The sequence below is a fragment of the Cyprinus carpio genome, chromosome B1 (assembly GCF_018340385.1).
Source record: "Cyprinus carpio isolate SPL01 chromosome B1, ASM1834038v1, whole genome shotgun sequence".
Lineage (NCBI taxonomy): Eukaryota > Metazoa > Chordata > Actinopteri > Cypriniformes > Cyprinidae > Cyprinus > Cyprinus carpio.
This window is the reverse complement of record NC_056597.1, coordinates 31,569,524-31,691,419: the sequence shown is the minus strand read 5'-3', so window position 1 is coordinate 31,691,419 and position 121,896 is coordinate 31,569,524. Positions and strand designations below refer to the sequence as shown.

At 37.6% G+C, this 121,896-nt stretch overlaps 8 protein-coding genes and 1 long non-coding RNA gene across 10 annotated transcripts in view; 8 read left to right on the top strand and 1 right to left on the bottom strand.

Moving 5' to 3' along the window:
* The first annotated feature begins 598 nt into the window (after positions 1-598).
* Positions 599-4,222, top strand: LOC109094541 (zinc finger protein 664-like). The gene is made up of 4 exons (XM_042717516.1): positions 599-667; positions 1,011-1,175; positions 1,292-1,637; positions 2,983-4,222. Exons 1-4 carry the CDS (start codon positions 614-616, stop codon positions 3,903-3,905), a joined length of 1,488 nt encoding a protein of 495 aa, XP_042573450.1. The 5' UTR covers positions 599-613; the 3' UTR covers positions 3,906-4,222.
* A 9,352-nt stretch (positions 4,223-13,574) lies between these two features.
* Positions 13,575-20,747, top strand: LOC109097842 (zinc finger protein 3 homolog). Its single transcript, XM_042716030.1, has 3 exons — positions 13,575-13,733; positions 15,999-16,824; positions 18,771-20,747. The coding sequence occupies exons 1-3, from the start codon at positions 13,575-13,577 to the stop codon at positions 19,577-19,579; spliced, it is 1,794 nt and encodes a 597-aa protein (XP_042571964.1). The 3' UTR covers positions 19,580-20,747.
* A 493-nt stretch (positions 20,748-21,240) lies between these two features.
* Positions 21,241-57,285, top strand: LOC109074634 (zinc finger protein 347-like). Its single transcript, XM_042716029.1, has 10 exons — positions 21,241-21,451; positions 22,041-22,208; positions 22,374-22,671; positions 49,248-49,298; positions 49,571-50,595; positions 53,688-53,714; positions 54,066-54,179; positions 54,214-54,234; positions 54,351-54,714; positions 55,865-57,285. Exons 2-10 carry the CDS (start codon positions 22,041-22,043, stop codon positions 57,013-57,015), a joined length of 3,219 nt encoding a protein of 1,072 aa, XP_042571963.1. The 5' UTR covers positions 21,241-21,451; the 3' UTR covers positions 57,016-57,285.
* On the top strand, positions 26,488-31,947 carry LOC109097815 (zinc finger protein OZF-like). Of its 2 annotated transcripts, none has more exons than XM_042717538.1 (4): positions 26,488-26,639; positions 27,146-27,313; positions 28,298-28,676; positions 31,432-31,947. In XM_042717538.1, exons 1-4 carry the CDS (start codon positions 26,637-26,639, stop codon positions 31,812-31,814), a joined length of 933 nt encoding a protein of 310 aa, XP_042573472.1. In that variant the 5' UTR covers positions 26,488-26,636; the 3' UTR covers positions 31,815-31,947. The 2 variants fall into 2 exon arrangements, with proteins under 2 accessions (XP_042573472.1, XP_042573473.1); XM_042717539.1 differs by lacking the exon at positions 31,432-31,947 and adding an exon at positions 29,610-29,644 and having other exon boundaries at positions 26,492-26,639.
* Positions 57,286-57,403: 118 nt separating the features above from the next.
* LOC109097899 (basement membrane-specific heparan sulfate proteoglycan core protein-like) lies at positions 57,404-66,176 on the bottom strand. Its single transcript, XM_042717522.1, has 9 exons — positions 66,021-66,176; positions 64,387-64,533; positions 63,751-63,885; positions 62,210-62,382; positions 61,924-62,119; positions 60,826-60,936; positions 60,677-60,745; positions 59,132-59,398; positions 57,404-57,658 (listed from the first exon to the last, which is right to left on the bottom strand). Exons 1-9 carry the CDS (start codon positions 66,067-66,069, stop codon positions 57,654-57,656), a joined length of 1,152 nt encoding a protein of 383 aa, XP_042573456.1. The 5' UTR covers positions 66,070-66,176; the 3' UTR covers positions 57,404-57,653.
* A 5,584-nt stretch (positions 66,177-71,760) lies between these two features.
* On the top strand, positions 71,761-97,880 carry LOC109087016. Its single transcript, XM_042716028.1, is given in 13 exon segments — positions 71,761-73,591; positions 73,685-73,858; positions 75,300-75,473; positions 76,885-76,886; positions 76,972-77,063; positions 78,983-79,079; positions 81,580-81,890; positions 81,892-82,003; positions 82,006-83,476; positions 83,803-84,029; positions 95,356-95,542; positions 96,944-96,990; positions 97,077-97,880. Coding segments are annotated over 13 exon segments (5,217 nt in total). The 5' UTR covers positions 71,761-71,804; the 3' UTR covers positions 97,613-97,880.
* A 2,607-nt stretch (positions 97,881-100,487) lies between these two features.
* LOC122136028 lies at positions 100,488-105,946 on the top strand. The gene is made up of 3 exons (XR_006153883.1): positions 100,488-100,552; positions 101,116-101,317; positions 105,657-105,946. It is a non-coding gene; the product is annotated as an uncharacterized LOC122136028 (long non-coding RNA).
* A 2,795-nt stretch (positions 105,947-108,741) lies between these two features.
* LOC122136016 (stonustoxin subunit beta-like) lies at positions 108,742-114,886 on the top strand. Its single transcript, XM_042717543.1, has 4 exons — positions 108,742-108,756; positions 113,412-113,585; positions 114,039-114,085; positions 114,163-114,886. Exons 2-4 carry the CDS (start codon positions 113,425-113,427, stop codon positions 114,714-114,716), a joined length of 762 nt encoding a protein of 253 aa, XP_042573477.1. The 5' UTR covers positions 108,742-108,756; positions 113,412-113,424; the 3' UTR covers positions 114,717-114,886.
* Positions 114,887-117,323: 2,437 nt separating this feature from the next.
* The window catches only part of LOC109089184 (adhesion G protein-coupled receptor L1-like), a 23,770-nt gene continuing 19,197 nt past the window's right edge, over positions 117,324-121,896 (top strand). Inside the window, exon 1 of the mRNA XM_042716027.1 lies at positions 117,324-118,699. The gene's annotated coding sequence lies outside the window, so the exon portion shown is untranslated. The remainder of the gene's footprint in view (positions 118,700-121,896) is intronic.

Here is a 121,896-nt window from a genome sequence, read left to right as displayed (position 1 = left end):
TAAATTAATTAAATAATATATAATAAATAATATATATAATAAATGAATCTGATCCAGTGGTCATGGTCGAAATATGTCAGTTTCATTTCATAAGTGTTTGTTTCCAGCTCGGCAGCAGAAATCTCCTGAATGAAGAAATATATAAATAAATATGCAGATCTTCTTTAATGTGAATTTTACATATGTTTACATTTTGTAAACAACTGTTCAACACTGATTATTGGCAGACTTTCAAAAGCCTTCATCACTTGAATTAAGGTTATAATGAACCACAAAATCAGACTTTAGCACCTCTTTTTACATTGAGATCGATCTGATTCTGGTTAAATTCTGATCGTTCTGGTTAAATACGGGTTTAAACTCATAACAAGAAATAGTTTGATAGCTATGATAATGTTTTTAAAATCAAATCTTTTCATAGCTATGACAGGAAACACTGACATCTAACAACGCCTTGGGAAAAAAAAAAAAAAAAAAACTCTTAAAGAGCTTGCATAAACCCAAACAGAAAATAAAACTGTTATCAAATAAGCATGCATCCTATTCTGTGTAATAAACAACACCTGGAAACAATGAACCATCAAACACATGGGAAAACTAGGTAAGAGCGCACATGGGGAGCAAAAACCCAACACAGACAGTCCAGAATCCTGACACTGAAACACTGGTACCTCGTATTTTAGAGCAGTCACTGCAATTAAGAAAGAAAGAAATCAAATCTGTGTGTGCATGTTTGTGTGAAAAAATTTTAGATGTAACCCCCTTTGTAATTGTTAATATTTTCATAAGTAACTGTAATTATACTTTTTTTCTCTCAATAACTAACAGATTGCACTTATATTTTATTTTGTAAATTAAATTACGCAATTCTGTTAGATGTAACTAGTTACTCCACAACAAGTCAATTTTAGGTAATTCAGCTCGTATATGTACACGATCATTCTGAGGTTAAATCAGTGTCTGTTCATTGTAAATTAATCTCTTGATAATCATGAAGTGTTTGTGTACAGATGTTGAGCATGAAAGCGCAGGTGGAGGTGGTCTGCTGTAAATCAGTAGGAACTGATCTGTCCATGCTGGATATTGAGGATTTCATCACAGAAATCTGTCAGCTGAAGAAAGAGGTGGCTTCACTGGAGACAAAGCTAAGAGAAAGAGACAAACTGAACAGAGAGGTTTGAACAGATCTTCATTTCATCTTTAGCTGCTCATATGGACTGATTGTTATGTGACGTGACATCTTATTTTGAATCATACTATTGCTAGATATATGACTGATTGTGTTTGTCAGGATGTGGAGCAGGTTTCAGTGCGTGTGACTGATGGGACAGAAGCTCAGGATTCAGTCTGGAGCGTCAGAGATCAGAGATCCAGAGACACACAGGACTCAGAGCTCAGCCTCACTTTACTCTGTTATACTGACGCTCAGGATCATGAATCCACTGATCAAACCTCTGACTGTAACGCTGGAGAACAGCAGATGCTGCAGACGCCGCTGAAGATGTGCTCCGTCAAACTGGTGGACTGCAGGAACCTGATCGAGAGCAGAGGAGAAGAAACCACCGCAGAGAAAGAACAACAACACACTGATGAGGAAGAGCAGGAGGATGATGATGATGAAGATTTCATTCCTCCAGGTTTGTTTCTTCCTTTTATGGCCAGATCAGCTGAATTAAAATAATTATTAATAAATTGTATAAGTGTAATGTATGTAGAGACCTAAATTCATGTGGAGCAGAATTTGTTGTGAATTCTGCCAATTTGAGACATTGAGAACAACATACCGTTAGCTGCACATGTAAAATATCTGTGTTGCAGATTGGGTGAGTTTCTTCACAGCTGTGTGGTTTTGAATTTGATTGTGTGGGTCAAAATTGATATGAATGATGAGGATGAAGAAGATCAGAATATGGATGAGGATGATGACTTTTCCACCTCAAAGCAGAGTATGAGCAGAGGGGACTGGGAGCAGAGCAGCATGATTTTAACCGAACAAGGATTTCTCGAAAGCCAGACACAGATGGATTACTGAAATGAGAGTAAAGCTTAGGAGGTTATAGTTCTGAAAGAATTCATGGTTTTTGTTTCTGCGGGTCTTTATAGTCTTAAGTTTAGTTTGTCCAAAAAACGTCTTGAAAAACCTTAAATTGTATAACAGAAGTCTTAAAGGGTCAGTTCACCCAAAAATGAAAATTCTGTCATTAATCACTCACCCTCATGTCGTTTCAATGTCCACGGACATATCCCAAACACTAAACATGCTACGATACCATTTTCTTGAGATGGTTGTCATTAATCACTCACCCTCATGTCATTTCAAGCCTGTAAGACCTTCGTTCATCTTCAGAACACAATGTTTTTTTTTTTTGCGCACAAAAAGTATTCTCGCTGCTTTGTAAACGTATGGTTGAAGCGCTGATGGCACATGGACTGCTTTACCGATGTCCTTGCTGCGTTTCTGGACCTGGGAACATTTAATTTGCATTGCTGTCTATGGAGGGCTCTCAGAAAGCTCTCAGATTTAATCAAAAATATATTAATTCATGTTCTGAAGATGAACGAACGTCTTACCGATTTGGAACGACATAAGGGTGAGTAATTAATGACAAGATTTTTTTCATTTTTAGGTGAACTAACTCTTTAATTATAATTTTAAGAGGTCTTAAATTTGGGGAACAGGACGTATGTGGGTTAATGTTACTTTTAAACTTCAAAAGGCTGTGATTTCATTGAATAAATATGAGCACTGCACGTTTCGAAGTTTAAAGCGTGGCGCGTATGTTGTAAATGGGTTGCTCTGAGTCTGAGAAGTTCTGAGATGGGCTGTTTGAATCTGATGAAGTAGTGTTTATGAGCACATTGTTCTTCATGTACAACCATTACTGGGGAAACCACTGTGCTTCTGCCTTTCCAAAAGTGCCACCAACTGGCAGAGAATGAATTTGCATTTTCAATAAGCCCATCTGCTATTTCTTCTTTCAGATGACAGCGCTGGTTCATCTTCTGATGGAGAAAATGCCTCTACATCTAAAGAGCAAAGGACAGTGACGGAGTGTGTAGAAACATTCAGCAAACACAGTCATTTAGTAACACATGAGAGAAAACACACAAAACAGAAAGACTACATCTGCAAGATATGCAACATCAGCTTTGCAACCTTCAAAGAGAGAACACTTCATTCAAAAGAGCACAGCGTGAAGAAGGAGTTTCGCTGTGAACAGTGCGGGAAGGATTTCTTCACCACTCTTTATAGTATGAGAGCTCATATAAGGACACACAAAGAAAAGTCTCTTCAGTGCAATGAATGTAACAAGTTTTTCCGCAACAAACAAAATCTTTCTGTTCATAAGAGGATCCACACGGGTGAAAAACCATACAAGTGTCCTCACTGCGAGAAGAGCTTCAACCGTGGATATCTTCTGAAGATACATCTACTCACACACAGCGATGAGAGACCGTATCAGTGCAGTGAATGTGGGAAAACTTTTGTAAGCTTAGCTTATCTAAAGAAACACCAAAAAATGCACTCTGATGACAAACCGTATCAGTGCCCTCACTGCGAGAAGAGCTTCAAACATGGAATCAGTCTGAAGAACCATCTATTAATGTACACCAATGAGAGACCGTATCAGTGCAGTCAATGTGGGAAAACTTTTACAAACTTAGCTTCTCTACGCTCACACCGAAGAATACACTCTGACAAACGGTATCAGTGTTCACACTGTGAGAGACGTTTCTATCATTTGAATAATCTGAAAAGCCATGAGAGGATTCACACCGGAGAGAAACCGTACCTGTGTCCGTCTGCGAAGAGCTTTGCTAGTCCATTTGCTTTCAAAGTTCATCAGAGAATTCACACGGGAGAAAGACCGTATCCCTGTAGTGATTGGGAAGAGTTTCTATAAGCTAAGTGGCTTAAAAGCACCAGAGGACTCATACAAGAGAAAAACCTTTTAAATGCACACTTTGTGACAAGGCTTTTGCTCAAGCTGGTTACCTGAAGATCCATGAACGAATGCATACAGGAGAGAAACCTTACTGCTGCTACATCTGTGGCACGAGATACACTTCTAAATGGAGATTCCTGATGCACCAGAAGAAGCACGCTGCCCCAGAATCATCATAGATTCATCATGTAATTATTTCCAGGTTGTGTAACAACACCTTGCAGTGTTACGGGAACATTATTTTATGGTTGTGAAAAATAAATCCTTTAGAATAAGAATGTCTCTAGAACATTGTTTACTGGATGGAAATGAATCCTCTGGATGAAAAATCCACTGTTATGTGCAGTAGTAGAAGGAGAGGACATATTAGAGCAAGGGTCAACAAACTCGGCCCTTGAGGGCCGTTGTCCTGCAGAGTTTAGCTCCAAATTGTCTCAACACACCTGAACCAGCTAATCAAGGTCTTAGATATAATTGAAACTTCCAGGCAGGTGTGTTAACATTTACATTTACATTTACATTTAATCATTTAGCAGACGCTTTTATCCAAAGCGACTTACAAATGAGAACAGTAGAAACAATCAGATCAACGAGAAAGAACAACAACGGTATACAAGTGCTATGACAAGTCTCAGTTAGTCTAGTACCGAACACGTAGCCAGGGTTTTTTTTTTTTTATTTTTTTTTTTTTTTTGGAATATGATAGAAAAGAAAAAGAAAAAATATAAGTACTAGTATTAGTTGGTTAACTGCAGGCGAAAAAGATGAGTCTTTAGATGTTTTTTGAAAATGAGTAAAGACTCAGCTGTTCGAATTGAGATCGGGAGGTCATTCCACCAGCTGGGAGCAGTCCAGGAAAAAGTCCGTGAGAGTGATTTTGAACCTCTTTGGGATGGAAACACAAGGCGTCGTTCACTTGCAGAGCGCAAACTTCTGGAGGGTGCATAAGATTGAACTAGTGAGTTTAGGTAAGTGGGCGCCGTGCTAGTGGTCGTTTTGTAGGCAAGCATCAGTACCTTGAATTTGATGCGAGCGGCTACTGGTAGCCAGTGTAACCTGATGAGGAGAGGAGTCACATGGGCTGTTTTCGGCTCATTGAAGACAACCCTCGCTGCTGCATTCTGGATCAGTTGTAGAGGCTTGATAGTACATGCAGGAAGGCCCGCCAGGAGAGCATTGCAATAGTCCAGTCTGGAGAGAACAAGAGCTTGGACAAGAAGTTGGGTGGATTGCTCTGACAGGAAGGGTCTAATCTTCCTAATGTTGAATAAGGCAAATCTACAGGACCGGGTCGTTGTAGCAATATGGTCTGTGAAGCTTAACTGATGATCCATCACAACTCCTAGGTTTCTGGCTGTCCTGGAAGGAGTTATGGTTGACGAACCCAGCTGTATAGAGAAGTTGTGATGAAACGATGGGTTAGCTGGAACCACCAGCAGTTCAGTCTTAGTAAGGTTGAGCTGAAGGTGATGGTCATTCATCCAGCTAGAAATGTCACTCAGACAGGCTGAAATGCGAGCAACTACCGTCGGGTCATCTGGTTGGAATGAGAAGTAGAGTTGAGTGTCATCAGCGTAGCAGTGATAGGAAAAGCCATGCTTCTGAATGACAGATCCTAATGACGTCATGTAGATGGAGAAGAGAAGCGGTCCAAGTACTGAGCCTTGAGGAACCCCAGTAGCAAGTTGTTGTGACTTAGAAACTTCACCCCTCCAAGACACCATGAAGGATCTATCAGACAGGTAGGAGTTAAGCCACTGGAGTGCAGTTCCAGAGATGCCCATCTTTCTGAGGGTGGATAGGAGAATCTGGTGATTAACAGTGTCAAAAGCAGCAGACAGGTCCAGCAAAATGAGCACTGAGGATTTTGAAGCTGCTCTTGCCAGTCGCAGGGCTTCAGTAACCGAGAGCAGGGCAGTCTCAGTTGAGTGGCCACTTTTGAAGCCAGATTGGTTGCGGTCCAGGAGGTTGTTCTGTACAAGAAACATAGAGAGCTGGTTGAACACAGCTCGTTCGAGTGTCTTTGCAATGAATGGAAGAATGGATACCGGTCTGTAGTTTTTCTAGAAGTGCTGGATTTAGAGATGGTTTCTTCAGCAGTGGGCTTACCCGAGCCTGCTTAAATGCTGAGGGAAATGTTCCAGAGTGAAGAGAGGAGTTGATAATGTGAGTAAGTGAAGGTATGACTGAAGAAGAAATCGCTTGAAGGAGGTGAGTGGGGATCGGATCCAGTGGGCAAGTAGTAGGATGACTGGAGAGGATAAGTTTGGACACGTCCGTCTCTGAGAGTGGAGAGAAGGAGGAGAATGAGTGAGCATTAGTCGTTGTGAAGTTATCCTCAGTCTGCGGTTTGGAGAATTGGTCACTGATGGTTCTTGTCTTATTTGTGAAGAAAACTGCAAAGTCATCAGCTGTAAGAGTTGATTGAGGAGGAGGTGGAGGCGGATTAAGAAGAGAAGAGAAGGTTTTGAAGAGTGTCCGAGCGTCACAACAGTTGTTAATCTTGTCGTGGTAATATGATGTTTTAGCAGTGAAGACGTTTGCAGAGAAGGAAGAGAGGAGAGACTGATATACACTGAGGTCGGTAGAGTTTCTTGATTTAAGCCATTTCTTCTCTGCAGCCCTGAGTTTAGAGCGATGTTCACGGAGTACATCGGACAGCCAGGGGGCAGATGGGGTGGTGCGTGCTGGTCTAGACGACAGTGGGCAAAAAAGTTGTCCAAGCAAGAGGTCAGAGTGGAACAAAAAGTGTCCGTAGCACTGTTCGTGTCCAGAGCTGAAAAGTGCGAGAGTGAAGGAAGTGAGGATGCAACCACAGAGGATAGGCGAGATGGAGAGAGTGAGCGTAGGTTCCGTCGAAAGGTGACCCGCGTTGGAGCGTGTGCCGCTTCAGGAGTAAGTGCTAGATTAGCAGTAATGAGGAAGTGGTCTGAGGTGTGCAGTGGAGTAACTAAAGTGTTGTCCACTGAGCAACAGCGCGTGTAGATGAGGTCCAGTTGGTTGCCCGATTTGTGAGTCGCTGTAGTAGAGACTCGCTTAAGATCAAATGAGGCGAGCAGAGTGTTGAAGTCAGCAGCCTGGGGTTTATCTAGGTGGATGTTGAAGTCACCAAGCAGTACCAGAGGAGTACCATCTTCAGGATAATTTGATAGTAGCACGTCCAACTCCTCCAAGAAGTTTCCCAATTGACCTGGGGGACGATAAATGACCACAAAGTGGATTTTAACAGGGTGGGTTACAGTAACAGCATGTGATTCAAATGAACCGTGACCTGTAGGGGGTGGTTGAAGATCAAATTTCCAATCTTTCGATATAAGGAGACCAGTACCTCCACCCCTCCTAGTCGTACGAGGGGTGTGGGAACAAGTGAAATGAGTGGAGAGGGCTGCGGGAGTGGCAGTGTCCTCAGGTTTGATCCAGGTCTCAGTCAGTGCCATGAGGCTGAGACCAGAATGAGTAGCAATGGAAGAAATGAAGTCTGCTTTGTTAACAGCGGACTGGCAGTTCCTGAGACCAACTGGAATAGAGAGCGTTGGAGTAGAGGTCAGAGGGACAGGCCTTAGATTTGTCAGGCAGGCCTTCCTTTGACGTACATAGCGTGCTCTCCGAGTGTTAGTAGTGATAGTAGAGATCTGAAAGCACATAGTGAATACAAGTGTCCAAAATAAGTATTTGAGGACGAGCTGTACAAAAAATGAAGGCGAGAAAAGCAATACTCAAGTGCCCTGTCGGTGTCCTTGCTCGGAGGAGTCGCGCAGGTAGAGTCGATGGTCTTTACACTCGTCGGTCTTCACACGAGGAGGCTTCACACGAGGGCTGCCGCGACCGCTGACACCTACCACTTATATATTTGCCTGATTACCTGTGATTGAAGTCAGCTTGTCACGCCTCCCTATTTAGCAGACCGAAACTGTCCAGTCCCGCGATAGGCAAACGCAAAACCCAAACGCCACAATTCACACGTATTTACCAGGGTAAGACACACAGTAATTAAAGCAAAGTTTCCCTAGCAACGATGATCACGCAGTAGTCTAATGAGAAAACGAGGCAAAAACACTTACAAACTGCTGTCCTTCTCTGTCGCTCGACTGTTTCTTCCAAACTGTTAAGGCAGTTTGGAGATAGACTCTGCAGGACAACGGCCCTCCAGGACCAGGTTTGGTGGCAACTGTTGCCAGATTGGGCAGTTTTGAATTTGATTGTGTGGGTAAAAATTGGCTTGGGCAGGTTGACAAGTTTGGGCTGGTTTGGGGTCAGTTTGGCATATGTATAACTGTATAGTCAAGCCACAGTACCTTAATAGCTATAATTGACATTTAGTCATTTAGCAGACACTTTTATTCAAAGTGACTTACAAATGAGGACAAGAGAAACAATCAAAATCAACAAAAGAGCAATGATATGCAAGTACTATAACAAGTCTCAGCCTAACGCAGTACACTTACCAAGGTTTTTTTTTTTTTAATTATAGAAAAAGAATAGAGCAAGCTAGTGTTAGAGACCTTTTTTACTTTTGTTAATTGTATAATAAATAAAAAGAAAACAGATAGAATACAAATGATTAGAGATGCTAGTGTTAGGTTTTTTTTTTCTTAAATGTTTGTAAATGAGTAGAGTGCTAGTCTAAAAGAGGTACGTTTTTTTTAAAGAATATAATTAAAATAGAGAGTGCTACACGATACATGAAGTTTAAGTTACACAGTAAAGAGTGACTGAACCCAAAACGGAGATGACACGAAGGCTCTAATACCACTTAAACTCCAAAATCACAGCACAGTTTCATAAATTACAGTAATCTATATCCTGTCTTTTATCTTTTAAATGGTCCAGATTGGTAAATCCTTGAAAGTTGCTGGAATGGATTAGTTTTGACTGTGCAAAGTTCTGTATGTTCTCCAATATGTACTTCACGAAACACTTGCTATAGTTCTGTGCAGGGCTGTGGCCGTCCAGGAACTGAGTTAGACACCAAGACTTGAAATGGGTGTGTCATCAGACAAAGAAGAGATGCAAAATGTGCAGCGTTGGGGGGCCTCCAGGAACATGGTTGGGAACCACTGCTCTTAACCAGTGGTTCTCAAACCTGTCCTGGAGGCCCCCCAGCCCCACACATTTTGTATGTCTCCCTCATCTATCACCACAGAGAAACAACACCCTAATGAGGAAGAACAGGATGATGATGTTGATGATGATGACTTTGTATCTTCAGGTATGTTTCTTCCTTTTATGGCCAGATGTGCTGAATTAAAAGAATTATTAATAAGTTGTATAAGTGTTATGTATGTACTGACCTAAATTTATGTGGAGCAGAATATGTTGTGAATTCTGCCAATTTGAGACACTGAGAACAACATACCATTAGCTGCATGTGTAAAATATCTAGTGTTGCAGATTGGGTGAATTTCTTCCCAGCTGGGTGGTTTTAAATTTGATTGTGTGGGTCAAAATTGGATTGGATGAGTGGAAAAAAATGGGCAGTTTTGGCATCAGTTTGGTGTATTTACATTATATATGCTAATTATTTAACAAAACCCATGTACTCCATCCAATCATCAAGATGTTACTAAACACACACATCCACTGCAGAGTCGGCTGGTTCTGGAGCCCACGCTTTATAGCCAGTCATGAGCGATAGCAAATGTGATGATTGATGAATGACAGGTTTTTAGCGGTTTATGCCAAAGTGGCATAATTATAAGTAATATGTACAGTAAAGAGTGGGAGAGTGACTCTGCTCTCAAAACATGGATTACATCTGTGGTAGGGGATGACTTGAAGGCTCTTTGTAAATAATTGTAACTCTGAAATCAGAAAACAGCTGAATGACTGAATTGAAATTGAATATGAGACTATGACTCCTGTCCATCATGTGCGTACCAGGATAGCTTCTGAAAGAGGTTTGAATAAACGATTAATTGAAGGTATGTGACTATCCTGAAAACCATAAATTTCGCCACCGAGAGGCTGAGTAGAGGAAACAAACTTGTCTGACACACTTGGATCATGCATCCAAAGACTGTGTTTTGTAGATTTATTTGTATGAGAAACAAACAAGGTTGTGCATCCAATACATTCCATAATTGTTTCACTGGCATATGAAATGGTGTCCAAAAGTCATGATAAACGGCATTAAACAATGTTAGCTTTTAGTGGTCAGCAAAAATAAGACTTTCCCTGTCACCCTCCTCTACCCAACACACAGGTGAACAGATGATATATTCTTACTACTTCCACCACCACCAGGTGCCACAATTAACGCAAAAAATGTGTTCAAAATAAAAGAACTATACCTGGCTCTTACAGAAGGTTTTGGTGAGCTTTTGCAGTAGCCCCTCACTGGATCCAACCATGTCCCCTGGATTTTGTGCTCTGCGGTGAGGACCATCTCAGCTTTTGGGCTGGAAATTGTCGACCCAATCTGGCAACACTGAAACTATCACAGCGTCGCATATCAGACTTTTTTACAACTGCATTAAGACATATTACAAGCTTAGTTTTATTTTAAGTGGTCGTCCATCTCTAGAAGAGCGATGGACAGTGACGGACTGTGGAAAGACATTCAACAAACAGGGTCATTTAGTGAGACATTAGAAAAATACATCAGTTTTCCTACCTTCAAAGAGAGGAAACGTCATTCAAAAAAGCACAAAGTGAAGAAGGAATGAAGTGAAGAAGTGAAGTTCGCAGTTTCACTGCGAACAGTGTGGGAAGGATTTTTTCACCACTCCTTATAATATGAAAAGTGTGGGAAGGATATTTTCACCACTTGGTGGTGATATTTTTTTCAGCAGCATTAGTATTTTTTATATTAGTAAGAGGATCCACACGGGTGAAAGGCCCTACAAGTGCCCTCAATGCGAGAAGAGCTTCAGCCAGAGAACGCATCTGAAGAACCATCTACTCATGCACACCAATGAGAGACCGCATCAGTGCCCTCACTGCGAGAAGAGCTACAACCTCAGATCAGATCTAAAGAAGCATATACTGAAGCACAGCAATGAGAGGCCACAAAACCATTTACTTACGAACATCAATGAGAGACCGCATCAGTGCCCTCACTGCGAGAAGAACTTCAGTCTCAGATCAGCTCTGGAAAAACATCTACTTACGCACAGCAATGAGAGGCCATACCAGTGCAGTGAATGTGGAAAAACCTATAAAAACTCAACTTCTCTAAAGGCACATCAAAAAATACACTCTGATAAACCGTATCAGTGTTCACACTGTGAGAAACGTTTCCATCATTCGACTCACTGGAGCTTTGCTAGTTCATTTTCGTACAGGATTCATTGGAGAGTTCACACAGGAGAAAGACCATATTCCTGTAGTGATTGTGGGAAGAGTTTTTATAAGCCAAGTGACTTAATAATACACCGGAGGACTCATACAGGAGAAAAACCTAAATTCCATTGTGTCAAGACTTTTGCTCGAACAGGTTACCTGAAGATTCATTAACGATGCATACAGGATAGTAACCTTACTGCTGCTCCATCTGCGGAGAGAGATTCGCTTTTATATGGGGTTTTCAGACCCACAAGAAGAAACACGCTGCCCCACAATCATCATAGATTCATTATTAAGAAGTCATTCATTTTAGTTTGTGTAAAAAAAAAAAAAAAAAAAAAGAAGAAATTGATATGAAGATTGTGATATACCTTCATAAGTAATTTCAAAGTATTTCTAACTGCGTAGACAGCTGAGTCTGTTTTGCATGAGTTAAACTGCACGTATTGTTCTTTTGTGCCAATATTTCTAAGAACTATCAGTTAGTATGATATTTTAAATCTCAAAAGAGGAAGAGGTCCAAAATCGAGACACTGACTAGACTATTTTTAAAGGTCATGATGTATTGTTAATTATAGTCCTTCTATGTTGTAGATGACGACTTCTGTCTGGAACAATAGTATATAAGAAAAAGCTTGTGCACTCTGCAAGTATTGACTTTCTGAGACTCTCTGGTCTCTCTATCTTTTCAGCTCTCACTTCCTCTTCTTTGGCTTCACTAGAAAACTCTTAGACTCAGACTTAGAACTCTTACAGGTTTTTATTCAAATTCAGATATTCAGATACTTTTGATTCAAACAGAATAATTGTTTATGTTTTGATTACAATTTTATTAATGTTTTGATTAATACTAGATGGGTTCAGTCCATCATAAATGGATTGTTATTAAAAATGTACTAACATTTGATTTGCATTTTCTATATTCGAAGGTTGTTTTTATTATCAAGAGTTTTATTTCCAAGTTATGATTTGTAGTTTCTGTTCTCTATATTCTTTTTAATAAATTTACATATTATTGCACATTGACCGTCTGACTTCGATTTTGCATCAAGAACAAAGTCAGTTTTCTATCTGAATGATCCTTCAGGAGTCATAATAGGCTGATGTGCTGCTAAAGAAATGTCTTAGCACGGTTGAAAATGTTCAGGATTCACGAATCAACAGAAAGAGAGAAAAACAGCATTTTCAAATGCAAATAAAAACGTTCTTTGTAACAACTTTATGGATAATAATATTAAACCAGGGTTATGTGTGAAAAGCATACAAAAATCTCATATATATATATATATATATATATATATATATATATATATATATATAATAGTAATCATATTTTTTTTTCAAACACACACTCCTTCCTTTAATGCGCTCCTCTGATTCTGCGCGCGTTTTCTCCTGTCTTCCACAGAGAACCGCGAACTCGCGTAATTCAAAAATTAACGGTCATTTCTATTCTATTTACTGGCTGACTGACTAACATTAGTTTGCGATGTCTTTATTTAATAATTTCGTAGATATGTCCGTCTCTTGGCAACGCCATATAAATACTTTGGTATTTTTAAATAAGAGAAATTATGTTTGAATAAAGTTTGGTGGTTTCTCTCTTCTCTCTAACCTGCCGGAGCATCTATTGTTCTCTTCATTTCTGTCGCTCGTACTTTGGGAGGCGCTGTGACTTTCTTCTTTAGTTCACCGCGGTAAAACCACTGAAGAAACAAAAAAGCCTTGACGCTCAGAAGGTAAGCCTGCGTCCCAATGTGCATACTATTCATCCTAAATTCTGTGATATTAGTAATTTTCAATACTATTTAGGGCACATTGGGACGTTTTACATTATTCATGTGTAATAGCTGTATGTGTGCTTGCTTTTTTTGTCTCGTCCGCTCGTTTTTACCAAATTACCATGGTTTTTCATTACAGTAACCATAAATTTCCTATTATTTTACTACAATAACCAAGTTTTAAGCATGCTATTAGTAGTGAACAGTTTTTATAAAAACACATGGTTAATTTTCAATGCTAGGAACTTTAAAGTTCTCAAAGTTTGGGGAGAAATTAGTAAAAAGCTGACAGTATCTGAATATATGCATGTAATATCCCATAATATTTGATAATATTCATGCTCTGTGCTGGCTCGATGTTGAAATGAAACAAACACTCCTAACACATCTACATATGAAATAAATATTTCTGAATGTTCTACTAAATATTATTTAATCTTTCTTTAATAACAAGTGAGTTCTATGTAGTTCAGCTCTTGTTCAGTCACTTTGAGGTTAAATCAGTGTCTATTCATTATAAATGTATCTTTTATCATTAAGTTTTTGTGTTCAGATGTTGACCATGGAAGGGCAGGTGGATGTGGTCTGCTGTAAATCAGTAGGAACTGATCTGTCCATGCTGGATATTGAGGATTTCATCACAGAAATCTGTCGGCTGAAGAAAGAGGTGGCTTCACTGGAGGCAAAGCTGAGAGAAAGAGGAGACAAACTGAACAGAGAGGTTTGTGCAGATCACACTGGATTTCATCCTTCAGCTCAACGAAACCAAAGTTTTGTTACCATCTCACTATTTATGCACATGGAGATGGGCGGGTTCTTCATTAGATTTTTTTTTCTGTCACATCCAACAACAGTTATGGTAGCTGTCACTGATCTGCATTGTTTGTTCTGCCTCTGGATATATAGTCCAATCAGGTAAAGATGATTACAGTGATGTACAGGAGTCGTACATTATTAGAAATGCACAAGTCCATTTTTATTAGTGTGCAAATAAATGGCCTGTGTATGTGCACTCTCTGATAGCTTTTTGCAAAGGGACATTTCAGTATGGTCACATGTCTTGAGGCCCGGCTCCAGAATCTAATGAGGGTGCTTCTTTTTTAAAATAGAGAGGGTGCTCTATATATGTATATATAATATATCTAATTAAATCAAACCCCTTTTCTGTGATTAATCACATATTTCATGAAATTAAGCATAAACCATTTTTCTTGTTTCAAATGTTTATTTTGTCATCATTTGCTATATCCAGCGAAGTCCACCAAAAGATTGAAGGGTGATTGTCAAAAATCTGTATTTTCTGCAAGCTTTGTTCAAAATAAAGCTAGATGTCTTTTCTAAAAAGGATGCTTAGAAACTCCAAAAGGACTCCAAAGAACCAAATGATATAAGGAGCCCATATATGAAAGAGAAAAAAAATCTGAATTTTATAGTACATACAGTGCAACAGCAAAGAGCTTTTTAACATTTTAGAGAAGTCAAGGTGCGATACCGAACAGGACCACATGGAGATGGCAAAAAACCTAAACCAACCACCTGCTGACTGCATATATCTACTACAGTACACGGATCCATTCAGTATAACTAAACACAGTAACATACACATGACAAATCAAAAATTATCGTTAATGTGTGTGGAAACAACGTGAATGTACGGAAATGTCTATGCCTTTGCATAAATACAATGTGTGATCAGTGCATCAAGAGCACTCATACACATTTATATAACGGACTCATGAGTGCTTACTGTACGACTCCTGTACGCCACCGCAATCGTCTTTACCTTGATTGCAGTCTTCATCCATCAAAACTTTACTAGCAAGACTGGTTAACCAGTCAAGAAAACATCGTTTTACGTCTCAGCATGGTTAGAACAGAAATCTGCAGATTTCTGTTCTAACCATGCTCCAACACACCTGTCTAAAATTAACAAGTATCCTTGAACACCTGGATTACCTGGTTCAGGTGTGTTTGATTGGGGCTGGAGCTGAAATCTTTAGGACGGTAGCTCTCCAGGAGCAGGGTTGGAAAACCCTGGGTTAAGGTAATTGGTATACTGGTCTGTTGACATCTCTGTGTGGTCCTGTTGGTATTGCAGCTTGACTTGTAGTTATAGAAAATGCTCTAAACCAATGGTTGCCAACCATGTTCCTGGAGGCCCCCCAGCCCCACACATTTTGTATGTCTCCATTTATCACACCTGATTCAGATCATCAGATCATTAGTGGAGACTGCAAGACCTGAAGTGGGTGTGTCAGATATAGGGAGACATACAAAATGTTCAGTGCTGGGGTTCTTCATGGACAGGCCTGGAAACCACTGCTCTAACCAAATGTGACATTTATCGTTTTCCTCACAGTTATTGCTCTTGCACTGTATACATTGGGAATAAGGGCTGTGCGGTATATCGAACGATATGATCATGCGCATCTAGTCAGTAAATCTGGTTCCATGATTACAGCTAAATCAACATCACCTGCTTTCAAATGGAGCGGCATTTAATATACAGAGCCGTAGATCACTGATAAGCTACGCAATATTGCGTTCATTATCGCAGATGAATCGCCTTCGATAATGAACGCGATATTGCATAGCTTGTCAGTGATCTACGGCTATGTCTATTAAATGCTGCTCCATTTGAAAGCAGGTGATGGCGATTTAGCGGTAATCAGGGAACCGGCTTTACTGATGAAATGTGCGTGACAATCACATGCGATATATCGCCCAGCCCTATTGGTAATTCTGAAAAAATACAAAAATGTTTTAATTTATCTTGAAAAATGCTTGCAGGAAATATAGATTTTGTGGGAATCATCCCAAGTCTTGAATTTGGTAAATCATTACGGGATGTATTCTAAACTTTTTGAAATGTGGCGCCCTAGAAAATTTTCCATCATCCGCCACTGACTAGAAATAACTGCTGAGTAAATAGGCTGATATCAACAGGTTTTCATTTATTAGTGTTTATCTGTGATGTGTTTGTCAGGATGTAGAGGAGGTGCGTGTGACTGATTGGACAGAAGCTCAGGATCATGAATCCTCTGATAAAACCTCTGACTGTAACACTGGAGAACAGCAGATGCTGCAGACGCCGCTGAAGATGTGCTCCGTCAAACTGGTGGACTGCAGGAACCTGATCGAGAGCAGAGGAGAAGAAACCACCGCAGAGGAAGAACAGAGCCATAATAATAAAGAAGAGCAGGATGATTATTGGATTGATGATGATAAAGATAATGGGAATGATGATGAGAATGATGGTGATGATGGGACAGAAGCTCAGGATTCAGTCTGGAGCGTCAGAGATCAGAGATCCAGAGACACACAGGACTCAGATCTCAGCCTCACTTTACTCTGTTATACTGATGCTCAGGATCATGAATCCACTGATCAAACCTCTGACTGTAACGCTGGAGAACAGCAGATGCTGCAGACGCCGCTGAAGATGTGCTCCGTCAAACTGGTGGACTGCAGGAACCTGATCGAGAGCAGAGGAGAAGAAACCACCGCAGAGAAAGAACAACAACACACTGATGAGGAAGAGCAGGATGATGAAGATGAGGATAATGATGATGATGATGAAGATCAGAGTGATGACGATCGGAATAAGGATGATAAAGATCGGAATAAGGATGATAAAGATCGGAATAAGGATGATGAGGATCGGAATAAGGATGAAGATCAGAATGAGGAGGATGAAGGTCAGAATAAGGATGATGAGGATCAGAGTAAGAATGATGAAGATCAGAGTGATGATGATAATCAAAATAAGGATGATGAAGATCAGAATGATGATGATGACTTTGTTCCTTCAGGTATGTTTCTTCCTTTTATGGCCAGATGTGCTGAATTAAAAGCAAATGTGATGATTGATGAGTGACAGGTTTTTAGCGGTTTATGCCAAAGTGGCATAATTAGAAGTAGTATGTACAGTTTAGTGTGGGAGAGTGACTCTGCTCTCAAAATATGGATTACATCTGTGGCAGGAGACGACTTGAAGGCTCTTTGTAAATAACTACAACTCTGAAATCAGGAAACAGCTGAATGACTGAATTGAAATTAAATATGAGACTGACTGCTCGAAGAGGTTTGAATAAACGATTAATTGAAGGTATCAGGTGACTATCCTGAAAACCATAAATTTCGCCACCGAGAGGCTGAGTAGAGGAAACAAACTTGTCCGACACACTTGTTGATAATGATCATGGATCCAAAGACTGCATTTTGTAGATTTATTTGCATGAGAAACAAACAAGGTTGTGCATCCAAAGCCACGTTTCCACCGCTGGAACTTTACCCAGGAACTAGGGACTTTGTGCTGGTACTCTGTGTGTTTCCACCGCAGGAACCAGGAACTAAATAAAGTTACGGGTAAAAAAATGCCCCTCAGAAAGTCCCTGCTCACGAGGTAGTACTTTTTCAAAGTTCCGGAACTTTCAAGGCGGGACTTGTGCGCTAAACATGCTGATTGGTTGAGTTCACGCAGCATTGTGATTTCAACCACCATTTGTTCGGATCATTTTCTAAATATTACTGTTATTGTGTCATGAAATGTAATTTTAAAACTATTTCAGGCGAGAATGTAGTTGTAATCTGTGGTTTATTTATAAAGACAGCGCCTATTTAAAAATGTCACCGATTTCGAAGACGATCAACTCCACACGATCAGCGGGAGCTCGGTGCTCATGTATCCGCCCAGAGCACTCTCAACTCGGCTAGTCCTTCTGATATGTGCCGCTGGCTCTGATGTCTCTTTAAAGGTTAAACATAAAATATAATTTGTTTTGGGTAAATCTAACAGGTAATCTTTGGTCTGTATTCAATTTATCTACATGTTAAAATAATAAAAAGAGGCAATTGATATATTTCATTTCATTGTAATGGCTGTATATATACACATTTCCCTGAACTAAGTACATTTCTGCAGCTATTATTATGTTTAAATGAAAACGAAAGGAGGCAGTGGTATTTCATATCATATGTAGTTTTATTATAAATATACAGTGAGGAAAATTGCAGTAGCCAAGGCAAGCTGACTAATGTCATAAAGTACGCTGCTGTTTGCAGAATTACCGGATTTGCGTCGTCGTGGTCATCACACTCCCGAGTCGAATGCGCAAAGTCTGATCTACCGAGGATGGAAGTCTATATTTTGCGTACTTTGTATTGAGAAACGTGCGTAGACCTACGTCACCAGACTATTTGCCTAATCTTCACGGTACTTTAGACCGCGGTGGAAACACAGAAAGCAACAGGTCTGGGGGGAAAGTAGTTCCTGGGGAAAAAAGTTCCTGGTACAATTGTTCTGAGTAATTTCGGTGGAAACGAGGCACAATACATTCCATAATTGTTTCACTGGCATATGAAATGGTGTCCAAAAGTCATGATAAACGGCATTAAACAATGTTAGCTTTTAGCGGTCAGCAAAAATAAGACTTCCCCGTCACCCCCCTCTACCCAACACACAGGTGAACAGATGATATATTCTTACTACTTCCACCACCACCAGGTGCCACAATTAACGCAAAAAATGTGTTCAAAATAAAAGAACTATACCTGACTCTTACAGAAGGTTTTGGTGAGCTTTCGGGCTGGAAATTGTCGACCCAATCTGGCAACACTGAAAATATCACAGTGTCGCATATCAGACTTTGACAACTGCATTAAGACATATCACAAGTTTAGTTTTATTTTAACTGGTCGTCCATCTCTAGAAGTTAAAGTAGTAGTTAGATATTTATGCCGATTTTTTTCCTTTCAGATGACAATGCTGGTTCATCTTCTGATGAAGAAGCAGCCTCCACTTCCAAAGAGCGATGGACAGTGAAGGACTGTGGAAAGACATTCAGCAAACAGGGTCATTTAGTGAGACATAAGAAAAAACACACAGAACAGAAAGAATTCACTTGCAAGAGATGCAACATCAGTTTTTCTACCTTCAAAGAGAAGAAACGTCATTCAAAAAAGCACGAAGTGAAGAAGGAGTTTCGCTGCGAACAGTGTGGGAAGGACTTTTTCACCACTACTTATAATATGAAAGTTCATATGAAAACACACGAGGAAAAGTCTTTCCAGTGCAACGAATGTAACAAGTTTTTCCGCAGCATTAGTAATCTTTCTATTCATAAGAGGATCCACACGGGTGAAAGGCCCTACAAGTGCCCTCAATGCGAGAAGAGCTTCAGCCAGAGAACGCATCTGAAGAACCATCTACTCATCCACACCAATGAGAGACCGCATCATTGCCCTCACTGCGAGAAGAGCTACAACCTCAGATCAGATCTAAAGAAGCATATACTGAAGCACAGCAATGAGAGGCCACAAAACCATTTACTTACGCACAGCAATGAGAGACCGCATCAGTGCCCTCACTGCGAGAAGAACTTCAGTCTCAGATCAGCTCTGGAAAAACATCTACTCACGCACAGCAATGAGAGGCCATACCAGTGCAGTGAATGTGGAAAAACCTATAAAAACTCAACTTCTCTAAAGGCACATCAAAAAATACACTCTGACAAACCGTATCAGTGTTCACACTGTGAGAAACGTTTCCATCATTCGACTCACTGAAAAACCCATTAGCGGATTCACACCGGAGAGAAACCGTACCTGTGCTCCGACTGCGGGAAGAGCTTTGCTAGTTCATTTTCGTACAGGATTCATCGGAGAGTTCACACGGGAGAAAGACCGTATCACTGTAGTGATTGTGGGAAGAGTTTTTATAAGCCAAGTGACTTAAAAATACACCGGAGGACTCATACAGGAGAAAAACCTTTTAAATGCTCACATTGTGACAAGACTTTTGCTCGAGCAAGTGCCAAGAATGTCCATGAGCGACATCATACAGGAGAGAAACCTTACCGCTGCTCCATCTGCGGAGAAAGATTCGCTTTTTTATGGGGATTTCAGACCCACAAGAAGAAACACGCTGCCCCAGAATCATAGTGAAGGAGTAGAATCCTGGAGACACTGCAACCTTCATACTATATATATTTGTTTCTTCTTGAATAATTATTAATCAAAGATGCATTAATCCATGTTAGAAAATAAGTTGAATATGACTTTAGTCTGCCTTTCTACTCTCTAACAAGCTGCTCTCATTGTGTGTCTGTAGTGAACCATATTTGATTAAGAATCAGGGCAGAGCCCGGCAACCTTGACGTACAGGTAAGTGTTCTCTGCGTATGTTCGAGTGTTTGTCTTTGCAGCGAGACAGTCCTAAAGAGTAAACCATCATTTGCCATCACCCTAATGTCCAGGGTATCCGATATATGTCTCTGGAGAGACCTCTGATCACTTGTCATCAAAATAGTCACTAGAAGATATGCTTCAAGTTTTACGTCCATGTGCGAAGTTTATCTATGTTTCAGCCAACCAGAATCTTACTTGGTTATATATTGATGTAATTACTGACCTCTGTTAGAGTATAATTACTGGTGTTTCGAGCATGTAAGCAGAGCAACCTACGAACTCCATCGCGAGTATTGTAGCCGACTTCTGCTGATTAAACGGTGAACTGTTTTCTTTAATTGATTGTGTCTCTGACTCCTGATCTTCCTTCAGCACACCTGGTCCCTTGTGTTTTAACTGTAAATTCCTCTAGAAAAGCTTCATAATTAATCAGTAATTAGTTTTAAGTCGTGTTACTGGACCATTATTTTATGGTTGTAAAAAATCAGTGTAATTGTGTAATTTAACTGCGGTGTAATGCAATTAAAGATGCAAGTTTGTTACTGTTTGTCTTGAGTAGCCTGTGTTTGTGGCCGACTTGCTTAATTTCTCCTTGTAGACTAAAAACACTAAAACAGTAATATTGTGAATTATTATTCCAGTGCAAACACTGTTTTCTATTTGAAAACACATGACCCTACATAAATCATTCTAATATGCCAATGTGCCGAGAAATCTCTCATCACAGTTGAAAATGCTTGTGCTGCTTCATGAAGTGTGGAAACTGACATTCTCGAATCAACCGAAATAGCGTATAACAGCATGTCTTTCAAAAAAAAAAAAAAAAACTTCTCTGTAGCAATTACAGCTAAAAAAATTTATCAATTTCTGAAAAGCATACAAAAATCACACACACACACACACACACACACACACACACACATATATATATATATATATATATATATGCTGTATATTTTTTTTTATCGTAATCATATTTTTTCAAACACACACACGTGAGATCTTCCTTTACTGTGCTCTGATTCTGCGCGCCTTTTCTCTTGTCTTCCACAGAAAACCGCGAACTCGCGTAATTCAAAAATTAACGGTCATTTTTATTCTATTTACCGGTTGTTTGGTGAACTAACCGGCCGGAGCGTCTCAAGAGCATATACTTTTCAACTCCCGCTCGTACTGTTGGGGGCGCTATAACTTTCTTCTTTAGTTCACCGGTGAAATCGCCGAAGAAAAAAAGATTGGAGCACTCAGACGGTAAGTGTTTAATCTGTTTACTTTGTTTATCTGTTTATGTGCTTATTATTTTTCTGTCTCTGTGTTTTGATGAATTAAGCTTTTCGCCCTTCGCTCGTCTTATGAAAAATCACCATGGTTTTTCACTACAGTAACCAGAACAAATGTCCTATTGTTTTACTACAATAACCAAGTTTTAAGCATGATATTTGTTTTGAACAATAGTTTATATATATTATATATATATATATATATATATATATATATATATATATATATATATATTAACACAGTAGTTCCTTTTCAGTGCTAACACGTTTTTAAGGTTCTTACAGTTTATGGAGTAATTAGTAGAAATCTGACATCTGAATATGCTTAATATATTACATATTATAATATTTGATAATATTCCTGCTCTTTGCTGGCTCAATGTTGAAACGAAACAAATTCGTCTACACATCTACATAATGAATATATATTTCTGTATGTTCTCTGAAATAAAATGTTATTATCTTTAATAACAGGGCAGCTCTATGCAGTTCAGTTTTGATTTTAAATCAGTGTCTATTCATTATAAATTTGTCTTAGATAATGAAGTGTTTGTGTTCAGATGTTGAGCATGAAAGCGCAGGTGGAGGTGGTCTGCTGTAAATCAGTAGGAACTGATCTGTCCATGCTGGATATTGAGGATTTCATCACAGAAATCTGTCAGCTGAAGAAAGAGGTGGCTTCACTGGAGACAAAGCTGAGAGAAAGAGGAGACAAACTGAACAGAGAGGTTTGAACAGATCTTCATTTCATCTTTAGCTGCTCATATGGACTGATTGTTATGTGACGTAACATCTTATTTTGAATCATACTATTGCTAGATATATGACTGATTGTGTTTGTCAGGATGTGGAGCAGGTTTTCAGTGCGTGTGACTGATGGGACAGAAGCTCAGGATTCAGTCTGGAGCGTCAGAGATCAGAGATCCAGAGACACACAGGACTCAGAGCTCAGCCTCACTTTACTCTGTTATACTGATGCTCAGGATCATGAATCCACTGATCAAACCTCTGACTGTAACGCTGGAGAACAGCAGATGCTGCAGACGCCGCTGAAGATGTGCTCCGTCAAACTGGTGGACTGCAGGAACCTGATCGAGAGCAGAGGAGAAGAAACCACCGCAGAGAAAGAACAACAACACACTGATGAGGAAGAGCAGGAGGAGGATGAGAATAATGGGGATGATGAAGATGGTGACTTTGTTCCTTCAGGTATGTTTCTTCCTTTAATGACCAGAAATGCTGAATAAACGAAACTGGTGTTCATTTATAAAAAGTATTATGCATGTTCAAACCTAAATTCATGTGGAGCAATATTTGATGAGAATTCTGCCAATTTGAGTCATTGAGAACAAAGTACTGATAGTTGCATGTGTATAAAATATCACAACGCCACACATTAGATTGTGTATTTATTTAAATCACAGCCTTTGCAGTTTGACAATCGTAATAAGACCTATCTTATTGTTCCACTCAAAGTTATAGAAACAATTGTATTGCGTAAATATGCCAATATTGTTTCTTTCAGATTACAGCGCTGGTTCATCTTCTGATGGAGAAACTGCATCTACATCCAAAGAGCAAAGAACAAAGAAGAGTTTCTCCTGTGCCACCTGTGGAAAAACATTCAGCAAACAGTGTAATTTAACAAGTCATGCCAGAAAGAAAAAACACACAGAACAGAATGACTTCAGCTGCAAGATATGCAACATCAGCTTTCCAACCTTCAAAGAGAGAACACTTCATTCAAAAGAGCACAGTGTGAAGAAGGAGTTTCGCTGTGAACAGTGCGGGAAGGATTTCTTCACCACTCTTTATAATATGAGAGCTCATATAAAGACACACGAAGAAAAGTCTTTCCAGTGCAATGAATGTAACAAGTTTTTCCGGAACAAACGAGATCTTTCTGTTCATATGAGAATTCACACGGGTGAAAAACCATACAAGTGTCCTCACTGCGAGAAGAGCTTCAGCCTGGGATCTAATCTGAAGACACATCTACTCACACACAGCGATGAGAGACCGTATCAGTGCAGTGAATGTGGAAAACCTTTTAGAAGCTCAGCTTCTCTAAAGTTACACCAAAAAATGCACTCTGATAAACTGTATCAATGCCCTCACTGTGAAATGAGCTTCAGTATCAGATCAGATCTGATGAACCATCTACTCACACACAGCAATGAAAATCCATATCAGTGCAGTGAATGTGGAAAACATTTTATAAGCTCAGCTTCTCTAAAGTTACACCAAAAAATACACTCTGATGACAAACCGTATCAGTGTTCACACTGTGAGAAACGTTTCCATAAATCGAGTCACATGAAAACCCATGAGAGGATTCACACCGGAGAGAAACCGTACCTGTGCTCCTACTGCGGGAAGAGCTTCGCTAGTCCATTTGCTTTCAAAGTTCATCAGAGAATTCACACGGGAGAAAGACCGTATCCCTGTAGTGATTGTGGGAAGAGTTTCTATAAGCTAAGTGACTTAAAAATACACCGGAGGACTCATACAGGAGAAAAACCTTTTAAATGCACACATTGTGACAAGACTTTCGCTATATCAACTTCCCTGAAAATCCATGAACGAATGCATACAGGAGAGAAACCTTACTGCTGCTCCATCTGCGGAGAGAGATTCTCTTTTAAATGGGGTTTTCAGACCCACAAGAAGAAACACGCTGCTCCAGAATCATCATAGATTCATCATATAATTATTTTTAGGTTATCAAAACAAAGTGTTACAGAAATGTTGGCACTAAACTCTGCAGGACCTCCAGGAGCAGGATTGGACACCCCTGCTCTAGAACATTATATAATGTGTAGAAATTAATCCTCTGGATAAAAAAATTAATAAAATAATAATAATAAAAAAAAACTATTTTGTTACAGCTTTAGATTCACTGTAATGTGCAGATCAGTGTCTGGTATTGGATTACAATGTGTGTTTATGGGTTTTTAATCACTGTAACAGAACGACGAGGCCTAATTCTTTTAGCAGTTATTAAATACTTACTTAAAAACATGATCACATCTAATGACCCATATTGGCCTCAGTCACTTTAAACAAACTGAAATGATCCAGACATGAAAATGCAATAGTTTGTCGCAGTGTCAGTTTTTGGGAGTGACAGTGGCATTTACTTACAGGTGTGAGACTTGGGAGTGCTTCATTAAAGGTCCAGTGAAGTGCATATGTGGTGACATAATTTCTACTGAAACAAGAAGGCAGGGTGGGATATATCGAGCAGCCCTGACCCTTTTTTTAAAATAGCCAAAAGCGTAATATAGATAATGTAGATCAGTGGATACCACCGGTGCCATTCACCAATACATGTCTATACCAAGTGTGCCGCACAAGTCTTGAAAAGTGAAGCCAGAGCGTTTGGATTGCCCCCAGGTGGCTGCTCTCAGGATAGATCATAAGCCCTGCCCTCTCCACGAACTAAATAATTAAATTTCACTTCAAATGATATATCAGACAGCTTCTCTGAGCGTACTGAGGCGTAAACTGACTTTTTTCTGGATCTTCAGGATGAGATTGGAGTTGAATTTACCTTATTTCAATGCAAACCTTTTATATGGCAATCACCGGACAAAAATTGGAGCAGTCAGGCTAATTAAAAAGTGGTCTGTGCCAGTTCACACATATGATCTGATATGTGTTACACCGGACGCAACAGTTGTCGCGCTGTGCGGCAAAAGCTAAAGTCTGTCTACACTGGACGTGACAAAGCGACCATTGAAAATCATTTGAAATTTGTGTCAATACGTCATAAATAGAACGCAGCAGCAGTTTTCTGTCTGGGATTTGTCACGCAGCACCGCATCCAGTGTAGACAGCATCACTAATTAAAATGAGTTCTATAGTATTTTGTTGCGCAGCGCCACTCGCGTCCGGTGTAGACACGGTGTTATAGTGTCTCTGGACCAGAGCACACTATAGCCACTCTTCTGTGCTATTCCAATCAAAAAAATCCTGGCCTCGTGCCCAGATCCTGGTTCCGAACAGGCCCCATACCTTGCTGGTCTTGAACAAGGTATCCTATGACGTCAGTAGGTGGAGCTTCCACTAGAGACCCCAGTTTAAAAGGTGCCATTTTTAAAAGCTTTCATAGTTCAGGCAAATTGACTACAATCAAATATATGTCAGTGGTTGGCAGAAGAAAGCAACACTTTCCTTCTGCAAGAGATTTACAAGCTATTCCAGTCACATGTTGGTTACGTAGAGGGTTCTGTTCCCTGCCAGTGGAAACGTGAGCCGGTTCTGAACGGGTGACGCTCTTGGCCCAACACCGGTTCCAGCTCCAGCACCAGCCTCAGCGATATGTGTGTGAATGCTGTAACACTAACACCAAACCAGACTTCATTTAACCCCAATCAAAAGCATACACTGTCGGGATCATTCCCTATCCCCTACATAGTGCACTAGGTGCCAGTCACCATACAGAAAATAATAATTCTGTGAACAAGTGACCTATTTTAGAATTGTTGATTTATATAGCCCTATTGGTGGAAAACAAGAGACTGTAAGTTAATGCTTGCATCTTTTAAATGTGAATTTGGTTGTTGTTTTGGAGCACATGAGCTTAGATAACCTTAGGCTAACATATTCATACTTGATACCAAAATACTTTAATCTTGATTTCATTGGGACTGGGATAAATCAGCTTACAGCGCCTTGATTGTCTGTATGAACACAATGGGATTTAAGCCTGCATTGCTAGTAACCATTCATAACATTCTCAGCAAAGCCTACAGTAAAGCAGTGTAATACAATCAAAAATGCAAGTTTACAGTGTTCTCTCTGTTGTGTTTATCTCTTTACTGGCTTCTCTGATTCTGCGCGCGCTTTCTCGTCCCGTCCACCAGAAAGCCTCCAACTCGCGTAATTCAAAAATTAACGGTCATTTTGATTGACCGTCTGACTAACATGATCGATGACTTTATTTAACAATATTAAATGGACATATTATATCCTCTTGGCAACGCCACTGAAATACATGTGTTTTTGAAATGAAATAAATTAGGTTTGGTGCAGCCCTCCACATAGCGTCTTTTCTTCTCTTCGTCTCTATCGCTTGTACTGTAGGAGGCGCTGTGAATTTCTTCTTTATTCCACCAGTAAAACCACTGAAGAAAGGAGACTGGAGCACTCAGATGGTAAGTGTTTAGTCCGTTTACATTGTTCATGTGTTTTAGCTGTTTATGTGCATGATGTAGTTATTTTTCTATCGCTAGTGTTTTTATGAATGAAGCGTTTCATCGCCCGCTCGCATTATGAAAATAACGACGGTTTTACTACAGTAACCATAACACGTGTTCTATTGTTATACCACAGTACGTTTTTAACCATGATATTGGTCGTAAACAGTAGCTTTTATGTTTACTCAATTTTCAGTGCTAGATATATACTTTTAAAGTTTTCACAGTTTAGGGAAAAATATCAGAAATATCTGATTATTATATCCAGCTTTGTACTGGCTCAATGTTGCAACTAAATAAACCCTCTTACATCTGATATAAACATTTGTGAATATTCTCTGAAATGTTATTTTCTTTAATAAGTCAGTTCTAGGTAGTTCAGCTCTTGAAATCATTTTGAGGTTAAATCGGTGTCAGTTCATTATAAATTAGTCTTTTAATAATCATGAAGTGTTTGTGTTCAGATGTTGAGCATGAAAGCGCAGGTGGAGGTGGTCTGCTGTAAATCAGTAGGAACTGATCTGTCCATGCTGGATATTGAGGATTTCATCACAGAAATCTGTCGGCTGAAGAAAGAGGTGGCTTCACTGGAGACAAAGCTGAGAGAAAGAGGAGACAAACTGAACAGAGAGGTTTGAACAGATCTTCATTTCATCCTTCAACTCAATGAGCCTTTTTTCACAAACCAAACTCATTTCTCAAATTAAGTCAACGGCAAAATATGCTTACAAATAGGGCTGGGTATTGTTAAAAAAAAATTTGATATCGATACTGGTTCCTGAATGTAAGTCTTTCTGTACTAATTTTATGGAATCCGGTTTAACGAGATTACATCATACATTACCTCAAAAAGCTAAGGTTTTTTTTTTTTTTTTGTAGTTTGTTGAGGTTTTTACAGACTTAGACTCATCTCCTGAGGCACTGCAGAAAGGAACGAAATTTAACCAACACAGTAAATCAGTGCAAATAGTTTTAATAAAGTTCAAATAGTTTTCAGTGCAAAATGAACCACTTTAAGTCAGTATGTGAGACTCATTATAAAGCCAATATAAAGCTTGGAAGAGCCAGGACATTTTTTATGTAACTCCAAATGTATTCATCTGAAAGAAGGTAGTCATATACAACTAGAATAGCTTTATTATAGGAGGTAGTCATATGTATATGTAATGGCTTGTGTTTTTTAGGTTGAGTTTGTTTATTTAATTCTTCTTTACATTGCTGGTAGGTTATCATTGCACAAATTAACACACTCTGTACATTTAAAAAATGAAAATTTGAAGTGTTCTTTACAAATTTAGCTTGTCATGCACACACATTCAGTTACTCAGACAGATCATGCTGCTCACACACAGACATTCAGCAACACAGAAACTTCTCAGCGCTGCCCTGCAATTCTATCAATAAAATAGCTTAACTGCTGAAGAGCTCCATTAGCTTTCTTATCAAGGAGCTGGTCACATTATTGTTTCTGAAGCAATTAAAGCCACAGCTTCTTGGTTAATGGAGAAAAATGGCAAAAAACAGAGGTAATACCGACTGATACCGAACTGCGGTCTATCAGTCGTGCAACCCTAAGCTTGTTCTTTATTAGTGTTTATCTGTGATGTGTTTGTCAGGATGTGGAGCAGGTTTCAGTGCGTGTGACTGATGGGACAGAAGCTCAGGATTCAGTCTGGAGCGTCAGAGATCAGAGATCCAGAGACACACAGGACTCAGAGCTCAGCCTCACTTTACTCTGTTATACTGACGCTCAGGATCATGAATCCACTGATCAAACCTCTGACTGTAACGCTGGAGAACAGCAGATGCTGCAGACGCCGCTGAAGATGTGCTCCGTCAAACTGGTGGACTGCAGGAACCTGATCGAGAGCAGAGGAGAAGAAACCACCGCAGAGAAAGAACAACAACACACTGAAGAGCAGGAGGATGATGAGAATGGGGATGATGAAGATGAAGATCATAATAATGTTGACGATGGTGACTTTGTTCCTTTAGGTATGTTTCTTCCTTTTATGACCAGATATTCTGAATTAACAATTGTTTTTAAAATTTTTAAATATTATGCATGTGCAGACAAAGGGTATGTGGTTTTGACAAAAAATTATATCTTGTTATTTTCTGGGATTTTAATTGATAATGAAAATTTGACTATATTTTGCTGAGTGTGTTATTTTGCTAGTAACTTAAGGACAACCGCTTGACAGCTGACTCCTTAAATCTTTGATATTCTGCTTATTCCGTGTGGTCAGTTCAAAGCATTGATAGAAATGAATCTTTTCCAATAAGTTTATATTGATTTTTACCTTTTATGGCCATTTTTACCTTTTTTAAAGCCATTTTTTTTTTTTAAAGTGTACATCATTTGAGTGAAATTCTTAAATTGAATCAGTCTGTTAGAATAATAAGACATTTGGGCTATTACCAAACAAATTAAATCAGTATTAAGAAAATTAAGCTGCATCTGAAGTGGCATTTAGATGTATTTACACACTTGTTTGTTAGGTTATTGTTGCTTTTTATTATTTTGGTTCATGTTTAGTGTTAAAGATCACGTCAGTAAAAAAAAAAAATTTTAATGATTTTGCCCAATGTCTAATAAATAAATATAAATACTCACATAAATTACTCCACCCTCAAGTCATCCTAGGTGTATATGACTTTCTTCTTTCAGACGAATCCAGTCGGAGTTATATTAAAAATTGTCTTTGATCTTTCAAGCTGTTTAATGCCACTCAGCGAGTGTTGCAGTGCTTCAGTCCAAAAGAAGAGAAATAAAAAGCGCCCATCCTTAATAAAAAATGTCTAACACGGCTCCGGGGGGTGAACAAAGGCCTCCTGTAACGAGTCGATGTGTTTTTGTAAGAAAAATAACCATATTTAAAACGTAATAATCAATTTATTTAAGCTTGCGCTCAGTGTTATAAACAGAAGCAGATCCGGGAGGATGACGTATGTGTTCGGCTTTGCGCATGCGGCACTCGGAAGTGATGAAAGCTGAAGCGCAGGAGAGAGAAACAAAACAAAACAACGGTCACTAATTAGAAGTACAAAACGAGAATTTGTAAAGAAGAATGTCAGAGGGTTTCAATATAAGCCAAGAGGAGACTGGTTTTCCTTTGCTAAAGTAAGGAAACTTTAGAAGATCAGCACGGAACTGCTTCCGTGTACAACAGTGAGAGCAAGCTAGATTAAAGTGATTATTACGTTTTGAATATGGATATTTTTCTTACAAAAACGCATCGATTCGCTACAGGAGGCCTGTGTTCACCCCCCCGGACCTGTGTGAGACGCTTCTGTTTTATGGATGGGTGCTTTTTATTTAACTTATTTTGGACTGATGCATGCAACACCCACTGACTGCAATGAAACAGCTTGAAGGATCAAAGACAATTTTTAATATAACTCTGACTGGATTGGTCTGAAAGAAAAGTCGTATACACCTAGGATGACTTGAGCTTGAATAATTTATGAGCTAATTTGAATTTTTGGTGAACTAACCCTCTAAGATAAAATATGCTATTCACTGTGCCTAAAATGTATAATTGCAGTAAAAATATCAACTTTGTATTGAACATTAATGGAGCAACAGATTTTGTGTATTTGTGTAATTGTTTATTTTGTTTAAAAATCTTATAAATGTATGAGGTGGCAAGAGGGTTCTTTTACCCCACACACGGTATTGATACAAATACTTCAGCTAAAATAATGTTTTTAAATAATGTCTAAGTTAATACTTGTTAAAACCAATCACTTTAGCAAAGTTTGTACTATTTTCTGCTTATTTTGAAAAACAAAATACATTTTTGTTCAATAAATATTCTGTCATTAAAATATGCTAATATAAAAAATGTTTTAAAATACAGAAACAAAATAATTTTAATAAGTAAAAATTCTGAAAGTATTGAAGGAGATCCAATAATAATTGAATATATATTTACAGTAGTAACAACAAATTATATTTTATTATATGATATGATTAATATCATGTTTTTAAATATGATGATTTCATTCTAAACATGGTGATTATCTCTGATATGGACACCCAACATAATATATAATATTTATCTTCTGACACTAACCTTGTCATGTCAATAAATGGAGAGGTCAGCCATCTATTAATTATCATGTTAATTACTGTGCGCCTTTAGCCCCAACAGCTAACGTAACATTTGTTATTTAAAAACTGTTGCTTTATTTACCTTAAACAAAACTGTAAATCATAAAGACATTTGTCTCAATATATGCATTCATTTTAACAAATCTCATTTGCTACTTAAATCTACAACATTTTAAAAAACATAAAATATTAGATCAAGTGAGCACAAAATCAACTTTGCACTGCTGCGCATGATCACGTCAAAGATCAGACAAATATACACATGCATCTTGAAAAGCTGATTTTTTGTATTGAGATTCGATATGTTTTTGTGCCATCTAGTGGTTTAGATGAAAATAAAATCAAAGGCACCTTTTACCCCCAGGTGCCTTTAGCCCTGTTGTACCCTATATATGTATGTGTGTGTGTATGTGTATATATATATATATTGCACAAGCCTAATGCATTCCTAAATTCATTTGGAGCAGCATTTGTTGTGAATTCTGCCAATTTGAGAACAGCTGCATGTGTATAAAAGATCAAATCCTTTGTAGTTTGATAACCGCACTTAGACATATCACAAAATCAGTTTTATTTTGACTGATCGTTCAGCTCTAGAACTTACAGAAAATTTTATTTTATGTCAATTTTCAGATGACAGCGCTGGTTCATCTTCTGATGGAGAAACTGGATCTACATCTAAAGAGCAAAGAACAGTGACCAACTGTGGAAAAAAAATCAGCAAACAGGGTCATTTAACAAGACATCAGAGAAAACACAGAAAACGGAAAGACTACAGCTGCAAGATATGCAACATCAGTTTTCCGACCTTCAAAGAGAGAACACTTCATTCAAAAGAGCACAGCGTGAAGAAGGAGTTTCGCTGCGAACAGTGCGGGAAGGATTTTTTCAACACACTTTATAGTATGAGAGCTCATATAAAGACACACGAAGAGAAGTCTCTTCAGTGCAATGAATGCAGCAAGTTTTTCCGCAACAAACGAGATCTTTCTGTTCATATGAGATCACACGGGTGAAAAACCATACAAGTGCCCTCACTGTGAGAAGAGTTTCGGCCAGGGATCTAATCTAAAGACACATCTACTTAAGCACAGCAATGAGAGACCGTATCAGTGCCCTCACTGTGAGAAGAACTTCACCCAGGGAACTCATCTGAAGACACATCTACTCATGCACAGTGATGAAAATCCGTATCAGTGCAGTGAATGTGGAAAACATTTTATAAGCTCAGCTTCTCTAAACTTACACCAAAAAATGCACTCTGATGACAAACCGTATCAGTGTTCACACTGTGAGAAACGTTTCCGTCATTCGACTCACCGAAAAACCCATGAGAGGATCCACACCGGAGAGAAACCGTACCTGTGCTCCGACTGCGGGAAGAGCTTTGCTAGTTCATTTGCTTTCAAAGTTCATCAGAGAATTCACACGGGAGAAAGACCGTATCCCTGTAGTGATTGTGGGAAGAGTTTCTATAAGCTAAGTGACTTAAAACTACATCGGAGGACTCATACAGGAGAAAAACCTTTTAAATGCACATTTTGTGACAAGACTTTCGCTATATCTACTTCCCTGAAGATCCATAAACGAATGCATACAGGAGAGAAACCTTACTGCTGCTCCATCTGCGGAGAGAGATTCTCTTTTAAATGGGGTTTTCAGACCCACAAGAAGAAACACGCTGCTCCAGAATCATCATAGATTCATCATATAATTATTTTTAGGTTGTCAAAAACACAGTGTTACAGGAATGTTTTTTTATGGTTGTAAAAAGTTGTCTTTAGAACAGGGATTCCCAAACCTGCTCCTTGAAGACTCTGTCCTGCAGAGTTTAGCTCTGACCATAAATAAACACACCTGAAGCAGCTCATCAAGAGATGTGTTTAAAAAAATCTGTCTGAAATCACCTGCCCTATTTGAGAAGGCAGCCATTTGAAATGGCATCCAAAACCACAGTGGATTTTAAGTACGCTCAATCAATTCCACAGTGCACTGCAATAACTGAAGTACAACTGATGTACACCAGCAGCTAGTGAATACCCATAATGCACTGTGAGGGTTGTGCCACATTAACTTGTGTGTCTTGCCAGAAGATGGCACCTGTAACTGAATCATCCATCAATTTTTTGAAAGCGTTGGTCCATTGTGACTACAGTGTAATATCATATAGTGATTAATTCCTTTTTATTTGATTATTACATAGTTTTATTAAGGTTTATACACTGCTCAAAAAAATTAAAGGAACACTTTGAAAACACATCAGATCTCAGTGGGGAAAATATTGTGCAGGATATCTATACTGATATGGACTGGGTAATGTGTTAAGAACGAAAGGATGCCACATTGTTTAATGTAAATGAAAAGTATTAACCTATAGAGGGCTGAATTCAAAGACACTCAAAATCAAAGTGAAAAAAGGATACAGCAGGCTAGTCCATTAAGCTGCAATTACATTGCAGCAACTCAAAATGGTACTCAGTAGTTTGTATGGCCCCCACGTGCTTGTATGCATGCCTGACAACGTCAGGGCACGCTCCTAGTGAGACAAAGGATGGTGTCCTGGGGTATTCCCTCCCAGATCTGGACCAGGGCATCACTGAGCTCCTGGACAGTCTGAGGTGCAACCTGGCGACGTCAGATGGACCAAAACATAATGTCCCAGAGGTGTTCTATTGGATTTAGTTCAGGCGAGTGTGGGGGCCATTCAGTGGTATCAATTCCTTCATCCAACCGGAAATGCATAATCTTGACATGAGGCCCAGCATTGTCGTGCACCAGGAAGAACAAGTACCCAATGCACCAGCGTAGGGTCTGACAACGGGTCCAAGGATCCTGATACCTAATGGCAGTAAGGTTGCCATTGTCTAGTCTGTAGAGGTCTCTGTGTCTCTCCATTGATATGCCTTCCCAGACCATCACTGACCAATCACCAAACCGGTCATGCGGAACGGTGTTATAGGGAGAATTAAGTTGTACAAAGATTTTATGTGACAGTTTGTGTTTTGTGAAGTGTGATGTTGGTTAAACTGCTTTTATCTGTGATTTTAAATTTGTGACGTGGGCGGACCTGCCAATTCTGGTGTTTAATGGCAAATGCCAATCAAGCTACACTGCCGGGCAGTGAGCACAGAGCCCACTAGAGGACGTTAGGCCCTCAGGCCACCCTCATGAAGTCCGTTCTTGATTGTTTGGTCAGAGACATTCACACCAGTGGCCTGCTGGAGGTCATTTTGTAGGGCTCTGGCAGTGCTCATCCTGTCCCTCCTTGCACAAAGGAGCAGATACCGGCCCTGCCGATGGGTTAAGAACCTTATACGGCTCTGTCCAGCTCTCCTAGAGTAAGTGCCTGTCTTCTGGAATCTCCTCCATGCTCTTGAGACTGTGCTGGGAGACACAGCAAACCTTCTGGCAATGGCATTTATTGATGTTATCATCCTGGAGGAGTTGGACTTGCGGTGCAACCTTTGTAGGGTCCAGGTATCGCCTCATGCTACCAGTAGTGACACTGACCCTAGCCAAATACAAAACTAATGAAAAACAATAAAGTTCAAGTTCAGTTAAATCAGTAAAGAAATAAAAACACTTCAAAACCCGTACAACAACAAAAGCAGATTAAAACAATTCAAAGGCACATAGTACTACATGTTAATTCGATAGTGAACTGGCAGCCAATGCAGTGATCACAATAGATTGAATGACAATCAGAAAAGATGAGTAGGGAAAAAAATAAGTGGCCTCCACCTATAAAACCATTCCTGATTTGGGGGTTTTCTAGTGCACCTGTTGTTAACTTTATTAACAACAAAGCTGAAATGGATTAACAACCCCCTCTGCTACTTAACTGAACAGATCAATATCCCAGGAGTTTAATTTACTTGATGCTATACTCTGATTAAACAGTGTTCCTTTAATTTTTTTCGAGCAGTGTACATGCTAGTTTCCTTGACAGAGTTCAGGATAAATCTTTCAATCTTACTACTTGATTTTTGCTTTAATTTTATTATTAGTTGTTCTTTTGCTCAAGTGGTAGAGCATTGCGTTACGAAGCGCAAGGTTGGGGGTTCGATTCCCCGGGAACACATGATAGGGAAAAACTGATAGCCTGACTGCACTGTAAGTCGCTTTGGATAAAAGCGTCTGCTAAATGCATAAACTTAACTTAACTTAACTTAAATTATTTACAAACCCTTCCGGCACACTAAGTGTTTGAATTCACTCCTTCAAATGGACTAATAGTGATTGAGGGAATAGGGATTGATTTCAAATAAAGCAAAGGTCTTCAGACTCGCTAGAAACTTCAGGTAAGTGTGTTGGCACTAAACTCTGCAGGATGGTGGACCTCCAGGAGCAGGATTGGACATCCCTCCTTTAGAACATTACATTCTGTGTAAAAATGAATCCTATGTTTTTACTTTAAATTCACTGTAATGTGCAGATCAGTGTCTGATATTGGATTACAACGTGTGTTAATGGGTTTTTAATCACAGTAACAGAAGTCGTGGCCTAATGGTTAAAGAGTTTGACTCCTAACCCTAAGGTTGTGGGTTCGAGTCTTGGGCCGGCATTACCACGACTGAGGTGCCCTTGAGCAAGGCACCGAACCCCCGACTGCTCCCCGGCACCGCAGCATAAATGGCTGCCCACTGCTCCGGGTGTGTGTTCACTGCTGTGTGTGTGCACTTTGGATGAGTTAAATGTAGAGCACAAATTCTGAGTATGTGTCACCAAACATGGCTGTATGTCACGTCACTTTCACTTTTTCAGAATGATGAGGCCTAATTCTTTTAACAGTTAATAAATAATTCCTGAAAAACATGATGACATCTAATGATCCTTATTGGCCTCAGTCACTTTGTTACACAAACTTAAATGTTCCAGACATGAATATGCAATAATATGTCACAGTGTCAGTTTTTGGGAGTGACAACGGCATTTACTTACAGGTGTGAATCTTGGAGTGTCCCGTTAAAGGTCCACTGAAGTGCATATGTGGTGACGTAATTTCAACTGAAACAAGAAGACAAGGGGCGGGTCATATCAAGGAGCTCCAGCCCTTTGTTAAATAGTGTTTCATTTATATCAGCTTGGGCGAAACAGGGGTAGCTGCAGCCTGGAGCGTTGGGTGTGCTGGAAGGAGGCGCTCCGAAAGGTAAATCAGTACACCTACCCCAACCCTATACCCTGCACCCTGACAGACAGCTTTGTCGACCAATCTTGAAGACCTTTCTCAATGCCCCTACCTTTTGGGACGCCTTAACCCTACACCACGCCCATTGCTCCAGCCTGCAGTTATCTCTGCTTGGCTTGGGCCAGAATCATTGAGCCTGGTAAATCCGCATTTGATAGATTATGACATCCAGATTATCCATTTGGATTCAATTTGAAACTGTTACTAAGGCAAAACAGTGATCATAATATTGCTGAGGATGGATATATTGGTAAATGGCACCGGTGATATCCGCTGATCTATAACATAGATGCCATTCACTAATATATCTCTATACAGACTCTGTATGAGAAACAGCACTGAGTTGAAAAGATGCCACCATTGGTCTATAATATATAGAACATTGATCTCATCAATATCACTATAAAATATGGAATTCTGTGTAGAATTCAGATAGGTCTGATACGTTTTGTGGCCTGTGCCGGTTCACACACACATATAATCCGGTCTGTGTTATAGTGTCTCCAGACCAGAGCACACTGTAAACACTCTGCTGTGCTACTCCAATCAAAAAAAATCCTGGGCTCGTGCCCAGATCCTGGTTCCAAACAGGCCCTGAAACCTTGCTGGTCTCGAACAAGGGATCCTATGATGTCAGTAGGCGGAGCTTCAACTAGAGACTGCAGTTTAAATGGTGCCATTTTTCCAAAGCTGTCAAGAGTTCAGGCAAATTGACAACAATTAAATATGTCAGTGGCAAGTCTTCAAAAGAGACCAACACTTTCCTTCTGCAAGAGATTAACAATCTATTCCGGTCACATGTTGGTGATGTAGAGAGTTCTGCTCCCTGCCAGTGGAAACGGGAGCCGGGTCTGAACAAGTGCCACTCTTAGGCAAGCACCAAACCAGACTTCACTTAACCCCAATCAAAAACATACACTCTCTGGATCTTTCCCTATCCCCTATATAGTGCACTAGATGCCATTCACCATACAGAAAATAATAATTCTGTGACCAAGTGATCGATTTCAGCTGCAGCTTCAGCATCTATTTATCCCAAAAAGATGAATGAAAAGCTGAAGTGCAGAGTAACATTATCAAAATTGTTATCTTATTTATTCCATCAGTAAAATCCCTGAAGAAGGATTGGCACGGTAAATAAAGAATCTGATCAATGGAACTGGAATATAATCAAATAAATTTGCATCTGTAATAGTAACTTATTAGAACAACCAGAAGCTGACTTAAAGGTGTCTTATTATGCTTTTCCACTTTTTGAATTTTAGTCAGTGTGTAGTGTGTATGTTTGGGCATAAAAATTATCTTCAGACTTACAAATCTCAAAGTCCACTCCAAAGGGAGAAATTTCGTTTTTAAAAAATCCCTTTTCAAGAACTACAACGAATGCATGTAATGTCTGGCAAGGCTGGGGAAAAAGGTATTGTAATAATGTATATTATGTAAAATATAATGCATTTTTCGAAACACCAAACATGATAGCATGTTCTAGTACACCCCCATAACAAATTCAAGACATTGTTAAAGAGCATAATGGGACCCCTTTAAACTTACATAAAGAAATTAAGGGAATGGGGGAGGGGATTCATTTAAAAGTGTATGTTAAAGACTATATAAGTGTATATTTATTTATGTATTATGGGTGTAGAGACTCTTCTGTCTTTTTATTTTGCATCAGCTTGCATAGAAACTGGAAGGACAGGTGCTGTATTTTTCATTCCAGAGTTTGAGGTTAGGGAGGCTGGAAGAATAACAGACTGTACATCTGTATACAGCAGAGATGGCAGCAATCCTTATGACATTAGGGTGGGTATATGAAGACCGGGTAAAGTAATAATATGCTCAGTGGTGGTTCTTATGAGTTTACAATCATGGCATAGTTATTATCATCATCATCATTATTATAATTATTTACTCTTACAGTGACTGCGTTTCTGGTCTCAGATTGTAGCTTTTTACATCTTACAGGTTATAAATGTGTGAATTTCTGTCATGATGGTTATTTTCCATACACTGAATGTTGTAACAAAGGTAATAAATTAAGTCTCTTAATAATGATGAACAAATGACTCGAAAAAACTAATCACTTCTCTTTCCGGCTCAGACTGCATTGACTGAAACAGGTGAACTACTACCAGTATGAAAGGTGTATTATTTTGAGTATGCGCGACTGAAGTAATCACTCCCCGAGACGACTCGTTCTTCCCGAGTCACATTAAAGATTCGTTCAAAATGAACGAATCGTTCAAGAACGACACATCACTACTGAGCACTCAGACGGTAAGTGTTGAATCCCGTTTACATTGTTCATGTGTTTAAGCTGTTTATGTGCATGATGTAGTTATTTTTCTATCGCTAGTGTTTTTATGAATGAAGTGGATCATCGCCCGCTCGCATTATGAAAAATAACGACGGTACTACAGTAACCATAACACATGTCCTATTGTTTTACTCAATACGTTTTTAACCAGGATATTTGTCGTAAACAATAGCTTTTATATTTACACAATTTTCAGTGCTAAACGCTTTTAAAGTTTTCACAGTTTAGGGAGAAATGCGTAGAAATCCGACACTAATGTATAGCCTGCTGAAAAAAAACAGCATGCTGGTTATGCTTTGATGCTGGTCCTTTGCCAGCACATGACCAGCATCCCAGCGTCAAAACATAACTAACCAGCATATGCTGTCAACATTTGATAATATTCATTCTCTGTGCTCGTTCAATGTTAAAACGAAAGCGTTTTACTAACACAATGGTTAATTTTCAATACTATACGGTTTTAAAGTTTTTACAGTTTAAGGATGAATGAGTAGAAATCTGACAATATCTGATAAAATGTTATTCTTTAATAACAACTCAGTTCTGTGTAGTTCAGCTCTTGTTCAGTCATATATGTAAACAATCATTTTGAGGTTAAATCAGTGTCTGTCCATTATAAATTAGTCTTTTAATAATCATGAAGTGTTTGTGTTCAGATGTTGAGCATGAAAGCGCAGGTGGAGGTGGTCTGCTGTAAATCAGTAGGAACTGATCTGTCCATGCTGGATATTGAGGATTTCATCACAGAAATCTGTCAGCTGAAGAAAGAGGTGGCTTCACTGGAGACAAAGCTGAGAGAAAGAGGAGACAGACTGAACAGAGAGGTTTGAACAGAGCTTTATTTCATCTTTAGCTGCTCATATGGACTGATTGTTATGTGACGTAACATCTTATTTTGAATCATACTATTGCTAGATATATGACTGATTGTGTTTGTCAGGATGTGGAGCAGTTTTCAGTGCGTGTGACTGATGGGACAGAAGCTCAGGATTCAGTCTGGAGCGTCAGAGATCAGAGATCCAGAGACACACAGGACTCAGAGCTCAGCCTCACTTTACTCTGTTATACTGACGCTCAGGATCATGAATCCACTGATCAAACCTCTGACTGTAATGCTGGAGAACAGCAGATGCTGCAGACGCCGCTGAAGATGTGCTCCGTCAAACTGGTGGACTGCAGGAACCTGATCGAGAGCAGAGGAGAAGAAACCACCGCAGAGAAAGAACAACAACACACTGATGAGGAAGAGCAGGAGGATGAAGATGAGGAGGAGGATGATGATGAAGATCAGAATGATGATGTTGAAGATGGTGATTTTGTTCCTTTAGGTAAGTTTCTTACTTTTATGACCAGATATACTGAATTTACATAATTTTTACAAAAAATTGTGCAGACAAAGGCTGTGTGATATTAACAAAAAAATGGCCCAGTGGTTAGAGAGTTTGACTCCTAACCCTAAGGTTGTGGGTTCGAGTCTCGGGCCGGCAATACCACGACTGAGGTGTCCTTGAGCAAGGCACCGAACCCCCAACTGCTCCCCGGGCGCCGCAACATAAATGATACCCACTGCTCCGGGTAGATCCAATTATAATTGAATATATATTTACAGTAGTAACAATAAATTATATTTTATTATATGATATGATTAATATCATGTTCTTAAATATGATGGTTTCATTCTAAACATTGTGATTATCTCTAAAATGGACACCCAACATAATATGTAATATTTTGTATTATTCGTATAGTCTGTATTTTTTAGCTTATGTATAGGTAAACATTTATATATAATATATTTATAGTCAAAATCTGTCAGTAGGTTAGTTGTGTATAGGTTTCTACTGTTTTACTTTGTTGTTGTATGTCTGTATTTATGTAGCACCATGGTCCTGTGAGGCACGACATTTCGTTCCACTATATGTCCACACATGTAGCAGAATGACAATAAAGCTCAACATGAACTTGAACTTTATTTTCTGAATCTAACCATCATGTCAATAAATGGAGAGGTCAGCCATCTATTAATTATCATGTTAATTACTGTGCGCCTTTAGCCCCAACAGCACATATTCTTTTACATATTCTTTCGTTATTTATAAACTGTTGCTTTAATTATCTAAAAACAAAACTGAAAATCACAAAGAAGACATTTGTCTCAAAATATATGCATTCATTTTAACGATTCTCATTTTCTACTTAACTCTACAACATTTTAAAGAACAAAATATTAGATCAAGTGAGCACAGAATCAACTTTGCACTGCTGCGCGTGATCACGTCAAAGATCAGACAAATATACACATGCATCTTGAAAAGAGGATGTTTTGTAAAGTGCTACGCCACGTTTTTGTGCCATCTAGAAAATAATATCAAAGGAGCCTTTTACCCTGGGGTGCCTTGAGCCCTGTTGTACCCTATATATATATATATATATATATATATATATTGCACAACCCTAATGCATTCCTAAAGTCATGTACCGCAGCATTTGTTGTGAATTCTGCCAATTTGAGAACAGCTGCATGTGTATAAAAGATCAAATCCTTTGTAGTTTGATAACCGCACTTAGAGATATCACAATATCAGTTTTATTTTACTAATTGTTCAGCTCTAGAAATTTTATTTTATGCCAATTTTCAGATGACAGCGCTGGTTCATCTTCTGATGGAGAAACTGGATCTACATCTAAAGAGCAAAGGACAGTGACCAACTGTGGAAAAAAAATCAGCAAACAGGGTCATTTAACAAGACATCAGAGAAAACACAGAAAACGGAAAGACTACAGCTGCAAGATATGCAACATCATTTTTCCGACCTTCAAAGAGAGAACACTTCATTCAAAAGAGCACAGTGTGAAGAAGGAGTTTCGCTGCGAACAGTGCGGGAAGGATTTTTTCAACACACTTTATAGTATGAGAGCTCATATAAAGACACACGAAAAAAAATCTCTTCAGTGCAATGAATGCAACAAGTTTTTCCGGAACAAACGAGATCTTTCTGTTCATATGAGAATTCACACGGGTGAAAAACCGTATCAGTGCCCTCACTGTGAGAAGAGTTTCGGCCAGGGATCTAATCTAAAGACACATCTACTTAAGCACAGCAATGAGAGACCGTATCAGTGCAGTGAATGTGGTGGAAAACATTTTATGATCTGATTTTCTATAGTTTTACAAAAAAATGTGCTCTGTTGTGAAAAAGTGTATGTGTTTTCACTGTGTGAAACGTTTTTGTGTTTTTAATCTCAGAGAAAAACATGTGAGGGTTTACACTGGGGAGAAACCGTACCTGTGTTCCGACTGCGGGAAGAGCTTTGCTAGTTCATTTGCTTTCAAAGTTCATCAGAGAATTCACACGGGAGAAAGACCGTATCCCTGTAGTGATTGTGGGAAGAGTTTCTATAAGCTAAGTGACTTAAAACTACACCGGAGGACTCATACAAGAGAAAAACCTTTTAAATGCTCACTCTGTGACAAGATTTTCGCTATATCAACTTCCCTGAAGATCCATAAACGAATGCATACGGGAGAGAAACCTTACTGCTGCTCCATCTGCGGAGAGAGATTCTCTTTTAAATGGGGTTTTCAGACCCACAAGAAGAAACACGCTCTCCCAGAATCATCATAGATTCATCATATAATTATTTTTAGGTTGTCAAAAACACAGTGTTACAGAAATGTTGTTTTATGGTTGTTATATAGTAAAAAAAAAAAAAGTTGTCTTTAGGACAGGGATGACCAAACGAGTTTAGCTCCGACCATAAATAAATACACCTGAAGCAGCTCATCAAGAGCTGTGTTTAAAAACTGTCTGAAATCACCTGCCCTATTTGAGAAGGCAGCCATTTGAAATGGCATCCAAAACCACAGTGGATTTTAAGTACGCTCAATCAATCCCACAATGCACCGCAATAACTGAAGTACAACTGATGTACACCAGCAGCTAGTGAATACCCATAATGCACTGTGAGGGTTGTGCCACATTAACTTGTGTGTCTTTCCAGAAGATGGCACCTGTAACTGAATCATCCATCCATTTTTCAAAGCACTGATCCAGTGAGGCTACATTGTGTTATGGTTAAGCTTTTAATTTATTTTTTATTTTAATTTTAATTTTTATTTTTACATTGTTTTTTAAGGTTTTTAAAAAAATTTAAGGAATATTTTGAAAACACATCAGATCTCAGTGGGGAAAAATATCATGCAGGATATCTATACTGATATGGACTGGGTAATGTGTTAGGAACGAAAGGATGCCACAGTGTTAATGGAAATGAAAATTATTATCCTATAGAGGGCTTGAATTCAAAGACACTCAAAATCAAAGTGAAAAAAAGGATGCAGCAGGCTAGTCCATTAAGCTACAATTACATTGCAGCAACTCAAAATGGTACTCAGTAGTTTGTATGGCCCCCACGTGCTTGTATGCATGCCTGACAACGTCAGGGCACGCTCCTAATGAGACGATGGATGGTGTCCTGGGGTATTCCCTCCCAGATCTGGACCAGGGCATCCCTGAGCTCCTGGACAGTCTGAGGTGCAACCTGGCGACGTCAGATGGACCAAAACATAATGTCCCAGAGGTGTTCTATTGGATTTAAGTCAGGTTATCGTGGGGGACATTCAATGGTATCAATTCCTTCATCCTCCTGGAACTGCCTGCATACTCTCGACATGAGGCCCAGCATTGTCGTGCACCAGGAGGAACAAGGACCCAATGCACCAGCGTAGGGTCTGACAATGGGTCCAAGGATCCTATCCCGATACCTAATGGAGGTCTCTGTGTTTCTCCATGGATATGCCTCCCCCGGCCATCACTTACCCACCACCAAACCAGTCATGCTGAACAGTGTTATAGGCAGCATAACATTCTCCGCTGCTTCTCCAGAACCTTTCACATCTGTCGCACGTGCTCAGGGTGAATCCGCTCTCATCTGTGAAAAGCACTGTGTGCCAGAGGCAGACCTGCCAACACTGGTGTTCAGTGGCAAAAGGTTCAGAGTTCAGTGGTGCATGTGGAAAAAGTGGGGGGGGGGATTGTTGTCACTGCACCATCCGGCCAGGCGGCTCACCTCGCTCCTGTAGTTTGTCAAATGCAAAGCCAAATGCAAAACTAGTGAAAAACAGTCAGAAATGATGAGTGGGGAAAAGACGAGGTGCGCCAGATCTTCTGGAAGCAGAAAAGGAAAAAAGCATCAGGCCCAGATTGTGTTATACCAGTCTGTCTGAAATCCTGTACTGACCAACTGGCTCCCATCTTCACACAGATCTTCAACAGATCACTGGAGATGTGTGAAGTCCCTTCATTCTTCAGTTGCTCCATCATCATCCCCATCCTAAAGAAATCCAAAATTACAAGACTAAATGACTACAGGCCTGTGGGTCTAAAGTCTGTGGTCATGAAGTCATTTACAGGTGCATCTCAATAAATTAGAATGTCGTGCAAAAGTTAATTTATTTCAGTAATTCAACTCAAATTGTGAAACTTGTGTATTAAATAAATTCAGTGCACACAGACTGAAGTAGTTTAGTCTTTGGTTCTTTTAGTTGTGATGATTTTGGCTCACATTTAACAAAATCAGTTTACAGTGCCTTGAATATTGCCTGAATGAACGCAATGGGACTTGCAATCCGAAGGTCACAAGTTTGAGTCTCAGGTCGGGCAGGAATTGTAGATGAGGGGAGAGGGAGTGTACAGCACTCTTTTCCAACTTCAATACCATGACTGAGGTGAGACCCTTGAGCACCGAACCCCAAACTGCACCCCGGGCGCCGCAGCAATATGGCTGCCCACTGCTCCGGGTGTGTGTTCACGGTGTGTGTGCACTTGGATGGGTAAAATGCAGAGCAAAAATTCTCAGTATGGGTCAGGTTCACTATACTTGGCCAACTATACATAACATCTCAGCATAACCTGTAAGCAGTGTAATACATGTGTTACTCTCTCTGTTGTGTGAATCTCCTTAATGCATCTTTCTGATTATGTGTGCGTTTTCTCTTGTCCTGTCCTCCAGAAAGCCGCCAATTTGCGTACTTAAATTTTTAATTGACCAGCCGACTAATATGATCAATGTATTTATTTAATAATTATGTATATGAATATATGGATATGCTATATCTTTCTCTTGGCAACACCACTCAAATACAGTGTTTGAATATAAAAGAAATTAGGTTTGGTGCAGCCTTCCACACACCTGCAGGAGCATCTTTACTTCTCTTCAGCTCCATCGCTTGTACTGTAGGAGGCGCTCTGACTTTCTTATTTATTCCATCAGTAAAACCACTGGAATATGGAAAATAAAGAATCTGATCAATGGAAATGGAATAGAATCAAATGAATTTGCATCTGTAATAGTAACGTCTCCAATAGCACTTTGGTTATTAGAACAACCTAAAGTTGACTTAAACATAGGCTACATAAAGAAATTAAGGGAATGTGGGAGGGGATTCATTTAAAAGAGTATGTTAAAGAATATATAAAAAAGTATAAATTATGGTATATGAAGTAAGACTGGATGAGTAATAATATGCTCAGTGGCGGTTCTTATGAGTTTACAATCATGGCAATCAAATAGAAAGGGTACTAGCACGTGGGAATTTCACTGTAATGAAGAGGTAGATAAAATGGCTAAAGAATCCTTAATGGTTGATCCAAGTATAAATATTGCGCTCAGCAGCATTCAATATTGCAGACAGATGGGACTCATGTCAAACAGGTAGTCATTATCACTAAATACAAAAGGAGCATAAAGAGAAGCAAAATAATTCATAACATAAGTAGAAGGGAACAAGTCATTTTCACACATATACGAACAGGACAACATTATAAGGAAGCATAATATTGATCTTTGTGTATTTAACAGAGGAATCAGTGGAACACGTTCTGAATTACAATCTTTAGGAATTTAAGAATTTTCATTACATTAATTTCAACTCAACTTGAAGATGAACTGCAGAATATAAATTGGAATAATGTTAAGCAAACTCATGATTTAGACAACTGCTGTACTACAATGATAAAACACTAACAGATGTGATTCAGAAATATACTCAGGTACTGAAGTATTCACAACGTAGAAGGGCTTTACCATGGCTGAATAAGGATATTTTCCAGCTGATGAAAAAAATAGACCTTGTGCTCAAACATTCATTATTAACAAAAACGAACACAGATATATTTGTTTTTAAATGATTAAGAAATAAAGTAGTTAGGGATTTACGCAAAGCAAAAACAAACTACTTTATGAAATTGATGGCTGAATCAGGAGGGAAAAGTTCAGAACTTTGGAAACACCTAAATATTTTAACTAATCGAGTGCCTAAACAACAAAAATTAATAGCGGAATTAAATATAGATGGAATCGTCAGTAATGAAAGGACTGAAATTGCAAACCATTTTAATAGATTTTATATCCAATCAGCTGAGGAATTGGCTGACAATTTTCAACCAGTACAATTAAAACACATACTGAGAGACCAAACAACATCTTTTTGTATAAAAGAGGTAGACCAGAGAGAAACTGCTGAAGTTTTTAGACAGTTACGGCAATCTAAGGCCAAGGATAACTTTGGCTTGGTACAGCTTTTATAAAAAAAAAAACAGTTCTCTCCTCTTAATGCCAGTTACACATGTAGTAAATTTATCCATAAGATCAAATGCATTTCCTCAGCAATGGAAAACGGCTATTATAACTCCAATCTTTAAGTCTGGAGCACCTGACCAGGTCTCGAATTATAGACCGATTTCAATTTTACCTGCACTCTCAAAAGTTCTTGAAAAAACAGTTGCCAAACAACTTGTCGATTATCTTGAAAGTAATCATCGTCTACATGCCAAACAATTTGGGTTTAGACCACGGTACTCAACAGAGTTGGCAAACTGTTACCTCACTGGAATGATAAAACAGTCATTAGATGAAGGTAATGTAGTGGGAGCAGTATTTCTGGACTTGAAAAAAGCCTTTGATACTGTGAACCACAAAAATCTTTTAAATAAATTAGAAAATTGTAACTCGTCACATGATGCAATAACTTGGTTTAGATCATATCTAGAACATAGGCAGCAGTGTGTTAAAATAAATACCACCCAGTCATCTATTCAAACTTGTCGAGTCGGAATACCACAAGGTTCAATCTTAGGCCCTTTACTTTTTAGTTTATATATAAATGATCTTCCAGACAGTTGCAAAAGGGTTAAATGCCAAATGTACGCAGATGACACAATTATATATGTCTCAGCAAAAACCCCTCAGATTGCAGCTGAGATGCTTTCAAAAGAACTGGATGGTGTATCACAGTGGCTACGAAATAATCATCTGACCCTGAACTATGATAAGACAGTCTCTATGTGCTTCTCAATAAAAAGAAAGGTTAATGAAAATTTTAGAATAAAGATTGATGAGAAGGAGATAGATGAGGTACATGAATTTAAATTTCTAGGGGTTACTTTAGATTCTCATCTTAAGTTTGATAGTCATGTAAAGAGACTGTGCAGAACTGTCAAGACAAATTTAAACTGCTTCCGATTAATAAGACAATATATACCCATTAAGGTAGCACAGCAGTTTATGCATTCTATGATATTTTCTCATCTATCGTATTGCATTACTGTTTGGGGTCAGGCCAATCAAACAACAATTACACCCGTTAGGTCATTGTATAAACAGGCATTAAAAGTAATGGACCAGAAACCTGTAAGATGGCACCATTGCCTCATTCTAAGGAAGCATAACGTTTTGAGTTTTGACAGTTTTTTAAATATTATTTATTTCTAAAACTACTTTTTAAGTGTGTGAACAACCTTGCACCAGAAATATTCTGTCAACTAGTTTTGAAACAAAAGAGTGGAATAAGAACCAGAGGCACAGCAAGTGGAAACTGTATAGCCGCAAAACGTAGAACAACATTTGGTCAGACATCATTTTCAGTAAGAGGCATAAAACGGTGGAACGCCTTACCATCAGAAATGAAAACACTGACAGAACTCAAGGTTTTTAATACACATTTAAAGCAATGGCTGAAACTGAAACAACTCTGTGAACATTGACTGTACAGGATACAACACAATGCATATAAAGTTGCATATGTTAGCATGCACAGACATATGCATACTTTCGTGTTTTTGTATTGTTAAATGTGTCTAGACTCTGTTTTATAGAGATTTCTAAATCTATTTAAGCCCATATCTTATTTTATGTATGGGATGTATTTATTGTATGTATTTTAACAGTTATAATTTTTAATTCAATACTCTGTAATTTCTGTTTTAATTTTACAAGCCTAACCAGGGACAGGGGTTGCAAATTAGTCATGACTATAAACCTGTATGCATGGCATCTACTTTTTATTTTATAAAGCAATGTTCTATGCGTTTGTCCCTGTCAAATAAACATTAAATAAATAAATAAAATTATAGTATTCTGAATGATGGTCCGAATGCAGGAAAGCTATAAGTGCAATCTTGAGATTTCTTAGGAATTGTGGAGTGATTAACAGAATATAGGATTTAGGTGAGAAACTGTGTATTTTCTTCACACTCCATCACAGTAGGTGGCGGTAAGCACCAATGAAGTTGGTTTGACACCCGCAATAAAACCAAAAGAAGAAGAAGAACCACTGAAAAAAAGAAGGAGACTGAGCACTCAGATGGTAAGTGTTGAATCCCGTTTACATTGTTCATGTGTTTAAGCTGTTTATGTGCATGTAGCCCTAGTTATTTTTCTATCGCTAGTGTTTTTATGAATGAAGCGTTTCATCGCCAGCTCGCCTTATGAAAAATACTGCTTTTACTACAGTAACCATAAATGTCCTGTTATTTTACTACAGTACGTTTTTAACCATGATATTCGTCGTAAACAATAGCTTTTATATTTACACAATGTTCAGTGCTAAACGCTTTTAAAGTGTTCACAGTTTAGGGAGAAATGCCTAGAAATCCATCAGATATATCACATATTTATAACATTTGATAATATTCATTCTCTGTGCTTGTTCAATGTTGAAACGAAACCGTTTCTGTACTGACAGTGGTTAATTTTACATACTATACGGTTTTAAAGTTTTTACAGTTTAAGGATAAGTGAGTAGAAATCTGACAACATCAGATATCTGATAATTATGTCCAGCTTTGTACTGGATCAAGATCGAAACTAAACAAACACTCTTACATCTGAAATAAACATTTGTGAATATTCTCTGACATGTTATTCTTTAACAAGTCTATTCTAGGTAGTTCAGCTCTTGAAATCATTTTGAGGTTAAATCGGTGTCTGTTCATTATAAATGCATATTTTAATAATCATGATGTGTTTGTGTTCAGATGTTGAGCATGAAAGCGCAGGTGGATGTGGTCTGCTGTAAATCAGTAGGAACTGATCTGTCCATGCTGGATATTGAGGATTTCATCACAGAAATCTGTCAGCTGAAGAAAGAGGTGGCTTCACTGGAGACAAAGCTGAGAGAAAGAGGAGACAAACTGAACAGAGAGGTTTGAACAGATCTTCATTTCATCTTTAGCTGCTCATATGGACTGATTGTTATGTGACGTAACATCTTATTTTGAATCATACTATTGCTAGATATATGACTGATTGTGTTTGTCAGGATGTGGAGGCAGGTTTCAGTGCGTGTGACTGATGGGACAGAAGCTCAGGATTCAGTCTGGAGCGTCAGAGATCAGAGATCCAGAGACACACAGGACTCAGAGCTCAGCCTCACTTTACTCTGTTATACTGACGCTCAGGATCATGAATCCACTGATCAAACCTCTGACTGTAACGCTGGAGAACAGCAGATGCTGCAGACGCCGCTGAAGATGTGCTCCGTCAAACTGGTGGACTGCAGGAACCTGATCGAGAGCAGAGGAGAAGAAACCACCGCAGAGAAAGAACAACAACACACTGATGAGGAAGAGCAGGAGGATGATGATAATAATGGGGATGATGATGATTATGCTGAGAATAATGATGATGTTGACAATGGTGACTTTCTTCCTTCAGGTACTTTTCTTCCTTTAATAACCAGAAAAGACCTACATTTATGTGGAGCAGGATTTGTTGTGAATTCTGCCAATCTGAGACATTGAGAACGACATACCGTTAGCTGCATGTGTATAAAATATCAGCGCCGCACATTAGATTGTGTATTTATTTAAATCACAGCCTTTGCAGTTTGACAATCGTAATAAGACATATCTCAATTTATTTTGGCTGATTGTTCCATTCAAAGTTATAGAAAAAAATATATTTTATGCCCATTTTGTTTCTTTCAGATTACAGCGCTGGTTCATCTTCTGATGGAGAAACTGCATCTACATCCAAAGAGCAAAGAACAAAGAAGAGTTTCTCCTGTGCCACCTGTGGAAAAACATTCAGCAAACAGTGTAATTTAACAAGTCATGCCAGAAAGAAAAAACACACAGAACAGAATGACTTCAGCTGCAAGATATGCAACATCAGCTTTCCAACCTTCAAAGAGAGAACACTTCATTCAAAGGAGCACAGCGTGAAGAAGGAGTTTCGCTGTGAACAGTGCGGGAAGGATTTCTTCACCACTCCTTATAATATGAGAGCTCATATAAAGACACACGAAGAAAAGTCTCTTCAGTGCAATGAATGTAGCAAGTTTTTCCGGAACAAACGAGATCTTTCTGTTCATATGAGAATTCACACGGGTGAAAAACCGTATCAGTGCCCTCACTGCGAGAAGAGCTTCAGCCAGAGAACTCATCTGAAGAGACAACTACTCATGCACAGTGATGAAAATCCGTATCAGTGCAGTGAATGTGGAAAACATTTTATAAGCTCAGCTTCTCTAAAGTTACACCAAAAAATGCACTCTGATGACAAACCGTATCAGTGTTCACACTGTGAGAAACGTTTCTATCTTTCGAGTCGCATGAAAACCCATGAGAGGATTCACACTGGAGAGAAACCGTACCTGTGCTCCGACTGCGGGAAGAGCTTCGCTAGATCATTTGCTTTAAAAGTTCATCAGAGAAGTCACACGGGAGAAAGACCGTATCCCTGTAGTGATTGTGGGAAGGGTTTTATTAACGCAAATGACTTAAAAGTGCACCGGAGGACTCATACAGGAGAAAAACCTTTTAAATGCTCATATTGTGACAAGACTTTCGCTCGAGCATGTGTCAAAAATGTCCATGAACGACATCATACAGGAGAGAAACCTTACTGCTGCTCCATCTGCGGAGAGAGATTCTCTTTTATATGGGGTTTTCAGACCCACAAGAAGAAACATTCTGCCCCAATCATGATAGCTTCATCATGTAATTATTTTTAGGTTGTCAAAACACAGTGTTACAGGAATGTTGTTTAATGGTTTTAAAAAGTAAAACCTATAACAAAAATGTCTCTAGGACAAGGGGTGCTCAAACCTGCTCCTGGAGGGCCTCTGTCCTGCAGAGTTTAGCTCCAACCATAATTAAACACACCCGAAGCAGCTCTTCAAGAGCTGTGTCTGGAATCACCACTATACTCTTGAATTGGGCACTATTTGAGAAGACAGCCATTTCTAATGGCATCCACAACCGTGCTCATTCAATCCCACAATGGACCGCAATAATGAGTGTACAACTGATGTACAGCTAGCGAATACCCATAATGCACTGTGAGGGTCGAGCCAAGATAATTCCTGCGTCTCGCAAGAAGATGGCACCTGCAGCTGAACCATTCATATATTTTTCAAACCACTGGTCCAATGTGGCCACAGTGTAATATCATACAGTTATAAATACCTTTTAATTGATTTTTTATTTGATTTATTAAGGTTTATACATGCTAGTTTCTTTGACAGAGTTCAAGATAAATCTTTTAATCTTACTACTAGCACTGGCAATTAAGTTTCAAATCATTACTAAACTCTTCCGGCACACTCAGTGTTTGAATTCGCTAGAAACTTCAGGTAAGTGTGTTGGCACTAAACTCTGCAGGATGGTGGACCTTCAGGAGCAGGACTGGTCACCCCTGCTCTAGAACATTACATTCTGTGTAAAACTGGATCCTATGTTTTTTACTTTAAATTCACTGTAATGTGCAGATTAGTGTCTGATATTGGATTACAATGTGTGTGTTAATGGGTTTTTAATCGCAGTAACAGAATGATGAGGCCTAATTCTTTTAGCAGTTATTAAATACTTTCTGAAAAACATGATGACATCTAATGACCCTTGTTGGCCTCAGTCACTTTGTTACACAAACTGAAATGATCCAGACACACATATGATCCGATCTGTGATATAGTGTCTCCGGACCAGAGCACACTGTAACCACTCTGCTGTGCTATTCCAGTGAAAAATCCTGGGCTGGTGCCTGGATCCTGGTTCCAAACAGGCCCCAAAACCTTGCTGGTCTCGAACAAGGGATCCATCAGTAGGCAGAGCTTCCTCTAGAGACTAGTTTAAATGGTGCCATTTTTTAAAAGCTGTTGGAGTTCAGGCAAATTGACAACAATTAAATATATCAGTGATCATCAGAAGATACCAACACTTTCCTTCTGCAAGAGATTAACAAGCTATTCCAGTCACATGTTGGTGACGTAGAGGGTTCTGCTCCCTGCCAGTGGAAATGTGAGCCGGTTCTGAACGAATGCCATTCTTGGCCGAGCACTGGTTCCAGCACCAGCCTCAGCGATATGTGTGTGCATGCTCTAACACTAACACCAAACCAGACTTCATTTGCCCCAATCAAAACCATGCACTGTCGGGATCTTTCCCTATCCCCTACATAGTGCACTAGGTGCCATCCACCACAGGAAATAATCATCCTGTGAACAAGTGACCCATTTCAGCTGCAGCTTAACAGAGATGCGTTTAGCTGTATACGTAAAGATTTTGTGTCGTATAGGCTTTTCGTCCAGATGGATCTGGCGTTTTGGGAGCGTGAAACTGCTATTTTTTGAAACCGGGTCCCAGAGTGGATGAATCTGAAAACGACACCTTTGTGTTTACACCCAATCGGTTTATTTTGTGAAATGATGATGTCTTCACTACATGTCTCGACAATGCTTAAGCCCATTAAAAGACATCAGCAATCCAGCACAAGAAAGGAAAAAGATAAAAGCCCAAGATGAAACCCAGTGCATCACTTTCACATAATCCTGTGAAACTTTTTGGGCTGTTGACATTAATTACGTTTTAATGGCGGTAATTTAACCATCAACAATGCATCTAATGTTCTCTCTGACTTTCCATGTTCCCTTACAAAAATTAGCCATGGTTTTACTACAAATAAAACCAAAAATCATGGTTCTTGTAACGAGGGATGATAACCACAGATTAACCACATTTTATTTTTTTTTTACCACATATTCTAGAGAGCATTTGATTGGACAGAAAGTTGGGTGAGAAGCTGAAATGCAGGGTGATGTCATCAAAATTGCTGATTCATATTGGTGGAAATAAGAGACTAAATGCTTCTATCTTCTAAATGTGAATTTTGTCGTTGTTTTGGAGCACACAAGCTTATAGATAACCTTAAGGCTATACAAATTTTTTTACTTCAATTTTGATTTCATTGGGACTTTAATCAGCTACAGCACATTGAATATTGTCTATACACAATGGGATTTAAGCCTGTGTTATTTACTAGTAATCATACAATAGAATAACCTACAGTAAAACATTGTAATACAATTAAAAATGCAAGGTTACAATGTTTTCTCTGTTGTGTTAATCTCTTTCCTGCTCTTCCTGCTGAAAAAAAAAAAAAAAAAAAAAAAACAGCATATGCTGGATAGGTATGTTTTGACGCTGGGATGCTGGTTTATGCTGATCCTTTGCCAGCACATGACCAGCATAAACCAGGATCCCAGCGTCAAAACATACCTATGCTGTTTTTTTCAACAGGGTTCTCTGATTCTGCGCGCGCATTCTCTTGTCCCGTCCTCCAGAAAGCCGCCAACTCGAGTAATTCAAAAATTAACGGTCATTTTGAATGACCGTCTGACTAACATGATCGATGACTTTATTTAATAATCATATATGATATGAATATATGTATATATTGTATCAGTGTTGGCAACGCCACTGAAATACAGAGTTTTTTTAAATAAAATAAATTAGGTTTGGTGAAACACACCTGCCAGAGCGTCTGTTCTTCTCTTCTCCTCGTCTCCATCGCTCGTACTGTAGGAGGCGCTGTGATGATCTTTAGTTCACCGGTAAAACCACCGAAGAAAGAAAGAAGACTGGACTGGAGTCCTCAGACGGTAAGTGTTTAATTAATCCGTTTTACGTTATTGTTTAACCCCCGGTTTCACAGACAAGGCTTAAGCCTAGTCCTAGACTAAAATGTAAATCTGAGCTGTTTCAACTGAAAGAAACTTGCACTGACTGATCTTGAAACATGTCAGTGCCTTTGTTTTGTCTTAAGATGAACACCAGTAATGCTGTTTCTAAGGTATGTTTATGAAAATAACTTAAATGTCATAATTGAACTATGGCTTAATACTGGCTTGGCTAAACCCTGTCTGTGAAACCATTGCTGTGGATGTCGTTATTTTTTCTATCGCTAGTGTAGAGATCTGAAAATATCTGAATTATGTCCAGCTTTGAGCTGGCTCAGTATTGACACTAAACACTCTTACATCTGAAATAAACATTTATGAATATTCTCTGACATGTTATTCTTTAACAAGTCTATTCTAGGTAGTTCAGCTCTTGTTCAGTCGTATGTAAACAATCATTTTGGGGTTAAATCAGTGTCCATTATAAATGAATCTCTTAATAATCATGAAGTGTTTGTGTTCAGATGTTGAGCATGAAAGCGCAGGTGGAGGTGGTCTGCTGTAAATCAGTAGGAACTGATCTGTCCATGCTGGATATTGAGGATTTCATCACAGAAATCTGTCAGCTGAAGAAAGAGGTGGCTTCACTGGAGACAAAGCTGAGAGAAAGAGGAGAACAAACTGAACAGAGAGGTTTGAACAGATCTTCAGTTCATCTTTAGCTGCTCATATGGACTGATTGTTATGTGACGTAACATCTTATTTTGAATCATACTATTGCTAGATATATGACTGATTGTGTTTGTCAGGATGTGGAGCAGGTTTCAGTGCGTGTGACTGATGGGACAGAAGCTCAGGATTCAGTCTGGAGCGTCAGAGATCAGAGATCCAGAGACACACAGGACTCAGAGCTCAGCCTCACTTTACTCTGTTATACTGACGCTCAGGATCATGAATCCACTGATCAAACCTCTGACTGTAATGCTGGAGAACAGCAGATGCTGCAGACGCCGCTGAAGATGTGCTCCGTCAAACTGGTGGACTGCAGGAACCTGATCGAGAGCAGAGGAGAAGAAACCACCGCAGAGAAAGAACAACAACACAATGATGAGGAAGAGCAGGAGGATGAAGATGAGGATAATGAGGAGGATGATGGTGACTTTGTTCCTTCAGGTATGTTTTTTTTCTTTTTATGACAGAATTTTAAGTTAACAGAATTTTTAAGAAATTGTACAAATATTGTGTATGTACTACAGTGCTCCAGACTGCGACTAAAAAGGTCGTATTTGCATCCAAAAATATTAATTAGCGAGTGAACTTTTTGCTGATGGCATCACTGGTGACTGTATAAATTTACATGTTATGACTTGTTATGCCTTTTTTCCTGATTGTTTTACGATCACAGTTTTTGTTACGTTGAGGTAATAAACCAAGATGATGCGCATCAAAGTTTTAGTGGAAAAGAGACTTTCAGTCAGTCCTGATCTCTGATGGCACACCTGCTAAAAGCAGCTCCAGTTCTGCAGCGTGAGAGAGATCGGAAATGACAGAGACGTGTGAAGTACAGTGCAGAAAAGAAAAAAAGAAAAAAAGACAAAAAACCTATAAAGAGGAGCTTTTTGCTAAATGTATGTGATATATTCATATTTTTACTTAACCTGTTGTCTACATGATAAGAGAATGCAAGGAACTAAAGATACAATTCAGCACCTCCTGTACTGTAATTGCATGTTACTAATGAAGGAAGACAGACTGGATGTGTGAAAGACACATGAGAACATGTATAGGATGCATTGAGGAGGAGCCCAAACTGATGCTGACATTATGGTCTATGACACTGGCACAGATTCTGTGTAATAAACTATTCTTTAACTGTATATAGTTCTCAAATTGGAAAAGGTGTTTAGTTCCCACTTTAAGTTACCCTAAGTTCCCAGGACAATTACAAAAGAGCTCGTCAAAAAGATGTGACATAAACACACGACAGTATGACTGAAATGTTAGTGTTAAAAAAATAAATTTATTTATTTATTTTTTGTCTGAAGTCCTCTACTAGGGTTAGTTTTAAATGGTCCTTGGTTGTCATGACAGCATAACTTTATTACAGTATTTTGGGAGTGAATGCTTTGGTGAGCTTTTGGGTTGGAAATCGTCGACCCAATCTGGCAACACTGCCACACATCAGACTTTATATTTATTTATATCACAGCCTTTGCAGTTTGATAACCGCACTAAGATAATTTCATTTTTATTTTGATGGATCGTCCAGCTCTAGAATTTAAAGAAAAAGTTTAATATTTTATGACTATTTTGTTCCTTTCAGACAACGCTGGTTCGTCTTCTGCTGGAGAAGCTGCATCTACATCCGAAGAGCGATGGACAGTGACGGACTGTGGAAAGACATTCAGCAAACAGGTTCATTTAATGAGACATAAGAAAAAACACGGAGAACAGAAAGACTTCATCAGCAAGAGATGCAACATCAGCTTTCCGACCTTCAAAGAGAAAACACTTGTTTCAAAAGAGCATGGTGAGAAGAAGGAGTTTCACTGCGAACAGTGCGGGAAGGATTTTTTCACCACTCTTCATTGTATGAGAGCTCATATAAAGACACACGACGAAAAGTCTTTCCAGTGCAACGAATGTGACAAGTCTTTCCGCAACAATAGTAATCTTTCTGTTCATAAGAGGATCCACACGGGTGAAAAGCCATACAAGTGCCCTCACTGCGAGAAGAGCTTCGGCCAGAGATCTAATCTGAAGGACCATCTATTTACACACACCAAAGAAAGGCCGTATCAATGCAGTGAATGTGGCAAGTTGTTCAACACCAAACAAAATCTTTCACGTCATAATAGGATCCACACGGGTGAAAAGCCGTACAAGTGTCCTCACTGTGAGAAGAGCTTCACCGAGGGATCTAGTCTGAAGAAACATGTGCGTTTGCACACCAATGAGAGACCGCATCAGTGCAGTGAATGTGGAAAACATTTTGTGAGCTCAGGTTCTCTACATTTTCACCAAAAAATACACTCTGATGACAAACCGTATCAGTGTTCACACTGTGAGAAACGTTTCCGTCATTCGACTCACCGGAAAACCCATGAGAGGATTCACACCGGAGAGAAACCGTACCTGTGCTCCGACTGCGGGAAGAGCTTCGCTAGATCATTTTCTTTAAAAGTTCATCAGAGAAGTCACACGGGAGAAAGACCGTATCCCTGTAGTGATTGTAAGAAGAGTTTTTATAGGCAAAGTTACTTAAAAATACACCAGAGGACTCATACAGGAGAAAAACCTTTTAAATGCTCATATTGTGACAAGACGTTCGCTATATCAAATTCCCTGAAGATCCACGAACGAATGCATACAGGAGAGAAACCTTACCGATGCTCCATCTGCGGAGAGAGATTCGCTCATAAATGGGGTTTTCAGACCCACAAGAAGAAACACGCTGCTCCAGAATCATCATAGATTCATAATTTTAGGTTGTGTAAAAATGTAGTGCTACAGGAACATTATTTTATGGTTGTAAAAAATAACCCCTAAAACTAAAATGTCTCTAGAACATTATTTACTGGGTAGAAATCAATAATTTGGATGAAAAATTCACTGTAATGTGCACGTTATTGTCTGATATTGGATTTTTGAACTGAGATGGAAATTGACTTTACTGAATGAACAATGAAGTGACTTTAACTGACTTTGCTTAAAACATCCCGCAAGTTTCATAACTTAAAATGTCTTCATCAAAAAAAAAAAAAAAAAAAATGTTTTTTTAATTATATATCATACACTGTCAGTCTTAAATTTACTTGTTTTGTAATCTTGTGGAAATCCAATGGAAGATAATCACACAGTCTTTATTCTGAACTTTTTATTATGTGTTTATTTGACTTGAATGCCAAAGTGAAAGCATCTTTCCATCGTGCCATTTCAGAAATATTTAAAACAGCAGAATATAAACAGACAAAACATTTTTTTCTGATGTTCTGAACACCATAGCAAAACTTGACGTGTGTTTCGTCTCTGAGCTTCGTCGTCTTGTAGGTCTGAAGTCTCTAATGTCCTCATAATTAATGGGTAGATTTTTACAATCAGCAGGTCTGTGATTAAGCTGTTGGGAGGTAAAGGCAGAGAGAGAGAAGAACTGAGGATTTAATGACATAAACACTATTATTTTAACCACTTAATAGAGTGCTAGTGATTTACATTTGATGAACATATTTTAAAAATCTTCCCCAAAGCCACTAGAAGACAAGCCAGCAACCTTTAGCTGAAAGAGCGTAACGGCTAATGCTAACGCTTCCGCTTAGGCCGTTTTTTTTTTTTTTTTTTTTTTGGAATGGATGTCAATGGAGTATAGTCTTCATTACACTGAATAAACAGAAATGGCTTATTTGATGTATCAACAGCCTATATGCTAATCTTCAACATGTTTTACACTAAACAATACTTTTGGATTGAACTAATTTTAGAGTTTACCACAAAAAAAAAAAAAAAATCTGTTTTATAAGAGAAGCCACTGACTTTTTGTGACCGGTGGGATTAAGTTTACGGCTATTCCCATTCATTCCTATGAGATCCGTAAACAGTGTTTGAGTGTCGCACAACTCTGATTGAAATTCAGTGATGTCAAGGCTGTAATATGATTGGTTATTAAGAGACACGTGATCCAAGTTAGCCGTTACGCTTTCTCCAATAGTTAGTAATGCAGACCCTCTCCTCTCCTTATAGTAAGGCAATCCCTTGTTCAAATACCCATGTCTGTGGTCTTTGCACTTGACCACATGATTACTTTCTTCTAAATGTCTGTTCAGTAGTTCTCATGACATAATTTAATTTGTGGTGCTATTTAAGTATAAAAAGCAGTTGCAAATGTTGTACAAAATAAATATCACCACTACTCATCTTTGCACCATAAAACGTGCAACACTTTGTTTTTCTAACAAATTATATGTAATAATGGGCCCTGTATTTAACTTGCATCAGAAAGGTTTCTTACGATTTATTCCAAAACATGATGCATGATGGGATACACTAAGCTTCGGAGTGGTTTTCAAGTTAGTGTTGATTTAGTGTGCGCTAAGGGTACTGTGCTTTGGCGTTTTAAAGGTGCACTAAGTGATTTTGAAAAACACTTTTGATGACAGCATTGGACCAAGTCCCAAAACACACTTGTAGCCAATCAGCAGTAAGGGGGCGTGTCTAGTAATGACACAGAGAATCTTGATCGGTGAGTAACGTTGATTTTGCTTTGTTTCACACAGCTTATGTATGTTGGCTTCTGTTTGAATTTGCTTGTGTGTCATCTTCACTTGTTTCAGCGATCGTCGTTATGCCAGGGACGTGTACGTACAGTACGCGTGGGGCAAAATAGGGGCGAGGTCCTGTTGGGGGTATGGGCGTGTTTGTTTTGGTGCTTTCAAATATCAACATTGTTTGGCAAAAATTGCTTAGTGCACCTTTAAGACCTGGGACAGTCATGCGCACTTACTTTGTGTCGCGCGCACGCGCTCTCAAGTGGACAAGACCACAGTTGTGGGTATTTGGACAAGACAAATATCTGTCTTCCCTGAGTTTGACGCACCTCTCACAGTGACTTTTGTCAGCACTTCACTGGAGCCCACGTGATTGGTCGCCACACACTTATACGTGCCGCTGTCCGTTAATTTCAGCTTCGCGATCTTCAGCAGGCCATCTTTGGTGGTCTCCGCTCCTGGCGACATGGAGGCTCTGCCCACACGTGTCCAGCGGAAGCGGATTGGATGAGAGCCGTGAGCGAGACACTGCAGACGCAGAGCGTCACCGGGACGAGCCACTGTCTCCTCCGTCAGTGTGGTGGCGTACGGAGGCGCTGAGGACCAGACCAGACACAGTGCATATGAGGGATGGGTTCAAAGGGTTAATCTCATGATAACCATCAAGAACATGTCTATCTCTGTCTCACAGCAAAATCCAGTAAATGGGAAATTAAGATTATTAGGAGTTATTTTGGCCAAAAAAACAAACAAAAAACTATATAAAAAAAAAAGGATTTTTATAACATTTTATGTACAGTATTATTTACTGTATTGTAGTTCTTTACTGTATATATAAATAAATGCACAAAACAATAATCAAAATGTGCTCATAATGTATTTATAATGTATGGGCTATATTAGGTATTACATAATGTACATTGTTTAATTGTCAAACAAATAAATACAAACAAAAAGTGTTTTATGATCAAATTTTTGTCAGTTATTTAAAAACAGGTGTATTAATGTAATTTTATTGTACTGTAAAATTTATTTTTATTTATTAATTTTTTTTACTTTATTTGATTGTCATGAAAAATACATAAATATAATAACACTGTATTTTAAAAAAAAGTTGTATTCAACTATTTTAACTATTTATTAAATAGTTTAATTATTCATGAAGTAAATTCAATAGTTAAGTCATTCAACTATTTGTATTGTTTAATTTTCATAAAAACCATAAATCGTAATAATATATTTATTTTAAGATGTATTTTTTAAATATATTTATTACTATACTGTATTACTATCTTGTGTATAATTGTAAAATATGTACATTCATTAATATTAATAATAATAATGTGTATTTTTATCATGTATTTAGTTATAAATCTAGTGTTTTAATAATGTAACTGTATTGTGTTTAATTGTCATAAAAAAGTAATGTCCCAATGTCTTTAAACTGGCTTCATTTTCTTTTTGCAGAATTATTATTATTATTTTTTGTGTGTGTGGTGTGAAATGTGACTGAACATGTATTCTCATGAAAAGTGTTTGATTAATGATTAATAAGCGGTGTTTCCTCACACTCTTTGACTGTGCTCCCGGACTGGGTGTGATTGCATTAGCCTGAGTTTAATGCTGCTATCAAACGTACTTATACTCTTCTTCCTTTATCTGAAACTAAACTCCACCTGATGACTTCTGCTGCTCTTTTTCAGCTTCCCATGTATTTAGGTTCCCAGAATACGACCGAAGTCCAGTGACCGCAGCTGAACTCTGAGCCTGACGAAGTCAACGTTTACACTGACCTGTGACCATCTGACTCAAATGTAAACGTCTGTCTGCGAGGACAAGGTCAGCAGAGATAAGAGTGTGTTTCTGTCACTCACAGTCCACCTCCAGCTGCACGTAGGCCTCGCTGAAGCCCAGGGCGCTCGTGGCGTTACAGATGTACTGGCCTGACACACACAGAGAGCCAGCTGAGTTCAGTATAAGGTAATATTAGACATGGTTTTTCATGTTTGCAGAGCAGCTGTACCTGAGTCCTGTCGACCCACGTTATTGAGGGTCAGACTCCCGCCGTTCACCTTGTGTTGCCACGGCAACGGCGCCCGCAGCTTCGACCAGGAGATGACTGGAGTGGGTGAACCTGGGAAAAACAGAGGGAAATAATAATGAGTTAATGAATACACCTAATTACATAGAACTGTGAACAGTAATGCAACAGACTGCTGTAAGCTCTGTAGCTAACCCCACCCCCCAAGAACACGCCATCCAATCCGATGGCAGAAAACCTGAACATGTTTCTGATTGTGGTCCACTCACAGATGAATTTGTGCTGCTTACAAAATCAGATGTCATGTATGTTTCTATATATATATATATAAAAGCTTACAGCATCTTTAAATTAGCCTCAGAATGAATATTAACACTATCTATATTATAAAGCATGTTTATCTTGTGAGCATCCATGAGCATCATCTTTTCATTTAATTTTTAATCAAATGCAATTTTTTCCTAAATTTGTTATGCATTTAACCAAATGTCATTTTTAATGTGTTTTTGTTTGTTTGTTTTGACCCTGGATTATATAGTTAACTAAAACTAAAACTAGAAAAATACTTAAGTTAATTGTAAATAAATAAATAAATAAATGTTAACTGAAACAAAAATATATAAACCAAACTTATTTTATTTCAGTTAGCTGCCAAGGCATTTGTAATTTCCGTGAAGGTTAAGCTGAAATACTAAAATGACTAAAACTGTCTTTGATTGGCAAAACTAATATTAATGAAAGCAACAATAGTACATTATGATACTAAAAAAACACTTTTTGACCCTTGTCATTTTTTAATATTTAATCAAATGTAACTTTTTTTCAGCTGATGGATAGAAACAATTTCCCGCCCTACACAATACAGATATATATATATATATATAAATCTCCAGAGGCCTGTTTCATAAAACATGTTCACCAAATAAGTCAGGCTTATTTCAGTTAGTCAGGGGCCATAGTCAGACTAACTGAAATAAACCTGACTTATTTGGTGAACATGTTTTGTGAAACAGGCCCCAGATCTTTATTTTTCTCTCTGTGTGTGTGTGTCTCTCTCTCTGTGTGTGTGTGTGTGTTTACCAGTGGCATGGCAGTGCATGGTCACGCTCTGACCCTCCACGGCTGTCAGATCTGTTTTTGTAACCGAGGCCTGGGGAAATACTCTAGCAGAGGCTCCGCCCTCCACCCTGAGCTCCACCCGCCCCTCAGCAAGCCCCTCCCTGCTCTGAGCGCGGCACACAAATGTCCCAGCATCCTCTGCTGACATCACTGTCACCTTTGGTGGGCGAGTGGGAGGAACAGACAATGTTGAGACGTGCAGATCGGGCAGAAACCCGTTACGTTGAATCAGTGAATACTAAAACACCTGTAGTGATGCTGTAGTGTCTGTTGTCGTGGAAACAAGCTCCGTATCGCTTCCCTGTTTGGTCCAGCTGATGGAGGGGCGGGGCTTCCCTGTGACACTGCACTCCAGAGTCACGCTCTCACCCGCGCGAACCGACAGCGGCCCGGACGGCGTCACGCGCACCTTCGGAGGCTCTGCATCAACAAACACACTCTGAAACCACATCAGGGTTGCCAGGTCTGCGTAACAAAACTAGCACAATGGCCACTTAGAAATAGCCCAAATGTAGCACAGTGACCATATCCCAGATTTCTTAACTCCAAATATGCAAATCCCATCCCTAAAGTACATATTTTACAGTCACTGTTGAAAACCGTGCTAATAGTGCTCCTGTAGCTCAAGTGGTAGAGCATTGCGTTAACAAGCGCAAGGTTGAGGGTTTGATTCCCCGGGAACACATGATAGATAAAAATTGATAGCTTGAATGCACTGTAAGTCGCTTTGGATAAAAGCGTCTGCTAAATTGTTAAAGTTTTATTTCTCAGATTAACTGATATATATATATATATATATATATATATATATATATATATATATTACATATTTTACAGTCACTGTTGAAAACCAAAGGATCCTTTCCAGTATGCCTCCTTCACAAAACTTTACATCTACAACAGTTTTATCATTGGTAGAATATAAATATTTCAGTACAAGCATTCCAGTCAAATGTGATTTATACCAAATGTTAAACCATTAACCCCCGTGGAGGGAATCAACCCACGGCAACAGTTTAAAAGTAGCCCAATTCTGCGGGAAAACAACGGACTTGGCAACCCTGACCAACATCCATTTAGCTTTGAAGAATCCACAGTTTTAAATGTTGTTGTTTTGCAGTTTAGATTTTGTTCAGGTTAGGTTTATTTAGTTTTAATTTGCTCATATACAGTATTTACTACTTTTTATATATATATATATATCTTTTGACATTAGTTGAATTTTTATTTCATTTGAGTATTACTTTGATTTCATCCCCTATATCTCAGCACCAAAAAATGTGATTTGCATGTTTACATTAAAAAAAAAAAAAAAAAAAATTTCATCTAATCGGACAGAAAAACAACAAAAAATGTTTTTATAAATATATATATATATATATATATATATATATATATATATATAAAAATATATATATATATTAAACTATGTTTAATTGTTTTTGCTGCTTTTCTTGGGTTTCACCATTCATGCTACATAATTTAATCTGCACATTTTAGAGAATTACTTTATTCAAAAGCACAGAAATACGTTTAGAGGACAAACCATTTAGTTGTGTAGATCACAAATAATATTCTTGATTAAATCTATTTTCCCAGAAGTATTTTCTCTCTGTTTCCATTCATATTTTTGCACATTTATTATAGTTTGTTTTATTCTTTAAGTTAATGATACACTTTTTTGTCTTTGGAATGGTTTTTGTCATTGATAATGACTTTGGCTGGAGCTGCTGGAGCAGTGATAGGTAAACATAGATGTTTACACAGATAAACACACGCTGGACTCACGTCTGATGGTTAGAGAAGCTGTGGTCGTCTCTTTTCCCTGAGCATTGGTGGCGATGCAGCGATACCCGCCCTGGTTACGGAGACGGACGTTAGTGATGGTCAGGACAGCACCATCAGGTCCAAGCTTCACGTTATCTGAGACAAAATTAACCATAACACATAAATCCATTAAAGCAGGAATCTGATGTGTCACCTGTCCTGTCACTAATGACTGACTTAATGGCGTTTCTCATTTCTTGGAAGAGTTTAGTGATAAATGTTTGAGTTCATATTAAGATCTCTGACTTTGGATTGCAAACTTAGGCTGATGATACACTAAGCAACTCTGGGCAGTGTTGCTATCTGTGGACATCTCGGTGAGACACAAGGCCCAAGACTGATCTAAAGTATCCAGACAGAAATCTGTTACCCATTCTCAATGGGAAAGCCCAAGCAACACTGCTCAGAAAGTTGTCTGTGTATCATCAGCCTTAAGTATCTTAACAACTCTGATCACATACTGAAATACTGTTTAGATGTTTCTTCTGTATTTGATTTCTGTGAGAATCGGCTGATGTGTTAATGAGTGTGTTTGCTCTGTCTGTAGGTGATTGCGTAGGGTTTGTTTTTCTCAGATGGTTGGTGATGTGAAGGCACCTCCCAGCGGCTGGTTGTTGGTCCTCTTCCACTCCAGCTGGACGGGTTGTGATCCACTGGTCACGCGGCAGTGGAAGCTGACTGTCTCGCCGAGTTTAACAGCAGCCGTACGCGGCTGGACGGACACGACGGGACTCTGACCCCACACTGCCATGAGCAAACAACACTGACGCTTGAGACAATCACATATCTCAACCAACCACTGAATGCTTAACTGTAAGTTACATGACATGTCTGAGAAGATCTAGTCTAGGAAACAGAAATGCTGATTTCTTGTGAAAGTCTGTGTCAGATGAACCCTGTGCTCCTGTCGCTCTCGCTGACCTTCAGTCCTGCTCTGGTAAACAAACACAACCAAAAACCAAACTCCTCACATCATGCTTTTAGGATGGCAAAGACTTTGAAAGGTTACTCTGGAAATCTAATAGGTTACAGATTACAAGTTACCCTATTTAAAATGTAATAAGTACTGTAACTATTTCAATTACTTTATTAATGTAATGTTACTGATGACTAAATTTCTAATGATTTCAACTGTTAATCATTTTGAAGCGTTTAAAGCAGGCAGGGTTATCCTTACAGTAGAACTCAACACTGATCACTGTCAGACTTTCACAATCCTTCATCACTTGAATTAAGATTATAATAATTTATTTTAAAGCACAGCCACCACAGAATCACTTCAGCACCTCTTTTTACTTTGAGATCCTCCTGAGGATAAATACAGATTTAAAATCATAACAAGGAATAGTTTAATAGCTACTGTTTAAAAAAAATAATAATCTAATACTGGCATCTAACAATGCCTTGGAGAAAACAGTTAATAATAATACATACCTGTTTTTAAATGGCAGAAGGTATCATGCACAACAAAACCAGGCAAAGCAACAAATTCATATTGTTCAACATATCCTACCGTTTTACAGAATATATCCAGATGTAACACCCTTTGTAATCTTTACAATTTCTTAAGTTAGTGTAATTCAATTGCACATTTTTTTTTCAGTAACTGTAACAGATAACGGTAATTAAATTACGTAACAGCGTTACATGTAACTTGTGATTTGATCACATTTAATAAATTGATTTAAAGGGCATATCAGATTATCAGAAAGCAAAGCTGTGACCACGTTAAAAACCAGATAAACTCATCCACTGATCTTATAATAATGGACATTTAACACTATGGCTTCAGCGAAAATAAATAAACCTCAATGCAACGACACACAGATGAAGGAATACAACTGAGAACACAAGATTACTATCACTGATGAAAACCACTACAAATTATTAGTTTTCTTTGACAGAAATAAAAACAGGACTTGAATGTTTAACGGAAATTTGAAGGTAAATACAAAGACAAGCTTTGCTGTGTTTGCAGTCAGTGTGTGATTTAATCAGTAAATTAATCTTCAGCCTGACTTCAGACTGTATTCTGTCAGGAACAAAAACAGCCAATTAAATAAAGCAGCAGTTTCTGACTGTATTATAATAAGCTGATTGAATTGAGAATATGTTTATATTTAAAATAATTAGTTAAATTTTGATGTTTTATATTTGGGGGACTGTTTAATTGTTTGTTAAGACCTGAATAATTAATATTAGAAATTAAAGACAGAGAGAAGCGTTTTCACCTGTGTGCAGGACAGCAGAGAGAACCAGTGCTGCGGTCTGGACCTTCATGATGGACTGGAGATCTTCCTCTGTCTGGATCGCTGTTTCACACTCCTCCTCTCTCTCTTTATCTCTCTCTCTCTCACACACACACACACACACACACACACACACACACACACACACACACAGAGCTTATCTGTTTTAGTCACTTGGTGTGGCATCAGTAACTCGGTCTTGTGTTTCTGTGGGTCATGTTTGGCTTTGTGGGAACCAATTATGTGCACGGCCTAAAAATCCTACATACATGGAATACCTCATGCTGCAAAAACATCTCATTTCACATCTAAACATGTCGAAAATGAACGTTTAATTATTGCAATTTAAGAACCACAGAAGTTTATTCTGAAATGCTAAATGTCTTCTGGTAGGCGTAACCTTTGGGTTTGTCTACAGTAATTATAATTCTCTTTATATAAATACAAAACAAGTCTATGGCGTGTCTTCATTTAGATAAAATCTTCATTGTCTAAATAAACGTTTAGTGTGTAGGTTTGAGGTCTAACTCCGGCAGAGAAAAAAATAAAAAAAACTCACGACAGACATTACAACAATGCACAGCAAAACCAGATACATGATGCGCTTACACTGCATGTAACAGTATATTACGTTGAGCTAAACTACATGGAATGAGAAAACCACAACAAATTAAGTAAATTAGCAACAACTGTTGACTGGTGACCTTAAATATGATTTTAAACTAATATGTTTGAATACACAAGTCTATGTCAGCGTTAAATAAAAATAGATGTGACGTCTACTTTTTGAATTATGTAGCCTATTATTATTTATTATTACTCACCTAAACCTCAGACTAACCCAAAATTGATAGCTGTTCTGTGTGCACGTTTATATATTTATGAATGATTTGTAATTGGAAACCCATGTTTATCATGCCAGGTTAATAAGATGAGTGTCATATGAACTGTGTTGGTGTAGGGCACTAGAAAATATAGTTCGTATAGTATAACCATTGTAGTCCCCACAAATAAGGGAAACCTGTGTGTGTGTGTGTGTGTGTGTGTGTGTGTGTGTGTGTGTGTGTGTGTGGTATAGTATAACCATTGTAGTCCCCACAAATAAGGGAAACCTGTGTGTGTGTGTGTGTGTGTTGTGAGTGATCAGTTTACAGACTCACTGATGATTCAGCCAGACAGATGCTCTGAAAATGTTGCCACCTCCTGGTCATTTACCTTCTCAGAAAAACAAAAGAAGATCTGAATGAACAGCCAGGAAACTGAAATCAGGGCAAAGCATGCACTAATGAATGTTTTTACACATTTTATTCTCCATTAGTGATACAAACACAACTTAGAGGCTGTGTCAATATATAAATTAGATTTGTACTCTGTTATGTTGATGTAAAAATTATATGGTGCTCAAAATTCTTTTCTTTCTTTTATTTTACATGCAGCATGTGCCATGCGGTAAACATGAAGGAGTAAAAAACAGGCAATTGCAGTAATCATATAAAGTTAGTTTAACAGAAGCTGCTCTTCCACTGAATACACTGATGAACCTTTTTATATGTGTTTAATTTTCTGTGATGTGTTTTTTATGTGATTGTTTTCTTTTTGTTTTGTTGTTATTTTGGAATATTGTGTTGTTTTATTTGCTGTTGCAGAAAACAGATACCAAAAATATTCTTAAGAACTTAACCCTGCTTTACCAGATGACTCTACATTACTCTTTACATATTTGGGATTTAAATGTTGCTTTCAGTACCATTCAGTAATGTAATATTTGATTGCTAACCGAGTGCAATATACAGGCCTATATGTCTTCACATAAACATATTCTGATGGATGAATGGATGGTTGATGTTACATGGGTTTATGGTTTGTTGATGTTTCAAATAGATTGTGTTTTTCTTTGATATAGGTTGATAACGAATGTGTTTTTTTTTTTATTTTTTTTTGTTTATTGGACTCTGTTCTGCTTTTTTCCAGGGTGCTTCATGAACCTCCTCCTTAAACTCAGAAGCAGGTAGAACAGGTTGAGTGGCTAAAACTGAAAGCAAAACTGCAGTTTAACATCGTCAAAGAAAGAGCATGAACAATCGGCAATAACCAGCAGGATATTTTTCATGGTAAGTACATGTTTAAAGCTTAATGACATGATACCACTTATGCAGTTTAAAATCACTATAAATGTTTCTGAAGGCATTTGTAAAGAATTTACCTGATTAATTCAACAGTGCTATCTATTCTGATATCATACATAAGCTGTTTTTGTGTAGAATTCACCTGATTAATTCAACAGTGCTATCTATTCTGATATCATACACAAGCTAATGTTTTTTTAAGGCTATAAATAGATTTTGATCTGAAGTTATTTAAATTTAAACAGAATTCAGTTAATCCTCTGTATGTAAAAGTTTAGGCCAAATGTAAATATAACGATAGAAAATGTAACAACAAAATCAGTTTATAACCTACAGAATAATGAACCACATTATACTGAATACATTTTAAATGGGCGTGTAAAACATTTTAGGTTGAATTTAGGTTTTGATAGTTTGTGGAGACTTGTTGATTGGTGTGGCATTTGAGTGTTTCTCTTTGAAAATTTGATGTTGCCCGTTCCCAGGTAAACCAGTTTTTCCAGTTATGTTTTTTAGATAAACACACATTATCATCTAAAGAGTATGTTTTAGTTTTCATTTATATTTTATGATTGTTTTTTTTTTTATTTTGTTTGTGTGTTATTTTTTAAGTTAATTTTTTTTTAGATTTTAACTGGTTTTGCAGCTGTTTGTGTGCTATAGTGGCCTCTAGTATGTATGCATGAGGTGAATGTGTTCTAAACCAAAGATAACTACACCTAACTACACCATGAGTCTCAGTGAGAAGACAGAGGAGGGATGTTCCCAGTGCTGGAGATCTTCAGATCCCAGCTGTGTGTCTGTGAAGAGTGACAGATCCATGGATCGGCCTGATTATCTCAATGATGAAGCAGTGACTTTTGATCCCATGTGAGTATAAACACACTAGATCAAATGTCTAAATATGCATTACAGAATGTACGCAGACAGATTACATTTTCTAACATAAATACACATATTTCCTGCATAAATAATTTTTAATATGCAAGAAAGTAATGACAAAGTAAATTTACAGCCCAGAGGACAATATACAAGATCATACTGAATGGATTGTAAATTGCTGGGTAAAAAATGTTGGGCTGAAATCAGTGGCACAGTCCCACAATTAAGGCCAATGAAATGGTTTTTGTTTTTTTGTGGAGGACTATTTGAGGTGAAGAGTGTGTGTTTTTATGTGTTTCTATTTTGTTTCGCAGTTTTTTATTAGTTTTTTATTTAAACCAGTTTTTCTAGTCCTGAAGGAGTATACATTCAGAACATGCTTTCATTTCAGATTGTAATTGTTTAAAATAAAAGTTCATAATAAAATTACAAGTAAAGTACTAGTACAGCTGATATATGTGTATAGATGTATGCTGCAGTGGTCACTGCATATAGCTGTTCTGAGAGCACGTTTATATTTTTATGAATGATTTGTAAGTGGAAACCCATGTCTATCATGCCAGGTTAATAAGATGAGTGTCAAATGAACTGCGTGTCTGATCTGGTGTTTAAAGAGTTTAAAGGTCCTCGACGGCCCTGTATATATATACACATATATATATATTTTTTTTATTTTTATTTTTTTTTTATTGGCAGGCCTGTTATCTACACTGAGGGCAACACTGCCTCTGAAATGAGTCTCAGTGAGAAGAAAGCCCTGTCAACAATTTGATCTCATCATGAGCTCCCAGGAGACTCGTGATGTGGTCACAATGAGCTAAAAGTGGAACCTCACGGCACCCTCAATATGTGCTCATACTAATGTGAGGTCAAAGTGCACTCACTGCAGAGAGACTAGTTACCCAGCATGTATTGCAGCATGAAGCTTTTGATTGTCATTGTTGAGATTCAGACACTGATTCTTGATGTCTCTTTGTGTCTAAACCTCACAGCAGTTCAAAATGTTTGTGTTTTATCATGCTTTTAAAATCCTTCATAAAGGATTATGACACTGCTGGATCATATACTGTATAATCACAGAGCGATTATAATTAAAAACTTAAGATTAATAACGCCTCACAAAAAAAAAAAAAAAAAAAAAGTGAAAGTGACGTGACATTCAGCAAGTATGGTTGACCCATACTCAGAATTCGTGCTCTGCATTTAACCCATCCGAAGTGCACACACACAGAGCAGTTGAACACACACACACACTGTGAAACACACACACCCGGAGCAGTGGGCAGCCATTTTATGCTGTGGCGCCCGGGGAGCAGTGGGGGGTTCGATGGCTTGCTCAAGGGCACCTAAGTCATGGTATTGAAGGTGGAGAGAGAACTGTACATGCACTCCCCCCACCCACAATTTCTGCTGGCCCGAGACTTGAACTCACAAACCCCTTCGATTTGGGAGTCCGACTCTCTAACCATTAGGCCATGACTTCCACAAAGACTACATACTGAATCTAGGTTATGATTGTGTTGTCATTATCAGTAATAAACCAATGTCATCTGATTGCAGTATCTTTTTGGTTTTACTTGACAAGTAACTAATGTGCTTTACAAAAACACAGTTACAGCAGCCAAAAAAAGATAATGTTATAAAGTCAAGGGTCAAGAGCCCAACTAAAACAAACACTAATCACCATGATGGTAATGTCAAACGAAACAAAACCATCATCTTAATCTCTGTTAATTCTCAATAAGCAATTTTGTAATTGTCTGACAGAAATAAGGTCATTCTGGTTAATAATGAGTGAAGCTGGTGATGCTGTTTGTGGAGTTGTTTAATCATTCTCTGCTGAGATCATGAAAGATTTAATGTCTTTTGTATTTCAGTGGATTTCATTGAAGGCTGTGGCTGGAAGTCAGTTTTATAACAAAAATCTGTAAGCAGTGCGTGCACTCATACTGTGAGCTCACCATGTGAGAGCACTGTGATATCACTGTGATAGTGTTGAGAAAAAGGTAGAAAAAGTAGAATGTCCCTCCAGTGACCGATAACTAAACTGCCTCCTCTCAACCTGCTCAACATTTTGAATTACTATGAGCTTACATATTACTCACACTGTGAGATTCAGTGTATGAGAATGGTGTGTTGTCACTGTGAACATTGCATGATCTCACGTGTTGACTGGGAGAGGAGGGATTTTCTCAGTCCCAGAGATCTCCAGAACCCAGCTGTGCTGGGTCTTTAGTTGTGGATCATAATTTCAGTGATTAAATAGTAACCACTGATCTTATGTGAGTATGCTATGCTGGGTCTTTAGTTGTGGACCATAATTTCAGTGATGAAACAGTGACCACTGATCATATGTGAGTAAAAAAAGAAGCATCTAAAGAGAAATAGCTGCCTGAGATGAAGCTAAAGAGTGACTTTATGCCAATAAACCGAAGCCTATTCTATCCTATATTAGATTAATCAGATATGTATGTAGCTAACCCAGACATCATTATGTGACTTCGAAGCCATGCTTCTCTCTCTTCTCACATCTATACTTTGGACTATATGCTGTGGCAAGCTAAACAATCATCCATCCATTTTCCTATACAACACCTTCCATTCAAATAAGATAAAATAATTAACAGCTTTTCATCTCCATTGGTTTTAATGTTGGTTGAAAATTGTCACTGTATTCACTTATTCACTGTATTGTTTTTTGTGTAGTGTGTGTGGGGATGATCAGACTGCAGACAACCAGAAGGATTCTCCTCAAACAATGAATGATGTTCTGAAGAGAGTAAAAGAACAACACAAAACCAGTATGAAGAACAAGTATGAGAGATTATTTGAGGGAACCAAACTCCAGGAGAATGAAACCCTCCTGAACAGCATCTACACACAGCTCTACATCATAGAAGGAGAGAGAGAAGGAGTGAATGAAGAACAGGAGGTTTTACAGATGGAGAAAACAGCCAGAACACAACACTCACAAGACACCGCAATTGACTGCAATGACATCTTTAAAGCCTCACCTGAACCAGGACATGAGGAGAAAGACCATATCAAGACTGTTCTTACTAAAGGCATCACTGGAATCGGAAAAACCGTCTCTGTGCAGAAGTTCATTCTGGACTGGGCCGAGGGAAAAGCCAATCAGGATGTAGATTTCATGTTTGTGCTTCCATTTCGAGAGTTGAACTTGATCCGAGATCATCAGTACAGTCTTCACAGACTTCTGCTGGACTTTCATCCTGAACTTCAAGATCTGGACTCACAGATTTATGAGGAGTGTAAAGTTGTGTTCATCTTTGATGGTCTGGATGAAAGCAGAATCACACTGATGTTTTCAGACGCTCAGAAAGTTTGTGATGTGACTGAGTCTTCATCAGTGTCTGTGTTGATGTCAAAGCTCATGAAAGGAGAGCTGCTCCCCTCTGCTCTCATCTGGATCACCTCCAGACCAGCAGCAGCCAATCAGATCCCCTCCAAATACATCCACCGTCTGACAGAAATTCAGGGATTCACTGAGCCTCAGAAGGAGGAATATTTCAGGAAGAGAATCAGTGACCATCATCAAGCCAGAAGAATCATCTCACACATCAGAAGAGCAAGAAGCCTCCACATCATGTGCCACATCCCCGTCTTCTGCTGGATCTCATCCACTGTGGTTCAGAAGCTCCTGGCAGAAAATCTGAGTGCAGAAATCCCTCAAACTCTGACTGAAATGTACATCCACTTCCTGCTGATTCAGATCAACATGAGGAAGCAGAAGTATGAAGAGAGAGATCCAGAGAAACTCCTGCAGTCTAACAAAGAAATGATTGTGAAACTTGCTGAAGTGGCTTTCAAACAGCTGATGAAGGGCAATGTGATGTTCTATGAGGAGGACCTGATTGAGAGCGGCATAGATGTCACTGACGCCTCAGTGTATTCTGGGATTTGCACTGAGATCTTTAAGGAGGAATCTGTGATTCATCAGAGGAAAGTCTACAGCTTTATTCATCTGAGCGCTCAGGAGTTTCTCGCTGCTTTCTATGTTTTTTACTACCATGTAAATTAAACTATGGAGGGACTGAAGAATTTAGCTTCAGTAAAATATTTGCTTAAAGGTGTAGTAGATGAAGCTCTTGAGAGTGTGAATGGTCATCTGGATCTGTTCCTGCGGTACCTGCTGGGTGTCTCACTGGAGTCCAATCAGAGACTCAGGATCTTACAGGATCTATTGACACACACGGAGAACAGCTCAGAAAGCATCAGGAGAACCACACAGTACATTAAAGAGAAGATCAAAGATGGACAAGGACTTTCCACTGAAAAATCCATCAATCTGTTCCTCTGTCTGCTGGAAGTTAAAGGTCAGACTCTGTCCAGAGAGATTCAGGAGTTTGTGAAATCAGACAAACACTCAGAGAAGAAACTCTCTCCTGCTCACTGCTCAGCAATCTCCTACATGCTTCAGATGTTAGAGGAGGTGCTGGATGAGCTGGACCTCATGAAATACAACACATCAGACGAGGGCAGAAGAAGACTGATACCAGCTGTGATCAACTGCAGAAAAGCTCTGTGAGTGTTATTTTCAAACTTTCATAATAAAAATTACAATGTATTGAAAAGGTTTAAATAACATAATCTTATGTTCTATATTTTGTCTTATAGTCTTGCTGGCTGTAATCTCACTGTTCAGGATTGTGAAATTGTGGCATTAGCTCTAGGATCCTCAGACTCTGTCCTGAGAGAGCTGGATCTGAGTAACAATGACCTGCAGGATTCAGCAGTGAAGCTGCTCTCTGATGCACTGATGAGTCCAAACTGTCAGTTGGAGATACTGAGGTAATTTGTTATAATAGACTCTGTCCTGAGAGAGCTGGGTCTACTTTATTAGAGATTAAAGAAATATTAATGCCTTTTAAATTCAAATCAGTTCTTTAATTGTTTTTTTTTTATGATTTGTTTTAGAATTTTTATTTCTTTTTAATTTAAATTTTATTTTAAATTTGTTTTATTTGTATTTTAATTATTTGTATAAGAATACGAATAGATTAAATGAAACAGGACAAATTTACAAAATCTAAGAAAGTACAAATTACATGCTAACTCTGCACAAAATATCAAATTAAATATCAATCAAATTAAATATCAAATTAAATATCAATTTTAATATCAAATTAAAATTGATATCGGGATATGACTAACTGTGATTGCCTCATTATGCAGGCTGTTATTGAATTAAAAAATTAGGTTTACCTGTTTTTGTTGAGAAACAAGCATGCTTCCTAAATATCTGCAGACATACTGTGGTATTTAGTTCAGTCTTTAGTACTGTCAAAAATTACAATTACAAACATCACCTTTAATATTTCATTTATCCATTAAAGAGTATGCAATGTTATTTTACATTTGATTATTCAATTTCTTTACCTGAACACGATTGTAAGACCTACCTGAAAAACTTAAACCACTGTTTATTTAATTGTGTCTGTTGTATTTATTTGTGCTATTGCTTGTAATTTGTTTATTCCGTCTATTTTTTTATTTTATTCATATACTTATTGTGGCAGGGCTAGTGACATTTTTGGCAACACAAATAAACTAATTCAAGCACAGATAAACCTATGCTATATTTCAATGCATTAATGATGAAAGGTGGCTTGTGATCCTATTTATTAAAATATATGGTTAAGATTATGGAGTCTTTTTAGTCCATTCATTGTTGGTGTCATTGCAACATTCCTATATGAACCTGGATCAAAACTGGAGCTGGTTAAATCTCAGTTTACCTCAGGATGGGCATCCTGAGATAGAAATGGAAAGCACAATTAGCATAGCTGCTGTTCGAATTATTTTAGAGATAATCATGTACATTTGTTTTGTTAGCATAGCTGCTGTTCAAATTATACTAAGTTATGAGTGTTATGTGTTATGTGAAATGTTATTTGTTATGTGTGTGTTTGGATCTGGGGATGTGTGTATATTTTTAATGTGAGTGTGTGTGTGAAAAAATATTGTTATCAGGAAATAATCCCATCTCAGTGTTGCTTCAGTAAAAGTAGGCTAGTGTTAACATCAAATTACTTCCCAAACATTTTCCAAATACGATAGATAGGCTTAATAGTTTAAATTTTAAGTATTTGTGACCTTCTCTACAGTCACAGTAGTCCTTGTAGATTAGAGATGTCTTAACATATGAATGCAGGTAGTTTTCTGGCATTTTCAGTTTTTCATCTTTTATTTAATCTCCTCCTTTATAGATGATCTATCTGTGTGTCTGTAGGTTGTCTGGCTGTATGGTGACAGAGGAAGGCTGTGGTTATTTGTCTTCAGCTCTGAGTTCAAACCCCTCACACCTGAGAGAGCTGGATCTGAGCTACAATCACCCAGGACCATCAGGAGTCCAGCTGCTCAAACACAAACTGCAGGATCCAGACTACAAACTGCAGATACTCAAGTATGTTCATCTGTTATAATTCATTTATGTGTAAACTATAGGCATTATGGTTTCTACTACTTTTATAAACCTATTTTTTTTCATTATTTGTTGTATTTTTACTATTATATTTTATTGAGTTTATTTTGTAACTAACACTGAATATTTATTTTAAAAAATAACACTGATCGAAGGCAATAGCCTTGTGGGCAGCACTCCAATATCAGGAAACAGATACAATTAAATAAACAGTGGTTTAAGTTTTTCAGGTAGGTCAAACCTACAGCACTCCAATATCAGGAGACCCGAGCACTCCAATATCAGTCATCACCTGTCAGTTCTCTATACTTATCACAATAAATGCAAAATGAAAAAAAAACCAACAATAAAAAAATAAATTAAATAATAATAAATGTCAGTTCTCTTCACGTATCACAATAAATGCAAAATAAAAGAAAAAATAAATACAAATATAATAATAATAATAATAAAAAAATATATATTGAACAACATTATTTTTTTTAGTGTACAAAAGCTCAGGATCATGGAGAAATACTTCATTAACTCGAACTAACACAATAAATGGATGGGATCAGACAAAATGGGACAAACACAGGTCGATGTATGCACATAATAAAAAAGTAATTAAGCAAGACACAGATGAACATAATGAGTAAATAGGGAAACCAACAAAAGGTGAATATAATGCATAAATAGAAAAAGAACCGGAAGTATAGCGCATTTGAAAAAAACAAAAACTAAAAAAAAAAAGAATTATAAAATGGTATTAAGTTTTTTTTTTTAGTTTTTAGACTTAGGAGTTAGTCGATTAGTTTGTTGTTTTGTTGTGAAATTTAGATTTCTGTCTTTGAACATCTGTTTTTGTGGTAGCTCTATAGCAACGCTGTTGAAGAGTAATTAGCTCGTGAAGTGAATTTACTTATAGAGTTAATGAAAGTTATCATCAGTATTGTAGTGTTCGAAGCGCATGTTATAACAAATGTCAGTAGACTGGGAAGAGTTTAAAATGTGCAGTTCATTCATAATTTTGTACAAACTTACCTTCACGCTGTGGAAATACAAACAGAAGTCAGAAGACAATTAGCGTGGTGCTGAAAAGGGGCGGAGCTACATAAGGTCCATAATGCTTAAATACATACATTTAAGATTTTTTCCTCAATCCATAGTACTGCTGTGGCAGTGACTAACTATTTCATTTAAAATTAGTTATCATACCATTGAACATTTCTTGTTGTTTTTTTCTCTGTTTAGACTGTTTTTTGTATGTTTTGACTGGATCATGGAGGGGATGCGAGGGTGTAAGTAGTAATGCGAAAGTGTAAGTCCTCACACACACACACACACACACACACACACACCTCTGCATATTTAATGATGTCTTAGATGTTCTGATGTCTCTTCTTGTGTTCAGATGCCTGTGACCTTACACTGGATCCAAACACAGCACACACTCAACTCATCCTAACTGAAGATAACAAAAAAACAACATGTGTGAAAGATCATCAGCCGTATCCTGATAATCCAGAGAGATTTGAGCGCTTTGAGCAGGTTCTGTGTCAACCGAGTTTGACTGAACGCCATTACTGGGAGGTTAAATTGAGAGGATGGGGTCATGTAGCAGTGGCATATAAAGGAATCAACAGAAAAGAAGGGAGTGACTGTCGGTTTGGACTCAACGACAAGTCCTGGAATCTTTATTGCTGTGATAAGATTTACTCTGCCTGGCACAATAATGAGAGGACAAACATTCCTCTCCCTTCATCACCCACTGATAGAATAGGTGTCTATCTAGACTGGCCAATAAGTGCTGTCTTTTTTGATGGTTTTTTATATAGACTGGCTATCAGGCTTACACACATTCAACACCACATTCACTGAACCCCTCTATGCTGGGATTGCGGTTTATTATGGTTATTCAATGTCTCTGAGTCAGATTTAAGAACCTTCTGTGAGGAACCACAGAGACACATATGGAAGCCCCAAAACACTTGCTGTTTAGATATAAATAAGCAAATACTTAAGATTCTATAATTTGATCATTAATGCAGTGATTAATATGTTTCTGGAATGTTATATGTCAAATAATGCAGTGTAGCTTTCATTTCTTAAACAACCAAGTCAGAAAACATATCCCCTGGTCATTTTCCAAGTTGATAATGCTATTTGATTCAACGGAAATGTTTATCAGGCTCAAATTGTGAAAAAGTGGTTCAGGGGTTCAGTGGCTCAGTGGTTTCAGTGGGTTCTTAACCCATTGAAAGGCTTGTAATGTGTTGGAGTACAGAATGGTTTGACTCTCCCATTGTGAAAAGTCTTGGCTAGATATTGACGCTTGATGGAAATAAATTTGTGACGTTGCTTAAGGTTGTCAGTGCCACAACAAATGCACACCATAGTCAAAACTCAACATCCAACTAAATATTAGCAATTGTGAGATTTACAATGTAAATATATATATATGTATATCAGATGCATCACTGATATAATATATTCCAGAATGTGTTCTGTTGTAAACGAACTAATTTACTCATTCTGGTTGTAACACTTTTTTTTCTTTTATTTTATTAAAGCCTTAATATCTTTAACGGTGTAAGTGTACAATATATATATATATATATTTTTTTTAATCTGAGTATTTCACACTCATTTATTTATTCTCTTTTGTTGCTGCCTTTACATTTTAGTAGCAGGCTACTTTCTCGAAAATGATGAATATTACCCAGAATGCACTGTTTTAAAGAAAAACAGCAAGTTACTGTCAAAATTTGGCCATTTTTTTACAGCGATTTTTAACAGTGTATGAATGAATAACTTAAGACAACATGAATGTTAACGCTGGAGGTAGAGGTCATAACACTGTTTTGGCACACAAAAGCATTTGTATGAACTCTTTATCAGACTGGATCAGAAAAAAAAAAAAAAAGAAAAAGGGGGAAAAAAAGGATCTGATGAACATTTAGTGCCCCCTTTTGGACAGAGACAGATCAGACAAGCACATGGAGTTTAATAAGAGATTACAAGAACTGATCTATTTATGAACAAAATGAACATTTGAAATTACACTTCGCAATTGCTAGAACCTTTACATTGTTTGTTTTAATATGTATTTCTTTATAATACGATTATTTACATACTTTAATCTCAGGATAGCCACTCATGAACTGACAGAATCAGTGATGTCCATTACATCTACAGCTGAAGTTGGAATTGGACAATTTTACAGGACAAAATATTTTGCATGATGAATTAAAAATTCTACTAAAGATCTTAAGGAGACACTACAGCCTAATTTGTTTTACAGAAGTATGAACTCAGCAAAAATACATGGGAGCAAATACTGAGACAGACACTGTTGGACCACAGACCATAAAGAGAGGAACAAAATCAGCACATGTTGAAGCTACAAGGTTAGAAAGAGGAAGACAAAAACTAGTGCACAATGACATTTATAGCGCATGCCATTTGTTCTTTTTAATGACACGCCTTATGTCTGATTTTTGTTGAAACAGGAAGAGCAGAACAACAGACTGGAACTGACAGTAAAACACAGAAGTATCTTATACACAGTTACAGATGAGGACAATCTTATTATCAAAACATTTCAAGGTAAGTTTCGAGATTTTTTTTCTTTTTTCGGGTTAGTTATATGGATATGCTTTTTAGATATAGTTTTATCATATGTTTGTTTTACTGGTTTAAAAGTGAAATTAATGTCTCCATTAAATATCTTGATAACCTGTATTCTCACATTAAGGTAATATGAAGATGAAGACGATGTTTAGAATGCGATATCATACTCAAAGTTTCACTGTCATTTTTCATACAATATTAAAGCAGTCCATAACTTTTTGGTTAAAAATGATCTGAAATCAACATTTGAGCAAGTGCATAACCAGCCAGTGTTCAAAACTATCGCCTACTTTAGCCTGATTCACAACGGATATTTTATAATAATGTTTTCTAATTTGAGTGGTACAGCTAGGTTTTCACAGGAAATTCGAGCATGGGGCTGCGTCATTACATCATGTCTTTAAACAGTTTATTAGGAACAATCAAAGCTGACTTTCAAACTGAATTTTTTGCATCATTACTCCAGTCACACAATCCTTCAGAAATCATTTTAACAATCTTATTTTCTACAGAATTTTTATTATTATTATTATCATTATTATTATTATTGTTGTTGTTGTTATTATTATTATTATATTTATTATTATTATTATTATTATTATTATTATGCTGTTGTTATTATTATTATTATTGGGGGGATAAATTGAAAGAACAGCATTGTTTGTTACATTTGTTACAGTTACATTTATTGGTACATTTATATTATTTACACCAAGCTTTTGAATGGTATAGTAGTGTATATTGTTATTGAAACTTCATAATATTTCACTTGATTATACATTTAGTCAGGTATTATAGTTTGGAAAAAGTCTTTGGAAAAAGTCTAACTAGTAAAATGTTTACACGTTATGTGAAAACTAGTACAAGTATATGAATAAATAAAAAGAGACTTACTTATGTTTATGATCTCTGCTGAATAAAGTGCTTCATTCTTTTTTTCTGAGGAAATCCAAATCTCAAATCCTCAACCGCATCACATCTTTTTTGGGGTGAATTATGTCTTATTCCTCTAATCGCGAAGCAAACAGTAAAATAAAAAAAACTTGAAGAACAATCTCGCTGCGTTGTCTTCTGTTGTGTAGGCGTATTCAAGCCGCGCGCTTTAGTGAAACATTAGAATCTGAATAGCACGTTCAGCGCGGGGGCGTGGTCGCATTAGAAGATAATGAAGGGAGACGTGAAAAATGGACATCGCGTTGTTTTCATATGGATTACTTTATCACAGAATATTTGTTTTCAGCAGCACTTGTTTAGTTTTAAAAGTAGACATGTCAGGCTTTTCTATAGATATCTCTCTCATGTCTCTGTGTTGAGTATTCACTGAGTTACAGTTCATTTTAATGCCGCGTTTGTAAATGAAGATCAGCGAAGACAAAGGCTGCAGACAGCACACCTTGTGTTTGTTATCTTTATTTTATAAGTGCACAAAGTTTTGTTGTTATTATGTCTATAGAAAAAAAGTAGACCCTTTACAGATTCAATTGATGTGTTGCTCTTATCTGTACGATCAAAACAAAAAAAAAAGTGTAATTTAAGTTCTTTTCGGGGTTATCAGGAGAAAATGCCTCATAGCGCATATACGCGTTAATCGACTTCAGAGGGTTAAACAAAAAAGAAATTGTCCCGGCTACTAGACTATCACATGTGAGGATCCTGCAGGTGGCCGATCGTTTATAGCCTTTTCTCACAGCAGCTGGAATAATCAAATAAATAATTTTGATGGGGGATTGTAATCCAGAAAGCATTATGTGTTTATGAAACACATGTAAATGAAATTAAATTATATTCCAATTTTAAATGTGCTTCTGATTACAGATACAGACAACCAGTTCGAAGGGAGCATAATTTGTTTTTTAGGTTAAAAGAATTTCTTAATATGAAATTTGAGTGGTATGACAACTAGAGATTAGACTATACAGAAATTGTAATCTACTCACTTATACACACTATATTCACATAGTCACAAAATGCTGATGTTGTTAACATAAACAATTTGAGAATGAAGTATAACAATAATAATAATTAGCATTGTTTGATGTGATATGAGCTCATTTAGATTGAATCACCAAAGGTAGCGCAATTTATTGTAATGCTTTTTTCCTCAAAAAAAAAAAAAAAAAATCTATGATTCTGAAGTACAATGAAAATCCACACTGGTGGCCTGCCACACATACTTCTCAAAACATTAGATTCATCTGTGCTGGAGCCGAGCCACTGCACAACCCACGCAAGGAAGATAATTCTGCACACAGCTGCAATTGCAGGTTTTCAAACAGAGATGGTGACAAAGAGGCAAAATTTACGGACTGCAGCTTTAAAGAAAGAGCTATTTAAAAGGCTATTTATGGACATGTATTTCTGAGGCCTGAATTTTTAGGATCCGTATTAATGAACATTTTCAATTGTTGACCTGATCCAGGTTCAGTACAGATGTTGAGTTTATGAACAAAGATCTGTACTCTACCACCTGACACAGTTTCTACAGGAACCAGTCCAGACCATCAGAAGACTTTCAGTACAGAAAGAGATCCAGAACAAGTCATGAGAGGATCCAGTTCTGCTCACTTGCAGGAGGAGACTAGAGATCTGCAGAAACCAGTAGATGATAAACTACAAAGAGTCAAAGACCAGTACAAAAACAGAATGAAGAAACAGTATGTGAGATTATTTGAGGGACTGAAACTCCAGGAGAATGAAATCCTCCTGAACAGCATCTACACACAGCTCTACATCATAGAGGGAGAGAGAGAAGGAGTGAATGAAGAACATGAGGTTTTACAGATGGAGAAAAACAGCCAGAACACAACACTCACAAGACACTGCAATCTACTGCAATGACATCTTTAAAGCCTCAGCTGAAGGAGGATGTGAGGAGAAAGAGCAGATCAAGACTGTTCTTACTAAGGCATCGCTGGAATCGGAAAAACCGTCTCTGTGCAGAAGTTCATTCTGGACTGGGCCGAGGGAAAAGCCAATCAGGATGTAGATTTCATGTTTGTGCTTCCATTTCGAGAGCTGAACATGATACAAGATCATCAATACAGTCTTCACATACTTCTGCTGGACTTTCATCCTGAACTTCAAGATCTGGACTCACAGATTTATGAGGAGTGTAAAGTTGTGTTCATCTTTGATGGTCTGGATGAAAGCAGAATCACACTGACGTTTTCAGATGATCAGAAAGTTTGTGATGTTACTGAGACTTCATCAGTGGCTGTGTTGATGTCAAAGCTCATGAAAGGAGAGCTGCTTCCCTCTGCTCTCATCTGGATCACCTCCAGACCAGCAGCAGCCAATCAGATCCCCTCCAAATACATCCACCGTCTGACAGAAATTCAGGGATTCAGTGAGCCTCAGAAGGAGGAATATTTCAGGAAGAGAATCAGTGATCAGCATCAAGCCAGCAGAATCATCTCACACATCAGAAGAGCAAGAAGCCTCCACATCATGTGCCACATCCCTGTCTTCTGCTGGATCTCATCCTCTGTGCTTCAGAAGCTCCTGGAAGAAGATCTGAGTGCAGAAATCCCTCAAACTCTGACTGAAATGTACATCCACTTCCTGCTGATTCAGATCAACATGAGGAAGCAGAAGTATGAAGAGAGAGATCCAGAGAAACTCCTGCAGTCTAACAAAGAAATGATTGTGAAACTTGCTGAAGTGGCTTTCAAACAGCTGATGAAGGGCAATGTGATGTTCTATGAGGAGGACCTGATTGAGAGCTGCATAGACGTCACTGATGCCTCAGTGTATTCTGGGATTTGCACTGAGATCTTTAAGGAGGAATCTGTGATTCATAAGAGGAAAGTATACAGCTTCATTCATCTGAGTGTTCAAGAGTTTCTCGCTGCTTTCTATGTGTTTTACTATCACATAAGCATCAGTACAGAAGCATGTTTAGATTCACTGCATAATCTGCAAAAAAGAGGGGTAGAAAAAGCTCTTGAGAGTGAGAATGGACAGCTGGATCTGTTCCTGCGGTTCCTGCTGGGCGTCTCACTGGAGTCCAATCAGAGACTCTTACAGGATCTACTGACACACACAGAGAACAGCTCAGAGAGCATCAGAAGAACCACACAATACATTAAAGAGAAAATCAAAGATGGACATGGACTCTCCACTGAAAGATCCATCAATCTGTTCCTCTGTCTGCTGGAAGTGAAAGATCAGACTCTGTCCAGAGAGATTCAGGAATTTGTGAAATCAGACAAACACTCAGAGAAGAAACTCTCCCCTGCTCACTGCTCAACAATCGCCTACATGCTTCAGATGTCAGAGGAGCCGCTGGATGAACTGGACCTCAAGAAATACAACACATCAGATGAGGGGAGAAGAAGACTAATACCAGCTGTACTCAACTGCAGAAAAGCCCTGTGAGTATTACAATGAAAAAATTGAATGTTCATGCAAAGTAACAATTCTCTCTGAAAGCTACGTCTGCATTATCATGTATATTTGCACTATGTCTGTACTTTCTTCTGCACTGGAAGCTTCTTTCGCCAAGACAAATTCCTTGTGTGTTTAAACATACTTGGCAATAAAGTTATTTCTGACTTCTGATTTATAATTTATGAAGTTCACAGTAATTTGACTTATATACATTTTGAAATTTGAATATAAAATTATAAAAATCAGATAAGACTCAAGTCATGTTTATATATATATTTTTTTCACTGAAAATTGTTTTTCTCCTTTTCAGTCTTGCTGGCTGTAATATCACTGCTCAGGACTGTGAAGTTGTTTCATCAGCTCTACAATTCTCAAACTGTGTCCTGAGAGAGCTGGATCTGAGTAACAATGACCTGCAGGATTCAGGAGTGAAGATGCTCTCTGATGGACTGAAGAGTCCAAACTGTCAGCTAGAGATACTGAGGTTTGTGAACACAGTGGTGTATTCACACCCAAATGTGGAAATCTTTTTTCACTAGGGCAAATAATTTTCCATTCTAGCTATTTCTCATGTGATTCACGTTTAAACATAATGTTTTTCAACATGTGATGCAGGCTATTTAATACATAGTAATAAAAAATGTTCATTACTCACCAAATAAATAAAAAGCAGTTTCTTTAATAAAATTGTCTGGGGTTAAGAGTATAAGCTGGGTTCTTTGAGAAGGGGAACAAGACAATCCATCTGATGCAATGCTTTGGGAAATGCCATCAGTATAACCAGTGTCTGAAATGTGTCAGAACACTGCAATTCCATTGGCAGATGACAGTCCATGACATCACTAATGGTGTGCCTGATAGTATAATCGGGCACCTGCAGTTTATGTCAACGACTTCTTTGATTGAGAGAGATGTTGCATCTCTACAGACATGCCAAAAAGCTTGGATGACGAGGCTGTTACATTAAGGAAAAGTCCTTCTCTTTTGTAAGGATCCACCCACCAATCCAGCAGTCTGGTTGAAGGTTTAATGTGCATTCTGTCTTTTACCTGCGCTTCTAAATTTACCAGGATTTAGTTTCAATTTTAGTCTAGCTCCATGTTCAATCTGACTCCAATTTCAAGTGATCATTAAAAGGATCTGTAAGGTACATGAATTGGTCCAATGAAGGTATCCAATTGTGGCTGAAGGTTTCTTGCATGTTCAGTCTTTTCAGTGCGCAAAGTTATTCAATTTTATGTTCAATTCTAATCTGACACCATTTTATTATCTAATCTGTCTCCATTTTATTATGACCTTACATTTGTTTGAAGGGCAAATTGGTTGTTTGTCTGTCTCTCATTATTATTATTATTGTTATTCTGACATTTGATTATTCTAGTTAACTCTTTACCTTATATCTTTTATCTATAATGTCATGTGATGTGCTATGTTTAATTTGAGTTTTGGTTTGTTATGTACTAACCCTAGACACAGATTTGCGGTAACATATGCCTTCACTTAATCTACTTGAGAAAATAATTTCAAAGTCAAAATAAAATCAAATGTAACAATTTATTATCAGTCAGTTAAATATGTATTATGCCAATTACATAGCCAATTCAAATATATCAAATCAATACAAGATATTAACTCTCTGAGGTCTAGGGGGTTTTGGGGGCCTGGAGAAGTTTTGATATCCCCTGACTTTTGTGCTTTTTTCAGTTGCTTATAAATAGATACATGGCTAAAGTCTAACACTGTAATCAGTGCAAACTGGGCTACAATAATATGTAAATAGCATGTATGTACATGATTGTGTTTTTGAGAAAACAACGTTTATGCATGGTTCGTAAAAAACTACAATTTTGAAGTCACTGAAATTAGGTCATAAAACACCTAGAGAACATTTGTTCACAAGACTGTCAAACCTGGAGCTTGTAGCCTAGAATTTTTGGTTTAAAATGATGTGAAAATCATCTTGTTTACTCACTCACAGAAAACAATAGATTGATTTAAATTTTCTAAGAAATTTTTTTCTAAGTAGGCGTCAACTATCATGAATATTTGTGTGATTCACACCTGAGAAGACAAAGGCCCGCATAATGAGCTTCATAATGAGCCTTTCAGTCAGGTGTGTGACTGAGAGGGAAGAGTTACAAGAAAGACTGTGAGGACAAAATAAATGTATATATTTTAAGGTTTGTAGTTTATTTACAATATATTTAATTATCCCACAAAATAACTTGAGATTCACTTGTGAGTGCAGTTAAACAGTTTATTAGGAACAATCAAAGCTGACTTTCAAAGCTGAATTTTTAGCATCATTACTCCAGTCACACGATCCTTCAGAGATCATTCTAATATTCTGATTTGCTACTCAAAACAACATTTATTATTATTATTAATATTATTAATTTTGAAAAGAGATGATTTTTTTTATTAATTGAAAGAACAGCATAGTTTTCTAACATGATTATTGTATTTATCCATCACTTGTGTACTAAATAAGTTTATATATATATATATATATATATATATATATGTATGTATGTATATCAGTATATATATACATACTGACTCCCAGCTTCTGAATGGTATAGTGTATATTGTTACACTTGGAGTAAGACTGGAGTAATGATGCTGAAAATTTAGTTTTGATCACAGGAATAAATTAAATTTTTTAAATATATTCAAATAGAAAGCAGTTATTTTAAATAGTAAAAATATTTCACAATATTACTGCTTTAGCAAGTGCAACTTTCTGTATTTTGGATCAAATAAATGCAGGCTCATGTGACATGTTGAAAGATATAAATGAATGTCACATACCTGGTATTTCCAAAATGTATATAGTTTATATGCTCTGAAGGACATACTTTTTTGAAGAGACTTTGAAGAGATGGGAGTGTGTGCCTCGTTTGGTCTTAGCTGTGCTCCAGGTTCCTGAGTGGGCTGCTTATTTGCATTGGCTAGCTTTGCAACAGGTTATTATTTATCTGAAATAAAAAAGTAAGCATCCTGTTTACGCAAATAAACTGCATTATTAACATTATTGTGATGGTTACTGATACTATTAGTAATTTATAGGAAAAAAAAGAACACAATTACCCAACAGCACATTTATTGTTGGTTTTTATTTATTTTTTTGTTATTTTTTTTTTTTTTTACCTCAGACGCTTGCAAACACCAATGACGGGGTATAAACACGTTAAAAATATTTACACCAGAGCAGATATTAATGAACAGAAGCTTAGTTACATTCTTGAAAACACAAGCATGCTTTGTATGAAGGCCTATACAATATATATAGTTACAAACATATATGGCTATATTCGTGAAAAGAGAACAGCCTATTGCAGTAAAGTTTGTCTAATCATTCTTACTGACATTAAGCTAGCAACATTATAACTCATATTACTTTTATATCATATTGCTGTCTATGTTATAGAACATAAAAAAATGGTGGTGAAACATTGAGATGATGTAAATGAAACTTCATAATGTTTCACCTGATTATACATTTAGTCAGGAATTATAGTTTGCAAAAGTCTAACTAGTAAAATGTGTATGAAAACTAATACAAGTAGATTAATAATAAAAAAGACTTTCTCATGTTTATCTCTGCTGAGTCAAGCCGCTTCGTTCTTCTTTCTGAGGTAATCCAAATCTTATTCCTCTCAGCGGTCTTATTGAGGTGAATTATGTCTTATTCCTCTCAGCGCGAAGCGAACAGTAACATTTAAAAAACGTGAAGTACAGTCTCGCTGCTTTGTTTGCTCTGATGAGGGCGGTTACCCGCCGCGAGCTTCAAGAGGATGATTATAATCTCAATAGTGCGTTCGGCGCGGGGGGGTTTTATTGTTTTATATATTGTGGAGGGAGGTGTGAGAGGGGGATATCGTTTTTTTCATATGGATTACTTCATCACAGAATATTTGTTATTGGTAGCACTTTCTTATTTTTAAAGTAGACATGTCAAGCTTTCTATAGATATATCTCTCATGTCTCTGTGTTGAGTATTCACTGAGTTACAGTTCATTTTAATGACGCATTTCTAAATGAAGATCACCGCAGACCAAGGCTGCAGACAGCGCACCTGGTTTGTTTTCTTTATTTTATAATTGCACAAAGTTTTGTTGTTATTATGTGTGGATTCAAATAAAAGTAGACCCTTTACAGATTCGATTGATGTATTGCTCTTAACTGTACAATCAAAACTGAAAGTGTAATTTAAGTTCTTTTTGTGGTTATCAGGAGAAAATGCCTAAACACGCGAATACACGTGCAATTCGACTCCAGAGGGTTAAATTCTCAAAGATGAATCTAAGAGTAAGATGCATACCTGGCTTTTAGAAAACTACATAGTATGAAGTGTGTGGACACACTTCATGCTATGTGCTCATTTTGGCTACAGAAGGCCCTGACCCTTTTGCTGCAATCCTTTAAATACAAAACCAAGATAAAACATCCCCTAAACAGAGGCATGTACAAACAATTGGAATTTGCAAGTAGTAAGCAAAATATCTCTTAACTCTTAGGATCTGTATTATCTTTTAGTCTACTTTTGTAAGATTGAGACCATTGTACCAGTTGGACTGAGACATTTAAAATGATACCAGATATGACTATCATACTGAGTAGAAGGAAGCATGGGTGAAGGGATTTAAAATGAAACAAATGGACAGAAGAGAAGGAAGCCTCCTGCACCTCCACTCTGTGGGGTGTCTCGAAGATGCCCGTGTATGTTTGCATTGTCTGTTTTTTATGAGGTGATAGTATTTTATTAGTTTCTTTCATCCTTACAGATACTCCACCCCAAAATTAAAATTTGGTCATTAATCACTTACCTCCATGCCGTTCCAAACCCGTAAAAGCTTCATTCATCTTTGGAACACAATTTAAGATATTTTGGATGAAAACAGGGAGGCTTGTGACTGTCCAATAGACTTCCAAGTAAATTACGCTGTCAAGATCCAGTAAAGTATGAAAAGCATTGTCAGAATAGAATCTGCCATCTGCCATCAGTGGTTCAACCATAATGTTATGAAAATACTTTTTGTACGCGAATAAAACAAAAATAACAACTTCATTCAACAATTTGTCTCCTCTGTGTCACTCCACATCAGCGTAATGCCATTTTGGTGAATCTGAGCTGTACGCAGGCAGCGTACGCTCTTCTGTGTCAGCCACGCCACAGGATGCGCTGTCTTCTTTCAAATCAAAGTGAAAATATATGTAGAAAACGGATCCTTGTGGCGCGGCTATCAGAAGAGGGAGAGGCAGAGAGGGCAGGTTGAGAAGGGGGTCATAAATGAGTGAGGAGAGAGGAGTTGTTCGCTCTCTTTGGAGATCTCTTCTGTTTGCTTGGTAGCCTGGAGAGATTTCAATAATCTTGATTTCAGTAACTGCCTCAGGGGGCAGTCCAAACTGTTAAGTACGGTAGGTAGACAACCAAAATGGGTAATACCGCCACGCGTACCGCCGCCGCGGCGTTAACTGCAATTCAGTCGCGTGTTAAAATCATTCGTGAAACTACCGCCAGGTGGTGCAAAGGGATGGATTGTGAACTGAATGTAATTGTAAAATGATAGGAAGACGTAAAACAACAATAACGTTATAATATACATTATAACATCCTTAAAAGCCATTAAAAAATAGGATAGTCTTAGGCTACAGTCTACTCATCAAAAATTTAAAGAAAGACCTTATATATACGGATTAAAAGCTAAATGTTTTCATTTCGGTTCATTCTTGGTTAAAAAAATAATAATAATCTTCGGGTTCCTTTTGCAGAGCGAAATGAGAACGGTGCAGCATTTACAAATAATTCTTATTAACTCTGTTATTATTCTTGATTTTTCAAACTGCTAACACTTTGCATTTTTGAATTATGACTTTGATCGCGCTGGTGCCTGACGCGCACATATATTCACTGGAAACTGGTTCACCGAGCCATGCGGCACGAGCAACGGTCCACTTTGGCATATTTTTACTCATTATGATTTTTTTTTCGTCAATACTGAAACACGTGTGAAATCCAAAGCCTATTTTACCTCATGAATAAGAGTTTAGCTTCAAATGGGCAACATGTTTGAATTTATCCCGAATGAGAGAGATAAGCCCAACCTTTTTGTATCGCTTTAAATTATTTTTAATTATTATTTTTGTTTTGTTTATAAGCCTATATTATTATATACTGCAATTATATTTATCCATTAAAATTATATATTTGTAATTCTTGTTCTGTTCTGATAAATTTGTTAAATTTAAAGGATTTGTTGTAAAGTGAAGGTAACTAAAAAAATCCTGTTGGTACATTAGCCTATAGCATATTAGGCCTGCCGTTATTATTTCTGAATGTAATAAAATGCAACTCTCACAAATTTAATTTATTTTTTAGCGTGTTTAAAACAATGCAGCAAACGAAAATAGGCGATTAATCGGTTAAAATGTGTTATTGTGGGTTAACAAATTTACATTATATACTTAGGAACAGAGTATGGGCCTAATCTAGGCTATGTTATTAACTATTTACAAGTTTTGTGTAGCTATAATTTTATCCAGCTTTATTTTTCCATTGCATCCAAAAATGACTTGTGCATGCGCATTCACTCCGCGCGCTCAAGCTGCCTCCCGCGATGCTTAACTGTGGACGATTTCAAAATGTTTGATATAAAGGTTGCTGTCACATATTAAATACAGGAATTGTTCATTAAAAAAAAAGTCAAAATATATTGTTAGTTTTATGCTAACATGCAATCAAGGTCTTCAGATACTATATGCAAGTTCATTTAGACTATTTAACATGCACTATGACATTTTACCGTTTCAACTTATAAACTCCTTGAGATTTTAAAGTCAGTTTAATAGTATTGAAATTCAAGTTGAATATGGTATTTTTTAAAAAAGGTTTTAATTGCTTAAATTATTTCTATGAATTAATAATATGTTATCATGACTAGTTTTACATCATATCATTTTTTACGAGCTTTATTCGTTTTCCATTTCGGAAACCAAGCACACACTTTTTTTTTTCTTTTTTAAATCCATTAATCGCTCACATAGCTCTAACAAGATTTTATTTTATTTTATTTATTTATTTATTTTTTATTTTTTTGAGGAACGTGCCACTGTCAGGGGAGTCACATCATCATTAGAGTTGCACAATTAACTTCAGAAATGGAAAAATAAGGGCTAATAGAGGTTCTTTTCTTTAATTATTTATTTATAATGTTTATTCTTGAAGAAAATAAGTATTTACTCTTTAAGAAAATAAGGGACGATCCAAATATTTTGTAATGTACAATAATATAGGCCTATGTCTGTCCATTGGATTTTAAAGCATGACAACTGAAGGTCTATGAAACATTTCTATGATGCATTTTTTTTAAACAATGGCACTTAAAGTTTTCAACTAAAATATTATTTCAACCATTTAGCCTGTGAATAAATAAAATGCATACTTTTAAATGAAAGAACACTGAGAGTGTAGGTTGCTTCTGGTGTTTGGATTTGTACTTCAATATAATGAGCTCCAAGTTTAAGAATAGCCTACAGTGTTTGTTTTTTTAATCTCTATTCAACAACATTAGCTCAATGAAATACGTCTTCCTTCAGGTAGACTAAATGTTTTCTCACCTTGCTAAATGTTTGGCTCATGATCAGTAAGTTGTGTTCGCCTCAAACTGATTTTATAAAATCCAAACGTGGACGGTGAAGCTGGGTCAGGTAGAGCTCGCGCTCGCTGTGAAGTGGGAGCAGCTGACGGAGGACTCCGCTTGGTCTTAAAGCCTGCCTCAAACGTCTACGTTCACAAACGTCTACGATTTTCTCAAAAATAATGATTCATTATCAATTGATAATTTGTTATTATTATGGTCTAGTGATAATAATAATATGGGCTGCGAGAAAATAATGAATAAAAAGAGTAGGGCTGATGTGAGTGCAGGCATGTTTCAATCCAGTAACATGAGAACACACCGTTCAAACAGACCGAGTTCAGTTCAGCTGGAGGGGGCTGGGGTTTGGAGTAGTTAGGTATAGCTTGTGGGGGTCGAGATAAAGGTGTGAATCTCTTGGTCTTTCATATGCACAGTGTCTTATGAGGGTTTCAAACTTGCAGAACAGGTTTTTAGGACATAGGGCCTATTGGTTTTAAAACAACTTTAAAGAAAGGTTTGATCACAAAAAACTCCAATTTACGATTTAAATCGTTTTTTTGCCTCCCTACTTAAAATCAATATTAAAACAAGTTTTAATATAATTCTTTATCATTTACCAGTCAAATTTATAACTGAAACACGATGATTGAAAAAAGCAGTAATGTTATAACCTTAATGCTGGAAAGACCTTTATTTTATTTATTAATTTTTTTTTTAAATACTAGCCCATCATGCACCATCCACTCTGCCTTAAGAGCTGTTCAGATTAAAACTGGCAGCTCCAGTGAGTCAGTGTCATGGACTGGACATATAAATATATTTTATAGTCTATATTTTCATCTCGTTATGCCGCTGGTTTAGGTTATGTATTTATTTTTATTTCTTATATCAATTATTTTAAATATAGCAGACACTGTCTAACCGTGTCTACACCGGACGGTCTTGTTCATTTCGTGGGTGAAACATCTCTCACTCGGCAGCAGCGTGTGTGAGAGTGGAGCAGCAACAATTTCCCTCCGCACTCCGAGCATTTAATAATCACTCCGTCCCGCGATCACTGATACCAGAAACACCGCTCTGCACTCGCTCCGTGGATAAAGCTGAAATGTTATGTTCATAACCTAGCCTATAAAAAATAAAATAAAATGAAATAAATAAATAAATAAAATAACAGGAGAGTTTCAAATGGGATTAGGCTATTGTGTGCAAACTTTTTGTCCTACCAAACGCCAAACTAATAACATTGTCAGCATTAAAAGGTATAATTGCTGCTTTCAGCTGTGCAAATATTGTTTGTGATGAAAATAACAGTACATTTTCGTCAGTTATTTTATCTTCAGATCTATGCATTTCTTACAGATTTCAAAATCAGTTACAGATGAAGCAGCACTGTAAAATTACATTTGTTTGAATGCATTATTGCGACAGCGATTACGTGTGAATGCGCTGTATCTGTTTAAATCATGCTTTAACCCGAAAATAATCAGTAAAAGGAAGACAAACTCCTTGAGAACTAGCCTGTAATGCTCGACTATTACCGTCATTATAATCTTCTGATCGGAGAGATTATGTGTATCAAGCTATAGCTAAATATGTTTTTATCATGTGAATTCTTGCTAAATATGCAGTTATATTACGGGCTGTTGGCATGAATTGTACTCGTGATGGAGCGGTGCTGGAGCGAGTGAAAACCACGACGCTCCGACTTTTAAAAAGATCCTCTCCTCGCTCCAGTCAGAATAACACCGCTCCGCTCATACTCTGCTCGGCAGCGTATCTCAGACGCGCGGGGAGGGTTGAGCCCAATCACAACTACGAGTCCTGAGTGGAGCGTCGGCCGTTTTATTTTGTTGCGTCCATACAATATTTTTTAGAGTGTGAAATATAAATTTTCACAGATTGTAGCCTATTCATGAACAATATATTCATGAACATAGAGTCCACACATCAATAAAGTATCAGTTTATGAACATGTTTTATAGGCTTTTTTTACAGACATGACAAAAAACAAGTTTTTTTATATATTTTGTAGACTTTATGTGATTTAAAATGCACAAACCAGAAGCACAATATCTGCAGAGAAGGGCTAGCCATTCTCAAAACATAAAATACCAATTTTATTTCAATTTTCGTTTTTGTGTTTCAGAGGAATAATCAGTGTTAAGGCATCTCTCTGTTACAGACCGTTCTGAAAGAAGAATTTATGCAAACGCGTATAAAATGCTTTAAAATCTTTAACAGATATGTCTAGAGGGTATTTAATAGATCTGCCTCCCACGTAAGATTTTTCTAGTTACTAGTCGTTCATTTGTCATTATTCAACTAATCGCAGGTTTATATAAAATGTACATCTATAATCCATAATGAGCCTTAATATATTCTGCGCTCAAGCACATGCATTAAGTTTGCCACAAAGCACAGGCAGAAGTAGCCTAATAATTGTGAAAAAGGAGACATTTTAATTATTTATTAATAAACAAATGATTTCTTGTCGGCTGCAAGATGAAATTCACAGTGCTGACTCTCTCCACATGGATGTGCATTTAGAGAGAAATGCACCTTTCACAGATTACACAATGCTTTCGTTTTGAATTGATTCGTTTAAAAGACATTTCAAGCTTTCTGTAGATATATTTCTCATGTATGCGAGTTACCACAATTTTCAGTTATTTCATTATCAGGAAAAAAATAACGTGACTGAGAGGGCTCCTCCCTGTCATGCACGCATAATAATTTTCGCACAAACACTTGAATATGAATAATAATTCACATTTTGCATATGTATTACAAAGCAAATTTTTTTTTTTTTACATGCAATTATCCAAAATAAAACCAAACAAGATTTGTAATGAAGATAAAATATGTAGACAAATAAGAATAAATGCTGCATGTGCACCCAGCATCATGCGCCGAGCAAATCTTGCACTTATATTTTAAGGAATATTATACAAACCTGCATTTAAATATGGCCACAATGTATTTTTTTTATTTTATTTTTTTTACTTAAATTACATGAAAGCAAGTAAAGAAGACTGAAGTTGTCAATTAATGAAGCTCTTTTTTTTTTTACATCGTGTGCACTTTGTTGATAAGTGAGGACGTTTTATTAATCAGTCCATTCTTTAGAGTTTCAATGATTTAGTTAAATTGTGCAGGTTTAATTTATTCGTTTCTTGTTTTAATTAGGCCTAAATAATGGGAGCGAAATTATTCAGTGCCCCACGTTTTACTAATATAAAGAAAATAATTTATAAAACACGCAAGCCTAGCTCACTATGCTACCACTTTTAATGCTCCGATGCAAAGTAAACCACAATTTATTTTGAATAATATAACACATAATTTGTATTATATAAATAATACTGCACACTATTTAAATGTGTCAAATCTAAAATATGGTGTAGAGAAAATATAAGCACAGGCTCATAAGCTTGACATTTATCCTGCTTGAATTCATTCTAAGAAACGCACATATCTTCATAAGGACTAAACTTTCATCTGTGAATATTAAATTCGTTTTTTTTCATTTTCCCCGACTGCAGTCAAATATAACACATCAGTGAGGCAAAGCTGACGTCTATTTGCAAAAATGTGCTTTGATGCGTTTGTTTGAAAACTTGTGATTAAAGTGCCAGTTAGTGGTCAAAAGCTGCAAATGGTCTTTTTTGACGACGGCGGGGGAGGTGGTAGAAACGATTTTTTGTGTGGACATATTGTGTATATGGGTGTTGTGTGTTTTTATATATAATTGTGTGTAAGGCACCCTGGCCTGATCTGTTGCCACATATGCCCTGTTGTTCAAACGTGAAGTGGTTTGAAACAGTTTAGATGGCAGGGTCAAAACCTTCAAAGAATCACCCAGAGAGAGATAGCCTGCAAGCATCTCTTCAATGGGAGGCATCCTTACCTATCCCCACACATGCAAACCCTCTACATTTACATAATTAGAAGAGATGAATGCAGGTTGAAGGTCTCCTGCATGATCTCTGTACCTCAGTGTGGAGATCTGGAAGAAACGGAAGGCTCACAGTAGCCGGATGTTTGGCTTGACTGAAAACACTTGTCAGTTCTGCCACAAGTGACTTTTTGCCTCTCACGCCTACAAGCTAGATCTAATTTTATTCATCCTTATTTTGCATGTGACTGCAACATTCTATGGAGAGACTGACATATAAAAGCTTCCTAAATGTTAATGTGTAATTCTAATGCAACATAATATATATCTCTCTGTAGGTTGTCTGGCTGTATGGTGACAGAGGAAGGCTGTGGTTATTTGTCTTCAGCTCTGAGTTCAAACCCCTCACACCTGAGAGAGCTGGATCTGAGCTACAATCACCCAGGACCATCAGAAGTCCAGCTGCTCAAACACAAACTGGAGGATCCAAACTATCAACTGCAGATACTCAAGTATGTTTATGGTACATTTGTGTGCATGCTTATAATTATTATTATTATTTTTTTCAATACTTACCTCCTAACATGAAAACTGCAATGTTCTCTTGTATAGCATAGAAGCGTTTTCAATCATTTTTGACCCACAGAGTTTAGAGGTTAAGATTATGACTAATCTTCAGGGCCAAGATCTTATAATATGTTTTGATAAACTGCTTATTCACATTTCATACACTACCAGTCAAAAGTTTTTGAACAGTAAGAATTTTTTTATGTTTTTTAAATAACTGCCTTCTGCTTACCACGCCTGTATTTATTTGATCCAAAATACAGCAAAAGCAGTAATACTGTGAAATATTTGTACTATTTAAAATAACTGCTTTCTATTTGAATATATTCTAAAATGTAATTAATTTCTATGATCAAAGCTGAACTTTCAGCATTTTTACTCCAGTCTTCAGTGTCACATGATCCTTCAGAAATAATTCTAATAGGCTAATTTGCTGCTCAAGAAACATTATTATTCATTATTATTATTATTATTATTATTATTATTATTTTTTTTTTTTTTTTAATATTTGTTTGAGTTGGTTGATTTTTTTTATTAATGTTTGTTTGATGGAAAGATCCAAAGATCAGAATTTATCTGAAATAAAAAGCTTTTGTAACATTATACACTATACCATTTAAAAGCTTGGAGTCAATATATATATTTTTTTTTGGCAAAATATATTATAGATATTTATACTTTTATTTTGCAAGGATGCTTTAAATTGATCAAAAGTGATACAGACATTTATAATGTTACAAAAGATTTATATTTCAGATAAATGCTGTTCTTCAGAACTTTCTATTCATCAAAGAAAACGTAATAATAATAATAATAATAATAATAATAATAATAATAATAATAATAATAATAATAATAATAATATCTTAGCAGCAAATCAGCATATTAGAATATTTTCTGAAGGGTCATGTGACACTGAAGACTGGAATAATGATGCTGAAAATTCAGGTTTGAAATCACAGGAATAAATTACATTTTATTATATATTCAAATAGAAATTGAATATAGTCATTTTAAATAGTAAAATATTTCACAATTTTACTGTTTTTACTGTACTTTGGATCAAATAAATGCAGGCTTGGTGAGCAGAAGAGACAAAACATTAAAAATCTTATTGTTCAAAAACTTTTGTCTGGTAGTGTAAGTTGTACAAAATAATAATAATAATAATAATAATAATAATAATAATAATAAATCTTTTGTAGCTACAGTATTAAGAAGTTGGATGTTGTAGATATTGATAAATAAGTCATTAGATCATTTTGAAATGTGATTGCCAGTGATTTTGAGTTAATGTTAGTGAGGCTCTGTTTCTCTGACTGTATGGTGTGTATATTTTTGTCTAGTTTGAATCATGGAGAATGTTTCAGGATCAGACCAGGACTGCAAAAATGTAGGTCTTCACACAACACTCATATGTGTAAAGCATCGCTTAAAAACTGTCCACGATACAGTTCTCATCTCTCCTCTTGTGTTCAGATGCCTGTGATCTCACACTGGATCCAAACACAGCAAACACTAAACTCATCCTGTCTGAGGACAACAGAAAGGCGACGCTTGTGGAAAATCATCAGCCATATCCTGGTCATGCAGAGAGATTTGAGCACTATGAGCAGGTTCTGTGTGTTGAGAGTCTGACTGGACGATGTTACTGGGAGGCTGAATGGAGTGGCTGGGTTGACATAGCAGTGACCTATAAAGGAATCAGCAGGAAAGGAAGAAGTGATGGCTGTGATTATGGACTCAATGATAAGTCCTGGAGTTTGAGCTGCATTAAGGGCAGATACACTGTCTGGTATGATAAAATCAGCATTGATATTCCTGTACCTTTACCTCAATCTAACAGAGTTGGTGTCTATCTGGACGTGTTGGCTGGCTCTCTGTCTTTCTACAGCGTCTCTGACACACACACACTCACACACTTACACACATTCAACACCACATTCACTGAACCCCTCTATGCTGGGATTGGGGTTTTTTATAATAACTGCTCAGTATGTCTGTGTCTGATTTAGCAATCTACAGGAGAGAACAACAAAGAATATTTATCACACACCAAGTTATATATAAGTCTCTGTCTCTCCTTACCTTAGAGTTTCAAGTTTTACAAAAACACATCCATGACATAAATAAATGTTTTTACTGATCCAGTAAAGGAGCAATAAGTTATTTCATTTGTGTTTAGAAGCTTGAGGCAGTGTTCCACTGTTTATTTGAATCAATTTAATTACTTTAATTGATTTCTTGAATATATATACAGGTGCATCTCAATAAATTAGAATGTCATGGAAAAGTTCATTTATTTCAATAATTCAACTCAAATTGTGAAACTTGTGTATTAAATAAATTCAATGCACACAGACTGAAGTAGTTTAAGTCTTTGGTTCTTTTAATTGTGATGATTTTGGCTCACATTTAACAAAAACCCACCAATTCACTCTCTCAACAAATTAGAATACTTCATAAGACAATATATATATATATTTAGTGAATTGCTGGCCTTCTGGAAAGTATGTTCATTTACTGTACATATATTTAATACTTGGTAGGGGCTCCTTTTGCTTTAATTACTGCCTCAATTCGGCGTGGCATGGAGGTGATCAGTTTGTGGCACTGCTGAGGTGGTCTGGAAGCCCAGGTTTCTTTGACAGTGGCCTTCAGCTCATCTGCATTTTTTGGTCTCTTGTTTCTCATTTTCCTCTTGACAATACCTCATAGATTCTCTCTGGGGTTCAGGTCTGGTGAGTTTGCTGGCCAGTCAAGCACAACAACACCATGGTCATTTAACCAACTTTTGGTAGTGTGGGCAGGTGCCAAATCCTGCTGGAAAATGAAATCAGCATCTTCAAAAAGCTGGTCAGCAGAAGGAAGCATGAAGAAGCTCCAAAAACTTGGGCTATGAGCTTCTCCACCCTTCCTCCAGACTCTAGGACCTTGTTTTCCAAATTAAATACAAGACTTGCTCTCATCTGAAAAGAGGACTTTGGAGCACTGGGCAACAGTCCAGTTCTTCTTCTCCTTAGCCCAGGTAAGACGCCTCTGATGTTGTCTGTGGTTCAGGAGTGGCCTAACAAGAGGAATACAACAACTGTAGCCAAATTCCTTGACACGTCTGTGTGTGGTGGCTCTTGATACCTTGACCCTAGCCTCAGTCCATTCCTTGTGAAGTTCACTCAAATTCTTGAATCGATTTCGCTTGACAATCCTCATAAGGCTGTGGTTCTCTCGGTTGGTTGTGCATCTTTTTCTTCCACACTTTTTCCTTCCACTCAACTTTGTTAACATGGTTGGATACAGCACTCTGTGAAAAGCCAGCTTCTTTGGTAATGAATGTTTGTGGCTTACCCTCCTTGTGAAGGGTGTCAATCATTGTCTTCTGGACAACTGTCAGATCAGCAGTCTTCCGCATGATTGTGTAGCCTAGTGAACCAAACTGAGAGACCATTCTGAAGGCTCAGGAAACCTTTGCAGGTGTTTTGAGTTGATTAGCTGATTGGCATGTCACCATATTCTAATTTGTTGAGAGAGTGAATTGGTGGTTTTTTGTTAAATGTGAGCCAAAATCATCACAATTAAAAGAACCAAAGACTTAAACTACTTCAGTATGTGTGCATTGAATTTATTTAATACACGCGTTTCACAATTTTGGTTGAATAACTGAAATAAATGAACTTTTCCATGACATTTTAATTTATTAAGATGCTCCTGTATGTGTGTGTGTGTGTGTATATATATATATATATATATATATATATATATATATATATATATATATATATATTATATATATATATATATATATATTAATTGTGGGAGTGTTTTTATTGAACAAAAAGACAGTGGATAATAATATTGTGAGGTACTTGTAATCTATGTATTTATATATAAAAAGCAATATAAAAACATAAAAAATACAGATTGTTTTGACTGTTCTGTTACATTCTGCAGTAAAAAAAGTAATAAGGCATTCAGCATGATGCAATACCATATTATACTGTATTTCATAGCACAACAAATGACATAACTACAAACAAGAAAATAATCTTGTAAAATAAAGTTATGATAAACATTACAATATGTAATTGATTTTAAATATACAAGTCAAGTGCAGAAAACTTTTGATGAATGTTTTATTCTGATGACAGTTTACAGGTTAAACAAGATAAAAAAAACATTAAAAAAAAAAAAAAAAACAGCATCTAATGTAACCAAATTATGTTTGTTTTCATATTGAACATCAAAACAGACATTTATCACTGAGTTTAAGGGCTTTCAGATATGACAGAAAATATTAATTACATTAATACACATGTGGTGTTCTTTAGTGAACCACTGGAAGGAGGTCTGGTGTGAAAGATTGTGAGTTTGGGGAGAAATCTGCTGAACTGGAGGCAGTTGAACACGCCTAAATTACCAAATTTTGCTGTTTGATGTAATGCTCTAAAACTACATAATGTTTTAAATGTAAAAATTTAGAAAATTTTTAAAATGTTTGATTTGTGAAAAGTCTTGAAAAGCACTATACAAATAAGCTTGAATCAAATTGAATCCTAAATTATGTTGTGAACGCGAAAATATATATAATAAATATTTAAACATACACAGTATGTTACCGACTTTATATTGTAAAGTGATATTTGGCCCTTGAATAGCCCACATTTTGCAGTATTGCACTACTAATTTCTCAATCAGTCCATAGGCTACTGCCAATAGAGGAAAGTCTTTATTTCAGCACAGGGTAATAGAAACATAGGGCTTGACATGCCTCCCCAGACTCGCATCTAACACATATATTTGAATATTTTGTAAAAAAAAATATAGGGTGTGGCCATAACTGTAGATTTCACTGCAACAGTAAGGCTGAATTCAAAGTTCAGTGTTATTTTGATAATGTTTATGACTTATGGAACTATTATTGACCTATGGACTTGACAGCAGGGGCGAAGCCACATACAGTAAGTTTAATGCTGCATCAGTAGGTACGTTTTTAAAGATTTGGAAATAATTATAAACAGAGTAAATATCTCTCTGGTACAAAGTAGTAAAGTAGCTGGATTGTTGCTATATTCGTTTTTTCCACTGTTATGCTGTTATTTAGCCTAAATGTACAGAATTGCCTAATGAACATCAGGGAGCTGAATTATAGAAAACTGCAGCCATTCCTTTCAAATTATTTTGACATGGCAATCCAGCACAGAAGAACTATTGTTTCATATACATTCGGCTCCAATTTTAATTTTTTAATAATTCAAATATGAAAACAGCTGTGTCTTTTATAATGAAAGTGAAATAGGTGTAATTGTCTGTACATTTCTACTGTGATCTTTCATTTAATATACTGCCACGGTAAATACCTAATTTTATTCATGGAATGTTTTTGGTGATACTAGGTGACAAGAGTGAGATTTACCTTTCATGTAAAAATACATTTGTAGTCTTCATGTATAAAGTTGTATTCATATGCTGCCCTGAGTACAGTATATATCTTTTCAGTACTAATAGGTGTCTATATCTGTAGAGGAATAGAAGAACAGTACCATGTCTGAAACCTCTGAAATGCTGGAAGAAGGGTGCACTGAATCTAAAATGAGTCTGAATGAGGAGATTGAGCAGACAAGCATACCAGGGTCTCCAGAAACCAGCTGTGTGTCTATGAAGAGTGACGCATCCTTACCTTGTAATATTAATTTTAGTGATGGAGCAGTGACTTCTGACCTCAGGTAAGACAAAAGCTGAAAGAGATTGGCTGGCTACTTTGTTTTATAAGATGAGTGAACCTTAATGTGGAATGTTAATGTTTGCATGATATTAGGATAAGATAAAATGCAAAATATCATTGTGTAAACATGTAAAGATAATATAATATAACCATAAAATGTTATTCCTTCGGGAAAAATATAGTGACTGACTTATTTCAGCATTATTGTCATTCCCTCCCATTTAGTGATTAGCTCTATATATTGGTACTGAAAATTTTGTTTTTATTTTACTTGGTATAACTACAGCAGCCGCCTTTGTGTTGTGATGGACAACAAATTTTGCCTATACAGATTTCATTCATGCAGAATACTGTAGTGCTGATAAACTGCTGCTGATGCAGATTAATACCGAGATTAGCTACTGCCAGTATATCCACAGACAAACTGCTATGCACATATAGAGCTGGGCAACATAGCCAAAAAAAAACTGATCATGATATGAACAAATATAAAATTATATATTATATTATAAAATTAAGTCATATAAGCTTTTTATAATCGGTATTATTACGGTAAATGTCAAATCTTTATTTCTTTCATGTATTTCTTCTCCTGAGTGAAAACTAAACCGTTAATTGAGGTTTTAAACTTTTAACTATTAAAATAGCTTTTTTTTAAGAACATCACAAGCACTTGTCAAAAACATTTATAATAATAAAATATTTTGTTTACATCAAAATATGCATTTTTTTCACCTATAACAAAATATCCTAATAGAGAAATTAATTTCTTAGTTTCTGCATATTCTAACAGGAATCATGAAGCAGGTTTGCTGTCCCTGACTGGCACAATGCAGATGTAAATTTATGTTCACTAACAAATGCAGTAATATGTGTTAAAAAATGTAGGAACTTTATATTTATAAGGTAAAATTTTAATATTATGACTGTTTGAGGTAGAACTCTAATTTTATTAAAAGTAACCATGGGTCATCCATAGTATCACACAATTATATCATGATAACCAAAGGTAAAAACTCACATAGCACCTCACTACTATGGTAATATCTAACTATATGGTTTCTATAGTATTTGTATGAAAAACAGTAGCCTATGCACAAATGCTATAGCTTAATAACAACCATTACTCCTTTAATACAATTAATACATGCCTAAATAAGTAATATAATATTATTTATTTTGTATTTAGCCTATTTATTTTAATGTGTTTGTCATATTTTTATTATAGTGAGTTTGTGATTCTGATATTGTTGGATTGCACTTGAACTATGGGGCGTGTCTTAACCGAACCAGTAAAAAAAAAAACTCTGCACTCAATTGGATAGACCTACAACCAATCAGAGCAACGCAGTAAGTGACGTATGTTAAGCGACGCATAGTTGTTAACAGAGTTCAACTGCACGCACGCACGCTGGAACTGGAAGAAGTAGGAAAGTAATGAGTGTAAATGATCTTTGCCGCTGTTGTAAAAAGAATTTAAGAATAAGAGTACTTACAAGCACGAATAACATTTTTGAGAGTAACACAAAAGGTGCATGTATATACGAACAAGTTCTCTGTTTAGGATTAGATCTCGACAATAATGAAAATAAAACATCGCATTTGTTGGCCCTGTCTCAACTTTATTACACGGTTGCAACGCGACTTGAATAACTTTAAAAAATGGAAAGACGACGAAAGAGACAAGGCTGAAGTAGCGTGTTCATCTGAGGCTTCAGAGTAAAGAGATCGTGAGCCTACCCCATTCCAAGACGCCCTATCTTACGTAACCGCAGATAGCCTGTCCATCATCGATTAAAGCCCGCCCTGGCAATTTGATTGGCTCGGCCTTCTGGGAGCCGAGCATAATTACTCCTCAATGGATCGAGTCCAGACCGAACTTCCCGTCCAAAAAATGTTGTGGGCGGGGTTCGGGCTGGCACCCAGGCTACATATTTATGCCACAATACCATGGTGCAGTTAGTGTTGCCATGGAAAAGCCTTCTAATGGGATTGTTCATGGCATAGTGTGTCTCGTGTTTGAGAATGTCATCGCTGTTTCATCTGGCTTTAAACTAAATCACAGAGACATTTGTGTTCTTCACTGAATTCAAGTGCTTCTTGATGGTTCTCAAAGCGCTGGTCGCATGATAAAGACCAATAATGGAGTAAACGCATCTGCTTGTGTTGTGCAGCCATTTGAGGAGACCTGCTAATTAGTCTGTGTGGTGCCATGTTAATGCTGTTTCATTCCGCTAAATGGTGCATAAGCATTATATCCCCTTACCGGTCACCCCCCATTTTCGGCATGGAGACACAAATGACATACCCAAAATAAAAAGGTTTCTGCTCATGAGTCTTTCTGACTAGATACATAATCAACATATGTTCACAAAGCTGACACTTCAAAGTTTACTGTGCAAGAATCAGAATTACTCAGATTGTTATGATAATAAAGATATATAAGTTCAAACATGAAAACAAAAATTAAAATATTAAAAACATATTTTTTTAAATGTATAAAAAAATGTTGATGTAGGATATGATTTTAGAAACATAATGAAACTAAAACCACAATTCTACTAATGCTTCTTTTAAAAATTCATAATATAATCTGTAAAACTGTTTTAATTTATTAAACATTTTCTAAGGCCATGTCATGTGTGTTTATAGAGAAGGATAATAAAAGGCTAATAAAATTGATTTATTGCCCCCATAAGCTCTCGTGTAAACTCTCCTGTGTGCTGTCTCCCTATGTTTGGCTCCGAATACTGCCTCATTCATGATTATATTGTTCTTACGAAACAAGCCTTTCACACATCGGCCAGGTATGAGACATTATCCGCGTTATTCTTTTATCATTATTCTTTTGTTTTTATTCAGCCATTATTAGCCTTTGTTCTGGTATTTCAAGGTTTATCAAGCCACATCGCTTCAATCCCAGTATACATTTACCCAACTATTATCAAAAGTCTTACTATAAAAATACAACAAAACATTTTCTTACGACCTTATGTGAATTATTATGACAAAATGCATTATGAAGAAGAACTGCACCTGTTGTAGCTGCATTAGCGTTAACAATAGCATCAAACTACATAAGACAATTTATGAGATTATTAGTACACTTTTACTCAAAACTCACTTTAAACCTTCATTGAGTGTTTGTAATTTCCTTTTGCGATCTCATGTGGAATTTGGGCGTTTACTGTTGTAAAAATATGCTATTTATAGAATTTTATATCGTTGCACAAATTAGCATTACATATGTGCATAATAATTATTGTTATATAAATGCCCCAAATGTCAAGAAAATCACATACAAACCATATACTATCGTAACCGTATGTTTATTATTTGGATATTTTGTGGGTACAGAGGTTTCTCTGTGTTGTTGTGGTCAGATATCAATGCGGAAGAGTGAAGGAATCATGTGACATGATGAGTCGTTGTCTTGTTAAGAGACACAAAAGATTGACAAGGCAAAGGAGGAATCAGAGTTTGGTTGAGTCACAACACGAACACAGAGGAGTGCACACACAGAGACAGCGCTGGGAGCGGCTAATTATCATCAGATCGCGTAAATCAGTGGAAAATGAATAGAAATAATGAATCTGTCAGAAGAAATATGAAGTAAACTTATTGAAGTAAATATATCTATATATCTCCATGTATTTGCATCTTTGGACTATAATCCCTTATTGATGCTGTTCAGTGAATCTATGTGAACACAACTAAACTGCTGCTGATGTGACTGAATATGAATGCATGGTGAATTTCTATTCAAAATTTGACATAAAACTGATTTATTATTTTGGACTCCTGACATAAATTACTAAATTACTGTTACTGCAATAATGTTTTATTAACAATGTTTTATTAAGTGGTCAAATATCGAAACTAGAGTCTTTAATCTTTCTAATGATTGCACAGTTTGTCCAGAGTGTGATGTTTAACATGCTGTGAAAGTGAAACAACAATAATCTGGGATCGCAGGTTGATGATCCCTGACCACAAAGGGGATATTGAACATTTATCAAACACGTGTTATTGTTTTGTCAAGGGAAAAACATATTGTGATAATTATCTTTATCATTTTTATCGCTCAACCCTACACATATATAGCATACATGAAACCTTAGACAGGTGGAGCTGGGGAAGGTGGAGGGTTTCTGATAGGACACTGCAAGGACTTGCTTATAGCAAACACAAAACCAACTTTTTAAATGTTAAGTAGCATAATCATTGGCTGCAGTTTCAAACGAACATGACGAACATATCTGGTTCTAATATTTATGGTTTGTCAATGTTATTATTTATTGTGATATAATAAAACTGATATTTCTACTTTGACTCAGCAGAGATAGAGAGGAAACTGATCTGGGTTCAGTCAAAATGTGGAGTTTGTGAGCAGGTTTTGAGAGACCCGGTCTCTGTTACATGTGGACACAGTTTCTGCAGACAGTGCATCAGTATTTACTGGGATCATTCCAGACCATCAGAAGACTTTAACTGTCCTCAGTGTGGAAGGAGATCCAGAACAAACAGAGTCACAAGAAGATCCAGTTCAGCTGGCTTTGCTCACCTGCAGGAGGAGACTGGAGATATACAGAAAACAGCAGATAATGTACTACAGAAAATCAAAGACCAGCACAAAAAACCAGTATGAAGAACAAGTATGAGAGATTATTTGAGGGAACCAAACTCCAGGAGAAAGAAACCCTCCTGAACAGCATCTACACACAGCTCTTCATCATAGAGGGAGAGAGTGAAGGAGTGACTGAAGAGCATGAGGTTTTACAGATGGAGAAAACAGCCAGAACACAACACTCACAAGACAGTCCAATCTACTGCAATGACATCTTTAAAGCCTCAGCTGAAGCAGGATGTGAGGAGAAAGAGCAGATCAAGACTGTTCTTACTAAAGGTATCGCTGGAATCGGAAAATCCGTCTCTGTGCAGAAGTTCATTCTGGACTGGGCAGAGGGAAAGGCCAATCAGGATGTAGATTTCATGTTTGTGCTTCCATTTCGAGAGCTGAACTTGATCCGAGATCATCAGTACAGTCTTCATAGACTTCTGCTGGACTTTCATCCTGAACTTCAAGATCTGGACTCACAGATTTATGAGGAGTGTAAAGTTGTGTTCATCTTTGATGGTCTGGATGAAAGCAGAATCACACTGATGTTTTCAGATGCTCAGAAAGTTTGTGATGTGACTGAGACTTCATCATTGGCTGTGTTGATGTCAAAGCTCATGAAAGGAGAGTTGCTCCCCTCTGCTCTCATCTGGATCACCTCCAGACCAGCAGCAGCCAATCAGATCCCCTCCAAATGCATCCACCGTCTGACAGAAATTCAGGGATTCACTGAGCCTCAGAAGGAGGAATATTTCAGGAAGAGAATCAGTGATCAGCATCAAGCCAGCAGAATCAGTCTCACACATCAGAAGAGCAAGAAGCCTCCACATCATGTGCCACATCCCCGTCTTCTGCTGGATCTCATCCACTGTGCTTCAGAAGCTCCTGGAAGAAGATCTGAGTGCAGAAATCCCTCAAACTCTGACTGAAATGTACATCCACTTTCTGCTGATTCAGATCAACATGAGGAAGCAGAAGTATGAAGAGAGAGATCCAGAGAAACTCCTGCAGTCCAACAGAGAAGGGATTGTGAAACTTGCTGAAGTGGCTTTCAAACAGCTGATGAAGGGCAATGTGATGTTCTATGAGGAGGACCTGATTGAGAGCGTCATAGATGTCACTGACACCTCAGTGTATTCTGGGATTTGCACTGAGATCTTTAATGAGGAATCTGTGATTCATCAGAAGAAAGTCTACAGCTTTGTTCATCTGAGTGTACATGAGTTTCTTGCTGCTTTCCATGTGTTTTACTACCACATAAGCAACACTACAGAAGCATGTTTTGATTCACTGCACAAACTCTATGAAAGAGTAGTAGACAAAGCTCTTGAAAGTAAGAATGGAGAGCTGGATCTGTTCCTGCGGTTCTTACTGGGCATCTCACTGGAGTCCAATCAGAGACTCTTACAGGATCTACTGACACACACAGAGAACAGCTCAGAGAGCATCAGGAGAACCACAAAGTACATTAAAGAGAAGATCAAAGATGGACATGGACTCTCCACTGAAAGATCCATAAATCTGTTCCTCTGTCTGCTGGAAGTAAAAGATCAGACTCTGTCCAGAGAGATTCAGGAGTTTGTGAAATCAGACAAACATTCAGAGAAGAAACTCTCTGCTGCTCACTGCTCAACAATCGCCTACATGCTTCAGATGTCAGAGGTGCTGAGATGAGTCTGGACCTCATGTCAGGGGAGGTGCTCTGGATGAGTTTTTGATTTTTCTGACCTCCTGAAAATATACTGAAGAGATGTTTTGTTGTTTTTTTTTTTTTATTTTTTTTATTTTTTTTTTTGATTGGTGGAAATATTTTTTTTTAGTGTTTTTTTGTTTTTTATTATATTTTTTTTTTAAATGCTTTTTTGAGCAAAATCCCCAGTGTTAATTTAACATACCAGCTGAAGCAGTGTTGATCAATGATAATCAGTGATTAAAGTGCTCTTGACCATTATTGAAGTGTTTTGATTTGTGTGTCACCATTTTGGTCTGATTTCCATTCAGTATTTTTTCCTGTGAACTGTTATAACAACATGTGATATGTGGTATTTATTATATTTTCAGTACAGTTTGTCCTAATCAGATAGATGCTTTTTAAAAGTTAATTCTAAATAAATAGAGAGTTCTTTATTTAGACACACAGACATCAAGATCAGCGTGAGCATCACAACAATTTCAAAAAAGCATGTTATAATAATATGTCGTTTTGTGATTTTTATCTGTTTAAATGTCCTTTATAGATTTAATGTCTGTGTTTTAGTTTGCAGTAAAACACAGACTCTTCTTATGAAAGTGGTTATATTCAATCAAGGATTAACTCAGAGAAAGTCTCTGAATGAATTCAGTGATTCAGGTCAAATAATGATTACGTTAAAAACATAATCATCACCACCCTGATGACTTTCACTCTCGGCTTATCTGTCTGTTATAACTCAGTTATATCAGCCAAACAAAATTAGTTAAAAAGTCAAGGGTTCCCAAGTAAAGCAAACACTGACCACTATTTACACATGTGAATTCTGCTTGTTTGCAGTCCTAATCACCTCTATTAAAGTTCAGTGTTTAGTGTTTTATAATCCACCCACTTGTGTCTTTTTGCTCTCTATTCTTGATTTTATCATTAATTGCTTTTTGCAGTCCTAATACCTCTATAAAGTTATGTTTAGAATTTAATTGTGTCTTTTTCTCTTTTTTTGTTTTGCTGTAAGTTATCTAAACTCTGTTCTGAGAGAGCTGGATCTGAGTAACAATGACCTGCAGGATTCAGGAGTGAAGCTGCTCTCTGAAGGACTGAAGAGTCCAAACTGTCAGTTGGACAGATTGAGGTAACATTTTGAAGATGAGTAATGTATGGTCATTGACAGTGTTCATCAGTGGCAAATCCTGGAATAAGCAATAAATGCATTCTTCAGGCTGCCTTGCCTCTTCACAGAGCTTTCAAGGTGCGCACTCATCTATTGCTCCATGTGGGGGCCTTCCCTGGCTTGCACGCTTTGTGCATTCCTTCTAATTAAAAAAAATGATTTGTTGTTGTCATAAATTCAGTAATCAATGGAATTACCAAATAAAATGCCCTCTGGCACTCCATATACATCCACTGACAGAAAGTTGAATTTTTCATAATTATAAAAAATATAACTATATATAAATAAAATATAAAAAATAAATATAAAAAAATATAAATAAAAGCTGACAAATTAACATTTAATACATGCTGTATAATACCAAAGATTGATTTAGTGTCAAACCATCAGGATTTCAATTTCAGAAAATTGAGGAAAATGAGCTATGGGTATAAGGTAAAGTTATGCCTTGCATGTCAGTTTTTGCTGATGGGCAGATACCATGTGTGCTTATGACATTGCATGGGACAAGAAAGGTTCAGTTTTTATTCAGGAATTGGGAGTATAACACACAGTAACAACAATCTAGTTAAGAAGGTCGGCCATTACTGCCAAAGTATGTTATCTTTCTTTTCTTAGTTTATCTTTCTTAAGTTTTTAATCCAAACTAGGGCTGTGAGTTTAACACATTAACTTAATTAATTAGTTATGAAAAATAACGTGATTAAAATGCAGTTAATGCACTGGCCCCATCCCCAAACCTCTTTGTCATCTTGCATTTCAAACGGTTGACTGTTGACAAATATGATGCAGGTCAGCAACTTAATAAATTGACCCAAAAATATAAAGTCGTGGCCTAATGGTTAGAGAGTTGGACTCCCAATCGAAGGGTTGTGAGTTCGAGTCTCGGGCCGGCAGGAATTGTGGGTGGGGGGAGTGCATGTACAGTTCTCTCTCCACCTTCAATACCATGACTTAGGTGCCCTTGAGCAAGGCATCGAACCCCCAACTGCTCCCCGGGCGCCGCAGCATAAAATGGCTGCCCACTGCTCCGGGTGTGTGTTCACTGCTCTTTGTGTGTGCACTTCGGATGGGTTAAATGCAGAGCACGAATTCTGAGTATGGGTCACCATACTTGGCTGAATGTCACGTCACTTTCACTTTCACTAAAAGGGTGTGTGTTTGTTGATTTGTGATGGTTTGGGTGAAGAATGCCCCTGTATGAGTTTTTGTCTCTTATTTATATCATATGATAAGTGATATCACGCAAGTAGTGAAAGCAATATCACACAGTACTGTTTTTGTCATGAAGAACAAGAGTGCAAATGTGATTTTATACAAAAGTTCAGTAAATAAGAAGTTAATATTGTTATATTTTAAACACTTTTTTGTGTTTTTGCTCAATTTTTCCAACAAAAATATTACCTATAAAGCCACAGCAGATGTCACACTATGGTGAAATGAAACACATGAGGAAGATGATGAGCAATGCAAACAGACTTTAATTAATCCACAAGAGGGTAAATCCAGGAAACTCACGTATGGACTTAGTAGACCGGACAGGGGAATACAGGACAGACTGGAACTAAAGTAGGGGTGCTAAAGAGGTACAGACAGGTGAGGAGGATCAACCAATGAAGACACAGGTGTACTGACTAACATAATCAAACATGAGGGAAAACTGGGTCACAATGAGCACATAGGGAATGAGAACACAAAACTGTCCAAAGGTGTGGCAGTTCCCCCACCCCCCCCTGAAGGGCAGGCAGGGTGGATCAGATGGAGGGAGGAGCCAGGGCGGATCAGACTGAGGAAGGTGCCAGGGAGGAGACAGTAGGGACTTGGAGGAGCCAGGCGGGATCCAGGCCACAGCCATGATGGCCGCCCACGGTGGAGCTGACGGAGGGAGGAGCCATGGTGGAGGAAGGGCTGACGTCTCCACGGGGCTGACCGATGGCAGCAGAGCAGGTGGTGGTGGAGCTTAAGGTGGAGATGCAGAGTCGAAGAGCCAGGGCAATGGGGAGGATCCGGAAGGCCACAGTGGAGCCGGAGCGACAGAGGACCAAGGTGGAGCCGGAGGGAGGGAGGAGCCTGACAGAGCCGGAGGGACGAACTGGAGCAGGAGGAGTGGAGTCCCAAGGTGGCGGATGGTCGACGACAGATCAAGGCGGAGTCAGAGGGACAAGGGAGCATGGTGGAGTTGGTGGACTGACCGGCCACAGATGAGAGCAGGGAGCGGGGAGCCATGGAGGAGCCGCTGGGTCGAAGGGCCGAGGCAGAGTCCAGGACTATTCAAACCTGAATAACTTACTTTTGCACAACATAAAATAAGGTTTTTTGAAGACTGCTGACAACTAAGTTTTGGTTACCAGTGATTTTCATTGCATGAACAAAAAATACTCAGATGTTTCTCAAGCGATCATCTTTAATCTTCCATAGTTTTTAGGCCATTGTAGCCTAAGCGTTTATGTGTAATAAATTCACTTTTTTATTTAACACAAGTAAGTAAGCTTTAAATAATCTTTTGTGGGTATTTTCACAGCCAAAAAAAGTTTGCGATTAATTAGATTAATCGCTGTACCATGTAATTAATTAGATTAAAATTTTTAATCTACAGACAGCTTTAATAAAAAAAATAATAATTTAAAAGTTAATTTAACTTTTTAAACGTTACCTTTTTTTAATTTAACATGATTTCTCCACTCATGTCTTATGTGTCTTCAGTCATTTTCTTTCAAATGTATTGATTTTAATCTCTGAATTGCAATGATGTTGTTTAAATAAATACACAATACTTTACCAAAGTCAAAGGCATGTTAGAGTCTTCAATAAATAAATAAATAAATAAAAATACATGTTTTAAGGCACTGCTAGATGTAATGAACAAATAAAAAAAATATATATATAAATAAATAAAATACACTGAACAAAATTATAAATGCAACACTTTTGTTTTAGCACCTATTTTTCATGAGCTGAAATCAAAGATCTAATACTTTTTCTATGTACACAATAGGCCTATTTCTCTCAAATATTGTTCACAAATCTGTCTAAACCTGTGTTAGTGAGCACTTCTCCTTTGCCGAGATAATCCATCCACTTGTGGCATATCAAGATGCTGATTAGACAGCATGATTATTGCACAGGTGTGCCTTAGGCTGGCCACAATAAAAGGCCACTCTAAAATGTGCAGTTTGATCACACAGCACAATGCCACGGATGTTGCAAGTTTTGAGGGAGCGTGCAATTAGCCGTAATTAGCGTGCAATTATGGTAATCTCTACCATAAGCCATATTTGGCAATACATCCAACCGGCCTCACAACCACAGACCACGTGTAACCACTCCAGCTCAGGACCTCCACATCCAGCATCTTCACCTCCAAGATCATCTGAGACCAGCCACCTGGACAGCTGCTGCAACAATTGGTTTGCATAACCAAAGAATTTCTGCACAAACTGTTGTCTCAGGGAAGCTCATCTGCATGCTCATCATCCTCATCGGGGTCTCGACCTGACCGCAGTTTGTCGTAGTAAACCGACTTGATTGGGCAAAGCTCACATTCCATGGCATCTGGCACTTTGGAGAGGTGTTCTCTTCATTGATGAATCCCGGTTTTCACTGTACAGTGCAGATGGCAGACAGCATGTATGGGCGTCGTGTGGGTGAGCGGTTTGCTGACGTCAACGTTGTGGATCAAGTGGCCCACGGTGGCAGTGGGGGTATGGTATGGGCAGGCGTATGTTATGGACAATGAACACAGGTGCATTTTATTGATGGCATTTTGAATGCACAGAGATACCGTTATGAGATCCTGAGGCCCATTGTTGTGCCATTCATCCATGACCACCACCTCATTTTGCAGCATAATAATGCACGGCCCCATGTTGCAAGGACCTGTACACAATTCCTGGAAGCTGAAAACATCCCAGTTCTTGCATGGCCAGCATACTCACCGGACATGTCGCCCATTGAGCATGTTTGGGATGCTTTGGATCGGCGTATACGACAGCGTGTTCCAGTTTCTGCCAATATCCAGCAACTTCACACAGCCATTGAAGAGGAGTGGACCAACACTCCACAGGCCACAATCAACAACCTGATCAACTCTATGCGAAGAAGATGTGTTGCACTGCGTTAGGCAAATGGTGGTCACACCAGATACTGACTGGTTTTCGGACCCCCCTGGACCCCCCAGTACAGTAAAACTGCACATTTTAGAATGGCCTTTTATTGTGGCCAGCCTAAGGCACACCTGTGCAATAATCATGCTGTCTAATCAGCATCTTGATATGCCACACCTGTGAGGTGGATGGATTATCTCGGCAAAGGAGAAGTGCTCCCTAACACAGATTTAGACAGATTTGTGAACAATATTTAAGAGAAATAGGCCTTTTGTGTACATAGAAAAAGTCTTAGATCTTTGATTTCAGCTCATGAAAAAGGGGGGCAAAAACAAAAGTGTTGCATTTATAATTTTGTTCAGTGTATAAAAACTAAATTAAGACTTAGCAGTTTGTGCAGTACTTTATTTCTTTGCATTTTGCATTATTTATTTGCATTGCATTTGTAGAGAGACAATGTTCCTGTAATTTTTTGTTCATTTCTTTGGTGATTTGGTGTCTGTTCTTTTATAGGTTGTCTGGCTGTATGGTGACAGAGAAAGGCTGTGGTTATTTGTCTTCAGCTCTGAGAACAAACCCCTCACACCTGAGAGAGCTGGATCTGAGCTACAATCACCCAGGACCATCAGGAGTACAGCTTCTCAACCACAAACTGGAGGATCCAAATTATAAACTGGAGACACTCAAGTATGTTTGGCAATAGTACTGACTAGATCAGGGATAAGCAACGTCCGTCCTGGAGTGCCACTGTCCTGCAGAGTTTAGCTCCAAAAACTCTGTTGCCTGTAGCCTTAGTAATCCTGAAGACATTGATGAGCTTGTTCTGTTGTGTTAGATTAGGTTTGGAGCTGAACTCTGCAGGACCACAGCACTCTAGGATCGAAGTTACCTATTCCTGGACAAGACTGTGTGTCTGCAGTATTCCTGTAGCTCAGACCAGTAGAACATTGCAATTACAATGTGCTTAAGTAAACACTGTTTAGGTCTGTAGTTAACTGACATAGCAGGTCAGGAGTTATGCTAGAGCAGCTTATCATTAAAACAGGTCTGCTTTCAACCCAATGAACATGAGAGATGAAGTTCAAATCTATCTGTGAATAAATGCATATCTACGTTAATATATGTATTGTGTGTTTATAGTCTGGATCATCAAGGAGAGTCGATGATAAAAGCAGGACCACAAAAATGTAGGTTAGACAAACACACACACCTTCATTAACTGCTGAGCTGTTGTGTTATAAATGTTTTCTGTTCTTGTATTCAGATGCCTGTGATCTCACTCTGGATCCAAACACAGCAAATGCTCATCTTATTCTGTCTGATGACAACAGGAAGGCAGAATATGTCAAAGACGATGAGTCAAATCCTGATCCAAAAGCTGATCATCCAGATAGATTTGAACACCATGAGCAGGTTCTGTGTGTTGAGAGTCTGACTGGACGTTGTTACTGGGAGGCTGAATGGAGTGGCTTTGTTGAAATATCAGTGACACATAGAGGAATTAACAGGAAAGGAGGGAATGACAGTTGGTTTGGATACAGTGGCAAATCCTGGAGTCTGTACTGCTCTGCTAAAGGATTCACTGCCTGGCACAACAATGAGAGCACTGACATCACTGACATCTCTTTGTCTAATAGAGTAGGAGTGTATGTGGACGTGTCTGCCGGCTCTCTGTCCTTCTACGGTGTCTCTGACACACACACACTCACACACTTACACACATTCAACACCACATTCACTGAACCCCTCTGTGCTGGATTTGGGGTTCATTCTGACTCCACAATATCTTACGTCAGATTAAATCATGAAAATAATTAAGTACAATTTTCAAACACATCTATAAATTCTGTGTCACTTCTCACTGCTGTTTCATGTGTGTACATGAACATTTGACTTTGCTTTCAATGAATTACTAAAGTGCCTTTATAAATTGTATTTAGATCACCGTTTTGACAACTGAAATCCGAGTGGAGCTGCTGTTGTCTTTGCCACTGACAATTTTTGTTTAGCTCAATTACATAAATTACACAATTATGTGAATAGGTTGCAATATAATCAATAGCTTAAAATAATTTGTATTATTATTTTTTTTAAACCAGTGCTTCATAAAATGAGTAGTTCATTGCCTGAAAGTACAATCTTCTAATGTGATTCATCTCAAAGTTGTTTGGATTAGTTCATAGCTCAGAATCCTTTCAGATATTTAGAAAAGCACCATAGAAAGTGAATGAGAAAATAGTTCTGAAACCAAATCACTGGCTGAATTCAGAATAGCATACTACTATTTCTGATATATAAAGACATATAGTAGGCATAATTACTATAGAAACTATGTGGGATTGGTAAATATGCGGAAACACACACCTTGGACATGATTAAATTACTTGAAAAAGAACTAAATCACAAATTCTGATGTAATGTTACAGCTGTAATTAGTAGTCATGAATCTGTTTATAGTGATAATCTATAATAACATCAAATTGACTCTTGATTATTTACAAAGTTGCCGTTTAACTGTTTTCTGAATGTTAAATTGGGTTGTCAAACCTTCCCCTAAACAGTAAACACCATTCTTAAATAATGTGGTCAGTTAAACAGCTCAGTGGGTTTTCTTCACGGAGGATAATTGCTATCCTTGTCAACTAATATTCAGAGGGTGATAGAATCAAGCAGCAGTCAGACCTTTAAAAATGGGTTGAGAATGGCTCCATCTAGAGGTGGATATGTGGCTAAACATCAGTGAGAAACACCTGTAGTATATGCTTACCTAAAAATGAGTGCGTATATGTAACAAGGCTGCAGAAACCTTTCGGGAGAGCAGTTGGACATTTATGGACAGTTTGGACTAAGTCATTAGAAAAATCAATCAAACCTTAATTTCAGTTGGGATGTGATTAACCTGTCGTAATTTTGCTTTAGTTTAGACATTGGAAATGTTCTCTGTTTACTATGAAATAATAAATGGGTGTTAATGGAGAACTACTGATCAGCCAGCTTATTATCTTATTTCTCTTTATGACAATATATTGACCAAACCGATCAAATAAGTCAACTATAAAGATATTTGCTTTAACATACTAGCTTTATCATAACTTGTTTTTTAATTAGGCAGGCCTACAGCATGGCAGAAACCTTACAGGTTTATGATACTTACAGACATATTAACTTGATGCAGTTCTCTATAGTTTTATTCAGATAGCTGTGAAATGGATAACCATGCACATAAGAAAGGACGTCATGTTACAAGTTACATTTTCACACTAAATGACTAGAGTTTTGTAACATAACTAATATTTGCGTTCATATGCTCATTTTGTATTATTCACAAATGTGTAACACTATACCAGGGAGCATGGGGGGATTGGGTCTGCTTGATTGTATTATTAATAAATAGCCTATTCAGTTCTTTCACTTATGTTTGTGAAGTTGTTTCTTCTGTTTGTCTTTCGTCAAACCTGCAAGTGCCTGTGGTAGATGTGAAGTTATCTGCAAGGGAAATGACATCACATCATGCTGAGGTGAGTTTTTGTTTTCATTTGCCTGTTGGCTCTGTGGTCGATCTATATTGATACACATGTTCTATTTAAGTGAACAAAGCCGTATGCAAATGTTCATCAGCATGCAAAAACACTATCATCCAGTCGACCACTGAGGCACTGGAGGAATTTTAGAGAGGTTTGCATGAGCCCTTCTTACGCAAATGATAAACGATGGATTACTGAGGTCGTACATCTGAAGACGTTGATAGACGTATGCATTTCTTTGAGTTTTCTTCCCTTTTAAGTTTGTTTTTGCTACTTTTCAAATGTCTTTTATGTAGCCTTTAGACTTTGTTTTTACTCTTGTCCTAGAAATAGGCTACACTTTAAATCTTGGTCAATGAAATTCATAAATAATAATAATAATAATAATAATAATAATAATATATATTTTTAAAGTTATAAATCACATTTTTAAAACTATGATGATCTAGTGAAAAGGGAAACAGAATCCATTTCAATCAATTTTTATTATATTTTACTATTTTATTTATTTATTATATTTTATTTTATTTTTTAATTTTGACTTTCCCAGAGTTTTTGCCCCAAGCAATTTTGGCTAAACTACATGTTAACCATGGAGACAACAGTGAAGCTGATGAAGAGCTTGAGATGAAACATGACGTGATGAAATTAAGAGGTAAATATCAAAATACTATGTAGAAATAAGCAGAAAATAATTATTATATTTATATATTATTTTGCACCACATAATTAAGTTAAGAAGCATTAAAATATAATTTCATGTTATTAAAGTTCAATATTGTGTATATAATGCATATGTAAAAAAAGACAATTATTTTCCCACACACACACACACACACACACATATATATATATGACACAGAGAAGCATACAGAGAGAGAGAGAGAGAGAGAGAGAGAGAGAAAGAGAGAGAGCTTGGGGGAATTAAGCAGGGCGTTCATGTTCTCTCTGTGAAAGCTTCGCGTTAAGGTTCTCTCGCTCGCGCCTGCCGCATCCAGCACAGCACAAACGGGAACAGCGTTTCTCTCCCGTCAGGAACCGATGCGCGACCATAATAGAGTGAATCTTTAGGTTTAGGTGAATTATTTGGTCGAAGCAGCGAGGCCTGTGCTGTTTTTCGCCGTGTGTCTCTATTGTATGCAGCAGCAGCATCTTCCATTGATCTGTTGCTATCTGCTGGGATCCTCTGCATCTGTCCTCTACTACCATCACAACATCTGGCCGCGGTCGCACGCTCCTCTCTTTCATATTAAACCTAATATCCTGTTTTGACGAGTACTTTTTTTTTTCTTCTGTCGTACACATAGATGTATTCATAGATGCCGAACAGTGTTTTTAATCGTCGTGTTGCTATATTTGTGATTTATTCGTCGGGCATCGCTCGGCGCAGGCCGTGGGTTTAGTCACGGACATCCACGATGGGCTTCTGCGCTAAATGTCGCGGATGCTGCTGATTGTCGGTGGCATTTATTACGGAATTAACGCGTTTTTTACATCGCGTGCACAGGGAGCGGCGCCAGGCGGGATTTTGCGTCCGCAGCAAACGACGCATTTCTTTTTGCCTGAACTCGCATTTTCCTTTTTATTAATATGACTATTTTTTGTTTTCAATGAAAATCGCCTGTCTGTTAGACAAGGATCGCCATTTGTATGGTCGTGGACGGGGAGCGGCGCCAGACGGGATTTCTTTTCTTTTTTTATTTTTTTTTTGCAACATGCAATATCTATTTTTACCTCAGCTCAGTTCCTTATTATTAATATTCTAGCTATTTCAGTGTTTAGTTTTCGATGAAAACCAGCCAGAAGAGGATCACCCTCAGCTCATCGTCTCTTTGCCATCCCCTTGACGATCAACAGTTATCGCGTAAATGCCTCTAAATCCGCGCGATTATTAGTCGGAGCGCGCGACGTCGAGTCGGAGATTTTCGCTTGTGCTCATAATGACTAATAAACCAAAACGATTCTCATCTTCACTCATGGATGCTTTGAATGTTGTAGGTTAATTTGTCTTTTGGACAGGGTCAGGAGACTGATATTGGATTATATCATTGCCCGTGTTTATTATTTCTCCTGCGTGTTTGTGACTGAAGATGCTCCATAGGGTGGATTACTGAATATCATGTTTTTGGCCCTTTTATCATCTGGAAAGATGGCATCTGATTAAATTTTAATCTTGATGCATTCTGGCGACACGGGAGGAGAAGAGGAGAAGCGAGTGAATCGGGGAGGAGAGGAGAGAGGAGAGGGAGAGGAGAGGATGTAGGGTGGATACAGAAGGTAAGAATGAATGAATGAAGGAACAGTGTGTGTTCAGTTCAGTCCTAAACACACACATTTTCATATCACGGTCGATACTCAACATCTACACACATTATTTCATTATACACGTTTACTTAGCTAAATGAGCACAATTCTATCGTTTTTCCACTAGTATTTTGGAATTTACAGAATTTAAGGGTTAAGGTAATCTGGGACACTTGAGATGACTAAATGGCCCAGTTATTCTGAATGTACACTATGTATACAGCCTATATTTATATATTTGTAATTTTATGTATGACTCATATTTACAATTAGGAACTGAATGCCACCCAAAATAAATATTATCTTCGGCTTACATCTGAGGACACAAACACACACATATAGAATATACACATCATTGTGCATATCACTGTATGCACACACACATAAGTTCACATTCTGCATGTCCAGACCTATATTTCACACACACCACACACACACACACACACACACACACACACACACACACACACACACACACACACACACACACATTGTGGTCATTTTTCATTTGATGTAAATTGAGTTACAGGCCAAAGGCGAGCCGAACGCTGTGGCGCGTGAGTGGTGTGTAAATGTGCTGGCGCCAGTGACTGCTGGTGCATTCTGACAGACCTCCATCTCTCCCCACCCAACATCTCCTCCATCTCCCACACACGCCGTATCTTTCTTCTGAGCGATGCATGAGCCCCAACTATTGCATTTGGATGAGCTTTAAGTGAGCTAAATCTGGAAAAACTGCCCTCTTTGAGAAAATGATTCGTAAATAAAACAATAATGTCTTCATGTTTTATTCTAAACATGGTGAATGTTTTCTTTTAGGGTTTGTGGTATTTTGTCTATTAGTAAGTCTATGGTACTGTATGTCCTCTTTAGAAAGATAATTGTGTTTGGAGTTACTGACTTACATTTTGAGGATGAATGTGTCTACAGAAGTGAGCTGAGTCTGACAAAACCAGGGAACATCATCGCTTGGTGAAAAATATGTTAATATTTATTTAGGTTTGATTTTAGACCATATAAAAACAATACAAGTCCTCTTTTGTCCTCGGTTGCGTAGTTAAGTGAATGAGCATGTGTTACTGTGTTTTACAGGAAGATATATGGAGAAGGGAGCGTGTGTTTATAAAGGAGAACGTAATGATCTCGTGAAGACTCACGGATGGTTGAGCGAGCAAAGACTCAAATGCAAAGACATGCAAAAACTCTGGTTACTAGTCAAAGCAAGTGGATGAAGAGCAGAAAATAATCTCATATGACATTTCTGTTGTTGGCTTATTAGTATCACAGTATATCTATAGATTCAGCCTGTGATGAAGAGGTTCGTGCAGCTGTAGAATAAACTCAGACATTTAGTCATAAATAGATAAATACATAGACACAGACCAATTGACCCCTGAGTTGGTGGTCATTCATTTATCTTATATGTTTGTGCCTGCATTTATAGCGTTAGATAAATAGGTATTATTTGTGTTTCCTTCTTGCTTTGCCGTATCAGCAGTTTTGGTGTCCCTGTTGTTAAAAATACTTTCTCTTGCCTCAGTGTAGTGTGCAGAATCAGAAAACATCTGCAGGCTGATTTCCATGAGATTCGCTGTTGTTCTGCTGCACTTTCAGAGCATCAGTGCTTGGGAAACCTGTTTGAGAACAGTTGTTATTTTTGCAGTTTTTTGGTGTTGCTTGAGGTGCAGAAACTCAGCAGTGGTTTTGATCTCTTAAGCTCTCATTATTTATTATTTATTTTTTTCTTAGGGACAGTCACATTAGATTGTCTGCTAAATGTCTTAAATGTCACTCAGCCAAGTCTGGAAATGTAATTTAGTCCTGAGTTATACAATCAAATGAAAACAGCGAAGAGTTGAAATAGGAAAATAATTATGTAGTCTGTTACCAATAGTGGATGACAAAAATGGGTCTTTGTTAGAATAACTTATTTGCAGCGTTGCAATGTAAGTAATTTATTTATTTTTTTCTAGGCCAGTTGTCTTCTATGATTTAATGCTTTTCTATGTCTTAAATAGTCTTTAGCGGAAGCCTTATGTTGGTGTATTTATTTATTTGTTAAGTAGCTGTGATATAAATGAGTCAGCCAGTCATTATTAAAAATAAACCTCTCTATCTCTGACTGGATGCTAGACCTGATCCATCTGTTGGTGTTTATTTTGCTTTAATAATCAGTATCCGATTTTTTATTTATTTTTTCCATGAGTGTTGAACCCTTTATGCATTTATTTCACTATCTGGTCCAGATTGTCAATTTAAAGATATGTTAATGTAAAATACTCATCAGAGTTATGTTTTGTCTACACAACTGCTGTTAATGCATTTTCAAGCAAAAGTCTTGAGTGCGAAGGATTTTACAGTTATGAGACACATAAAGTCCGTCAAGTGTGTCTGAACTTCATAATATCTGAACCTTGATATAATGCAATTTCAGACATTAATGCACATAAAATCATTTAAATTGAATTCTTTTTGAAAACATTTTTAGATATATGCATGCTAGCAGTAGACTTTGTTTATCAGTCACAGACTGGCTGATTATCTAAATATTAGCAGATACAGTATATAGTCTACCATTAATCTTTTTGCTGTTTTTCGGCTTCATTAGCAAAAGGCAGCATGAACATGATGACTGTGATGTATTTTTAGTGAAGCGTGCATGTGAGAAAATCAAAATATATGATCTTTTCTTTTTATTTGACTTTATCGATTCCTTTTACTTATCACCAATCTATCAATTCCTGAATCAAGGAAAAACAGTTCTCATCCAATAAGCTGTTGCTCTTGAAAAGGCGTCACTTCACGGAAGTAAAACAGGTTGTGACTGTAGCTTCACGTTGACTTTCGGACGGACTGCAGCGGTGTATTCTTCTGTTTTCCTAATCTGGTGTGAGTGAGTGTTGTGTGCAGCGCTGATGAGAGTGGTGTGTTTGTTTATGTCTCTAACACAGAGGGAGAATGCAGAACAGAGGCGCGAGGGTGAATTATAGCAATTACTCTAGTAATAGGCTGATTATTACACTGATGCTTCGGAAAACTCTCCAGATGAAGCTCTGCTCTGTTGTGTTTGATTCTCGGCGCTCCACAAACACAGGTTTTGATCACGACAGTGAATTAGTGCACTCTGACAGACGAGGACGGCAATATTTGGCTGAATGTGGTCCATGTTT

Bases quoted from the DNA above. Each gene is read 5' to 3' on its own strand.
- LOC109097899 (XM_042717522.1), bottom strand. From the start codon at position 66,069: ATGAAGGTCCAGACCGCAGCACTGGTTCTCTCTGCTGTCCTGCACACA. The intron at 64,534-66,020 runs GTGAAAACGCTT...TGCTCATGGCAG, and splicing joins CTCTGCTGTCCTGCACACAG to TGTGGGGTCAGAGTCCCGTC. The intron at 60,746-60,825 runs GTACAGCTGCTC...TGTGTGTGTCAG, and splicing joins CGTGGGTCGACAGGACTCAG to GCCAGTACATCTGTAACGCC.
- LOC122136016 (XM_042717543.1), top strand. From the start codon at position 113,425: ATGGTGACAGAGAAAGGCTGTGGTTATTTGTCTTCAGCTCTGAGAACA. The intron at 113,586-114,038 runs GTATGTTTGGCA...GTGTGTTTATAG, and splicing joins TATAAACTGGAGACACTCAA to TCTGGATCATCAAGGAGAGT. The intron at 114,086-114,162 runs GTAGGTTAGACA...TCTTGTATTCAG, and splicing joins AAAAGCAGGACCACAAAAAT to ATGCCTGTGATCTCACTCTG.
- LOC109074634 (XM_042716029.1), top strand. From the start codon at position 22,041: ATGTTGAGCATGAAAGCGCAGGTGGAGGTGGTCTGCTGTAAATCAGTA. The intron at 49,299-49,570 runs GTACTTTTCTTC...TGTTTCTTTCAG, and splicing joins TGGTGACTTTCTTCCTTCAG to ATTACAGCGCTGGTTCATCT. The intron at 53,715-54,065 runs GTATGTTTATGA...GTTTGTGTTCAG, and splicing joins CCAGTAATGCTGTTTCTAAG to ATGTTGAGCATGAAAGCGCA.
- LOC109097842 (XM_042716030.1), top strand. From the start codon at position 13,575: ATGGAAGGGCAGGTGGATGTGGTCTGCTGTAAATCAGTAGGAACTGAT. The intron at 13,734-15,998 runs GTTTGTGCAGAT...TGTGTTTGTCAG, and splicing joins GAGACAAACTGAACAGAGAG to GATGTAGAGGAGGTGCGTGT. The intron at 16,825-18,770 runs GTATGTTTCTTC...TTTTCCTTTCAG, and splicing joins TGATGACTTTGTTCCTTCAG to ATGACAATGCTGGTTCATCT.
- LOC109094541 (XM_042717516.1), top strand. From the start codon at position 614: ATGGGGAGCAAAAACCCAACACAGACAGTCCAGAATCCTGACACTGAA. The intron at 1,176-1,291 runs GTTTGAACAGAT...TGTGTTTGTCAG, and splicing joins GAGACAAACTGAACAGAGAG to GATGTGGAGCAGGTTTCAGT. The intron at 1,638-2,982 runs GTTTGTTTCTTC...TTCTTCTTTCAG, and splicing joins TGAAGATTTCATTCCTCCAG to ATGACAGCGCTGGTTCATCT.
- LOC109097815 (XM_042717538.1), top strand. The intron at 27,314-28,297 runs GTTTGAACAGAT...TGTGTTTGTCAG, and splicing joins GAGACAAACTGAACAGAGAG to GATGTGGAGCAGGTTTCAGT. The intron at 28,677-31,431 runs GTATGTTTCTTC...GTCAATTTTCAG, and splicing joins TGGTGACTTTGTTCCTTTAG to ATGACAGCGCTGGTTCATCT.